The 144,179-nt window shown below is 43.2% G+C and overlaps 3 protein-coding genes, 1 non-coding gene and 2 pseudogenes across 6 annotated transcripts; all 6 read right to left on the reverse strand.

Moving 5' to 3' along the window:
* Window positions 1-17,889: 17,889 nt before the first annotated feature.
* Window positions 17,890-17,992, reverse strand: LOC141420099 (U6 spliceosomal RNA). Its single transcript, XR_012444793.1, has one exon. It is a non-coding gene; the product is annotated as a U6 spliceosomal RNA (small nuclear RNA).
* Window positions 17,993-20,563: 2,571 nt separating this feature from the next.
* Window positions 20,564-47,517, reverse strand: Dgat2l6 (diacylglycerol O-acyltransferase 2 like 6). 2 transcript variants are annotated; one of them, XM_074062697.1, is made up of 7 exons: window positions 46,968-47,517; window positions 26,821-26,931; window positions 26,404-26,474; window positions 25,865-26,069; window positions 24,010-24,184; window positions 21,714-21,925; window positions 20,564-21,320 (listed from the first exon to the last, which is right to left on the reverse strand). In XM_074062697.1, the coding sequence occupies exons 1-7, from the start codon at window positions 46,972-46,974 to the stop codon at window positions 21,166-21,168; spliced, it is 936 nt and encodes a 311-aa protein (XP_073918798.1). In that variant the 5' UTR covers window positions 46,975-47,517; the 3' UTR covers window positions 20,564-21,165. The 2 variants fall into 2 exon arrangements, with proteins under 2 accessions (XP_073918798.1, XP_073918797.1); XM_074062696.1 differs by lacking the exon at window positions 46,968-47,517 and adding an exon at window positions 39,475-39,669.
* Window positions 47,518-51,106: 3,589 nt separating this feature from the next.
* Window positions 51,107-73,809, reverse strand: Igbp1 (immunoglobulin binding protein 1). 2 transcript variants are annotated; one of them, XM_074064290.1, is made up of 7 exons: window positions 73,664-73,809; window positions 73,065-73,477; window positions 72,415-72,708; window positions 64,245-64,440; window positions 61,967-62,046; window positions 61,186-61,298; window positions 51,107-51,587 (listed from the first exon to the last, which is right to left on the reverse strand). In XM_074064290.1, the coding sequence occupies exons 2-7, from the start codon at window positions 73,253-73,255 to the stop codon at window positions 51,442-51,444; spliced, it is 1,020 nt and encodes a 339-aa protein (XP_073920391.1). In that variant the 5' UTR covers window positions 73,256-73,477; window positions 73,664-73,809; the 3' UTR covers window positions 51,107-51,441. The 2 variants fall into 2 exon arrangements, with proteins under 2 accessions (XP_073920391.1, XP_073920390.1); XM_074064289.1 differs by having other exon boundaries at window positions 51,107-51,590; window positions 73,664-73,808.
* LOC141419794 (peptidyl-prolyl cis-trans isomerase NIMA-interacting 4 pseudogene) lies at window positions 51,597-57,678 on the reverse strand (annotated as a pseudogene).
* Window positions 73,810-119,159: 45,350 nt separating the features above from the next.
* Window positions 119,160-121,286, reverse strand: Otud6a (OTU deubiquitinase 6A). Its single transcript, XM_074062918.1, has one exon. The coding sequence runs from the start codon at window positions 121,156-121,158 to the stop codon at window positions 120,289-120,291; it is 870 nt and encodes a 289-aa protein (XP_073919019.1). The 5' UTR covers window positions 121,159-121,286; the 3' UTR covers window positions 119,160-120,288.
* A 4,660-nt stretch (window positions 121,287-125,946) lies between these two features.
* LOC141419467 (heterogeneous nuclear ribonucleoprotein H3-like) lies at window positions 125,947-138,184 on the reverse strand (annotated as a pseudogene).
* Window positions 138,185-144,179: the final 5,995 nt, after the last annotated feature.

Below are 144,179 nucleotides of genomic sequence, written 5' to 3' on the forward strand. Positions count from 1 at the left end.
GTGGGTGGTAAGGAAGGGGTTGGGGGCAGGGGGAAGAAATGAACCAAGCCTTGTATGCACATATGAATAAAGAAAAAAAGTCTCTCTCTCTCCCTCTCTCTCTTTCTCTTTCTCTAAAATAGAACTCAGAGACAAAAATCAGTCAAAACAAATATATGACTTAATGAATGATTACCAAACACCTTGTAACCACCACTAGGTGAAGAAGCAGAACTTTTCTACCCATTTCAGAATCCTCTCCACATGCCCTGTTCCAATCACACCCCTTTTCCTCCTCAAAGTAACCATTATCCTAACATTTAGAGTTACTGTTTTTTGCTTTTCTGTGGTTTTCTTACTCAAATGGACTTCCCTAATGAGTATAATTTAGTCTTGCCCATTTGGAAAGTCATTATGTTCTTTAAGTTTTCTCTATTTTAAAAACTTTTTATTTTGGAATGATATTAGACTTATGAAGGAGTTACAAAGATAGTTCACTATACCTTTCTCCCACCTTCTCCTTTATGTTAGCTTCTTATGTCACCATGGTATATTCATTACAAGTAAGAAACCAATATTGGTGCATTTCTGTTGATTGAACTCCATGGTTTGTTTGAATTACACCACTCTTTCCACTCATGTCCCTTTTCTGTTCCAGGATCCCACTGGGATTCCACATTGCATCTAATCATCTCGTCTCCTTAGTCTCCTCCAATCTGTGACACTTGCGCCTTCCTTGTCTTTCTCGACCTTGGCACTTTTAAAGAATTTAAGTCTGTTTTAATACACAACTCTTTCCTTTCCTTAAGATTTAGCTGTTGAAGAACCCATGGCATTTTACCTGAAGAATTTTCCAAAGTTGGAATTATGCTTATTGCACACACATGGTGCACTTCAGCACGTTCTTCTGTATTTCCTGTACATTGGCAACTGAATTCAAAGGCTGAAAAGGATTCAGATTTGAGCCTTTGGCAAGATATTAATTTGTTTTTAATGTAGAACAATCCCCCTTTCCTTTCCTCCTCTTTCTACTATGCCCTTGATTTATTGAGGAGTTTTTCCTGGCAGTAAGCTGGTCTTCCAGGCCTCAGCACCAGCTTCCATGAGCAGAGATGGGGTGTGTAGCTTGGATCTTGGGTATGTCCCCCATACCTGCCAAAGTGAGAGGGTGGGCAAAGCCCTCTATTCATCTCTGTGACTCTCCTCTCTTACCTCATTAGAACTTCATGCCCATTACAGCAGATTGGGCTGATTTGTTTTTTTGTCTTTTCCTACCTGAAGATTGTATGCATCTAAAAGAATAGGGACTGCATCTTAGTTTTCAATGTAACTGTTCTTAATGCTTGGAAAGTTCCAGACTTTTGGTGTTGAGTGAACAATCATTGGGTTTGAGGTATTAGGTTTGAGGTCTGTGCTCAGATGGTTTCTTACTTGTAATGAAATTACTAGAATCCTATGGAGGAGTGTGGCCTGGGGACTTTATCAGGGCACAAGAAACTGTATAGTAACAGAGGACAAAGGGTACATTATAAAAGGGAGAAGAAAGAAAAGGGAAAGGAAAGCAGGTGCTGACCTTTGAGGCAACTTGGCAAAAAAGAAAGTTCTATAAACTTTGCCTCCCCTACCCCAGGGTGACCTCCTACTACAGGTCTTCCTGCTGATCAGAAACCAGCCTGGCCCTGGAGCAAATGTTAGTTAGCATTCAGGATTGCAGCATCGATGCCCTGTTGATGTGTGGACATCCCTGTGGTTGAGGGTGGGGCCTCATCCCTGGCATTACAGGGGAGATTAGCACTCTGTTTTTGCAGAACAGATTATCCTAGGCCTACATTAGCTCCTTCTCCACACGCTCTCATCCTTGTAAATTGTCTTCCACAGGAAGCCAGCCTCTTGGGTTAAATTTTAATAATGTGAATTTTGTTTTCCCCTCTATTTCTTCCTGCCCCCTGAAAAAAGGAGGTAAATTGTGAGAAGACATATGGTACAAAAAGTTGTTCTGTACATATTATATTTCTGCTTAGCACCAAATCCCAAATCTTTGCTTTAGTATTTTTTGTGTCTAAAATGCCAAGTGATAACAGTTGGGTTTTTAATCTCAATTGAGAAGTATATGACAAATTAAAGCCGTTATGTGTATGCATCATGATGGCATTTGCATACATTTGAAAAACACACATGTGCAAGCAGATTATGTATTTATTCTAGACAATGCTTAAACTAGGTAGGGCTTTCCAGAGCCCTTGTAATAATTAAGTTACTCCCCTGGGAATAATGGCTTGTTGCCTTTTTTAAAATGGAAGTTGATGTCTTGTTTTTCCTAATTATGAAAATAATCCATGCAAATCACACAATTTTCAGAGTACTCATGAAAGTATAAAGGGAGGAAAATCACTCATGATCTCATCACACACAAATCATTAACTGTTAACTGTTAGCATCCTGGTCTCCACATTCCTTTACTTTTTTTCTATTCAATACAGGCATAGATAAGGAGTCACTGTAAAGAGTTTGGACCCTTGAGTCCAACATATATAGGTCTGTATCTCAGTTGTCTCACTTAAGTGAGACACTTTCATTTGTCTCAGTTTCCTCCTCTGTAAAAAAGATTGGATACCCACCCACATCATAGGATTGTCCTTTATATAAAATGATTCTTGTATATCCCTTGGCTCAGTGCCTTCCTCATGTAATCTGCTCATACAAAAACTTCAATAAATGTCAGTTTTTATATGTACTTAATACTAAGATGGGATCATGTTCTATATCCCATTTTGAGGACTGATTTTTTACCATACAGTATAGCGTGGACATTTTTTCATGTCGATTTTCTTCTACAGTGTTGTACCTAGCATTTCATTGTATGGATATGCTACAATTCATTTAACCAATCTCCTGTAATGGAGGAAGCACTAATTTTATGACAAGTACCTTCCAAATTCTGGCATCTTCCAAATTCCTAGGTCTTTCAATGGTAGGTGAAAAGGTCACTAATAAGTAAAACTCGTAGGGCTGGTGGAGTGGCTCAAGTGGTAATGCACCTGCCAGCAAGCGTGAAGCCCTGAGTTCAAACCCCCACAAAAAAGAAAAAAGAAAACCTCCTTTATCTACAGCCCTTTTTCAGCAGTACCACTCAGTGTCCTCTCCCCCAGCAATTTTTAGGAGCTAGTGGTATAGAAAGTGAGATATATTCTCAAGCCTCCAAGAACCTGGGTAGATCCAGGGACCAAGAAGCTGGGTCGGCAGAATCAGCCTCTCCCTCCAAGGAAATGACTGGGTCTCAGGAGCGGTCTTGACCCTCTTCTTCACACAGCTGGGAATGCAGGTTTTGTGACACCCTTACCAATCCCACTAGACCCAGCAATGCTGCTAGTTAGATTCACCCCAGCTTTAACTGGGGGAATATTCAAATGCAAGCCAAGTCCACTGGGGGAGGTGAAGCCTGGGAAAATGAAACTTGGAAGCCATGGATCGCTGAGGTCTGTGCTCTATCAGCATATCACTTTCTATGCTTTCATATTCTTTTCTTTTTCTTTTGAGAAAAAAGAAAGTGAATTTTAGGCTCACCTGAACTAATGGTGGGAGTGTTTTGCAATTTCTGAGGCCAGAATATATGGGGCATCCAGGGACATTTTTGATATGTGGGCGCACCTGGTCGCCCTGAATTGTATAAAGGAAATTAAGTAATAGCTAAAAGAGATGAGGAAACCTGAGGATGTGGAGACCTGGCTGTTAGTAAGTACATTGATCTTTCCTTTGTTTTGTTTTTTTAATTAATGTAACTTCACCTAATTATATTAATAATAATCTTTGATGATACATTCTCATCATTGTTTTATGAATGTCTATCATCTATTTATCAATATGCCTCTATTGATGTATATTTTTCTGGTAGGAACTTCTCTTTCTTTTTTGGGAGATACTGAGGTTTGAACTCAAGACTCGGGACTTGGTAGGCAGGTGGTCTACCGCTTGACCCATGCCTCTAGCCCAGGAGTTTCTCTCTTGAGCACTGCACATGAAAAGTACCATCTTGCCCCTGAATCACAGCTCAGCAGCTCATCGTTGGGCATTGGTCTCCACTTCCTCCTCTGAGGGCTAAAGTTACAGCTTTTGAAACAGAGTTCTCTGCCTTATCTTCAGTGCCCAGCCTCCAGGTATCCATCAGAGGAGCATCAAACTCTCAAGTGCGTTCTGTCACAATAGGACGTGGGCAGCAAGTAGCTAAAGTAGGTCACAGAGAGGGACACACAGGTGTCAACATTCTCCTAGGCCAATGCCTATTCATATGAGATCTCAATATCAAGTAACAAGTTGAAGTTCTAAGATCTGGAAGATCAGCAAGATGGGGAGGTCAAGGCAAGAATAATCACAAAGTCAATGGAAACCACCCAGGTCTAGTACTAGGTCAAAGGTTACTGGAACTCAGAGGAACCAGACCTTGATCTCTCTGGCCGTATGATTAAAATAATCAGATAGGGATCTAGTTGTTTACCCACTTGCTTTAGCATGCTGGGCCAGCCTGCTGTGTAGTGTCACTGGCCAACCTCAACTTCTCCCCCATGTTACCCTGCCCACCTCCTTGCACTTTTTTATATGCAAAACAATTGATGAACCCACGTTGTACGGCATGTGCAGAAATAGCCAGGCTGGGGGTGGCAGGGATTGAGAATTGTTCATTGCAGTGTGATCACTGTGGGAGTGAAAAGCATAGTTTGCAAAGAAAGGAGCTGTCATGTCACAGAATGGGGTTAGACAAACCCTAGCTGCGAAGCTGCTTTGATTTCCTCAGGATGATTTCACTGTGAAGGACTAGTTGCTGATCGGTCTGAAGAGGAAATTCATTGGCTGCGAGCTCTCTGGGGCCCATCTGTCCTCAAGGGACTCCTTGGGGGAGTTGCCTGTGCCCTCTGGGTAACAGCTGTTCATCTCTTATTACATCCTTGACACAGTAGTTCACCCTGCTGACCCCTTGATGTTTCTGGAAAACCATAGTTTCCTACCCTTTTTACTTTTGGTGTCAAAGAGATGCCAAGTCATAAAGAATCATCCAAATTTTTATCTAATCTTGTGGGAGAAGCTCACTGATGTGGCTTGACTTTTCCAAAGCACCATCTTAATCTTGTAAGATACAGTATACACTGCAGCTGCCAGGGATGGGTGAAGAAGGCTGCCCATCACTGCAGCATAGTGGGGAGTGACATTAGCTTTTATTTTCCTTGACTTGTTCTAAAAACTAAGCTTTGTGTATGGATCATTCAACTTATGGGAATGAGAGAAATATCTGTCACGCTCCAACACCATGACCCGTTTACATGGAGGAGGAAGGGAAATCCAGGAGGAGTTTTCAAGACCTACAAGCTGAGCTGGAGGTTGCAAATTCAAACCTCTCCAGGGACCCGAAATGAGAGACCCAGACAGATAGGTGTAATAGGGAGTGTTGTGAGGTGTGGTGGCCAAAAGATAGATAGCACGCTTCTTCTAAAGGCCTTTCAGGACTGGTGGAATGGCTCCAGTGGTAGAGCGCCTGTCTAGCAAACATGAAGCCGTGAGAGAGAGAGACAGAGGAAAGAGAGATAGCACTTGAGAAGCTGAGAGAGAGAGAGAGAGAGAGAGAGAGAGAGAAAGAGAGAGAGAGGAAGGAGTCCTCTTCAAGGGCACACTCACAATGACCTAACCTCTACTGTGCTCCATTTCCTAAAGTTTCCGTCACTGCTCAACAATGTCAATAGTGCCCAGCTAAGGGAAATTCTCAGTCCAAACTATAGCACGCGGGGCCATCTGTAGACACATACACACACACACATGCATGCACACACACATATATGCATATGTGCACACACACATTGCAGGGTTAGTGGAGTGGCTCAAGTGCTAGAGCGCATGCCTAGCAAGTGTGAGGCCCCGAATTCAAATCCCAGTACCACAAAAACAAAAAAGAAAAAGAAAACACACACATTGATGTATGTGAAGTCTGTTGACAGTGCCTGGCACATTGTAGGTACTCAATAATATTTGTTGAATGAGTTCTTTTGTCCTAGTTTGTAGATTATCTTCACTTTCTTTAGAGATTTCAAGTGCTTAGTTTTAATGTGGTTGAATTTATCAATCCTTTCCTTTGAAGTTAGCACTTTTTCTGTGTTGTTTAATAAATCCTTCCCCTTTTGGAGGTTATGAAGATATTTTTCTGTATTTTCTTTCAAATGTTGAAAAGTTTTTTTAAAAAAAAACTATTCATAACTTCAGGGAAAAAGAAAGAGCTAAAACAAAACAAACAAACAAAAAAACCCAGCAGGTTTAGCTTCGTACAGAAAATGTAAGTCTCCACAAAAGTTGACCCAAGTACTTCTCAGCCTGCAAATGGGGCAGAGCTAAGCATTCAGGCTCCTCTGGAAGCTCCTCCCCCTGGTTTTAGACTCAGGGCCAAGTTTCCAGTAGCCCTCACCTCCCCACTACAAGCTGCCTTACATCTTCTCTAGCTAAGACCCCTTGAAGAAAAATAGTAGTAGAAAGATTTAATTGAAAGCTATTTTTTATCCCTTTCATCTATTCAACAAATAATTATTGTGTGCTGACTGTGTTTCATGGTACACTAAGTGCTGTGTTTACAGTAGTGGCATAGACAAAAAAGAAAGAAAAGAAAAACCTCTGTCTTTAGGATGTTTATGTCCTAGGGAGGGCAGACAGTAACAAATAAATGTATAATATAAAGTAATGCCAAGTGGTGTTACATTTGTGACATAATACCAGTCAGAAGAGGACAGATAATGGGTGGAAATTTTAGACAGGTTGTTCAGGGAAGACATCTAGAGGAATGGTCACAGCAGACAGAGATAACAGCAGGTGCAAAGGTCCTAAGGCAAGAGCATGCATAACTTATTTAAGGAGCAGCAAGTGAACCAGTGTTTATAAAAAAATTTTTATTTTATTCATATGTGCATACAATGTTGGGTCATTTCTCCACCTTTCCCCCACCCCCTCCCTTACCCTCCCTGCCCCCTCCTTCTCTCCCCCTATCCCCTCGATACCCGGCAGAAACTATTTTGCCCTTATCTCTAATTTTGTTGAAGAGAGTATAAGCAATAATAGGAAGGAACAAGGGTTTTTGCTGGTTGAGATAAGGATAGCTATACAGGGAGTGGACTCGCATTGATTTCCTGTGCATGTGTGTTACCTTCTAGGTTAATTCTTCTTGAACTAACCTTTTCTCTAGTTCCTGGTCCCCTTCTCCTATTGGCCTCAGTTGCTTTAAAGTATCTGCTTTAGTTTCTCTGCGTTGAGGGCAACAAATGCTATCTAGTTTTTTGGGTGTTTTACCTATCCTCACCCCTCCCTTGTGTGCTCTCGCTTTATCATGTGATCAAAGTCCAATCCCCTTGTTGTGTTTGCCCTTGATCTAATGTCCGCATATGAGGGAGAACATACGATTTTTGGTTTTTTGAGCCAGGCTAACCTCACTCAGAATGATGTTCTCCAATTCCATCCATTTACCAGCGAATGATAACATTTCGCTCTTCTTCATGGCTGCATAAAATTCCATTGTGTATAAATACCACATTTTCTTAATCTATTCGTCAGTGGTGGGGCATCTTGGCTGTTTCCATAACTTGGCTATTGTGAATAGTGCCGCAATAAACATGGGTGTGCAGGTGCCTCTGGAGTAACCTGTGTCACAGTCTTTTGGGTGTATCCCCAAGAGTGGTATTGCTGGATCATATGGTAGATCAATGTTTAGCTTTTTAAGTAGCCTCCAAATTTTTTTCCAGAGTAGTTGTACTAGTTTACATTCCCACCAACAGTGTAAGAGGGTTCCTTTTTCCCCGCATCCTCGCCAACACCTGTTGTTGGTGGTGTTGCTGATGATGGCTATTCTAACAGGGGTGAGGTGGACTCTTAGCGTGGTTTTAATTTGCATTTCCTTTATTGCTAGAGATGGTGAGCATTTTTTCATGTGTTTTTTGGCCATTTGAATTTCTTCTTTTGAGAAAGTTTTGTTTAGTTCACTTGCCCATTTCTTTATTGGTTCATTAATTTTGGGAGAATTTAGTTTTTTGAGTTCTCTATATATTCTGGTTATCAGTCCTTTGTCTGATGTGTAGCTGGCAAATATTTTCTCCCACTCTGAGGGTGTTCTCTTCAGTTTAGAGACCATTTCTTTTGATGAACAGAAGCTTTTTAGTTTTATGAAGTCCCACTTATCTATGCTATATCTTAGTTGCTGTGCTGCTGGGTGAACCAGTGTTGTTGAAGTGTAGTGAGCAAGAAGTAAAGGAAAAAGTTGGAAGTGGAGTCAAAGAAATGGTGTTGGGTTAGCTATGGCAAGTCTTTGAGGAAATAAGTTCTCGGGGGTCATTATGATTGTCTTTTGGGCAGAAGCAAGGACTAGGAATGAGTTTCTATTTTGCTCTCCCAATTTCTGGTTTCTTCTCCCTTCACTGACGGATGTTTTGATAAATCCTTTCAGACTAGTCATTTTCAGGGACTATTTATGAGATAAAGACCACTTTTACAGCCTCTGAAACCTTACCTGCATTGTTCCCTCTGCTTGGAATTCTTACTCACCTGTCTTTGCCCATGTTCATATAACAAACTCAGTCAAGGCAAGAAGCCAGTTGTTTAGACTCCCAGTTGGAATGATGACAGCACGTTCAAATTAGAATGATTGGTGCATGTGACAGACATCCAAAATAAAAACGTCTATTGGTATCTGTACTATGGTGGCAGCTTTGCTCAGGGACCTAGGCCCTTGTGTCCCTCTGGTGTTGCCCCCACTCGCACCATCTAAGCTGGTTGTCACAGTGTCTCCCTAGACCATTGCAGTAGCCTCTTAAGGGCCTCCCTGCTTTGGTACTTGCCCTTTTAAATTCCACTTTCTACAGGTAGCTAGAGGACAGCATTTAAACGCTAAGCCAACTTTCACCATCCCCCTGCTCAGAAACCTTCCAGGGATGAGGAAAAGCTGTAGACTGTGACATGGACAGATTTCCAGTACATATTTAAGTGACAAAAGCAAGCTGCAGAATAGCATATACAAAAAGACTGCCTCTTGTGCTAGAACGGGGAATATGAATATATACATGCATGCACAGATATGTGTGCATGCATATATAGATAGGAATTTGTACATATACACAACAGAAATTTGTATATATTCAAATTCCTGTATATATATATATATATATATGTACACACACATATTCTTCCAATTGCAAAAAGCCATCTAGATGGAAAAGCTATAATAACAAAGGGTTATGTGTGGAGAGAGGAGAGGAACAGTTAGAACGGATGTAGTTGGAAATGAGAGTTAGCTGAATGTACTGGATTTAGCCAGCTAATAAATGCAGAGAGAACTGGAACAACATGATCGTATAATCTCCGATGAAACAGCAGTGTCAGGCAATGGTCATCAGAGACTGCTAAAACCATGAGGCGAAAGGTTGAGCTGGAATGTCACAATAAAAAGATCAGACTCGTCACCTGCCCTTCTGATGAAAATCTTAGCATGGCTAAAAGTGGGCCATCTTGATGTGCAGTGCCTACCTACGATGTCCTCTTGCCTCCAGAATTGAACCTGAATCTAAAGAAGCCTCAGGCTGGCTTCCAGTTTACAGGAGAGGAGGGATGATGGGCCAAGTTAAAAGACATCATAAGGAGGCAAACAGACAAATCTGGAATATGGGACTTTTTGTAGTTTCTTTATATTAAAAAAATGAGAAGAGGCAAAGGACTACTCTACATTAAAATAATATAAGGAGCATCATAAACAAACGGAAAAACGTTTTGAAGATGATAAGGGCAATTTGACTATGGATTGAATATTAGATTATACCAAGAAATTACCATTAATTTTGTTAGGTGTGAGAACAACTTTATTTTTATGTAAGAAAATGGGCATTACAGGACTGGAGGTGTGGCTCAAGTGGTAAAGTGTCTGCTTTGCAAGCCCAAAGCCCTGAGTTCAATACCCAGTCCCACCAAAAACCAAAACAAAAGAAAATGGGCATTACAAATTATTGACCATAATTTTAGATGTGATATACGTAAGGGTGAAATTTGTTTTTAAAATACTTTGGCAGAAGGAAAAGAAAACTTGGAATAGATGAAGCAAGTTGTAATATCTTGATAATTGCTGAATTCAGGTGCCAAGTTTATGGAGATTCATACTATTCTCTCGACTTTGGTATATGTTTAAATTTTCCATAATAAAAACTTTGAACTCTCCAACAATTCCTCCTCTCACTTAGAAAAACTATCCGAAGTCTTGCTCTGGTTCTATGAGCTCCCATTGGTCTTAGTCCATGTCTTTCTCTGTTACCTTCTGTTCCATCTGGTCCCTCTCCTTGGCCTGTTCTTCTGAGGTCAGCATGAGTGGCTGCCTCACCCTGTTTAGCACATTTCCAGAGGAGCCTTCCTCACTCTTCAACTGAAATTGGATTCCCCCCACCTTCCCATCCCTTTCTTCCTGGTAGTCATTATTACCTGATGGCATGGCTTGCCTGCCACATAGGAGGGGCTCCCTTAATCATGTTAGAAGAAGGAAAGGGTGGTGCAGAGATGGCTTGGATGCATGCAGTGGCGTGTCAGGACAACATATCTGCTGAGCTGCCGCTCCTCTAGGAACTCCGTGTGCTGCCCTGACCTGTGCATGTCATATGGTATGAGAGATCTCGGGGATAAAGATGAGGCATCCCGCAGACTCTGCTTGTCTTCAGGGAGGGTTTGTTTGCACAGATGCTTTAGTGCTGTGCCTGGCTTATGGCCAGGCAGTTGGAGTCCTCCTCTAGCCATCAGCGTGACTGCTGTGTTTCTGACTCACCCATACCCTGACCCAGGCCAGCCCTAAGTTCTGTTTTCTCACAGTTACTAAGGAAAACATAGGAAAACTGGTTGGCAAGAAAGAAAAAAATAACTGCACCAGGTCTTGGGAGCCAGAGTTTAGGCCTTAAAAATAAATGCCACAATGTACTCCCAACACAACAATAAAAAAATTTTAAAAAAGTTAGAGCTCTTCTTCAGACATATGCCAGAAAAAGTGGATCCCCTTGGGCCTGGGATCTCAGGGGCAGCAGTGAGTCTGATGGTCCTCAGTCCAGGAACCTTCCCCATCCACTTGCCCTCCCTCCAGGCCCTGTCCACTCTCCTGGTACGTATCCTTGATACGTTCTTGTTACTGCAGCACAGGACAGAAGTGAGCTTGGGCCTATGGAACTTGAGGGAGGCTTGCTGAGGGAGGCCTGGACTGACACTTCAATTCTTTTCAGCTCCACAAATTCTATGGGACCTTGACCCTTGGTTTTGCCACACATTTGAATAATATTGTTGTGTCATTGAGTTGGGGTCCTGCTTTGGCCTAGAAAGCATCTGGGTCAAGGAAAAACCTTTGTAGACCTTGAGGATGGCCCCTCCATCTTCTCCTGAGGGACGATATCATGAAGAAGTTGCAAACAGAGGAACACTAAGTCCTAAGCCTGTTTTCAGAGGTTCTCTGTATTCTCTTCTATTTTATGACTTGAAGATTTAAATGAAACTGTTTAATCTAACTAAAATATATTTAGGCATGCAATATGAAATGACACGATATCTCATTTCCCAAAATAATAACTTTCCCCCTGTAGCACCACTTACTGAAGAGTCTACCCCTTCCTTATGTGTGAGGCTTCTTTCACCCGTGTTCAGTATCCATGTGCTTAGAGGTATGCATGTACGTATCATACACACACATCTGTTTGTGGACTCTCTATTCCCATCCATTAAACTATGTGTCTATTTTGCATCAGCACTAGCCACTATCCTATTTTAGTGTTTGTCAGCATCTAGCTGGGCTAACTCCTTCTCATTGTGCCTAGCGACTTTTTTTTTTTGTGGGACTGAGGTTTGAACTCAGGGCTTTGTGCTTGCAAAGCAGGCACTCTACTGCTTGAGCCACACCTCCAGTCCATTTTACTCTGGTTGTTTTCAAGACAGGGTCTCACGAATTATTTGCCTAGGCTGTTTTCCAGTTGGGATCCTCCCGAACTCAGCCTCCCAAGTAGCTAGGATTACAGGCATAAGCCACCAGCACCTGGCTGTCTAGTCATTTTTGACTGTTCACTCTTTCAGATGAATTTTAGAATAAATTTCTCAAGTTCCAAGAAAAATCCTACTAGGATTTTAAGTACGTAAAACATTTCATTTAATTTGGAAATAGTATCTTAACAACATGAAATCTCCTCATTTAGGAACCTGGTATATCTTTCTATTTCTTCACAGAATTCTGTATATGTCTCAGTAAGTTTTTGTAGATCTTTTTCCCTTTATGGTTTCTAATTGGTTGCTATTAGTATACAGGAAAAATAGATTATTGAATCTGTTATCTTGCATTAGGTACTTGAATGAGCTCTCTTATCAATCCTAACAATCTCTCAGTTTATTCGCTTGAGTTTCTAAAGTAAACAACCATATTGTTTGCAAGTACCTTGTAGTCTATTGGTTCCTGGATGAAATTCAGGTATTAAGCTGTCCTAAGGTAAACTCAGATCTTATTGGTGTGATATAAGAATGCATTGCAATGTGTTCTGAAAACTCATCTCACACTGTGGAAATAAATAAAAAGAAAATCCAAATATATCCTTTCTTAAAAACTTATCACTGAGACATGAGGATCACGAGTTCAAAGCAAGAGATGAGTTATATTATGTGTAAATTATACCTCAACTTTAAAAAATACCAGTTGTTGAAAGTTGGAATGAGGATATTAAATATAACAGAAAATATTTCTGCTAAATATTGCTTTAGTAAACGCAGGCATCCTTTATTGCCCTCAGGACCTTCCAAGTACATTTTTTGGCTAATGAAACCCTCTGAACACTGTTTGAAAGAGGGAGGAAGTGTGGGGGGAACTTGTTCAAGGTATACTGAATGCATGCATTGAATTATCAGAGTGAAATTCCCTTGTATTATTAATGTACTTTTTTCAGAAGCAAAAACGGCAAGTGAAAACTTGTCATTGTAAAAGTCATTAAATGTCAGAGTAATAAGCTATCTATCTGAGAATCATACAATTGTAACTGAATCAACAAATCAAAAATAACCACAACACAGACCTGCAGAAAAGGCTGATGAAGCAATGGAGCCCCAAATGATAATGGTTATTATCATGCATATCAGACAGAACATATGAACACATACCGATGACAATAATCTGTGCTGTGAACCAACGATGCAAAGTGTGTTTAGGAGTCTGTCCACACGTGAGTTTTTTCCAAGCAACTTCTCTGAAACCATATTATGAGGTGCATTTTTCTTTCAGAGGAACTGTGCTATCTTCTAGAAAGTATGGGTTCCCATACCAATGTTTTTATATAAAGAAAACAGTCTTTGTAGTTTTAAAAACAACTGAGAAATAAAATTGTTTCACCTCCAAAAATATAACCATGGCAAAAAACTTATGTGGAATTATGTGTAAAGTGGTATGTGTAGAAGGAAAATGAAAATCTAGAAACCCACATGCTGGGAGCTCTCTATTAGAACCAAGAAGACTTGGGGCTTTGGATATAGCTCAGAGGCAAAGTACAAGGCCCTGGGTTCAATCCCCAGCTCCAAAGAACAGCAGCAGCAACAAGAAACAAAGTAGGCTCAAATAAAAAATATTTATGTATATTGTTTTGATTTTCTAAATGTTTCATTGGGTGTTCATTTGTATTTATTAGTACTGTGAATTTGTTACAGTCCTATTTCATTGATACTTCACTGATTTCACCTAACTTTGCCAGGAACTACAACAATCTGTGCTAGGACTGCAGGTACACATCCCCACCCCTCTACCCCCAACACTCCCTACCCCCACCCCCTGCGATGTTGCAGCAACCACCTTGTTTCTTGTAGCTGTCACACCAGATGTACACTTTCTTCAGGATGGAATGTCTTCCTTTGATGTCTATTTGATGTGTTCTTAAGAAACACAATTTTTTTGTGGTACTGGGCTTTGAACTCAGGGCCCCATGCTTGCTAGGCAGATGCCCTCCCACTTGAAACCCTCCACCAGCCCTGTTTTGTGTTAGGTATTTTTGAATCTTGAAAACACCCATGAACTATTTGCTCAGACTGGCTTCAAACCACCATCCTCCTGATCTCTGTCTCCTCAGTAGCTAGGATTAAGGCAAGAGCCACTGTCACCTGGCTCAAGAAAGACAATTTTTTTTTGGCCAAAATTATTGCTTGGCTCATTATCCGTCAATGGAGTGAAGTTAAAATACTGTTTATCTTTCTTTGTTGTTTTTTGAGATAAGGTCTCGCAGGTACTCACTATGTACTCTCCCTTGGATCTGTTAGTTTGTATAATAGGGTTTTGTGGAATAGGGGGAGTTGTAGATTTTATGCTTATTTATTTATTTATTTATTGCAGTACTGGGGCTTGAACTCAGGGCCTACACCTTGAGTCACTCCATAAGCCCTTTTGTGTGAAGGGTTTTTTTTTTTTTTTTCAAGATAGGGTCTCACGAACTATTTGCCTGGGCTAGCTTTGAACCTCGATCCTCCTGATCTTTGCCTCCCGAGTAGCTAGGATTACAGGCGTGAGCCACTGGCCATCAGCTTGAGATGGGTTTTTTCCGAGATAGGGTCTCTTGAGCTATTTGCCTGGGGTTGGCTTTGAACTGCGATCCTCCTGATCCCTGCCTCCTGAGTAGCTAGGATTACAGGCATGAGCCACTGGCGCCCAGTGAATTTCATTCTTATTTCAATACAGATCATTGAACTTTCAGATGCAAGCAGTTACATTGTGGATTATTCTGGAACCAGATTACCAAGACTAGTACTAATGAAACACATAAGAAAATGCAATTATATTCATGAAATGTACCTGGACTGACTCTCTAGACTCACTTCTCCTGAGGTTGCACCTGCTCAGTAATGTGGTATCCTGTGGCTTTCCAAGTGCTGGAATTACAGGCATGAACCATCATACCTGGCTCCCGTATTTCAATTTTAAGTCATAGCTCTTGTTGATTGTTTTATTTTATTTATTTATTTTTTTTTCTTTATTCATTTATTCATATGTGCATACATTGTCTGGGTCATTTCTCCCCCTTGCTTCCAGGCAGAACCTGTTCTGCCCTTTTTCTCCAATTTTGCTGAAGAGAAGACATAAGTAATAATAAGAATGGGATAACATTTTTGCTAGTTGAGATAAGGAATTGTTGATTGTTTTTACTGATTTGACATTTCTCATATATTGGGGCAAATGGAAGGATGTTTAGTCTTGAAGAAAACTGATCAAAATAAGTGAAGAGTATTGCTGAGGTAATCAGATCTCATTATTTCCCCATTTAAACTTTTCAGTGGTTTGCCACCTAACTCAGCATAGTGTTCAAAGTACTTGCCCAGAGCTACAAAACCTTATGTAAGGACGACGTCTGCTTACCCCTCCTACACCATTCATACTGGCCTTCCCCTAGCTCACTCAGACTTCAGCAACATCAAGTTGTGTCAGTGTAAACATGAGTTTGAGGGCTACTGTGAGGATTTGATTTGAGATAAAAAGGCCTCACTGGGCTGGAGGTGTGGCTTACACAGTACAGTACCTGCTCAGCCAGCCTAAAGCCCTAGAGTTCAAACCCCAATACCACCAAAAAAAAGTCCTCACCTCTAAACAGAATTCTCTTGCTATGTTTATTCCTTTCATTTCTGTTTCACTTGCTTTGGCCTGGAATTTGAAAATACCAGTTTTGATATTATGGAAGTATCTTCTACTTCTAGGTTTTAAAAAGAGTTTAATCAGGAATGAACATTTGATTGTATTTTATGATTATTTTAGCACTGATTAAAATGATTGCACAGCTTTTCTTTGTTGATCCACTGTTGTATCATGTGAATATGCCTCACACCTTATACAAAACTTAACTTAAAATAGACCAGGGGATTAAATACAGAATGTGAAACTAGAAAAATTTTTAGAAAACAAACCATAGAAGCCAGGCATGGTCGGATATACCTGTAATCTCAGCATTTGAGAGGCTGAGGCAGGAGGATTGCAAGTTTGAGAACAGCCTGGCCTCTAGGTCCTGTCTCAAAAACAAAACAAAACATAAGACAAAATTTTGGAGGCCTAGGGTTTGGCTAAGAGTTTGTAGACATGACGCCAAAAGCAAGATCCATATAGTAGGCTGAAATATGACTGTCCAAAGATGGTCATGCCTTAATCCCCAGAACATATCAATTAGTACCTTCCCTAAAGGGACCTTGCAAACGTGATTAAGTTAAGGATCTTGATGACCTTGGATCCTCAGGATCATCTTGGCTCACCTGTGTGGGCCCCATGTCATCAAAAGTTTATGTAAGAGGGAGGCAGGAAGCTGAGACTGAGAAAAGACATGATGACAGAAGCAGAGGTGGAGAAAGGCCTTTGCTGAAAGAAGGCCATCAGCCAAGATATGTGATCAGCCACCAGAAACGGGAAAAGACAAGGGGATGGACTCTCCAGGGCCAATACCATGATTGTGTCCCACTGAGACCCCTTTACCAGCCTCTAAGCTCCTGAACTAATAAATGAGTTGTTTGAAATCATTGATTGTGGTAATTTGTTACAGCTTCAAAAGTAAAATCATACAATTCATAAAAGAAAATTTTGTAACTGGGCATCATCAAAACTAAGAATTATTTTTCTTTACAAAAGGTCCTATTGTAAAGAATAAGGAAGCCACAGACAAAGAGAAAAGATCGGCTAACCATGTGCCTATCAAAGGACTAATATTTAGAACATATAAAGAACTCATAAAACTCAACAGTAAAAACATCCATTTAGAAAATGGGTAAAAGACATGAAGATACGACACTGAAGAGGATGTACAGAAGACACAGCAGCATGGAAAAGAGTTCAACATTGCTAGCAATTAGGAGGTGCAGGTTAAAACTACATTGAAGTATCTCTTCACTTGTATCAGAAAGGCTAAAAGAGTGGGGTGCTATGGCTCACGCCTGTAATCCTAGTTGCTTGGGAGGCTGAGATCAGGAGGCCACGCTGAGCAAACAGTTCTCGGGATTCCCAAAATAGCCAGCGCAAAATGGACTGGAGCTGTGACTCAAGAGGTAGAGCACCTGCTTTGCAAGTGTGAAGCCATGAGTTCGAATTCTAGTCCCCCCCACACAAAAAAAGGTCAAAGAAAACACAATGAGAAATAAAAATTTTAAAAAAGGAAAATGACAATATCAAACATCTAAGACACAGAAACTAAATCACACATTGCTGATGGGAATGTCAAGCCAGTTACACTTAACTCAAAAATTTTTAGATGTTTTAGCAGCTTTATTTTTTTCACTTTTCTGGGATAAATGCCTGGGAGTGCAATTGCTGAGCTACGTGGTAATTGCAAGTTTTAGGGTTTTTTTTTTTTTTTTGAAGGGAGGGCGGTTGGTGGCACTGGGGTTTGAACTCAGGGTCTCACATTTGCTAGGCAGGCACTCTACCACTTGAGCCACTCCACAGCCTGCAAGTGGAGGCTTTTTTTTTTTAAAGGGCAAACTATTTTCCAGAGTGACTTTACATTCCCATCAGCAATGTGTCACCACTGTGGGAAGCTGGATAAAGGGTTCAAGAGACATTACTTTTGCAATTTCCTGTGAGACCACATATTGCTTCAATATAAAAAGCATTTAAAATTTCTAGTGTGCTTTTTTTCCCACATTTTATTTTTTAATTTAATTTTTAATTATCATATTGTACTGGAGGTACATTGTGACATTTACAAATGTGCTTACAATATATCTTAGTTAAATTCACCCACTCCGTCATTCTCCTAGTATGATTTTTTTTAACTTTAATATAGCTTTATGCTTTTCTCCTTTAAGGCTAATTTTCCTTAAGTGTCACTTTTTCAATAACATAGATTCACATACCACAAAACTCACCATTTTGCTGGTGGCCAAGGCAACAGGATCATAAGCTTTTTCTTTTAAATGGAACGTTTTCATGTCATCCTTGTGCGTGGGCCATCCTTATCTCTGAATGGTTCCAATTTTAGTACATTTACTGCCAAAGCAAGCAGAGGGTCACAAGTTTGAAGCCAGCCTAGGCTACACAGTGAGACCTGTCTCAAAAAACAAAACCAACCCCTCCCCACCAGAAAAAAGCCTCCCAAAACAAAACAAAACAAATCATGGAGAAAAACATGGTCTGCTGACAGGCTTTAGAAAAATCACTCCTTTTAAACTGTGTAACTCGGAGTGTTTAGCATATTCATAAGGTAGTGCAGCCATCGCTATCTGATTCCAGAACATTTTCCTTACCCTAAAAAAAGCAACCCCACATGCATTGCTGTCATCCCTCTCCCTCTTCTTCTCCTCCTCTTTATTTGCCTGTTTTGGACATCACAAAGAAAACAGAATCATACGATATGCAGCCTTTGTGCATGGTTTCTTTTACTATTGTTGTCAAGGTTGAATAATATTCTTGCACAGCAATACTATTAAAATACTACAGCGATATCCATGCATACCATGTATTGTTTATCCATTTGTCACTTGGCGGCTCTTTGGGTTGTTTCCACTTTTTTGCTGCTAGGAATAATTCTCCTATGGTAATCTGTATGCAAGGTTTTTTTTTTTGTGGTGCTGGGGAATCAAAGCCAGGGCCCTGTGCGTGCTAGGCAAACACTCTACCACTGAGCTACACCCTCAGCCATGTACAAGTTTTCCTACGACTATATGCTTTGAATTATTTGGATATACAGCTACAAATAGAATTGTTGGGCCATATGGTCACTTTATGCTTAATTTTTTTTGTGTGTACTAAGTTTTGAACTCAGGTCCTCATGTTAGGCAGGTGCTCTACCACTCGAGTCACTCTACCAGCCCTTTTGTGTGTGTGAAGTGTTTTGTCGAGATAGCATCTCCTGAACTATTTGCCAGGGCTGGCTTTGAACTGCAATCCTCCTGATCTCTGCCTCCTGAGTAGCTAGGATTACAGGTGCATAGCTTATGCTTAGCTTTTGGAGGAAATGTCAAACTGCTTTCTAAAGTGGCTGCACTATATCACACTCCATTAAGCCATGGCTGAGGGCTCCAGTTTCTCTGCATCTTAACCAGTACTTGATACTCTGTCTCTTTTATTATGACCATCCTAGTAGGTGTGAAATGGTATCATGGTGGTTTTTATTTGTATTTTCCAATGATCAATGGCTTTTTTTTTTTTTAGTACTTTTTCATTTGTATATCTTCTTTGGAGAAATATCCATTCAAATCTTTGCACAATTTTAGACAGGGTTTCCCTATGGAGCTCAGACTGTCCTTCAATTTGCCATCCTCAGGTCTCAGCCTCCCAAGTCCTGGTATTACAGATGTATACCACAACTCTCAGCTCTTTGCCCGTTTTTTTTCCTTCTTTTTAATTTTTATTTATTTTCATTGTTTGCCTGCTTTTAAAAAATTGTTTATCTTTTGATTGTTGCATTGTAAGAGTTGTTTATATATTCTGACTACTAGACTCTTTTCAGACACATGATTTGCAAATATTATCTCCCATTCAACGGATTACATTTTCACTTTCCTAATGGTGTCTTGTGAAGCTCAAAAGTCTTTAAGTCTGATTTATTCATTTTTCTTTTGTTGCTGTGCTTTTGCTGACAAATAAAAGAAACTACTGCCTAACCTAAGATCATGAAGTTTTATACTTATGTTTTCTTTCAAGAAAAATAGTTTTATCTTTCACTTTAGGTACTTGATCCATTTTGAGTTCACCTTTATAGTTAGTCAGGGGTAGTGGTCCAACCTCATTTTTTGCCATGTGGATATCCAGTTATCCTGGTATCATTTGCTGAAAAGATTATTTTTCCCCCATTAGATTGTCTTAACACCCTTGGTTTGTTTCTATACTCTTTTTTGAGGTGGTGTTACTGGGATTTGAACTCAGGGCCTTGGGCTTACTACGCAGGTGCTCTACTACTTGGGCCATGCCCCAGCACCTGTTCCTATGTTCTTTTTTTCCATTCTATTGGCATGCATTTTTAAATGAATTATTTTCCTGAGGCCTGACCTGGGACCACTCTGAGTAGAATCCATGCCATTTTTCCCACCCTTATGAACTAGTTTTGGTGGAAGGTCATGGAACCTCACTTAAGAAAATGGAGCTGCTCTCTAGAAAATGAGGACAGGACACATAGCAATGCATTACAGAGAACTTTAGTTTGGAATTAGGAAGACCTGGGGTCTATGTGCAGTTGTATGGCTTTGGGTGCTACTTAGCCTATCAGAACCTCAGCTGTTGGGAAATGAGGATGATGGTGTTAGCATTAAGAGACAAAGGTTGTGAGTGTGATGGTGTGGTCCCTAGGACACAGTAGGTGTTTGACATTGAGCTAACTTATAGCTGGTGCATGATCTTGTGGCTAACCTCCCTTCTGGCCCCAAATGGTTATGTGGGTACCTGTCCTAGTTCCCATGTTTCCGCTCCTGTTTCCTACACTGTGCAGCAGCTATGGTTCCATTCCCCCACCTTTTCTACTGGGACAATCTGAAGGATGTGTGAAGGAAAGTAAAATACTGCTCACACACTAGATTTCTAGTCAGAAAGGAAACTCTTAGGTCTGAGGGATGCCCAAGAGTGAGCCCTAGAGTAATTAGGAAGTAGTCATACACAGTGTTATATATCTCGATCTTTATTTTTATGCAAGAGACAGTGTAACTGCATTACCAATCTAAAACTCTGTCATAATTGAGAGACTCCTGTCTGCTTGGATTATGAAGCCACAGTTACTGTCCAGTTTACATTGAGGCAGTCCTCAAATTACAAGGTAAGGGCCTAGGAGGAAACAAAGCCACCCTATTCTAAACAAAGCTTTGAAGTCTAAATCTAAATAGTACAGGTGTCACTAAGGTTTGGGAGGCAGGGGCGCAGTGATTGTTGTCTTTTTATTACTTCAACTAGACAGTTGGCTGAGGCGACTCACAAGACAAATAAATTGGGGTGTTGTCCTACAATAACCAGAGGTGATAGAGTCACCTCTTCTGCCAGCCACGTTCCCTGCCTCTCCTGTGCCCCTAAACCTGCTTGGAAGAGGATACAGTCACTAGAACCTTGATTCATTAATCACTTTCTGGCTTGGCTGACATACCATCACGTCTTTGAGACCCACCCGTCACCCCAAACTTTTCCTTCCCGGTGACTCCACTTGCATCCCTCATGGATTTGGGGTTTAGTAATAGGGAATCTGGCTCCTGTTATACGATCGTCAGCTCCTGGGTCTCAGGAAGGCCGTATTCAACCTTGTGCTGGTCAAACAGCTTGCGCAGGGCGCTGATGTAGAGAGCATGGTACTTGTCCACAGTCTCCTTGTCGGGGTTCTTAATCCTGGGAATTGGTAGGGGTTCCCCAACTAGGAAGAAGAAAAGACAAGCCTCAAAGTTCCCACCCCAACTCACACTACTCACCCTTACTGGGGGTAATAGACGGACAGGATCTGGGCCCTGCCCCTTCCTTCATTCTTCCTGCTCCATCTCCATCCTGACCCTCATTGTCTGGCCGCCTTAGCTCACCCATGCTCCAGAAAAGGAGATCAATGTGTGAATAATGATGCTCCTGTCACTGCTGTTGAACTCTGTCCCACCCATGAATGGCCACAACTGTTATCTGTTCATTGTTCTCAACCCCACTTACTGGAATTCCCTTAGCGCATCCTAGCTGTGATCCAGGTCTGCAGGGGACCTGATAGATGACTTGGGGCAGGGAATCAAGAACTCAGACAGTCTAGAGAAAGTCAAAAGCTCACCAACAGTGGTGATGGGCTGATTGAAAGGCAGGAAGCCCCAGGATCCGCGAGTGAATCCCCGGCCGTGGAAGGTACAGAGGTTTAGTCTCAGGACTGTTTTGCCTATTTTCTGGCAGGTTCTTTGAATAAACCTTAGCCATGTGCCTTCAGGGAAGGTCTCCTGATTGTAAACCTCATTCTCACCAAAGGAATAGGAGGGGACAAGGTATGCCCTGCAAAGAGAGGGGCAGCAGTTGAGCTCTCCGAGGATGCAAAACATCTCCAAGTCACACTTCCCCTGGCAAAACTCTCTCAGGTGGGAAATTCCCCTAACCTCCCCCATTGAACAGTTCAAGACCCCAAGCACCCAGCCATCTCCAGCCTCACTTCCCTTTTCTGCCTGGCCTCACCCTCCAAACTGAGCTCTCAGAGGAGCTGCTGCACCTTGTCCTGCAATGGGAAGAAGCTACAGTCAGAAAAATCTACCTACCTCCATTGCGTCCAGCATCCAGAGCAATCGTCTTTCCAAGACATGCACGTGGACATGTCACTGCACTAAAACTCTCCCAGAGCTCCTCACTGTGCACCTCGCTGCTTTGTGCTCTGGCACTCCCTACCTGGCCAGCTTCCCCTCTCCCTGTTCCTTTCTCGCAACTGGCTTAGCTCTACTAAGTGTGCCAAGTCCTTTCTCATCAATGTGTCTGCAATTCTGCTCCCTCTGTGGAAGTGTCTTCCCTCTGTCTTCATGTGGCAAATTCCATTTTGCCTTTCAGTACTCAGTTCTGATTTTGTCCCCAATTCTACTGTGGTTTAGATGCCCCTCAGCTAGTGCTGCCCCCTCTCCTGCCCTCACACTCCCCCAGCCCTGTGTTACAGCCATCTCCTTACCTGCTGACTCCCCCAGGAGACAGGAGATCAAGGTGAGAACTGTGTCAAAGTCATCCTTGAATCCCTAGGGCTTGGTGTGCTGCCAGATAGATGTGTCATAGGCCCTCATGGAATGCCTGAGTTCTTTCTCCCTTTTTGTCTGACTGGCACCTCACACTTCAGGTGTCATTCACCTATGAAACTTCTACTCTGGGTGTTCCCATCAGGTGCTCCCATCTCAATTAGGATACATCTCCCTTGTCACACTTCATTAATTCCACAGTGTCTATGGAGTTCATTCTATGTGCCCACGCTGTTTTAGGCCTAGGGAACATCAGTGATAACAATGATTTTGAAAAAATCTCTGTCTTCATGGAGCTCATTTTTTTTTTGGTGGGAAGGAGACAGACAATAAGTAATAAAATAGCAGATAAAGAAATGAATAAAATAGATGATACTAAGAAGATAATTAGCTCAGTGGGCAAATAATTGCACCTACTGAGAAGAGATGTTTGAGCAAAGACTTGAAGGAGGTAAAGGGAAGAGCCAAGGAGTTACTTGGAGGAATAGCGTTCCAGGCAGAGGGGACCCTAAGACACGAACATGTGACCTGTTTGGGGAACCGCAAGAACCAGTGTAATTGTGATGGGTGAACAAGGGGGACAGTGGTAAGCGGTAAGGTCAGACAAGTGGTTGGAGACCAGGCTATTCAGGGTCTTTCAGGGTCTTGTTAGGATGCCAGCTTTTGCTCCAAGTGACATGGAGCCATTGGAGTGTTCTGAGTAGCAACATGATCTGACTCACAGGATTATTCTGGCTGCAATTGGGAATAGGCTCTGGGAGGTGAGGGAGGCGGCAGGGACAGAAGCTGGGAGAGCAGGTCAAAGCATTGTAATCCCCGGGGAAAGAGGACGGTGCTATAAAGCAGGGGATGGTAGTTGGTAAGAAGTTGGGTGCTGCATATATTTTATAATGATTTGTGTGTGGTTCTGTCTTCCACATTGGACTGCAAGTCCCAATGCCTAGTACTAAGCATGACATACAGTAGGTGTCAGACAACTGCTAAGAGAATGTGTTCTATTTTTCCAACCAGGTTGTATGCCCCTCAGGGGGGCAGGTGTCACCCACTATCTTTGCAATCCTCACAGCATCCAGTCAGTGTGTTCCTTGCCCTTGGGAGGTTCTCAGGGCCTCCCAGTGAATGGCTGGATACAGAGCAAAGCCCCAGTCCCTGGACTCTCAGCCTCCCTGACTAATGTGCCTTCTTTTACTCTTTTTTTTTTACCAAATGCAAGTAAGAAAAATGCCCATTCCCAAGGCTCAGTGTGAAGGGTACAAGAATGAACAGAGGGCCCCTCTAGCAGGCTTCCCAAGGAGGGTGCCATTCTGCAGAGGGTAACAGAGGGCGGAAGGCACCTTGACAAAGGAACCCCAGAACCTAAGGACTCACCCTGTGTTCAGTGCTACCTTCACAAAACCTTTACGATTTTTGAGGACGAGGGTAGTGGCTCCCGGGTGGCACAAGAGGGCTTCGGCAGCTCCACCCACCACAATGACCACAGCGTTGCCTGTGCCTCTCTGGGTCAGCAGATAGTTCAAGGCAAACTCACTCACTGGACACACACCTGTAAAACCAGAGTCAAGTGGTAGAATGAACTTGGTGTCTGAGGAGGGGGAGGAGCTCTTCCTATTGGAGACAGTTCCCACATCCTTCTGTCTTTGGCCTCCAGATCCAGGGTTAGCCCTAGCCTGAAAGGGGTCTGGGGTCAGTTGCATGCTTTGGGGATCTGTGCTGCTACAGCAAGGGCTATATAGATTTCCTCTGCCTTCTTCCATTCATAGCCTCCCACCTACAGATCCACACTCTTTAAGCCTACCCTTTCCCTCTCTGCCCAATGAGCTAAAGCCCACTTCCTTTTTGTTGGGGCTAACAGTACAGTGACCCTCCAGGGTTCTCTCCTCTAGAGGTGATCAGGACTAGCTACCTCTCTAAGAGAACCTGCCAAAGGAGAGCCATTGGCTAGGGTTTTTGGAGAGGAGGTGGACCTGGGATCTTACCCAAGCCAGATTGGTGGATGGTGCCCTTTTGTTCAACAATAACCATAGTCTTTCATTACTTCTGCATCTTACTTTTTCCTTTTGATGGTACTAGAGTTTGAACTCAGGGCCTTATGCTTGCTAGGCAGGCACTCTACTACTTGAGCCACACCTCTAGCCCCTGAATCCTATGCCCTTTACTCACCTTCTATTTTCTACTGGGATGGCAGAAATTGTCCCCAAGATCCAGTCATTGAGAAAGACCCCTACTCCAGGGCCATGCCAACTCAGGGGGAAGCAGAAGCAGCTCCTGGGATTCTAGTGGATTTACCTGGCTCCTCTGGATAAATGCATCTTACCTTTTAATGTTTCAATTCGGTTGTTTTCTGGTGTCCAGAAAGATGAATATTCACCCAGAGAGAAGGCCATTTGTCATAGAGCCCTGGCTTGAAGCCTGGCATGGGAGATGTTGTTCTGGATTCTGATGGATGCCTATCCTTTATCCTTTAGCATCTTATACAAGGATGAAGGTATTCCCAGGAGACCAAGACTATATTACTAGCTGGTATGAGAGACTTTAAAATGTCTTTAAGATACCCAGGGATGAGAGCTGCTGTATAAATGACCATCCAAAAGAAGCCAACTGCCATCCCAGAAAAGAGTCTGGCACACCATGCCTGCTTTCCCCTGCGTTTGTGTTTAGTAGTTGGCTTTCACCCTCTGCTTTTCCATTTTGGCTTTGATCCTGAACTCAGTCTTTTGATTCACCTATGAAAGGAATCCTGGTGACTCAGGCATATCTGTAACTTTTCCCTGTTGCCCAACCAAACTCCTCTTCCCAGATCATGGACAGAATCCATGCTTGGCCACATACATACTCCTGATGCTGGGCTTGTGTGCTTGTGCTCTGGACTTTTTTTTTTCTTTTTTTGTCTGTACTGGGGTTTGAACTCAGGGCCTTGCACTTGCTAGGCAGGTGCTCTATTACTTGAACCACACTTACAGCCCTCTGGACTCATTTATTTTTACACACACACACACACACACACACACACACGCACACACACACACATGCACACTGGGTGGACTGAGGTTTGAACTCAAGGCCTTGCACTTGCAAAGCAAGCACTTTACTGTTTGGGCCACACCTTCAGTCCTGGACTCATTTTTTAATGTTTCAATTTAGTCTTCTTCTAATAAGGAGTGACTGTCAGAGCTTATCTGGGTCGGAGCCCTGATTACAGAATGGAATGTTTTATTATACTCACCCACTGACATCACATATTCTCGCACCACGGGGATCCAGAAGACTCCTTCCAAGGTTGCTAAGAAGGGAGTGATGGATGGGAAGAGCTGGGCAAAGCCAGTGGCCTCAGTGGCAAAGTTGATGTAGGCACCATTAGAGAGAATGCCATGGGGGTGGTTGATAATGAGGTAGTTGCGTTCGGGAGAAAGGTCATGGGTCTTCACCAGCTGTCAGAGGAAGACTAAGTCAGAGCATTGGCTAGGCAGAAGGAAAAGAGGATGTGTAGACATAGACCCCAGAAGGTAGCCCCCAAATCCTTGACTATTGGATGCTATCATTGTCATAGGATTACCAGGTGTCATGACACCCCTTGACCTGGTAGTGCCATTGTGGGAAAGGTACTATATATCTGCCTCCCCACGTGCTTATCCATCTTAGGTTTCTGCATTATATCTCTGGGCCTTGACCTTCACAGATGGCCAAAGTAGGAACTCAGTAGTGTGAGAGAGTTGGGCAGCAAGGACCAAGGGAAAGGTTGGCACCCAGAGGAAAAGTAGTCACCTTTATTGGGAAGTAGTTTCGAAAATACTTCCAGAGGGTCCAGTTTCGTACCCAAGCTGAACGCCTACCACCTATGGGTAGAGAAGGGAAGGGAAGAGGAAAGCTGCTTGTGGTCCTCAGGCCACAGGAGCAGCTTCTTTCTCACACCTCAGAGCTGTAAGTACTGTCCTTGAATCCAACCTCCATGACACAGGAAGCCCTTGTTCCTCTGTAGAACCAGAAAGGCCATAGAGAAACATCCCAAGGCTGAGGGCACCTCAGAGACAACCCCTTCATTCTTCCTGGGAAGCCTGGCAGACACCTTTGCCCCCCCCCCGACACCTTCTCTTTGCTTCTCCCCCATCTTTATCTACCTCCTTCTCCCTGTGGCTCTATCCTCGTCACAGAAAGACCACCATTGTGCCCTCCATCTCTTACCTTGATTGTGGGTGTCCCAATCATAGATGAGCCAGGCTAAGGTGAGCACCGCCAGGGACCAGAACTTAGTGAACACCAGTAAGTATGGTAGGACGAGAATGGGAATTCCTCCTGAGGAGACACAACGGGCTCATGCCTTCCTTCAGTTGTGCACAATCTCATAACTGTAATTCCTCCTCTGCTGCTACACTGAAGGAGCAGGGCAAGGCTGGTGCAGGGCCTTTCTCTCCTTCTCCCCTGCACCAAGGCTTTGCCTAGCTCGTCTATGCTCCAAGAACCCCTCTGAGACCTTGGATCTGGTTCCCCTAGTGGCTGAAATCTCAACTGAGGAAATAGCTGAAGCTTGAAGGTGTCAGAGCAGGCCCTCAGCTAGGGTCAAAGGGCAGCACTACTTGACAAGAGAAAGAACAGCAAGCTGGACTGGTGGCTGCTATTCCCCATTCCGGGACCTCAGGAAACTCTTTCTACAAGCTCAGCCCTCCTTTGTTGAACTGTGAAGTCTACCCATTCTGGGACAGGTGGCTTCCCTGCAGTGTACAGGCTGTTTGATGCTGAAAAGAAAACACAGATTAGAAGCTGCTTTACCGGGTTCCATTTTGTCCCCTTCAAAATGTTGCAAAAGTTCAGAAGGGGAAACGTGTATCTCTGTTAGCAAAGGGACACAGTAGGCTGTGAAATGCAAAGGCTACACATCTTACAGCAGTGGGAATTACATTTTTATTTATATTCATTTATTTTTGCCATGCTGGGAATCAAACCCAGGACCTTGGGCATGCTGGACAAGTAACCTACCACTAAGCTATTTCCTTAGTCCTGAATTCCATTTTTAAATCTGCATCCATGAGAAAGAAGGGCTAAATACACACCTCATGAATAAAAAAAAGACCTAAGTCAAAGAATGGCTTCTTTGACCAGGTGCCACATCATGGTGGATGAAAGTTTCAGAGAAGGGGAAGAAACTTAAGAGTTCTCTACTAACAGGTTTATCTCTTGCATCCGGGATATAGATGTAAATAGCAGGAAAAAGACCGAAGGAGCATTGCTTTCAACAGTCATGACAGGGAGTGGAAGAAACCTTAGTGAAGTTTCCCTTCCGGAACTGGCTGTGAAGGCTGTTGAATGCATGCTAATTCGACAGTAAGCAGCAGTGGGAAAAATTTTATGGGAAGCCTGCTTACTACCTGTGACCTTCCTAAAAGGGTGAATTTGTCAGTTAAATTTCAGAAGAAAACTCAGATAAAATTAAATGAGAATCATTAGCAATTAAAGGTAGTCATTTCTTTTATTTTTCTTTTATATTAGTGTATATTAATTGTACAAAGGAGTCTCATTGTAATATTTCCATATGTGCATATAACGAACTTTGATCAAATCCCCCTTTATTACTCTTTCTTATCCCCCCTCAAATATATAATTTCTTTCATATCTTGCTTCAAGTAAATTTCATTGGAATCAGTGTTTACAACAGTGCCCAGCACACAGGAGATGTTCAGTAAATATCTAGACCCACTGAAAAATAAATGTTTTCTCTTTTCAATAGTAGTGAAACAGGAGACTAGTGCTTAGCCAGCATGTAGAATGTTAATTAAATGTGGTGTTATTTTAAAAGTGTAGATGGATTAATTTTTTGTCTTTCATTTTATCTTCATTTATCCACCAGGCCAAAGGACATCCAGTAGCCCTTTCCTGGATAAACGCCATCCCTCTAGTGGAAGTGATTGGAATTGCAGGAGACTTTAAGTGTCTTTGGAGGGCAAGCCTTCAAGATCTAGCCTGTTTGAATGTCACTGGTGTAATGCACAGTGACAAAAGTGAGATTTAAAGAGAAAGAAGAGGCCTGGAGGTGTGGCTCAAGTGGTAGAGTGCAAAGTTCTAAATTCAAACCCCAGCCCCACCAAAGATAGAAGAAACAGAAGAAAAGTTAAAGATCATGGGACGAGGAGCTCCATGACATAAAGCAAGGGTATCGGAGGAAGGAATGGTGGAGCAAAATAATCAGTTGTGTTTATGGATGTGTGATGCTCCTAGATATTATGACCTTGAAACTGAGAGATGGCTCCAACACCAAGGGAGGCAACTAGGAGGGGATTATCAAGAAGGAAGGTCATGTGCATAGACTCTTGATTTCATTTGAACTGAGGATGGCCAAGCCATTTCAATAGATGTGCATTGGCATCTCATTACCGTCCTAATTTTCATTTCCCTGATAGCTAATGATGCCCAACAGCTTTTCGTGTGCGTCTCTGCCTTCTGTGTATCCTCTTTAATGAGGTGTCTGCTCACATCTTTTGTCTACGTTTCAGCTGGATTGTTTTCTTGACTCTGGAGTTCTTTGTACATTTGGATGCAAGTCCTTTGTATGATATGTGATTTGCAAATATTTTCTCCCAGTTTGTGTCTATCTTTTCTTTCTCTTAACAGGATCTTTCTTAATGCAAAAGTCATTAATTCTGGTGAACAATATATTGATTTTTTTTTCCTTTCACAGATTGTACTTTGGATGTCAAATCTTACTCTGCCTAATATCAGGTCATTAAGGTTTTCTCCTATAAGTTTTACAGTTTTCTGTTTGACATTTAGATCTATGACCCATTTCAAGTTAAGCTTTTCCCAAGACTTATGGAGATATAACTGACAAATAAAAATTATATATATTCAAGGTGTATATGATGACTTGATACATGTATATATTGTGTAATGATGACACAATCAAATTAATCAACACATCACTACCATAAATAGTTACCCTTTGACGGGGGGGCAAGTGAGGACACTTAAAATCTATTCTCTAGCTGGGCGCCAGTGGCTCACGCCTATAATCCTAGCTACTCAGGAGGCAGAGATTAGGAGGATCCTGGTTCGAAGCCAGACCCGAGCAAATAGTTCCCAAGACCCTATCTCAAAAAACCTATCACAAGAAAAAGGCTGGTGGAGTGGCTTGAGGTGTAGACCTTGAGTTCAAACCCCAGCACTGCAAAAAAACAAAAAACAAAAAAAACCTACTCTCTTTGGAAATTTCTTATAACCGAAACTTTGAACCTTTTGACAAACATCTCCACATTTTCTCTCTGCCCCAGCTCCTAGAAATCACCATTCTACTCTGCTTCAATTTTCTTTCTCTCTCTCTTTTTTTTTCAGTACTGGGGTTTGAATTCAGGGTTTTGAGCTTGCTAGGCAAGTGCTCTACCATTTGAATCATGCCTCCAGCTCTCAACTTCCTTTTAAGAGACAGGGTCTTTCTGTGTTGCCCAGGCTGGCCTGGAATGCCTGGGCTCAAGTGATCCTCATACCTCAGCCCCCCGATTAGATGAGACTACAGGCATGCATCACTATACCCTGCTAAGTTGACTGTTGTAGGTTCTACATGTGAGATAATACAGTATTTGTCTTTCTGTGTCTGATTTAGTATAATGCCCTCCACATTCCTCCATGTTGTTTTAAATGGCAAGATTTCCTACTTGCTATGGCTGAATAATATTCCTCTCTGTGTATGTGCACGTATGCGTGTATCATATTTTCTTTATCTATTCATCTGTCAGTGGACACTCAGGTGCAGATGCCTCTTTAAGATACTGATTTCATTACCTTTGGACACTGCATTATGACTGTACCATTTTACATTCCCATCAACAGGGTGTAAGGGTTCCTGTTTCTCCACATTCTAACCAATGCTTGGTAGCTCTTGTTTTTTTTGACAATAGCCATTCTAATAAGTATGAGATGATAGCTCACTGTGGTTTTGATTTACATTTCCCTGATAGCCAGTAATATTTTACATCTTTTCATATACTGTTGGCTATTTGTATGTCTTCTTTGGAAAAATGTCTATTCAAATCCTTTGCCCATTTGCGACAATAGTGGGGTCTTTTCTGTTGAGTTGTGTGGGTTCCATATAGATTTTGGAGATTAACCCCTTAGTAGATTTATGGTTTGCAGGTATTTTCTCCTATTCTGTAAGTTGCCTTATCATTTTGTTGAGTATTTCCTTTGCTGTGCAGAAGCTTTTTAATTGGATGTACTCTCACTTATTTATTCTTGTTTTGGTTGCCTGAGCTTTTGTCATAGCTGAAAAAAAATCACTGCCAAGGTCAATGTCAAGGGGATTTCCTCCTGTTTTCTTCTAGGAGTTTCATGGTTTCAGGTCTTATATTTTAACTCTCAAATTCACTTTGCATAAAATTTTGTGCATGGTATAAGCTAAGGATCCAATTTTATTATTTTGTATGTATATGTGCAATTCAACATCATGATTGAATGTTGAAGTTTTTCCAATGATTTTTCCACATTAATTGATGTGATGATGTGCTTTTCTCTCTTAGGTGGTTACTATCAGACTTTATGTTGATTCTCAAATACACTTCAGCTGGGCACTGGTGGCTCACACCTGTAATTTTAGCTACTTGGAAAGCTGAAATCCAGAGGACCGCAGTTCAAAGGAGTCCCAGGCAAATAGTTCACGAGACCCAAAATAACCAGAGAAAAGCAGACAGCAGGTGTGGTTGAAGTAGTAGAGTACCTGCAAAGCGGGCACAAAGCTCTGAGTTCAAACCCCAGTCCCATCAAAAAAAAAAAAAAAAAAGAAAAAGAAAATACTTACACTTGGATTCCTACATAAAGCCCCATTGATTGGGGTGCTTTGCTTCCTCTAATATATCACTGCATTCTATTAATATTTCATTGAGGATTTTACATTTATGTCCATGCGGGTATTGATCTATAGCGTTCTCTCTCTGTGTGTAGTGTTCTCTCTCTCAGGAAATATTTTCTGGACAAGGCATAGAACTGATGATATTTCCTCTTTAAAATGTTGTGTAGAATTTGCTGTTGAAACTGCCTGGACCCAGAGATCTCTTTTTTGGGATGTTTCTAACCTTCTAAAATTTAAGTTAAATTAATAGTTAGACAAGGACCTTAATATCAGACCTGAAACTCTGAAGTTAGTACAGGAAGGAGCAGGAAACACTTTGGAACTAATAGGTATAGGCAAGGACTTCCTCAATAGAACTCCAGCAGCTCAGCAACTAAGAGAAAGGATGGACAAATAGGACTTCATAAAACTAAAAAGCTTCTGCACAACAAAAGAAATGGTCTCTAAACTGAGGAGACCACCCACAGAGTGGGAGAAAATATTCGCCAGCTACACATCAGACAAAGGACTGATAATCAGACTATACAGGGAACTTAAGAAACTAAACTCTTCTAAAATCAATGAACCAATTAAGAAATGGGCAGCTAAACTAAATAGAACTTTTTCAAAAGTTCAAATGGCCAAAAAACACATGAAAAAATGCTCACCATCTCTAGCCATAAAGGAAATGCAAATCAAAACCACACTAAGGTTCCACCTCACCCCTGTTAGAATAGCCATCATCAGAAACACCACCAACAACAGGTGTTGGCGAGGATGTGGGGAATAAGGAACCCTCATACACTGCTGGTGGGAATGCAAGCTAGTGCAACCACTCTGGAAATTAATTTGGAGGCTTCTTAAAAATCTAAACATAGACCTGCCATATGATCCAGCAATCCCACTCCTGGGGGTATACCCAAAGGAATGCAATACAGGTTACTCCAGAGGCACCTGCACAGCAGTGCTATTCACAATAGCCAAGTTATGGAAACAACCAAGATGCCCCACTACTAATAAATGGATCAAGAAAATGTGGTATTTATACACAATGGAATTTTACTCAGCCATGAAGAAGAATGAAATCATTTGCAAGTAAATGGATGGAACTGGAGAACATCATTCTGAGCGAGGTTAGCCAGGCTCAGAAGACCAAAAATCGTATGTTCTCCCTCATATGTGGTCTTTAGATCTAGGGCAAATGCAGCAATGTTGTTGGACTTGGGTCACATGATAAGGGGAGAGCACATGGGAGGTATGAGGATAGGTAGTAAACCCAAAACATGAAAGCGTTTGATGTCTCCACTCCAGAGGAACTAATACAGAAACCTTAAAGTGACAGAGGTCAACATGAGAAGAGGATCAGGAGCCAATGTAAAGATCAGTTAGAGATGAACCAACTTGGGTTGTAACACATTTGTACATGAAAGCAATGCGAGTCAACTCCCTGTATAGCTATTCTTAACTCAACTAGCTTTGTCTTCCTTATTATGCTTATGTCTTCTCTTCAACAAAATTAGAGATGAGGGCAGAACAGGTTCTGCCTGGAAGCGAGGGAGGAAGGGGGGAAAGGGTGCAGGAGGGGGGAAGGGGGGAGAAATGACCCAAACAATGTACGCACATGTGAATAAATGAATAATAAAAAATAAAGAAAGAAAAATAAAATAGTTAGAGACTATTTATTGCATCTTGGGTGAATTTTGGTTGTTTGTGGTTTTTGAAGAGGTCTCCAAATGTAATTGTTAATTTGTCTGTTTTACTTTTCAGCTCTATCAGTCTTTGCTTCATATATTGTGAAGTTCTATTGTATGATGTGTACAAATTTAGAAGAGATGTGACTTCTTGGTGAATTGACCCTGTTGTGTCCCTCTTTGTCACTGGACTTGACTTTCAGAAAACATTTAATTTAAACCAGTACAGCTTCAAACTGCTAACTACTACTTTAAGTTAACTATGTACTAACAGAAGGCAGGGGTATGCTCAGCAGTAGAGCACTTGCCTAGTGTGCACGACGCTCTGGGTTCCATTCCAGCGCCACAGGGAAAAAAAAGATGGTACCACTGGTAGTCTAAGGGGGTCCTTCCTTCAAATCATGTTTTTCCTTTCACTTTCTCACTTACCCCACATGGTAATGCCAGTGTTTGTTGTATACTCATCATGTGAAACTGTTTCACCTGGCAGATTTTATTTGATCATCAAAAAGATCCTATGAGAACAGTAGTCATTCTTGTTTTATGGATGAGGACCCAAGGTTCTAAGAGGTTAAATAGTCCCAAGGCTGCTGACTGATGGGTCACTGGATGGAGAATTAAGGGTTACTCCAGAAACTGTGTCTCCTCTCACTGAGCCTGAATTATTGCTTTCCTATGGTCAGTTACTGATTCCTATCAGCCCTGCCTTCTACGTAGCTTTAAAATGATCCCACTCCCCCTCCTCCATGCTACCACTGGCCCAAGCTATCATTGTATCTCCCCCAGGTGAGCACCAGTGTCTTCTAAAACAGCTCCCTGCTTCCACTTGGGCCATGGTATAGCCAGTGCAATAATGTACGTCTGTCTTTGTCACTCTATAGCATAGAACCAGGAACATGGCTGGTGTGACAAGAGGCATGTTTATGGCTTTGTGATTACTTACTGGATCTCACGAATCTATAAATATAGGAACTTATGAGAAGAAATGGTAATTTAATAATTCAGTAACTAACATGGCTCCTTATGTTTATTCATATGATCAAATCCAGTCTTCTTTTTTATAGGCCAAAATGATTACATTTGAAGTCTGTGTTAATGAATGATATCATTTCCTTCTTTTTTCATGTATCCCTATTTATTTCTGTGGCCAGATTTTACATATGCTTGCAAAATTAGCTATGCTTTCTGAAATTTTCCATGATGAAACAAGTCCAGTCTCTTAACTTAATTTAGAAGGCCCTTTATGTTGGATGTGCTGATACACGGCCTATAATCCCAGCACTGGGAAGGCTGAGGCAGGAGGTTCACAAGTTCTAGGCCATCCTGGGCTTCATAGTGAGACCCTGTCTCAAAAAATGAACAAACGAACGACCACAAAGACCTTTTCTGACCAAGTCCCTGGCTACCAGCTTCTCTGCTTGCCAGGTTCAAGGCTTCCATGCATGCAGTCCTCTTCACCTGGCAGACTCTTGCCTCAGCTCTTTGCCTGGCTAGTTCCTATTCGTCTTTCAGGCCTTAGGATAAATGTTGTAGGTTTGATATTTTGAGGTCATCTTTGACTTCTCTCCTTTTCCAAAAAAATCTCATTTATCCCGCCTCTGTCCTCATTGCTACCTCTGTGCTCCAGACCCCATCTCCTCTCATCTCAGCTGTAGCCTTCGATTTGCCTTTTAGCTGCTCTTCCCCTTCAGTCATTTTTATGCTACAGCCAGACATTTTGAAAAGCGCAAGCACATATGGTGGTTTGCCTTCTCTGAAACCCTCAGTACTTTCCCACTGCTGACAGAATGCATTAGTCAGGCATTCGAGGCTCTCTCTGAACTAGGTCCAAACATCTTCCTGACCTCACATCTCAGTACCAGTACTCATGCCCTTACGCTGTTACCCAGTGGTTCTCAAAATGGGTCTCTGTCCGTACCACTTGAAGGACACTAGACCATCTGAGGTGGCATGCGGATGGAACGCTATTTTAACATAAGTGAATAAAAATAAATTCATGGTAGTGTGATAAAGATTTATGCTTAAATCCATTAATCATCACCAATTCAGAAATTATTCATTTGAAGAAAAACTCTATGTTAAGTAATAATAGCATAGGCAGTACACACAGCTGCAGAATGTAGAAGGCAGGATAAAAACGGCTGAAGTATGGGAACCAGGGCCCATCCACCTTAGTCTACTTCCCATTTTCTCAACTTACCGTGTAATTTCATATCAATATGCCTTTGAGTCGTGCAGTTCTCTCAATTTTGTTTACCCTCTCCTCAACCTTCTGCCTATCAAAATTCCCCCAGCCTTCAAGGCTTAGCTCAAATAACACTTCCTTGATGGTATCTTTGCTAATCTTCTGGGCAGAATTAAGGGTTTCCTCCTCTGCACACTTGCAACACAATACTTGTCCTTCTATTTGTCCCCGTTTGATTTTGCTGGCTTGAGTATTAGTACCTCATATGTATGACCCTCTCCCTGTTAGACATTAAACTTCTTCAAAACAGCCATTAGCATAGGGTCAAGCTCAAGGGGATGGCTCATGATAATTAGTTGCTACACTGAACAGGACAAGGAGAAGTTGGATTTCAAAATTCTCAAGTGGCAGGTGAAAGTTAACAGGAAGAGAACTCACCAATCTCCTTCTTCCAAACAAGGCAAGGGTGTTTGCTCAGGTGGGGCTATAGTAACCACTTGTTTTCATTATAAGCTGAAAACATTTCATTCTCATGAAACATTCTATTTCAGGGCAATGACCTAAATCTGAGGGTTGGCAAGGCCTGCCAAGTCTAGTCAGAAATGAAGAATATGGTTGATTTGTCAAGGAGGAATTTCTGTGGCTTAATGGTTATTTATTGGAACTAAATTAATGATAAATGTAAGGACTCGTAGGAGTCGAAGTTAATTTACTAATTCAACAAACATTGCCTGAGCCTACCTCACAGGAAATTTCTGTGCTGAAAAGTGTTGGGGACCAGAAGGAGGAGGAAGATGAAGAGAGTAAATATGGAACTGATAAAAATAAGGCAGGTGTGGTCCTTGATATTGTGTACAATGAAGCAGCACTGTTTAGCCCTATTAAGGCTTATTTAATTCTCTCAAATTCAAGAGATAATTCGATAATTTAATTAACCTCACTTTACAGATAAAAAAACTGAGGCTCAGAGGGGTCATGTATCTTTAAGCTTTGGAAAAAAGGCAGTAGCATTTCTTGAGTCTCTACTATGTGTCAAGAGTTATTTTAAGCACTTTCGTGAATGAACTCATTAATACACGAGGAGCACAAAGGCTCTGCCTTCCAGAAGACCTAGGCTTTGTGTAGAAGGTAATATTTAACTCTGTATTCCAGAAGGGTAGGATTTTGATGAATGAATTGGTGGAAGAAAGGCCTTTCATGCAGAAGGAAGAGCTCGACCAAAGTTCTGAAGATGGTGGAGTCCAAGGCTTTTGAATGACACCATAACCTGCAAAGTGCAGGTGGCCTGAGGAAGTCATAGAATAAAAGATAGAACTGGGCAGGAAGCTGGGGAGATTGGCCCTGATGCTAAAGTAGTGAGAAATAAGTAGAAGATACTGAGCAGAGGAGTGGTGTGATCTTCCATGTATTTCAGGAAGATGATTTGGGACACGAGGACAAATAGTAGGCCCCTGGGAAGATGGGCAAAGAGGTTCAGTGATTGAGATGAGAGGCAATGGGAATCTGAACAGGCTGCTATTTCTCAAACCAATTGGAAAGATGCCATGGAGGTCAAATTTTCAGTCCAACGCAGTTGATTGGATGTATGGATGATGGAGAGGTACTAGTGAAGGATGTCTTGACAGAGCCTGGGGGAACGCTAGGAATGCATCAAAATCTTAAATTTTTTTGGTGGTATTGGGAATTGAACTTAGGGCCTTGTGCTTTACTCTACCACCCTTTATATTTTCATGTAGTCTGGCATTTTTGCCCAGGGCCAGCCTCAGACTATGGTCCTCCTGTGTAGCTAGGATGACAGGCACGCACCACCACACCTAGCTTATTAATTGAGATGGGATCTCACTAACTTTTTGCCTAGGCTGGGCTTTAACTGCAATCCTCCATATCTCTGATAATCACTTGGGAGGCAGGTAATTTCCAACAACCAGGATTCCTGCAATTCCTAGAATAATCACTAAAAGAACAGGAACAGATGATGACCCTGGAGCTGGCAGTGGCAACGGCTGTGTAACGTTGTGAATGGACTTAGTGCCACTGAGCTTAGACTTAAAATGATTAAAATGATCAATTTGACGCTCTGTATATTTTATCACAATAAAACACTTTTTACCATTCACTTTTATCAGTGTGTGTTATCACCGGTGACACAACGGTGCTGTCATGTGTCCCTAACATTCCCACATCATTCCTCCGGTTCTTCCAAGGCTACTAGAAGTTGGCAAGATTTTGGGGGAGGGGGTATTACTAGGAGGTACTCCTCACCTTCCTGGCCCCTTACATAGCTGGTTGCCTGACACACCCTCTACCCTATCCCTGCCCAGAGACAGTGTCCTTTGAGAGGGGGAGAAAACTTGAGAGCTCTTTTCTGGGAGAAAAATAAGGCCATTTTAAATGAAGAAAGCTACTAAGAGGAGCCATGATAATCTGAGCATTTGTATTCAAGGCATTCTCTCTCTCTTTCTCTCTGTGTCTCTCTCCTGGGATTTGAACCCAGGGCCTCGCATGCTAGGCAAGAACTCTACCACTGAGCTACACCACCCAGCCCACATTTCTTCCTCTTTTGATCTTTTTTCCCTGCTCTCTCTGTCCCTTTTTGCCCTGTCTTTCTGGGATCCAGACTTGGCATTCCTGTGCCCTGACTTTTCTAGCCAATGGCTAGAACTTATCAAAGGGGTCTTTTTGAGGAAGTTAAGATAAAATGCAAAGGAAAGCAAGCCAACAAAAGAAAAACCCTATGAGAGATTAGAAACAAGCCCCTCACCCACCAATCACCTTGTTTTATTGACCCAGCTGAAGTTAAGCCATTGGAATGAAGTCAGCATGATTTGATTTTCATTAGGCTTAGGAAGGCTACATCTCCTGGGGGCCACGGACCCACTCCAGCAGCCTGGTGAAGACTAAGGACCCTTTCTCTGTATAATATTTTTATCTTTTCAATCTTCAATAATGTTTATTCCTTAAACACAACAAGATATTTCCCATCTAACATTCTTTTCATATTTCTTCCTCTGCCTAGAGTGCTTTTCCTTTTTTTTATTTAACATTTTATTAGTATATGATAGTTATACAGGGGATTTCATTGTGACATTTCCATATAGACATCTATTGTACCCTGGTTTGGTTCATCCCCTCTATTTGAATAATATTTTAAAATGTACAAATAAAATACACAAACATACAAAGGAAGCCTGTTATATTAAAATGCACTTATCAAAATATTACCCCAAATGTGATATAGTAACATGTGTTTCTTCATGTCTGCATTAAGTAACCGGATTTAACAGCAGTTACAATAGCTACGGGAATTTTGAAGTAGTCCTGGGCATAAATGAGATTTCGAGGTGCCTGTAACAACTGGAATAGGAAATGCTGATCCCTGCGATGTCAGCTGCTGACAAAGCCCAGCTGCTGCTAATGGATCTGGGGTTTATTGCCCACATTCATCATTGAGGCTGCACTTCAACTGGAGGTGAGTGAAAGTAAAACTATTTCTTTCCATCCAAATTCAAAGGCTCCAAGTTAACCCCAAATTCTTAGTCCACAGCTGCTCAGTTAAGAAGCTCTACACTAAGGGGACATCTGGCCTCCCAAGGATTGGAGCCAGCTATCGCCTACATGTCGCACCCTTCAGAAGGATATTCTTTCTCCTCATGTAATTTCCAAGCTCGCCCTTATAACTGAGTGCCCGAGAAGCCCTGAACTCTGGCTCGGAATAGCATGGTGCTGTCTGCCCAGTTGCCCGACACTCATGACTGCTGTGTTCCAAGTCCACTGAACGACAACTAACCTTTTCACAACATTCCGTCTAATGAGTCACTCAGGGAGCCCTCGGATTTTCCAGAATTCTCTCCCCATAATCTTATGCTAGAAAATCACCTTATACCAACCTAGTAACACCAACTCTGTAAGCCCTGCCCCCAAATATGACTCTCTTCAGCTACTTTAGAGGGACAGCTCCTGAGAAGGTTGTGAAAAATCTTTAAACCAGAAGTCAGCCTTACTCCTGGCCTTCGTGCCCCCAGCCCAGCCCTTCCCATGGAGGGGTACAGGGGACTAACTGGATAATGACATCGGGGCCTGCCTCACATGGGGTTGTGTGGCACTTGCTTGATCCATTCCCATGTGCTCTTTAGCCCTGGGGGTTTACTCACCTAAAAGTATGTAAACTGGAATCCACTGCAACACAGAGAGGGTTTGGAGGCCCTCCTGAAGATCTAGGCGGGAGAAGACCATGCTCACGGGGCTGCTCTGCTATGGCAAGAAGCCCAACGAGGAGCTCTAAGCCGCTTAAGCTGAGTTGATGACAGGTGCCTTACTCTAATCTCTGACTGCCTGGCTGTTTAATGCTGAGGTTTTTGTCAGGCTTGACCAAACCTTTCCCCCAGTTGTCCTACTCCCTGCTCCGCCCCACCTTCCTACACACATCAGACTATGTCATCTCCCCAGTTTATCCTTTCTCTGCGTGTACCCAATTGCAACAAGGCAGCCATGGTCTTGGGGGGGGGTGCTCCAGCTGGTAGAGTAGTGTGGGAGAAGAGTTTAGGCCCAACTAGGACCTTTGCTTCAGAAAAGGAACCTGGTGACCACACTTGTTTTGACCCAGTGGCTACTCTGGCTCCTCCTGCTTTCTGCTGAGAGCCACCAAGCTCACAAGGAGGCTGGTTCAGCATGAATATTAGACTTCTCAGATCCCTCTTTGTGCCTTTGTCCCCAGGGGCTGTGTATCAGCTCCCAGACACTGATGGCAGGGTAGGAGAAATGCTGTACAGAGTAGACCTGGCTCCCAGCACAGGCCTCACTATGCAACTTTTGTGACAATTCCCTTGGGAAATTGCTCTAGCTCTCTGATGCTCTGTCTGAGCATTTGTTGTTGAAAGACAGTGTTGTGAATAGGATCATGGGATTTAGAGCCAGACAAATGGGGTTCAAATCTCAGCTTTGTCACTTACAAGTTGTTGAACATCTATGCCTCAGTTTCCCCATCTGTAAAATGGGAATGATGAGAATGTGTACCTCACAGGGTTGTGTTGAGGATTAAATGAGTGAATGAATGTAGTGTTTAGCACAGGGAGGGCTATACACAGTAGGCCCTATGTGTTTCCTGTTATTCATTTTGTTCAATTCGTGGGCATTGAACAGCTACTGTACTTCAAATGAAGAGGCTTACTTCTGCACACTAGCTTTTGCAAATTAATGACTGTGTCCAGGCCTCAGATATCTGGGTTTATTTTTTCTGTCACTACCTATTGAGTGACTACTGCTTGCCAGGCACTGTTGTTATGTGCCAAGGATTCAATGGGGGAAGAAGACAGATCTGATTCCTGCCTTCAATAAGCGTTAAGTCTAGTGAAGGAGACAAATATTAAAAAAGCATATCACAGGAATGTCTATATACTTAAATTTGGAAAAGGCCAATATTCCCAGTATAAGGCCTTAAATACAGAAGGTGCTCAAAAAAAAAAAAAAAAAAAAAGATCTACTAAATGTTACTAAAACGTTGCTGGGAAAATCAAGCACAAAAGTGGTATCGAGTGTTCCTCAAGTGTAAGAGACGAGTGGGGCCTACACTTGCACTTTCTAGGGAAATAAGCAGCTCTGTCTTGTCCCTGCCCATAGCTGTTCGGCCTCCCAGAGTCCATGGACTCCTGTGATTCTTCAGAGCTGAGTTGAGAGGAACTTTGTGGTATGTTAGGGTGTGCTTTCTTCCCCCACATACCTAGAGGGTCACAAGCCCTTTCTTTCTCCTCGTTCTTATCTGCTCCCTGCCCCTGTGGGGGCACCAGGACTAGCTGGGATTCTTCTCAGGGCTGTTGGCCACTTAGGGCGAGCGGCAATTGGGGGGGTGTTGTATTGGAACACGTCTGCTCAAAATGTGCAGAGGAGGTGGGAGAGAGGTAAGCCAGGAAGCCCTGGATCTTTGAAGGAAAGCAGATGTGGTGGGGCCTGGAGTGCCCATAACAGACAGGACCCACAATGTCAAGAGCTTGGAGGCCCCTACGGGTCAGATCTCTGCTCCCATCTACTTTCAGATGAGTACATGGAAGACATCTAGAAAGGGCTCGAGATCACATGTGGAGCCAGAGGCAGGGCAGGGCCAGATCATTTCCCATCTCTGTCTCGCTAACATCTGGCTCAGGGCCTGGATCATAGAAGGCTTTACTGAAGTAAATGCTGGTGACACCAATGAGGGAGGCCAGGGCTCTTTGTGTCCCAAGCAAGATGGGTGGCAGGCCTTGGCAAAGACCCTGATTGACCACCTTTCCTTCCTAAAATGTGCTGGTCGAGCTGAAGGGCTCTTGAGATAAATGGCCAAGTGGAATATAAACACCTGGGAACATGGGAAGAACAGGAAGAAGAGAAGTAGGTCAACAGAGTAACACTGAACGTCTAGCACTCGTGACTTTCTAATTGCAATTCAACCAAACAACCAACAAGAGCTTGGCTGTCTCAAAGTAAGCGTGAGTGAAGGCGGTTGGCCAAGAAGCACAAAAGGCCTGCTAGTTTCATTTGCAAATGTTTCAGGTAACATGATTTCCACCCTCAAGAAACGGTGTGTGGAGTAAGTGGAAAACCAGACGCCTGCTGTGGGGCACAGAGAAGAGTGAAGCCTTGGCAGCCAGGGACAGTCAGGGGAGCTCTGCACAAGATGGGGCACTCCAGGGAGGAGCCAAGGACGAGGCAGAAAGGGCAATCCAAGAAAGAGAGCGATGAGGTCATCAAAGCAAAAGGAATGGGGAGCTGAGATACGCTTGACCATTATGAAGTTCAAAGAAGCAACAGAAAAACAAGGAAAGGAGGAAGTGGAAGGAAAAGGGCACTGGGGAGTTAAGAAAGGGTGGGAAAGCGAGGGGCAGCACTGAGAAAGAAGCAGCCCCAGGGTTCTTTCTCCTGGATTCCAAGATTCTCCCCCAGCTTGCACAATGACTAATTTCCAGAAAGCTTGGAATAGCAGAAGTTTTGCCATAATTTGTTTTCTTCCAATCTGCTCCCTCAGTCACACCCTTATTTGGTTAGATATGGCACTTTGCACTCAGTTAAGAACATTAATTGAGACCTATTTAATGCCAGGCCCCAGGCTAGGTACCACTGAAGGTATGTGAGGAATCCCTTCATTCAGCACATTTTTATTAGCATATATTAATTGCAGAAAGGGGATTCATTGTGGTATTTCCATATAGGCACTTTGATCAAATTCACTTCCTCTATTACTCATCCTCCATCTAAAATGATTTTAGTGGGTTTCAATATGCTATTTTCATACATAGACATAATGTGCTTTATTTATCCCCCATCATCCTCTCCTTTCCCACCCCCCTACTGTTGGTTCCCCCCAATCACATATTTACATTCACGTGATATATATTCTAAATTCTGCGAATGAGAGAAAAAATGTGATAGCTGTCTTTTTGAACCTAGCTTATTTTGCTTAACGTGATGATCTCCAGTTCCAGCCATTTTTCCTGCATGTGACACAATAATTTCATTCTTCTTTATGGCTGAGTAATATCCCATTGCATATATATGTGTGTGTGTGTGTATACATTCAACCCATTTTTACTGAGGCCTGACATAGAGCAAGTCTGGTATTATACTAGGTATACAATTGCATGTGTGTTGGGCCAGGGGTAGGTAGAGAATGAAGGCAGTGCACACATCAGCACAAGGATGGGGACCACCAGAGAGTTGCAAAGGAAAAGGAGGGAAGGCTAGTAGTTGCGTGGCCGTGGATGGAACACTTTCCTCTTCTGATCTCAGTTTTCTCATCTGGTAAAAGAGACTAATCACATTTATTTGCCGTGAGAATTACCAGTGATGCTTGATCTCCTCAGACAGCCTCCAACTGGGAGCTGGTGGATGGAACTGAGGGCACCAGGGCACCTGCAGTAGTGCATACTGTGGGCTTCTTACAGACTGAGAAGTGGGGAACACGACTTTTCTATGGGGACCCTGCATACACTGAAGCCCGGGGGAGTTGCTGTGGCATGGGGAATAGTTCACTTTGAGGGGAGCTTCAGGGCTGTGCAGGGAAGTGGAAGGGGCAGCTGGACAGTGCTTTTGCTCACAACTCTGTGTCTGGAGGCCAATGGAGCCAGAATATAGTGAAAATAGGCCCCGGAATGGTGGGCCTCAGAGAAGGGGCCTGTGAGGGGGAAGGGCAGATGGGACTTTCAGGATCTTCTAGAAGCACGGACATTGGCTCACGTCTCAGAGCGGGCAACACAGTGGCATTCAGTGCTTTGGTTTGGGCGACAGTGACCAACCATCCCCATTTGCTTGGGACTGATGAGTTGCCCGGGACAAGGAACTCTCAGGGCTAAAACAAAGATCGTGTTGGGCAAAGTGGGACAGTGCTGGTTCATGCTCTTGTCATTGTCTCCTGGTCTGCAGCAGGTGTCACTCCACTGGTCTCCCTTCCTTTGGTCTCCATACTGTTGTTGGAGGGGTCGCTGTCAAAAACCACTTTTACCATCTCACTGGCCTGTTTCAAGCCTCCAAAGCTCCTGTTGTCATGGGGATCGACTTTGAACCCCAGAGCCTGGATCCTGAGCCCTTTCTACACTAGTTTCTGCCCTCTTTAAAAGTCTCACCTCCAGAGCCAGACATGGTGGGCCATGCCTGTAATTTCAGCACCCGGGAGGCTGAGGCAGGAGGATCATGAGCTTGAGGCCAGCCTAAGCTACATAGTTCCAGGCTATTCTGGGCTATGTAACAAGACCCTTTCTGGTAAGAAAATTCTCATTTCCCCTCAATTTCACCCACGTCCCATATAGCCTGTTACCCAATCAGGCCTGATTTGGGCCTTTGCTCAAAACAGTCTCTCTTATCGGTCTGTCACCCATTTTTCAAGGCTCAGTGAAAATGTCATTCCTTGAGACTCTGCTCTCTCTTCTGTGTCCCCAAGGTCCATTGTACATACTTTTGGGACAGCACATACCAAAGAAGTTGCAAGTGTAGACCCCATCTCGACAACCACTAATGTACTATGTTGTGGGCAGGAAAGCTTTCAGCATGACTCAGGATTCAAACAAGAAAGCCTGGGCCAAAGGCCTGTCTCCAGGGGTTCATGTCAGGCCTGGCCACTGGTCTCAATATGCCAAGTAAAGAGATGGGTAGTGGTGAAGGGCAGGAGCACGTTGTGTGAAGGGCAATGTAAGGACTTCAGCCCATCTTTGGGATACTGACATGGGCTTTAGGTTTAAATAGAGAAAGAACTGGGGGCAGGGAAAACACCTGTAATCCTAGCTACTTGGGAGGCTGAACTCAGGAGGATTTCAGTTTGAGGCCAGCCAGGGCAAATAGTTCACAAGACCCCATCTCTAAAATAACCAGAGCAAAATGGAGTAGAGGTGTGGCTCAAGCAAGAGCACCTGCTTTGCAAGCGTAAAACCCTTCAGTCTCACCAAAACAAAACAAAAACAAAACAAAACAAAACAAACAAAAATACCAGTTCCTGTCACAGGTGGTTCAGTTGCTTAGGATTGGTCAAGCAGGACCTGTTACAATAAGAAAGTCATTGTAGCCTGACAGGGGTAGCTTCCTCTTCTGTCACAGGACGCTTATCCATCAGTCCTGTCCTTCAGGATTCCTGCAAGGTGACTGCGTGAGAGAATGGCTCAGAGTAAAGGACACAGATACAAAATGGAGCCAGAGATGTCAAGCTTTTATTCTGCTGTCCCTTTGGACATTTGTAGGCCCAAGAGAGGAGTCAGTAGTTCTCAGCAAAAGCAGCGTCTAAGTGCCTGTTACAAAACATCCCAACATCCATCCCCTCTGGTGATATTCTATCTGTGCAAAAGCAAAAAAGTTTATTTACTTCATTCAACAAAGGAAGAAGCAGTAAAAATCTGGAAGCAAATAAAATGCTCAAAATTTGTGGCTGGTTAAGCAAGCTATTTTATAGCAACATTACAGATTAATCCACAGCATTAAAAGTCGCTAAAATTACTACAAGGCAGTCTGTAATACTATCCACTAAGCTATAAAAGCAGACGACAAAGCAGAGTTGCACTCCGAATGTGCTTGGTGAAAAAGTGCTCTCTTCAGTGAGAGGCTGATCCATTAGCCTGAGTGCGGGGGGAGGAAAGGGGGTAACAACTGCTGCTTTAAGAGGAAGGGATTCTGGGTGTTCTTTTATGTGAAGTTGTTTGAATATGAAAAGAGGCTGGGTTATTGTGAATCTGCCTGATGAAGAAGCATGATTCATGATAGGACTCATTCAGTCAGTAATTCATTCAGCAAACGTTTGAATGCTTGCTTTGTTGGGAGAAAGAAGCCAGATACAAAGCTGAGCTTCTCAGGATGAGCGCTAAGTAGGTGATGGAAACAACAGAAGTCCTGATGGAGTGGGCTGGGGAATGGCATGAATTCGTTTTCAAATGTATGAATTCAAGTTCTGCATTGTTCTCAGAAGAAGTAGTGTAGCACAGGGTAGGATATGGGCTGGGACCCAGGGGAAAAGTCAGGGCTGGTGGTAGCCAGCAAGGCTGGAGGTCAGTCTACAGAGCAGGAAGGAAAGAGAGATTAGGTAAACTAGGCACAGTCAATGCGGCATCTCAGCTGGGGCCTGGGGTAGCAGGGTGGTTCAGCTGTGAGTGTTGCTGAGCGTTGAAAAGCTTCAGAGTCCTGGCAGAACCCCTTCCTCCCAGCCCCTGGCCCCAAGCCCCATGCAGTGGCTGGTTGTCCTCGGAGGCCTGGAAGCTGACGGGGCTTTGATTGGCTTAGGAAGTGTGCAGGAGCCCAGCGAGAGGCTGGGGGGACTTACAGGGTTTCCCTGAGCAGGCAGGCTTGCCGGGGGCGGGCAGGATGCTCCCCTGTAGGTTGAGGGGTGGGGGGGTCCTAGGAAGGGTGGGCTTTTGAAGAACGGTTTCCCCTAGTGAGCAAGTTCCAGACTTGTCTCTGAAGGGCCCACAGACAAAGCTGATGGAATTGTTGCTCAAAACATGGACAGAGAAAGGGGACAGGTTACTTGGAGAGCAGTGTGCCAGCAGAGCGTAGGTTCCCCACCTCCTTACTTCCTGTGTGCTTGTTGCCTCCTGGTGCCACCAACTGAAGGGGCTTTTGGAGTTAGGCTGACCTGGAATCAAGGCCCACTTAGAGCTGACTCACTTCCTTCAGTCTCAGTTTCCTCATGTCTAAATTCAGGCTATGCTGATATCCACCTGAGGCACTTGTGTTCTGAGTGTATATAAGGCTCCTGTTATACAGTAGGTATTCAATGCACAGTAGCTAGTAGTGTCATTGCTGTTACCACACTGGATGAAGCTGGCCTAAGGCAAGGCTCAGTTCTACTCACTTCAAGGGATTTGTTAGAATCTGAAATCTAACACATTTTTTTTTTTCATTTTGGTGGTACTGGGGTTTGAACTCAGGGCCTCATGCTTGCTAGGTAGGCACTCTACCACTTGGGCCACTCTGCCAGCCCTGAAATCTAAGACTTTGTTCAATCTCTTTTCACATACATTTGTCAAAGTTGGCCTGGAATACAGATATGTAAAACCCAGTCCTCAGATTCTTCTGGGCATAATTCTGTCCTTCACTGGTTGTTTTGGCACACAGAGAAAATCATGTTACAAACCTTTTGGCTGCTAGTGGTGAAGGAAGGCAGCTCTAAAATATTGACACTCCCCTTTAAAAATATAACCACCAGTCATCCCAGCACCAGTACTCTGAAGACTGGGACAGAAGCACCACTTGAGCCCAGGGGTTCCAGACCAGCCTGGGCAAGATGAGACCTCGCCTTAAAAAAAAAAAAAACACAATGTCATCATGTGCAAAAAATTAACAATCCCTACTATCATATCAAGGCTGTGCTCAATTTTCCCTCTGTCTCTTAATCTATGGGTCAGGGAGGAAGGAGGTGTGGAGGAAGATTTTATTATATCCTCTCATATATTATTTTGTATATATTTGAGCTTCTAATAGAAAGATAAAAAAAATAAAGCTGTCAAACTCTGAATTGAAAACAAAGGCTCCCTTCTTCTGTTCTCCTAGCCTATCCAGAGTCAACTGCTCTCACTCCCCGCCCTCCCATGGTGCTCTAGAACTGTCCCAAGAGCATTCACCTCTCATTTTCCTGCTCCTCATCTGGCCTGTGAGGTATGTAGGTAGGCAGGTACTGGCTGGGTCGCAGAGGGGCTAAGATGGTGACAAGCTGGGAATAGAGCCCGCATCTCCTTGTTGTGGAGTGTGAATGAGCTGCGCTGGTTAGGATGCACCTTGGCTCAGTGGGCTGAAAGGAATGTGTGGGGAGATGACATGCAGGTGCTGGAGAGCCCTGTTTTGCAAGGAGACCATGCTAACAATCCAGCATTGCCCTAGGGTGTCTGACAGGGACAGGTAGCAATGTGCCTGTTGTGCTGGTAAGGTGACCTGAGGCCCAAAGGAGCACAGAAATACTTTCTGGAGTTCAAATGACACAGACAGCTGGCTTTAGTTTCAAAAGTTTCCCCCTTTTCAGGTTGTTTTAAATGATAGAAGTGAATACTTAGCCAGGCGCTGGTGGCTCACGCCTGTAATCCTAGCTACTCAGGAGGCAGAGATCAGGAGGAAGGATGGTGATTCAAAGCCAGTCTGGGCAAATAGTTTGAGACCCTATCTCAAAAAAATCCATCACACACAAAAAGGCCTCGGAAACTCTGCTTTATTAACCAATTTGGGTTCTGATACATATATACATGGAAACGTCACAAGGAAACTCACTGCGTAGCTATCTCGAACAAACAAAACCACCTTTTTTTAAAAATGGAGAACAAGAAGGTAAAACGGTCCTGTCTGGGGGGTTGGTACCAGTTGGCGGGGGGGGGGGAAATATAAGGAAAGGGTGCAGGAGGGTGAAAGTGGTGGAAATGCTAATGTACTCATGTATGAAAATGGAAAAGTGAGCCCTGCTGGAACTATTCCAGGAATGAGGGGATAGGGGAGAAAGGAGAATGAGGGAGGGGTGAATTCAACTATGATAGTTTGTAATGCACTTTTGTAAATGTCACAATGTACCCCCAGTTCAACAATAATATGATAATAAAAACTTTAAAAAGAGAGGACTCATAGACAGGACTTAGACCCAGGTGAGCTCAACTCCCAGCCCAGCTCCTCCGCTTCCTGGTCATGTGATCTTAGATCATTTCTATTACAGGAACTCTAGCTTCCTCATCTGTACAGTGGACAGTGTTAGCCACATCTGCTGCTTAGCACAGTGCCTGGTATAAAAAGGGGCAATAAAGGTTACTCGAGTGCTAGCTATCACATGAATTGTCATGCACAGTAATAGTAATCACTCCTACCTCATAAGATTGTCATAGGCTAAAAATGAAATAAACATGTGAAAACACCTGCTGAAAGTCAGTACCTAGCACACACGAGTTCCCTTCTCTTGCCTCTTCCAGCTCTGACCACCATGATTCCTAGATTAAAAACACTGTTCTAGTCGGGCGCTGGTGGCTCACGCCTGCAATCCTAGCTACTCAGGAGGCAGAGACCAGGAGGATGGCGGATCAAAACCAGCCTGGGCAAATAGTTCCGTGAGACCCTACCTCGAAAATACCCATCACACACCGAAAAAAGAGCTGGTGGGTGTAGGCCCTGAGTTCAAATCCCAGTACCACAAAAAAAAAGCGAATACTTGGGGGGTCACCCAGAGTGGGCATGACAGATCACTGAGAACTGACATTTTGACTCAGAACCCTAAGCTTTGGGGTTTGAATTCGCTCATTCAGCCCCCTGCCCTGTCTTACTCAAAAGGGTATTGAGAGGAACAACAGGGGAAAGAACAAATCACTGTGTAATAACATTAAAAAAAATACTGTCTCATGCTGGGCATGGTGGTGCATGCTGTAATCCCAGTACTCCAGAGGTTGAGGCAGGAGGACTGTGAATTCGAGGCCAGCCTGGGTTACATAGCGAGACTCTGGGATTGCGGGTGTGCACACCACACCGAGGCACAGAGCGCAAAAGTTTTGACTAAAATGGTACATGCCCTACTTCTTAGCTGTGTGGTTACAGCAAGTCACTGGCTTCACCTCTGAGCCAGTTCCCTCCTCGGGAAAATGAGGAGTTATCTTGCCTGCCAGGTTGTGAGAACGACATAATCAGCATATGGCTAAGTACAGACATGCATGCATACATGTACACATGCATAATGAGCAGCACCAGAAGCATTTTGCAAACTAGGAGGCAGTCGGGTTAACTGTTGAAAGCTCATCATGGCTTCTGAGCTCCTCCCCATTCATCTGGCTCTAGGACCCTGGAAGGCCTGGCTGTGGTGGGAGGAGAGATGGTGGTGCTTTTTTTTGTGTGTTGGCAGTGGGGAGCCAGCACTCCTAGCTGGGAAGAATGGAGGAAGTGGGCTTCTCATCACCTCCCTCTGGCTTCAGCTTTATACCAGCTGAGGGGGCAGGGGTGGGGGAGCTGGCACATCTTCAGTCATCACCAGCTAAGAAGTCATCTTTCGAGTTCCAATGGAGCATAAATGGTGGTTTTAGTGTGGATCTTTTTTGTTTTTTGGCTGTACTAGGGTTTGAACTCTGGATCTCATGCTTGCTAGGCAGGTGCTCTACCACTTGAGCCACTCCTCCAGCCCCTTAGTGTGGAATTTTCAAGGTGCCCCCACTCAGAAGCAGCTTTAAGACACTTAAGTCAAGCAGCAGTACTGGGAAGTTCTCAGAGTGACCAAATCATAGCATAGCATAGTGCTGGGATTACATTTGTGTACCACCACACCGGGTTATGGAAGCTCAATCTTTAAATGGAGCTGGTCGGTTTTAGACATGAACTGAGGATGGGTTTCTAGAGGCAGCCTGGCAACAACTGGAGAGCTGAAAACAGTTTGCTTGCAACTCTGTAGGGAGTTTAATCTGCTCTACCATTTTCAGAAGTTTGTGAGTGAGGGTGAGATGAGCCCCTTATTAAGCAGTATACGAATGTATTATTGGCAATCTTCTTGCTGTCACCACCCACGAAACCACCTCCTCCTCATCACCTGACAACCCTCTACTTCCCACCCTGTAAACAAGTGGCAATGGGAATGGAGTCTCTGCACAGCCCTCTCCTCAGCTAGCCCACAGGAGCTGGAATTAGGAGGGTTGAGTCATCGTCCTCTTAAAAGGAAACCCAAGTGTACCAAAGTCACAGAACAAAAGGATGTTTTCTATTCGGATCATTTGTTTCAACACATGGCTGCCTTTATAGGATTTCAACCCGAGAGCTGAGGACAGGCTTCCCTACTCCAGAATGGCGATACTCTGTGTTGTCAGTGCTGCCCCGCTCCTCCACACCCAGCTACCAGCAGGATTGTGGGCACCTCACTAAGTAGCCAAACAAGCATGGCACATTCCCTGGGCAACCAATTCCCACTGTGTCACATACGGCACAGCGTAGGCAAGGTGGTCCATTGGAGAGCTGAGTAAAAGGGGGAACTCTCAGAGCATCTTTTCCAGAGCAGAGTGCTCATTTCTCCTGGCCAAGGCAAGGAGGATAAGGCAGGTAGGATTGGGGAACAGACTCCAACCCTTTAGGTTCCCTTCAGCTGCAGCTCTAAGTCCTGGAACCAGTGATGTGTGTGACAGGGAGGCCTGGCTTTTGGATCGCCTCCCCACCCCCCACCGTAGTGTTAGGTCATTCTGCCATGCCCAGGAGGAAGGAGAAAGTCTGGGCAGCTCGGATGCTGGGTAATTCCCTGTCCAGAACCAAGACACGATGACTGGGATCTTTCCATAAGCTCGGAGACCCACAGCTAAAACCCCTTGGCTCCTCACAAAAGCAGCAGCTGACACTCATGTATGCACAGGCTCACATAATAGAAGGTACTTTATTATTGTTTAAAGAGAATTCATACAGCCACTGATTATAAAGAGCCATTTCTACTGAGAAATGTCCACTTAAGAAATCAGAATACACCATGATGAGAATAATGCCAAAACAAGATCACTAGTTGTGATCTAGGGTACAAATACATATTAATTGTTTGACATGTTACTGAACGCAAAGCAACATTCAGCATCTTTGCCTTCATTGCACACTGCTGAAGCAGGAGCTAGGGAGGGAAGACCGCCGGTTGGTTCATCTCTCCTTGGCAGGGAAGCTGAGCACGTGTTATCCTGTTGTTCTGTGGTGTGAAGGGAAGATTAACCCATGTTCTGTCGGTTGCCATAGCCCCTAGGATGGGTGTCCTTCCAGTCATCCCACTCCCGCATTCTGTGGAGTGTTTTCTCGTTGTCCTCTTCCTCCTTTTCTTCTTGATCTTCCTGTTGCTGAGCTGCGCTTCTGAGCTCTACTAAAGTGGGAAAATGAGGGGGGCGGTGAGAAGATGAGGGGATGTTGCTTATTAGCAATGCCACAGACTTCAGCTCTGCTCTGAACACAACCACAGGTGCTGTCTGCTCTGGGCACCCAGACATGGGGTGAGTATGTCTATAACTTAATGTATTATGTGCTAAATAAGAATAGCATGAAAGGATGCTCTGAGTGCTTTCCAGAGAAGCCAAAAGCAAAAAAGGTGCCCCCCACCACAATGCGTTCTACTTTGGAAAAGAATTCCTGCAAAAATGGCCAACAACTCCTGCACCCAAAACAAAATTACCACTCCCAATAACAATAAATACTCCAGCAATCCAAAACTACCAAAGTAAAAGATATTTATGATCTGTGAATTGTCAGGGAGGTGACTTTTCTTCCTCCATTCATTTCCTTTATTATACCTATGCTATTTTTGTTGCGTGTTTTAAAAAATAAAAATCATAGGGCCCTTGGACCCACCAAAAAGAATGCTCATTTTTTGGGTGTTTTTTGGCAGTACTGGGGTTTGAACTCAGAGCCTCATGTTTGTGAGGCAGGCACTTTACCACTTGAGCTACTCACCCAGCCCTTGTGTTGGGTAATTTTTTTTTTTTTAACTTTTCATGACTTTATTCATCAGTTTGGACCACCTGAGGTCATGTGGCTCCAGTCTTCTCATTGTGGAGAGTTGAATCTCTAACTTCTTGGATTATTGCAATAAGGAGGAAACACCACATAAGGCAATGCCAAAAAGCCTAAATCATTATGTTTTCTTTTTTCTTTTGTTAAAACAGCTTTTTTTTTAAATTCATATGTGCATACAAGGCTTGGTTCATTTCTGCCCCCTGCCCCCACCCCGTGTTGGGTAATTTTGAGATAGGGTCTCTTGAACTATTTGCTTCGAACTGCGATCCCCCTGACCTCTGCCTCCTGAGTAACTAGGATTACAGGTGCGAGCCACGGGCACCTGGCCTATGTGTTGTCTTGTATGTGTTTGGAACAGGTTCTGAGGTCCAAATGGCACTTACTATGCAGTGTATACACAAAAGCAATTAATCACTGCTCAATCTCTCTGCATTAATGTTTTCTTATGGGGTAACGCAGAGCTTTCCCAGCTACCCTGAGTTTGCTCTGAAGAATGTTCACATTACTCTGATGAAAATGAAATTTGTGGGAATCTTATCTCTTTTAACAGCTAAGGAGTCTCAGGTTCTTTTCTTCTTTTAAAATAAAAGACACTACAAGTCACACAAATTTATAATATATACATATAAAAAACAAGTTTTGTGTGAGGTCTTACAGCCTCCACTTAGATCAAGAAATAGATCTTCTGTAGCCTTCCCAAAAGTTTCTCCATGCGCATCATACAAGCCCTCCCCCAGCAATGCAGTGTCACTGCACATTTTTCACCATAGTACCTTCTTAGTTTCTTTATGACAGCTTTATTATCTAAGTGTGCACCCCTAGATACCATAGTTCCATAGTTGTCCATTTGTACTACATTCACTTTTTTACTTGACAATTTGTACTACAGGGTTGTGCAACCATCACCACATCCAATTAAAAAATTCTATCTCCAAGCGTCAGTGGCTCACAGCTGTAATTCTAGATACTCAGGAGGCAGAGGTCAGGAGGATCAGGGTTCGAGGCCAGCCTGGGAAAATCATTTGAGAGACTCTATCTTGAAAGAAACATCACAAGAAAGGGCTGGCGGAGTGACTCAAGTGGTAGACTGCCTGCCTAGCAAGCATAATACCCTGAGTTCAAACTCCAGTACTGCCCCCCCCCAGAAAAAATTCTATCATCCTCAAAAGTTGCCTGGTACCCATTCACAGTTAATTCTCATTCTTTCCCTTCCCCCAAGCCTGGAACCACTAAGGGACTTTCTGGCACTATAGATTTGCCTATTCTGGACATTTCATATAAACAGACTGTGGTTATTTGTATCTGAAGTCTTTCATTTAGCACAGTGTTTTTGATATTAGTAGTGCCTCCTTCAAATATTTTGATGTCTTTTTTAATTTTCAGGTTCCCCTTCTATCTTCTCTTTCCTTTCACATTACCTGTTAAAGAAGCTGGGCCACTTGACCTGCTGCATTTTCCAAGGCCTAGATTTGACACCCTGATGATTGTACCCTCATGATGCAGACTAGCATGCTCTACATTTCCTAAAGATTGGCACTGGATGCAGAGGCTTGATTTGACCCAGTTTTGTTTTGTTTTTCTGTACTGAGGGGTTTGAACTTAGGGCCTTGTGCTTGCTAGGCAGGTGTACCGCCACTTAAGCCATGCTCCCAGTCCTTTGTTTTTTATTTTTCAAAGAGGGTCTTGCATTTTTGCCCAGGCCAGGCTGGACTATGATCCTCCTATTCACACCTCCCATATGGCTGGGATGACAGGTGCACACCATGGCTATCTTACTGGCTGAGATGAGGGTCCTACTAACTTTTTGCCCAGGCTAGCCTCAAACCTCAATCTTTCAGATCTCTATCTACTGAGTAGCTGGTATTATAGGCGTGACCCATTGCACCTGACTTGACTCAGGCTTTTTGTCTGTCTTTATTTTTGCTTTGGAGACAGGGTCTCACTATGTAGTCCAGGCTGTCCTTGAACTTGTGATCCTCCTGAATCAGTCTTCTAAGTTTTTTAATCATAAAATTTAACTCATATTAACCATAACAATTAATGGGTTACATCCACCCTCTAGACTACCCTTTCTTGACCGCCCCCCCTCCTCCCTTCCCAGGTCCCATACTGACTCAGTCTGATGCCTTTGAGATAATTACAGTTGGTGCTGTGTTCCTTATCAGGGGGCACATAATACCTGTATCTCATATCTTGTAACTGCTATGGTTTGGATCTTATCTGTCCCCCAAGGGCTCAGGTGCTGAAGGCTTGGTGGCCAGCCTGTGGTGCTACTGGGAGGTGGTGGAACCTTTAGGATATAGAACCTAGTGAGAGCTTCAGGTCATTGGGGGCAGGCCCTTGAGAGGGCAGTGGAACACTGGCCCCTTTCCCTCTGCTTCCTGGTTGCCATGAGGTGAGCGGCTTTGCTCCATCATACCCTCTCCACCATGATGCTCCCTGACAGGCCCAAGGCAATGGGGCAAAGTGACCATGAACTGAAACCTATGAAACCATGAACCAAAGCAAATCTTCCTTTTAAGCTCATTATCTCAGGTAAATTTTGTCCCAGTGACAGAAAGCTAACACAGTGGTCTTGGCAGCTGTTGATGCTCAATGCCCAGACCCTTCATTTATTGGTGGGTTCAAAAAGGCGATACTCCCAATTTTAACATTTTGTTTTTACTAATCATAGTATCTGTAGAAAGTGAGGCTTCCCCTCATCTATTATTATTTAGTTACCCAACAGGAAAGATAAGGACTTGATCCTTTCATTTGTCACTTCCTGAGGAAGTAAATGGGTTCTCTACCATCCTCTGAAGTTGAACAATTTCAGGATCTTCATCACCTGAGTGTTTCCTGTGCAATTTTTGTAGGAGACATTTGTCTCTTCTCCCTCACTTACTTATTTTTGCAATCACTTGTTTCTATCAGTATGGACTCATGTGTATTTATTTTATTACTTGTATTATAATCCAATATGGTTATTTTCCTGCTCAAATTCTTGCAGATTTGGCCAATGAGATGCTTTCAGCTGGCTTTGTGTTCCTTTAACCCTAATTATTATATATACATAGTGTGTTATGCTTGCTAGTCAGGTGCTCTACCACTTAAGCCACTCCTCCAGCCCTTTCTTCGTGTTTTGGGTATTTTCAAGATAGGGTCCCCATGAACTATTTGTCCCCTTTAAATAATTTTGTGTGGAATGTGACCTTGATAATTTTTTTACAACTTTGAGATATACTTTACATATTATAAAACTCATCCACTTAAAGTGTATAGTTTAGGTTTTTTTTAGTATTTTCAGAGATGTGCAACCATTACCACAATCTGTTGTTTGTATTTATGTGAAATAAGCTTCCAGAACTTTTAGAAAACGTGTCGTCCAGGGTGGCTTTTCTAACTTCCCTGAGGCTCCATTTCTGTTTTTACACAGGTGAAAGAAAACAGGGCGATTTGCTTTTGCTCAAGTTCCTGGTTCTGGCTTTCCCCCCTACTCTTACCTACCCTGCTCTTTCTTCCTTCTCCCTTGTTCCTGCCCTGCTTAATTTCCATTCTACTCTCAGCACTTCTCTGCAGTGTGGGACCTTGTTCCAGGACACCTGATAGATTAATTTCAAGAGTTCACTGAGGACAAGAGTGCTCTGTTCTCTTCAGACCTAACCACGGGTCTCTGATACTTACTCCCTTGACTTTTATTAAAGGACAAAACCCCTTCCAGTTTCAAGCACTGTTCTGAAATTGGACTTGCCAGCTTTTAGTGGATACACTATTTTAGAATTCTCCTGTTGTCAGATCTTTCAGCCAGTCAAGTCCTGCTTTCTCCTACCTATGTGCCAATACCCTGTTGATACCACGGCTATGGGTGATTTGCCCTCAGATGTTTTTATTTTATGGTTTGTGGGGATAAACTTACATATTTTCAATGTAAATATTATTCATGTCTTTGTGTTTTTTATTGAAGCATAAATACATGCAGAAAAGTACAGAAATGTAAGTGGAGCTCAATGAATCCTCGCATACTGAGCACATCCATGTAATCAGTATCCACATTAAGATACAAAATACTATGAACTCCTCAGAAGCTGCCAAGTCCAATTCTATCCACAACTCCCCAGTAAGGGCAAATACCACACTGGCTTTTAATGGGCAAGTACAAGTTTCACCTGTGTTTTGAACTTTACAGGAATGGAATCATACAGTACATATGAAATCTGGCTTTTTCATTCATGATTAGGTTTGTAAGATTCAGCTAGATTTGTTATTTATAGCTAAAGTTAGTTTAAGCCTGTTGCTACATAGTAAGTAGCCCATTATGTGAATAAACCAAAATTTATTTATCCGTTCTTGTATTTATCAGCTTTTAGGAATTCTTTGCATATTGTGGATAATAGTCTCTTGTTAGATGTCTTTAACAAATATTTTTTCTCAGTCTATTGCTTGTCTTATTCTTCTGATGCAGTTTTTTGTTTTTTGGCAGTACTGATGTTTGAACTCAGGGCCTCGCGCTTGCTAGGCAGGAGCTCTACCACTTGAGTCACTCTGTCAACCCTTTTTGTGTAGGTTATTTTTCAAGATAGGGTCTCATGAACTATTTGCCAGGGCTGGCTTTGAACCATGATCTTCCTGACCTCTGCCTCCTGAGTAGCTAGGATTACAGGCATCAGCCACTGGTGCCTGGCCTGATGCATTATTATTTTTTAAGTGGTTGCTCTAAGAAATACAAAATTCATCTCCAGCTTCCTACTCTACCTGTAGTTAATATTACATCACATGGTAGGCAGCCTCAAAGATGGTGCTCAATAACCCTAGCCTTCTAGTATTCATACTTTTATGCAGTCCACTCCCACACCATGTTAGGGTTGGTCTACGTGACCAATAGAATATGGCAGAAGTCATAGAATGTCACTTCTAACATTAAGTTATAAAAGATACTGAGACTTTTGATATTGGTTCATACTCTCAGACCATTCATTCTGAGGAAAGGAAGCTATTCCGTTATGGGCAATTATAAAAAAAAAAAACTTGATTTTATTTTCTCCCTTCGACCATAATAATATGATACCCAAACTTGGTTTTAACTGGCAGGTCTGTAAACACAGGCTTATCCATGCTGCTTACAGGCGAGGCAAACGCTGCTTCTTGAAATGGTCCCACCATGGACCCTCTGGTCATCCAACCCAAGTTACATCCTTGCCTGGTTTTATCTTCACTATATTGTATGGTTACTTCATTGAGTCTTATTCCAGACTTTAACTTTACTGCATTGCCACCACCTCTGGGACCCTGAGCCTTCTTGTCAGCACTGTCACTCCAGAGGCTACACCTCCTTCCTCCCCCTCAATCTTTTTCCAGAACCACTTTTTCTTTTGGGCAGCTTCTTCTAAACTTGCTATTAAACTCTCAACTCTGTGGGCAACTTTTGAGAAACCCACATGGAGAGGCCTCATGCCATCAGCCATATCAATGAGCTTAGCAGCAGATCCTCCAGCCCCAGTCAAGCTTCCAGAAGACTGCAGTTCCAGCTGAGAACAACCTTATGAGAGACCCTTAGCCAGAACCACCCAGTTGTTACTGGAATCTTCACCCTTAGGAACTATGTGGGTGCTGGGTGTGGTGGTACATGCCTGTAATCCCAGCACTCAGGAGGTGGAAGCAGGAGGATCAAGAGTTCAAGGTCAGCCTGGGCTACATAGTGAGACTCTGTCTCAAAAACCCAAAGGGTGGGGATGTACCTCAGTGGTAGACTACTTATCTAGCATACATCAATCCCCAGAACTTAAAAAAACAACTATGTGACACAATAAATGCATATTAATATTTTACTTTTGTAGTATTGGGGTTTGAAGTCAGGGTTTTCCACTTGCTAGGCAGGCACTCTACCACAAGCCATGCCCCTGGCCCAAATGCTTATTACTTTAAACTGCTAAGTCTTAGAGTAATTTGTTATACAGCAATAGTTAGCATGTACTACTTCATATAAAACCAAAGAATCTCACAAATAGTTCTATTTCCTTTTTGTTATAGCGGCCATATGTAATGTATCTATTACATTAGAAACCCCACTGTAAAAAACTCATAGTTTTTAAAAATCAGGTGTGTGTAGGGAGAGATAGTGCTGTATAATTCCCATTTCTACTGTTTTTCACTTCTGCTTGAATATCCAAGTTTCTATCTGGTATTAGTCCCATTAGCCTAAACAACTTCCTTTGGCATTTTTCTAATGTCAGTTTTCTGGTGAAGAATTATTTCAGTTTTAGTGTCCTAATTTCACCTTCATTTTTATGGATATTTTCACTGGATATAAAATCATGGGTTGACAGTTTCCCACGCCTCAGCACATTAAAGGTGCCCCACTATTTCTGATTCCCACTGTTTCTAAGTCAACAGTTCATATCACTGTTCTCTTACAGAGAATGTATAGTTTATCTCTGTCTGCCTGCAAAATTTTCTCTTTCTTCAGTTTTCAGCAGTTTGACCACAATGTGCCTATGTGTAGTTTTCTTTGCATTTAACCTGCCTGGGGCTCACTAAGATTTCTTTCTTTCTTTTTTTTGCAGTGTTGAGGATGGAATGCAGGGCCTTATGCATGCCAGGCAAGCCCAATACCACCGAGCTATGTCCCCAGTGCCGAGATTTCAGAATCTGTAAATGTGTTTCATAGATATGGGGTAATTTTCAGCCACTATTTATTTCCTCAAATATTTTTTTCTGCCCTCTTTTCCCTCTTTCTCCTCTCCTGGGATTCTAATTATATGTAGAGTAGATCTTTTTATATTGTTCCACAAGTCACCGAGGTGCTATTTAATTTTTTCTAATCTTTCCTGAGGAGCTAATTTTTATTGATCTTCAAGTTAACTGACACTTTCTCTGTCATTGCCAAGCTGCTATTAAGTTCAATCAATAATTTTTAAATTTAAGATATTGTATTTTGTATATAGTTTCTATTTCTCTCTGGAGATTTCTTATCTTTTATTATAAGCATATTCTCTTCTTGGTTCTTGAGCATAGAAACAATAGTTATTTTATAGTCCTTGTCTGCTAATTCCAGCATCTGAGTTACTTTGAGTGATTACTTATCCTCTGGAATATGAGTCACATTTTCCTGGATTTTCTTCCATGTGTACTAGCTTAGGACTGAATTCTAGACATTAAGAATAGTATATAGGTGGTCCCTGACTTATGATAGTTTGACTTACGACTTTTTGAAAAAAAAAAAAGTGAAAAGTGATACATACACATTTAGTAAAAATTGTATTTTGAATTTTAAATTTCAATCTTCATCCAGGCTAGCAATATATAGTATGATTCTCTTAATGGTGTCTAATGACAGCCACACAATCATGAGGGTAAACAACCCATCCTCTACAGTGTGCTGTGTTGCTAAGCTGTGATGCTTGGCAGGTTAGTTGTATTAAGTGAACTTTTGACTTAGGATGTTTTAAATTTATGATGGTTTACTGGGATGTAACCCTGTCCTTAGTCGAGGAGCATTTGTATTGTGGAGATTTGTGAATTGTTTCTTTCCTCTAAAGAGTACTGATTTCTCATTTTAAAAAGTGATTAAATTGTCTAGAGGCAAAAAGCCAAATGCTATCTCCTTTGTATTGAGACACAGTTGGATTCTCCATTCAGTAATTTTAGCCTTACTTAGGGTACCTGGACTCCATTTGGTACACAAAGAGCTTAGGAGTCAGCCAGATTTTAGCAAGGTTTATATATAGAAATAGGGCTCCTCCCGGGTAGTTCCTACTTTCTGGGATATTCTCCTTCACTTTTCAGTTGCTATGGTCACCCTGAAGTCAGTTCTCTCATCCCTCAACCAGTAAGATTGTCAGTTTCTATCCAAGTTTTAGCTATTCCGAATCACAGAAACTACAGCCAGCCCTCATGTAAAAAGCTATTAAACAAACAAAAAAAGGACACCTTTCCAAATATCCTCTCTTCTCTTTTCTGTGCAATTGAAAACAGCACTGGAACTGGGAATCTGAAGGGCTTGAATTTAAATCCCAGCCAGGCTACCGACTAACTATAGTATGGTAAGTCCATTTTCAGAGACTACATCCTCACCTTAAAAGGAGAATAAGAATGTCACCTTCATGGGGTTATTAAGAGAGTCAAATGAGATAAGAAAACTGAGGCTCAGAGAGGCTGGGGCTAGATGATGTTCCATCTGTTAAGTGGCAGGAGGTAGACTGATCACCCCAGCCTATTCATGCTTTTTCTGTTATACCATATTTCTTTCCTCTTTCTGATGTCCACCCTCTCCATCTTTCCCTTCCAATGACACATCTGAGTATCTACTATCATCCAATTAACCGAGTCAGGCACCAAGAATACAGTAAGTCAAAGTACCTGATCTTAAGAATTCCAATACAAATCTATCCTAAATGCCTGCTTTTGGTCGCTCTCTAGTGCTTTTGGGTAGGTAGATATATATTGTTCACTTTGTAATTGTTATCTGTATGAAGACTTGACCTGTTACAATCTCTACAATTACGAGAAGTGGAACTGCTGTCCGTGGATTTTTGGTTTTGTTACCTGGCTGCTGTTTTTATGTCATATTCGGATTCAAAAACTATGTTGCTACTATCCCCTTTCTCCCAATATCATCTGCTATTTATTTTAATGATAAAAAATAATGTTGCCTAGAAATTTTTTTGGCCTAGAATCTTTCTTCTTTTTCTGTTTTTATTTTGTGGAACTGGGGTTTGAACTTAGGGCCTCATGCTTGCTAGGCAGGCACTCTACCACTTGAGCCACACTCCCAGTCATGCCTAGAATCTGTTACTTAGAATCTTTGCCCAGACTACTTCTGTTCCTAAAGGGCAATAATATTTGGTCAGAATTTAATTGTGTAGCAAGCGCAAAGCCAAGTTTAAACCCTAGTACTGCCCCCGCCCCCCAAAAGGAAGAATTTTATCACAAAAGAGTAAGAAACAATTAGTACAACTATTTTCCTCTCATACCTGACAATGGCTTGGCAATTCCCTGATCAGGTAATGCTCCGTATTTCCGATGCTGCTCATACCAGTCACTCACTGTCATAGTTGCCAGACTTGGATAACCAGCTCCAAATACTCTGGAAAAATCACATTGCATTTAGAAAACGAAACAAAAAATAGTCACAGACTTCTTCACTTTTATGCTGAGGCCTGTATGTTTCAGCTCATTCCCTACCCACTTCTGCAGAGTTGTGCAAATTCTGTGAAGATGAATAAAAGCAGACATCTAGGAAGGAGCATAAAGTCAAGACTTTCATGAGAAGATAAATAGCCCAGGATCATGTTTAAACGCAATACCAAAGCCAGTGCCCCCCAAAGCAGTGGTGACAATGTTGTGTGGGCATTCATAGTTGGTGGCTCTGAAAGGTACAGAGCAGACTCTCTGGACACCCTATGTACTCAAAATTAAATCATAAATAAGTACGTCATTTTGAGAACTGAAGCTGGAGAAAGAAGAGTGACCATCAGGGAGAAAAGTTTTAAAGTATTCAATTCTTCATTAGATTCTTTCTTTCTCTTCCTATTTTATTTGTTTCTTTGTTTTTAAGCTTAATGTGAAGGAAATGTCTGAGAAGGAGAGACATCGATAAAGCATCAGGAGAACTAAACCCCTTTGATGGAAGGACAGCCTTCATAAGTGAAGTCATGTCTTTGTAAAAATGCCCATTCTGTGCTACCTATGCAATGCCATGGAACCATAAAAACAGGGGCTGCAAAGGCAAACCACTTTTCTAGTAATACTTACTTGGCTTGGGCCTTGTTCCGAGTGAGTATGAAGGGTTTCATTGGTGGCTTCTCATGAAGAGATGGGTGAGAAGTTGATGCCTTAAAAAAAAAAGAATGTAATTTCAGAGGTTCATTTGCCATTTTACCCACCCTGCCACACAGGCTCTCGAGTCTTCTGGTGCTAGAAAATCTCTGGATTAAAAATTCATTCTCTTTCTATTTATCAGTCTTTAAGACATAGTTTTCTTGAGGAGTCTAGTGATACCTTGCTAAAAAGAGAGAAAGAAAGTGCTTCAGGAATCTTTTTACCACAGGAAAAAATTACTTGGCTTTAAAGTAGCCCCTTCAAAAAATGAGATTCTACTCCCCACTTCCATGATCCATGGATTTCTTCAGCTGAATTTGAAGCCCTTTTCTTCAGCCTGGCCTTTGGATGAAAAGTGGAATTATTAAGACCCTTATTCTAAAATCCTTTCCAATGTAATTATGCTATTGTCAAGAACCCAGAGAGTGTTTTAGCAATGGATAGTCCTAGATACCAGGAGAAGGGCATGCTAGTGGTTTTCATATAAAGGCATACAGAAATGTTAAGGAACCATGACTTTCTAGGGGCATGCTGAAACAAAGTATGGCTGAAGTGGACTGGAGGTGTGGCTCAAGTGCTGTTTTGCAAGCACAAAGCCCTGAATTCAAATCCATTCCTAGCAAATAACAAACAAACAAAAGTATGGTTAAAGAAAAGGTACTCACTTGGTTCTAGCTCCAATACTTCTACAGCCCAGCTCAATACCATGTTAGAGATCATTTTTAAAAACCACCAAAGAGCCAGGTGCTGGTGGCTCACACCTGTAATCATAGTGGCAAAGATCAGGAGGATCTTGGTTCGAAGCCAGCCTGGGCAAATAGTTTGTGAGACCCTATCTTGAAAATACCTATCACAAAAAAAGGGCTAGTGGAGTGGCTCAAGGTGTAGGCCCTGAGTTTAAGCCCCAGTACCACACATACACACACACCCTAAAGAAGGGATAGGTAAAATAAATTAAACTTGGCTGGGGATGTGGCTCAAGTAGTAAAGCGCCCGCCTAGCAAGCACAAGGCCTTACCTCAAATCCCAGTACCAGGAGGGTGGGGGTAGGGGTGGGAGTGGGGGTGAGGTGGATAGGGCAGGACCCAGAAGGGCCTAGCCTCAAAATGCTGGAAAACCACTCATCTAGATATGTTCAAGGAGCCTTATAGCCTTAGAATCTAACCTTTCATTCTTTGATCCTTTTAACATGAAGAACTATGTTGATGTTATCCTTAGGTAAGAGCTTCTGGGCTAATTAGTACAAATCGAATTAAAAGACGGTTTCTCTGAGGACTTAAATAAATGCCTGTGACCAGCTGATATATTCAACTTGATTCATGTCATAGCCTGTATCAAACAGCAAGTGGCAGCAAAGCTTATTCTTTTGAAAAAGCTCTAAAACAGGGTTATGATCTTCAAAGACAGCCAAAGCTGTGTTCTATCAGGCTTTCTTTTCCAGTATTCGAGGCATTCTGTGCATGGAGATGACCCTGCTGTGGGGCCTCCCACACAGGTGATCGAAAGGTATGAGAGTGTACTGCTGTGTAAAGTTAAATTCTAATTCCTCCCCCAACCTAAACACATTCCCTGGTCTTTTGTTTCCTTGGCCTTGTTTTACTGTTTTCTCTCTCCCCTCTCCAGTTCCATTTTTCTCATCCATTCTCATCCCACTCCTTTCCCTTTATTGTAATCAAGCCAATTTTAAAGGCCTCCCTCCTTCCCTAAGCCTAGCACCCGCAACTTCCCATAGCCAAAACCAATTTTAACTTCAGAGAAGTCTCTGTCTTCCAGGATATATCACAAAATCACAACCAGAAGTGTGTTACAGATTAGAAAGCATGGGGGAAATGCTGCAATAAGCTAAAGAGAAAGCCACCCTAGTGAACTTTCTCCACTCATCCTAATGAGAACAATGACTTTATGGAGACTTACAAGGATTTTAATTTGATCACTCTCCTGCAGAATATTTGAATTTTTTTTTTTTGTGGTACTGGAGTTTGAACTCAGGGCTTACACCTTGAGCCACTCCATCAGCCCTTTTTTGCGATGGGTTTTTTTTTTTTTTTGAGAGTCTCCTGAACTATTTGCCTAGGCTGGCTTTAAACCGTGATCCTCCTGATCTCTGCCTCCTGAGTAGCTAGGATTACACGTGTGAGCCACTGGCACCGGCTTGAATATTCAAATCTCCGATGGCAGCTTTTGGAGCCATATGGACAATGGCCAGGCTTACCTCTCTTGAAGAGTCTTTTTCTCTCAGGATCTTTATTTCCTGGTCAATGCTCTCAATCTCTTCTAAGCTGATTCCGATCCACCTCCGAAGGTGAAGGAGGTAATATTCACGAACACGCTCATCATCTGCTTGACCACTTTCCACAGCAGATTTCAGTGCAGACAACCTATGCTCCACCTCCTTCTTCTGCTTGTATCTGTTCCACAGAAAAGTAGTACCCATGAACTTTAAAGAGCAAAAAAAGGCCACAGTAAGATTTTACCTTTGCAAATGTTCAGGTGGTGAGTATGGGGATTTCCACCTTGGCAAGTGCACATAGTCTAATCCAGAGCTTGCCATCAGGCAGTTCCCTCAGACTACAATGCCCAACAGGAGCTGAGATATAACATTCGAAGCTAGAAAAATATAGATGTAACCCGGTATTGACAAGTCCTGTCAATTTTTGGGGGATGAGAGTACCCTGTAGTTATTTGATCATATCAACTCTTACTGGGTTGGGTGCTCAGTATCACACAGCGCTACCCACAAAGCTTCCATCTGAGAGGTACACCTTCAAAGAATCATACAATTTTGGGGTCATTTACCTGTCATTAATGCAGGAATTCCTAAAAAAAAATGGTTATCTCTTTTCCTCTGAGCAAAACATTCCCAGCTCGTTTAACTTAACCTTATCTGATTTTAAGACTCTTAACCACCTTGGCTGCCTTTTTCAGGATGTATTCTAGTATGTCATCTATCATTTATCTGACAAATATATCTGAAGTATCTATTGTGTGACAGGCTCTTTTAGTGCTGCAGATTGCAGTTTACAAAAGAAAGTCTTTGCTTTCATTCTAGTGGGAGAAGATAGACAAAAAGAAATAGATGATGAATCAGGTGGTGGTAAGTGCTCTGAAGCAGTAAAAAGCAAGGTCAAGTGGATAGTGATGGTGCGTGAAGTAGGAGTGCTATTATTTAACAGGTGGTCATGACAGACCTCTCAGAAGAGGTGACATCTGACCAAAGGCCTCAAGAAAATAAGGAAACAAGCCATATTGATATTGACGCAAGAGTGTTTGGAGAAAGCAAATACAAAGGCTCTGAGAAAAGAGAGTTTCTGGCCTGACATGTTGGTGAAATAACAAGGCCAGTGTGGCTGGAATGAGGACAAATGAGAGGAAATCAGGTCAGAGAGATAGCCAGGGCCCCAATGTATAGAATCTTGCAGGTTCTATACGTTGGTATTTTGAGTGAGATGGAAAGCCACTGAAGGCTTTTGAATACATGACATGAACAGAACAGAGTGACTTAAATATAGGCCACTCTGGCTGTTGTGGGGAGTAGGGGATGTGAGAGAAGGGTAGAAACAGGGAAAGCAAGAGGACGCTGCCACAATCCAGGTGAGAGACAGTAACTTGAGATATGGAGGTAACACTGGAGGTGGTGAAATGTAGCACATCTGTTTAAAATACAAAACAGACTAGATTTGCTGACCTACTGGATGTGAGGCTAGCGGCAAAGAAAGGAGTCAAGGAAATAGTGCTAAGATTTCTAAGGGAAGTATCGTTAAATATCTGTTTGGAACCCCATTCCAGACCTCCTGGCTCAGAAACTCCTCTGCAGGTGTTCACCTAAATCCAAGGGTCTTAGTCCACAGAATGAGATCAAGCAAGGGGGCTGGTCCTTGAACTCCTTGAAATCTTATATAGAACTGTATATGTAACCATTTTCCTTTTTCTTCCCCCTCCCCCGGACCCCCGCAATTATCAGAGAGGTCCATGACCCATGACAAGTCAAGAACCACTATTCTGGAGACGTATTTTATTATAAAAAAAAAAAGTCAGCTCCTAGTTCATGAATGCCCCTAGGGATATTACTTGAGAATGCTTAACTAGTCCCACTGCTACCTCAATCCTCTTTCCTCAAGGCCTTGGAATGTATACCATCAAGGGTAAAGTCTGGGTTAGTTTAGTGGCCCTCTGAATAAGATAATTTTGCTCCTTTTTCCATTCTCTTTGTTCCATTTTTTTTTTCTAACTCCTTGCTTTTATGACCTGGCTCTTTTTCACCTTTCACACTTCTAGCTCCTTAATACCTGTTCTTTTATGCCAGTGTATTTTAATAAACCTCTTGCCTTGGCAAAAGAACCCTGTCTTCAAACCAGAGTTTATGAGGGACCATAATAAGTAATAAACAGATAAAATGTGCCTTGGTAAAACCAGATGAGGGCTCTCACCATTACTCAGACACTGGTAAAATCTTAGGGCTCCAAGGAACAGACTGAAAACCACTGTCCCAGACTTCATCACTGTTCTAAATTCCTCCATGGTGTACCACTACATGGAAACACTTCTTTATCAACCTAGAATCGCACACCTCTGACCATTATAAGAAGGGCATTCCCTTGTTCTGTTTCCAAGCAGCTGAAGAGAGCTAGGGAATTACAAATTTGTGTCAAATGGGTCAACTAAAAATGCCTATTATCAAACTTGGCTATCTTTTGGGCATCTTTTGTGGAGACTCCATGCCAGCATCATTCTTGCCAGATGGCCAGCCAATGTGGCATTTAATTTCCCTCTCTACCTTTAAATCTCTGCAGCTTCTCCCTTCCTCCTTCACTCATCTTTAAGGAGCTGTCATTTGTTATTAGCAGCTATAAATTTTCACTCTACTGCTGCCTTTCCCCTATCTTAGAAGTGTCTTCCCTCACCTCATTTTCTAAAGACCACATTTTTCTATGTTATAGAGGGAACAGCACTAGAACTGGGAAACTGAGAACCTGCGTTTAAATCCTAGCCTGATCATCTACTAGCTATGTAATTTTGGGGAAATCAACTCTCAGAGCCCATTTCCATATCTTTATAATGGGGGCTGTTAGAGGATCAAATAGAAAAAGATCCGTGAAAAATGCTTTATAAGCAGCAATATGAATTCTGGTATCTGATGAGAAAACCATGGGGCTAGGAGGGGCTAAATGATGTGATGCTCCACGTGTTAAGTGGTAGAAACTTGTCACCCAGGTCTGATTCCAAAGAAATTTTCTCTACTACACTATACTGCTTCCATCTTTCTGATTACTGCCCTGTCTCCCAAAGATACTGCCAAGTTCTTACTATGATCCAATTACTAGGTTGGGTGCCAAGAGATATGACAGATGACACCATTAGAATATTAAGTACCATTGGTCAAGGTCTCTGACCTGAAGAATTTCAAATCTAGAGACTAGCAGGTTGTGCTAAGTAATAGGAACTAAGTGCTACAGTATCAGGGGCATAGGCAGAGAAAGGCTTCAGAGTACAGAACATGCTCTTTCTTCCCCAGGCTTATGCAAATCCTTCTCTTTCCTCTGACTGTTCTTTCCTTCCTCTTCTTTCTCCCTTGATTTGCCCTAAGGTTTAACCCATAGTTTTCCTTTCTCCATGTTTTTTTTCCTGGGCAAACTCATCCATATTCACCAAGGCAGAAGGCTACTAAATTTTTGCACCAGCTATGAAATGCTAGTTTAAGTTTTAGTTGCACAGTTCCAATTTTTTGTGGAAATGGCTATCCAGCTGTCACTTTAGGGCTGAAATGCAGTAAATCCCAAGCTAGACTCATTCCTTACTCAGCTTCCACTTCTTCATTTCTGTCAAAAGAATGGAGGTGCTGTTAATCAATCAAACCCATACTCACTCCTCAAAGATGGGAATCAGAGAACATACAGGAAGAAACAGGTTTTAGAGAGAAAAGACATATCTCTTAGGTATTTTATTTAGGGTGGTTTCAGTATCTAAAGCCACAGCGGAAAGGACTTACAGAAAGTAAATAAGGACATGAATAATTTTTTTTTTGGTGGTACTGGGGTTTGAACTCAGGGCCTCACGCTTGCTAAGCAGGTGCTCTATCACTTGAGCCATCCCACCAGCAAAATTTTGGTTTCTTGTTTGTTTATAGTGCTAGGGATTAAACCCAGGACCTCATGCCAAGTGCTCTATCACTGAATTACATCATCCAGACCTAAATAATTTGTTTTCTAATCATATAAATGCTTCTTGCAAAAGTAGTTATCTGATACTCTAGCTTCATTTTTAACATTTCATCCTTGTTGGATACTGTTAACCTGTCTTTCTGCTTGTCTCTCTTCCCTTTCAATTTCTATACACAACACTTTCTTATATAGACCTCCACCCATACTACTCCTAGCTTCTGCCAAACCAGACTGTTATCTAATCCCTGTACATACCTCAACCTACCTGTCTTTGGGCTTTTGCTCATGTTGTCTCACCCATTTGTTAACTATAAATGTTGCTTGAGTACCTTCTACATGCCAGGTCCTGTGCTAAGAACACCATGGTGAACGAAAGAGAAATGGCTTCTGCCCTCATGGCACATACATTTTAGTGGGGTGGGGGGAGAGAGAACCCACAAAGACAGACACATGAAGTAACTGCACGTGAGATACATGCCATGAAGGAAACAAAAGGGGCAAAGAGAGAGAATAACAGATGGTAACTTCTTAGACTGGTCTGGAAAAGAGTGACATTTAAACTGTGACCTAAAAGATAAAGAATTAGCCATATGAAGCACATTCCATGCAAAGGAAACAGGACATACAAAGATTCTACAGAAAGAAGGAGCTGAGTGGGTTCAAGGAACTAAAAGATGGCCACTATGGCTGGAGTCTAATGAACAAGGGGAGAATGACATGAAATTGAAGAGACAGGCACCAGATCATGCAGATAACCTTTCCTTATAGTCAGTAGTTTGGTGATCTCAGGTGAGAGGTACTGGTGGCCTTGACTGAGGTATGCTAGTGGAGACAGAAAGCAATAGGATAGAAGATATCTTTACAACTATATTGACAGCCTTCCTGATGGACTAGATGGGGAAATTCAGGAAAAGAGGAGTTAAAGCTGACTCCTAGGATTCTTGCTTACATATCCCAGTGAATGGCAGTGTACTTACTGAGCTGGTGAAGACTTGGGCACGGGGATAACATATGGGGGTTAATAGCCAAGGGTTTGGGCTGGGGGGTGTAGCTCAGTGGTAGAGCACTTGCCTAGGTCTGTGCAGAGTCTGGGTTCAATCCCTAGCACTGCGCCAAAAAATAAAAGCCAAGGATTCAATGTTAAGGCACACCAAGTTTGAAATGTCTGTGAAACACCCACAAAAGATGCTGGACATATAGATCTGAAGGTCGGGGGGACTGGGCTAGTGATATGAATGTGCAAGCCACTGGCATAAACATAGTGTTGATATTGCATCTGTCAAACACTTAAAAATGTTCAAAGATCAAGCTTGCAAGCCAAAGAAATGCAAACCAAAACAATGAGATACCTATTTCTGTTTTTTTTTTTTTCAGTTGAATCTTCTACGTGTTACTATGCAGGACTAATGCAATGGGATATACTCTGAGACTTTGTTAATGTGGAATGCTACATTATTACCAGGCATCAAGAGCCTTAAAATAGTCAAACACTTTGACCCAGTCACTGGTCCTTCTAGAAATCTATCCCAAGGAAACAGTGACAAAAGCAGTTAAAGATGTTTGTTCATAGCATTACTGAGAATCACAAAAAAAGTCTAAATACTTGAGAATAACAGATTAGTTTAAATGATTATGGTACAACTATAGGATGGAATATTACAAACCATTAAATATGGTTTCAAAAGACACGAGGAAATGCTTACAATATTAAGTTAGAAAAAAAACAGAATAAGAAGCTATATTTACAGAATTATTCCAAATTTATTAGCTAAAATAACTATGTATCTGAAAGAAAATATATTAGAAAGTTAACAATGACATCTATGAGTACTACAATTAAAGCTTATTTTTGATTTTTAAATTATTCTTGTTTTGCAAACTTTCTACAATGAGAATTATTACTTTTACATTCAGGAAAATCTGTAATTTCACTGTTACCATTCTTTAAGATTTATCTTACATGCCATTACAGTCTGAAACATTTTTGTCATTCCTCCAACCAGATGTAGCACTCCCTCATCTTTCTCCACAACACTGTATTGCTATGGATTTACAGTCTTTTCTTATTATAATTATTTGTATATAAGATTCTCTATTTAAATTGCCTGTTTTTATGGCAAAAGACTGGCTCCAATCTCTTAGAAAAGATAGGATACTGAATTCTGCTCTGTACTAGTCTATACCATATCCTCAAAACTCACTCACTGTCACTCACTATTCCCAACCATACTTTAGTGTTCTTAAAGCCCTTATCACCTGAACTTACATCATTATTTACTAGTTTGTCTGTCTTCACCAGAATAAAAGTTTCAAGATGGCATTAACTATGGTTAGTTTTCTAACATCTAGAACAGTTTCTGGCACAAGTAGGGCTCAATGTATATTTATTGAATAAATCAACCAATTTTCAGGTCTGTAGGCCAATCCTCGCCTCTGAGCTTCATGCTACCAGACACTGTATGTCTTTTAGGTACCCTACACTCAACGTGTCTCAATACTAAATTTGCACTCCCCCCTATTTACTGATCTGCTTTTCTTCCTCCATTCCCCATTTCAATGAATTCTACAACCATACACCTGAATCAGAAACACAGAAATATTTGCTGCTTCTTCTATCCCACCAATTGGTCACCAGATTTTCCATGGATTCAACTCTCATAAACATATATTACCCCCTCTATCCCTCTGCTATTGCCCTAATGTGACCACTTCTGTGACCCAAGTGGGTCTACTGCATTAGTTAAAATGCAAATATGGCCATGCTACTCTTCGAAGAGAAATAAAATTCTCTAGTAGATCCCAGTGATCATCAACCAAATTATGCTCTTTGGCACAGCCTACCTAAAATGTTTATAAAATACTATGAGTCAGATAGTATGCTAGGTACCACTTAATTTCACATAGGAGGAAACCTGAGGCTCAGACAGGTTAAATAACTTATCAAAAGTTCAGGGGCTTATGAATAAAGCTGGGACCCAAACTCAGGTCTATGACTTTGCAATCCATACTCTTAGCCACAAATATGTAACTACAGCTGACTCTTAGTGCTTACTGTCAGACACTGTGCTAAGTACTTTATATGTATTTCTCTTTTAATCCTCATAAACTACTCCATGAGGAAGGACCTACTATTATCTCAATTTTACAGCTGGGGAAGTTAAGTAACTTGCCCTAAATCACAGAGTAAGGAAATGACAGATCTGGGATTCAAACACGTTCCCAACTTCTCAGCGACCTTTCTCGTATCCCAAGCTTGCCTTGATCTGGACCCTACAACATTCTTCAGCATCATTCCTTCCCCCTCTTCACCACCCCCATTGTGTTCTAGTATCACTTAATGGCTTATGGATGCTGTTCCCCTCCCAAACATCCCCACAGCAGCAATGTTTTTTTAAAAAAAAACAAAACAAAAAACCCTGGGTTTTATTAATGCTATTACCTCTGTTGGCTAATGCCCAACTCTCTTGTTCCTCTGGGTAACAGTCCTACTCATCCTTCAACAACTCAGTACAGGACTTCCAGGGAGCCTTCTTCTCTCTCTTGCTCCCTCTGGTTTGCTCTCATGGGACCTTGTACATCTCTCTATGCTATGGCTTTATATTGATATTCAGCTACTATGCTCATTTTCCTCACCAAGGCATATGTTCCTCCAAAGCTAGATCCATTTATACTTACATAAGCACCCATATAGTTTGTATTCCCAGGGTCTAGCCTAGCATAGTTCCTAGACACCCATTGAGTGCTTTTTTAAAACTAAGAGTAAGCAACTTTTTCAAGGTTACATACATGGTGAAGTAGTGCCACAACTGTCACCCATTTAGGATGTTAAACATCGGATCCACTGCTCTGTTAGAAGAGAACTGCTCAATAAACAGAACATAAATGTACCACAGTGCTGAGATTTTCTGCCCTTTAAAGATATTTACCCAATATGAATACCATTAAGTTGTGAGATGGAAAAGGCTGAGAGACAAGACACTTTGTTAAACTACATTGCTGCTGGTGGCAACCCTAAGGTAGTAGTGCATCTGAAGGTTAGTTAGGTATGATCTCAACAAAGGCAGAGGCTTCTTCAAAAGCTCAGCAAAGTTTGCTCTAAACAGGGCCTATGCTCCATAAGAACCAAGAGAGTGACATACACCATTCTGTCCTATACACACACACAAAACACATGCACCCCCCTCCAACAGCACTGCAGCCTTCAAATCACAGCTATTGACCCACCTCTCTATTTTAGCCTGTCTTTGAGATGCCATAGCAACGAGGTTAGGATAGGCCATCGAGGAATTGGCAATGTGATTTTCTGCTGAGTTGTTCTTGGTTTTGGGCAGCTGAAACTCTGCCACATGATAGCAATGGCACTGAGTTAAGTAGTTTATAAAGTGTTCTCGAGCCAGCAACAAATGATCTAGCCGCTTGCTGGGGTTGACTTGTTTCATGGTGAGGACTCCTTGAAACGCGGACACCATCAGATACTTCAGGTCGGTGGAAGCAATCTCTTCCAAATCTTCGTTTCGGCTGGAAAGAGCAAAGAGGAGGCTGTGAAGCCTGGCTGAGCACTCCAACTATGGCCTTTGCTTCCTGGGGAAGAGAGGGCTGCCAGGGAGGGAGTTGTGCAAAAGCTAGCAGCTAGTTTCAATGACAGTGGCTAGGCGCTCACACCCAATGCCTATGCACCCAACCAACACTAGGGAGCAGTGTTGGGATAGGAACCATGTCGGGAGGAGGACTACGAAAACAATGTATACACGATCGCAGTGAGAAGTAGGAACCAAAGGGTCTTAGTCCTAAAGTTCCTTTCCACCCATGCGCAACGGCCCCACCACTAACCATTATCACATTGGTTCACCGCCGTCATTAACCTCTCCCCATACCTGAATAAATCAAGTTGCGATAACATTTCAGCAGCCTTCTCAAGGAGGTCCAGTCCTTTGAGCACCTTATCCTGAATTATCCGAGAACCGGAGGGCTCAGTCGCTCCTTCCACTTCGTCCAGAAGTCGCTTGCTGCTTTCGAACAGCTCCGGGAGCCGCGGCAACAGTAACTCGTCCTCAGATGCTGCCATCTTGGGAGGGAGGAACCCGGAAGACCTCACTTCCGGGGTCAAAGGCAAACATGGTAAAAGAAGAATCCCGCGATTGCAAACGACACCGGAAGCGGTACCACATTGGCTGGCTGCCTGTTACCAAGGCGTTAAAAAGGACTTCGGGAAACAGCAATTTGCCGGCCCTGGCAACCGTTTCCATGGACTCATTTTACCAGGCAGCCCATGATAAGTCGAAGGCACCTGTTAAAAGCACACACACACACACACAAGCAAAACCCTAGGTGCTGTTTACGATCCCCCACCCCCACGGCGGACCCTGGGAAGTTCCGATGGCTTTGAGACCCAGGGGAGGCGCGGCTGATCAGTGAGCTAGCGCGTGCGACGGGGAACGCGAACGCGCTTCAGGAACCGGGACGCGCGCCTTACCTCGACGGACGTTCCCTGAGTAGAGTCAGGGTCGCCAGGAGCTCCAGGTGCCACGTAGCTCTCCAGGTTCGCAGGTCTGGCTGCTCGCAGGTGAAGTGGCAGTGGCGCCCCCCTCCGGCTTCCGTCACCTACCAGATGGAGCTCCGTTTCCTCCCAACCAATCCTCGCCTGCACTGTTCCCCTTCACGTCACCATGTCCTCCCCCACACACCCCTGCGCCCTTTGGGCCGGCACCCTGTAGGGTCTCTCTTCTCTGATCCAGATGATTTGGTAACTTGCAACTCTGATCTCCCCACAGCCGGCTTCCTTTCGTGCCACCTAGTTCCCAGGTGAAATGTTACATCCTCTGCAACCTTCCTTGACACTTCCCCCTCCCTGACCCTTGCGCCCCACCGCTGGCCAAGTCGGGGGTTCTTCTGTGCATTACTGTCATGGCACCCACCGCACTGTATAATAGTGATTCACAAATCTATCTACCTACCACAGTGAATCTGATTCCTCTTTGCATCCCTCTGGCCTAGCCTGAGTACTTTGAAGCTACATCACATGAATAGAAAAAAAAGTGATCCGTTTGGAAAGCATCCCAATCCTGCAGAACTGCGCTGTTTAATAGGTGGCCACCAAGCACTTGAATGTGGCTATTTTAAATTCAGATGTGCTGCAATTGTAAACTACACATCAGATGTTGAAGACATTACAAAAATGTAAAATATCTCAATACTTTATTTGAGTACATATTGGAATGAGAGTATTTTTGATATATTGGGCTAAATGTATTCTGTTTTTGGCAGTTTGAAGTTAGGGCTTCATGCTTGCTAGGCAAGGACTCTACCACTTGAGCCATTCCACCAGCCTTTTTTTGTGATTGTTTTCTTTTTTCGAGATAGGGTCTTGGGAACTATCCCCCTACCCTCCCCCCCCACCTTCCGCTGGTTAAATATATTCTTAATTTCACTTGTTTCTACATTTTTGAAAATATGTGTCCACTGGAAAATTTAAAGTTACATTTGTGGCTCACATATTACTACTGGACAACACTGATGGAGAATACAATTCCAGGACTTTGAAAGAAAGGACGTCATTGCTTTAAGCAAATGTAAATACATACCGATTATTTCTGACACTCCCTGAGTTGTGCTCAGAGATTTAAGTTAAGTAGAAGGCTACACTGACAGCCCCTTGAAAAAAACTTTTCAATTAAATATGGTTGAGAAGAGAAAAAATTCATACAAAAGCAACTAGAGGGCAATATAGGACAGTGTTGTATTGTACCAGCTGTTAGAAAACCCAAGAAATGACAAGTCATTACATGCTTGGAGTAGTTCAGAAGGCTTCTTAGACATGACATGCAGTCACAGAATTTCAAAGCTGGAAGGGAGCCTCAAAATATCGGGAAAAAATTGAGACCAAAAATAAGTGACTTGCCCAACCACTTTGTGACAAAGCTAGTATCTTCTGAGTTCAGTTGCTTTTACTCAGTCTACCAACCTTCATTTGGGTAGAATTTAGCAAAGGAGAGAAAGCCTTTCATGTGGGACAGAGTGAAGTCCGAGCTGGAATAGTGCTTTGCAAGAGGAGAGGAGAGGGGGCCTAAGTGGAGGCAGAAAAGGCTGCTTAGGTGATACTAATACCCATTACCCCCCTCTCCCTACTCCCACCCCGAAAACCCCTGCTTTACAACTTGAGGCACAAGTGAGCCTCAGGTGAATTACTTGTTTGGTCACTCTAGTAAACTGAACTTTCAAGGTAAGCCTTGGTCAGGAACACAAAGGACAAAGAGTATTTCCAAGGAGATTAAAAGATAATTTGTTCCTTTGCATTTGCTTAGATCAAGACATATCTTTACTGTTGTAAAAAAAATATGCAGAACTTGAATTTGGTCCTGACTTTGTAAGCCATTTTCTATGGCTTTCAAAATGACAGTCTTTGTAGGAGTTGCTAATTACTTTCAGAATGTCTATTATATATTAGAGCTGTCATTTTAAGCATTGCATTTCATCTTATTTTGAATTGATGCTAAGATTAAAAAGTTAGACAAAGGAATAATGAAAATGAGTTAGTTGTGTTTCTGTGCAGAGAACACCTAATCACATTAAATTCCTGTTGTATATGAGAGATTGTTTCTAAAATCCTAGTTTAGGGAAAGTAGAAAGCCCTTAGAGATCATAAAAGTTAATGGCACTTAAACTCTTTGTAGCGGCATAACTCTTCCCGAAGCAAGTTTTATAATTTCCAAAAGGACTGATGTGTTTGAAGAGCGTATACAGGCCTGCCAACTCAGCCTCTGTCCCATCTTTCCCCAACCTGTATAGTGGCACCCCAGGCACCTTCAGGAACCTGAGGCATCACTTTGCATATGATGAAACAGAAGCCCTGAGAAGTTAGGTGACCTGCTTGAGGTCACACAGCTAAGAGTAACTGGGCAACAGTACACAGACTGCATTGGAATGGAGAGAAACGACAGTCTGGGAGAATAGTGTTTTAAGTAATTTATGGATTACTATAGAAATGAGATGACCTTTCAAGTATTTTCCAATGTGACTCCTTTGTAGGAATGATGGATATCCATTTGTCATGTTGGATCTTAGCACAGATTTGCTATCTTGGCTAACAAATTGTGTGATTCATGAGAGAAATGTTAGAAAGTAGACCTTTCCTGCCTGTCTGAATTGATGTGTTTGGCAGTTTAGGCCTCCTTTGGCCTGCTTCAGAGGGTCCGCTGGTGTTTGGTCTTAAGTGGATAGTCTGCTATTTGTGCCAGTAAAGCCAGCAATGGTGCTAGATGAAATCACATGCAGTGTAATGCCAAGAACAGGCCGTAACTTACCAGAAAGTACTTATTACTGCCTGATGTTCAAAGTCTCTTTGCAAAGTATGTTTGAGATTTGAACTTCCCTAACTAGCAGCAAGAGGTTCATGAAAAGAAGACTCCAATACAGTGAAGATCGCATTCAATGAAATATTTCAATTCCTACTTCCATATCCAACTCAGGAATGTGATCTGACACTCAAAAATACCACCCACCCCCAAGACCTGGATTTGGGTCCTACCTCTGCTACTGAGTAGCTGTACTACCTTGGAGAAGTTCCTTCCTTCTCTCTCTCTACATTTGTTGTGTGCCACCTGAACACAACAGAGCACAGAAAATTCGAAGAAACAACACAGAGCCTCTGAGCCATTAAGGGATTTAGAGTTCAGTGGAAGAGACAAGTAAACAAATAACCAAATAGTAATTTGATAAATGCTGTAACGAAAATGTGTTCAAAGTGTAGAAGAATGGTGGGAATAAACTTGACCCTAAGGGGCATTTTGTAAAGGTCAAACCCCCTCACGTGACTTACAAGATCCTTTCTGCTCTGCCTGTTGTCAACCTTTTTCATTTTGTCCCTTCATGTCTCTTAAGCTACACCTCTAGGGAACTCTCCTAGTTCTCCAAGGGCCGTCAAGCATTTACAAGAGTTGTGCCTTCTATCCAGAATGTCCTTCTCTCTGTTCTCTGCCTAGCAAAGTTCTTAGAGTAGCTCAAAGATTACTTTCTCTGGAAGCATTTCTTGATCTTTCCTCTGCAGGTGAGATTCCCTCCTCTTAGCAATGCTACTGCACTATGGTTATCTTATCGACACCTGTCTCTCACTAGACCTGGAGCTCCTTGAGGCCAGCAAGTGTCATCTTCATCTTTGTTTACCCCAGCTCAGCACCTGGCACCTGTTATGTAGGGACTCAACGTCCAGTGAAAGATTTTGCATAGTAATAATAATAATAAGGCCACTTCATCTTCTGTGATCGCTCACTTCCTGTCAGGTGATTTTGCTTAAGTACTTCACGTGCATTTTTTCAGTTAGTCCTCACAAGTGCCATAAGAAATAGGTGCTGTTATATTCCTGTTCTATGGGTGAGGAAATGGTAGTTTAGAAATGTTAAAGTAACTGGCCCAACAGTGTTCCTTCAGCTGGAATTGAAGTCAATCCTGATCTGATTCCAGAGCCCATTCTCTTAACCACTCCACTCCAATACAGAAGTGGGGAATTGCAGACCTAGTGAAGGTCAAAGGAGGAAACGAACACATACCAGGTTATGTAGAAAGCAAAAGGAAGTAAGGTTGCATTGGCAGGCTGCCCCTTATTAGGAAGGCTGTGTGGTCAGCCTGGGAGCACAGGCTTGATGTACTTGCTGTCAGCAATAGGGAGGCACTTAGTTCAATTACATGTTTATTTGAGGACCTTTTAAGTGCCAAGTACTGTGACAGCTGCTGGGATAGAAATGTGTGTGGTCTCCTGAGGCTGTAACAGTGAGGTGAGGGACAGAGAGAAACAAGCAATCTGGATGTTAAGTGGTAAATGCTGTTAGCCATAATTTAGAATGGAAAACCCCCAGAAACCCTGAGCCAGGGGGTCATGAGAAGCCTCTCACAGACAATGCCCAGACTGTCGGGTGAACGATGATAGCATATGCAGGACACTTGGAGCGTTTCAATATTATTGGAACTTAACAGTGGGAAGCAGCAAGAAGTAGGTGATTAATTAATTTGCCATACATGTATTGACTGCCTGCTTGGTTCAAAACACTGTTTTAGGCCTGAGGTGAAGAGGACAGACGAAATCTCTGCTCTCAAGGACCACAAAGGCAAGCAGGGGCGACTGAACACCTGTTTGTACAGCAATTTATAAAGGGTTTAAAAAAAAACATCCCAAGCGCTCCCACACCAGTTCTAAGAGTCTACAGATTGTATGCTGGTTTTTCCTCAAGCGTGGGGCCGCACTGGGGAATTTATGTGGTCCAAGAGAACTCCAAGCAGCTCTCTAGCATCGGAGATAGAAAGCTTTATCGCTGTTGCTCCCTGGGTGACTCCACCCCTTCCCATCTGTTGCCATGGTGATAAGTGGCTTCACTTTTCCAATTACCCTACCCCCACCTTTAAGTGAGCCTCAGAGACCCTCCCCATCTCCATGGAAATAACTTCATGTTCCCCAACCTTCCTTCCAAGTCAAATTCCTGCTCCTCAGACTGTCACCATAGAAACTGGGTGCCCCTGTCCCCCACCATCTCCATGGTGACCCTCTCAGCCCTACCCCCAGGATATCTCCAGTTCAGTCTCTACTGGAGGTCTAGACCTCAGGGAGGGTGGAAGGTGAGGGTGGTTCCCTGAAGTGGCTGCAGTCTTCTCTGGCCCTCCCAGCTGTGAAGGCACAGCAGTACCTCTTCTCAACAAACAGGGTAAGGGAACTGTGCTTACAGAGTATTGATTGTGTACACACTGGAACGCATAACTGGCCATTTTGCAGGTTAAGGAGGAGAGGTCCATGGTGGTGAGGACACTTGGCCACCCTCACAGAAATTGGAAACTAAGTGCATTTGATTTCCTCCATTCTTCTTTGCTATGTGATCTTGGACAAGCAGTTTCTTATCTTGGAGCCCCATTCTCCCCATTTGTAAAGCGAGAGTGTTGGAACAAATGTTCACCTTGAATATCTCCTCGTTAAAGTCAAATCATAGGTAGCACTGATTGAGGAGCTCATTTTTCAGGTATGAATGCTGGTAAAATCAATTAAGGTTTATTGTTGTTTGGTTTTGTAAAACTGAGATAGTAAAAGTCTCTAAACTTTTTTGATCTAACACCGTTAAGTTTATTGTTTAGAAGAGATCTTGGTTTTGTTTTAAATTTCTATTTTGAAATAGTTCACAGGAAACTGCAGAGACTGTGTACCCCTCACCTCTTGCCAAAGCTGGCATTTTGTGTAACTATAGTACCATATCAAACCAGTCAATTACCACTGATACAATCCCCAGAGTTTATGGGTATGTGTGTGTGTGAGAGAGAGATTCTATGTAATTTATCACGTGAAGATTTATGTACCTATAATCCCAGCAAAAATACAGAATTGTTCAATCATCACAAACATTCCACACTTATCAAACTTCTTTACCCCATCCCTAATCCCTGGCAACCAATTCTCCATTGCTATAGATTTGTTACTTCAAAAATGTTTTATAAATGGGATCATACAGTATATAATCTTTGGGAAGTGGTTTTTCACTCAGGATGATTCCCTGGAGATTCATGTAAGTTGTTGAATGTATCAATAGTTTTTCCTTTTTACTGCTGTGTACTATTCCATGGTATGGGTGTACCATAGTTTATTTACCCAGTAGCCGGATGAAAAACATCTGGTTGTTTCCAGATTGGAGTTATTACAAATAAAGCTGCTATGAACATTCATGGTTTTGTGAGAATAAAACATGTCTTTCATAGAACAAGACTAATTTTAATGAATTCCAATTTATCAATTTTTCCCTTTATGGATCGTGCTTTTGGTGTCAAACCTGAAAATATTTTGCCTAGCCCAGGCTCTCAAAGATTTTCTCCTATTTTTTTCTGAAACTTTTATATTTTACTTTGGTGGTACGAGGGCTAGAACTCAGAACTTTGTGCTTGGTAGGTAGGCACTGTACCACTTGAGCCACCGCTCTACCCCTATATTTTACTTTAAATCCATGATCCATGCTGCATTCATTTTATACAAATTATGAGGTTTTAGTCAAGGTTTATTATTATTTTTTGCCTACAGTTATGCAATAGCTCTAGCACCATTTGTTGGAAAGACTGTCTTTCCTCCTTTGAATTGCTTTGTAAAAGACAAAGACCAATTGGGCGGATGTTAGGTCTGTTTCTGGGTTCCCTTTTCTCTTCTATGGGTCTATGTGACTGTTTCTATCAGTAGGACAAACCACAGCCTTTTGAGACAGAATGACTAGTGCCACTTGCTAGATTGGGTGACCCTGAACAAATTACCCTCCATAGCTTCCCATCTCACTCGCTCAGTATAAAAAATGGGCCTCCAGAGTCACACACAAGCTAACCCCTCCTGACCTCTCTGTTGCTCCTTTCCCATTTCTTTCATCCACTCTGCTCCAGCCACCTGGCCTCCTGACCGACCCGTTGCTCCTCAGTCTCATTACACATGCTCCTACCTTGAGGTTTTTCCTGGGCTGTTTTCTTTTCCCAGAACCTGCTTTCTTCAGAAATCTTCAGTATTTTCAAATTCCTCATTCCATTTAAGATGGAAAAGTCGGGTTGGAGACATGGCTCAAGTGGTAGAATACTTGCCTAGCTAATGTGAGTTCCTGAGTTCAAACTTCATTGCTGCCATAAAACGGAAAAGCCTCTGCCCCCTTTGCCTTTTCTCCATAGCACTCATTACCATCCAACACACAATGTCATCTACGCATTTATTTTTATGTATCATTTTCATGCCGGGAGTTGAACCTGGGGCTTTGCACATGCTAAGTGCATGCTTTACACTGAGCCACATGCCAGTTCTCTACTTACGGTGTTTGGTTTGGCTCTCCCTACTAGCACAATGTGAGCTTGATGAGAACAGGAATTTTTGTTTTTATATTCACTGCTGTATTCCCAGTACCCAGACTGCGTCTGTTACAATGCATCTTTGTTGAATAAATAAAGCAATGGATTGGCAGATGGGCAGATAGATGAGTGAAAGAATAAATGCTAGGAGCCAGGGCCCAGTTCACCTGGCCTGTGCCCTAAGCTTGTGACCCTGAACCCACCCACTTGCCTCTCTAAGGCTGTGGGTGTGACTATCAGGTGGCAGTTGCAGTCTGAACTTTGGCCTCATTTGCTTCCCCTTGCCTTCTTCCAGCCGCCTGTCAGTTTCAGTCTTGCCAGGACTTATTTGACCTCCTTTCCTTAAAGCATCACCGGGGATTTTGGTATGAGCTCTTAAAGTAGGCAGTGTCAGTACATGAAGCTTTGCATCTTTTTCTCCTTAGAAAGGCTCTGACTTCTTTCCTGCTCTCAGATGGAAGAAGCCACAGGTATTGGCCACTGGCAGTCCCTAGGCCATCAGGACATATGGCCCTGAAGAGATTTCACCTTCACTTCTGCCCAGCTTCGGCAAGCCTCTCCTAGAGTTACTCTGACCCAACTGGGTAGAGACTTAAGTCTTTAAAAGTACTTAAGCACTATGGCTAAGCCTTTTGAGTCAGCCTGGGCTTGGTGCTCTACTATGTCACTTACTAACCTGGCATACTGGGTGACATTGGGCAACTGACCCAGATCTTCAAGCCTTGGTTTTCTCAGCTTCAAAATGGGGATAATGGTGGTACCATACTCACAGGGTGCGAAGATTCGGTGGGATGACATCTACTTTAGCAGAATGCCTGGTGCAGAATAAGGCTCAATTAAAGAAAAATCATGGAACAGGGTGGGGCTAAAGAAGACCAGAAATGGCAGGAACTGGCCAGGGAGTATAAGGGTGGTGCCAACTAGATGACTAGAAGGCTGAAGCCAAGAAAAGAGGGGAGATCAGGGAAGCCTCCACTAAAGATATCCACAGGTCAAATTATGCTAGACAGTCAAGATGGAAAAAACAATCCAGGAAGAAAGAATAGTATATACAAATAAAGAGGGGTGTAAAACAATAACTTCTTTCAGCCATTCCAGTAACTGTAAGTAGTTAAGCAAGACCAAAATGCAAGTTTCTTGTGTGAAGTGGTAGAGGAGGTAGTGACAAAAAATGAAGACAGACAGTCATGCAGGGGGCAGACCATGAAAGGCCTTGTGTGCCAGGTGGAGGAGGGATTTGACCTGGTGGCAGTGGGAAGCCATCAAAGAGCTTGGAGCAGGAAAGTGGATGGTTACAATCAATGGTTTGGCGGTCCGGCTGCTTTGGAGGAAGGCCTAGGCTTGGAGGCAGGAGAAGGATTAGCTGGGCTTAGATTAGGGAAAGTGTAGTAGAGATGGAGATGAAGAGATACAGTGCATGGGCATTTTTCATAGGAGGAAATCAACAACCAAGCTTTTCCGAGAGCTTGCATGAAAAAGGAAGAGCCACAGTCAGAGAAAGAAATAGGTACAGTTTGGGGGTTTTTAATATTGGTGAGACTAGAGGCTCTCCTATTGCCCAGAGGACCTGGCACTAATTAATTGAATGACTAGACAGAGGCTTGCCTAGTATAACACTTGCCAAGGCCTGCTCAGTTTCATCCTGGCTCCTCACCCTCTGACTTCCCTGTCATCTCTCAGCCAGAGCTCCGTGCAGGGCTTGCATTTCCCTTCCAATAGAGAGGTTTCCCGTTAACAGCTTCTAAGGACAGAGGAGAAGTTCTAGGTTAGTCAAGGAAGGCATCCCAGTCCGTTCACTTCCTGATACCTCAAGATGTGGCTCTTGTTAGAAAAGTCCAGTGACATTCCTCTGCTTATTTCCTTTTTACTCTCAAAGGCGTTTACTTCCTCCCGACTTCTCTTATTTTTCTCCCAGGGAGAATGTTGGGCCTTGCTTTTTTCATCCTATAAGGATACTTTCTGCCCTAACATGGGCCTATTCACAAGTACTCGAGGTGTAGTACCCTTCTTTCATGGTGGGGGCAGGGGAAGTGAAGGAGCTCACTGAATGGCTTTACCAGACCTCAGTCTGCTACTGGCCTTGCTGTCTCTGCAGCTCACGGGCAGCAGTTGAAATTTTGCCTCTCTGTCCTAAAGCTGCTGCTGTCCCCAAAGTCCTCTGTAGGGGGCTTTTGCCTTCCTGGACTGGTGTGGGGTGAAAATCTGATGTGTAAAAATAAGTGATGGATAAGAAAGGGACAAATGGTTATAGATGCATAGTTTTGTGTTAAGTGCCTTACATATGTCATTGTACCAAATCGCCACAACACCCCTGTGAGGGAGGTATTAGCAGCAATAATTTACAGATGAGGAAACTGAGGTTCAGGAAAATTCCAGAATTCACCTAAGTTTATTAAGCTAGTTAGCGGTGAACTCAGGAGTTGAATCCATGGGTCTTTACCTCAAATCCATTTTTACCCAGTATATCCTATTCCCTAGTTGACCCTTTCTTTCCAAAAGGGAAAGGGAAAGAAGTAGTTTCTTCCTTGACTGGTGGGTGCTCAATTTCCAAGGTAAGGAGCAGTGACTATGGGTAGGCAGCTTCCACCCTAAGGAATCTAGAAATGGACTCATTGTGGCCTTGGCCTCCTTTCTTCCCCTTACCTGGTAAGGTCCTGGTGCATGTGAGCAGGCCTGAAGGTCTCTTCGGCTCTAACATTCAAGGATTGTATTAATTGTACTGTATCCTAGAATCACCTGAGTCATTCATGGATAGAAACAAATTTGCCGTTGCCATAGGGAACAAGGGCTTTTTGACTAGAAAAGGATAACTCAAGGAGGCAAGATAAATAGTAGAAAGGGCATGGGCTTTGAGTCAACCGGACTTGGGTTAAAATCCTTTGCAGTGGGCAGGTCACTTTGCTTCTCTGAGCATCTTTCATTATTCAAAAGGCAGGAAAAGTCACTCTCACTTCATGGAGTGAGGGAATATATTTGACAGTGCCATGGGAGGTATTCAAGGCTTTTCTTTTTAGGGAATGGGATCTGGCTCTTTCTCCTCAACTCCACCCCACTCTTTTTCTAGGTAAAGGACTTTTCTGTCCCCCTGATCCTAACAGTCTTGCTGGACCCTCGGCTTCCAAACTTTTCTGGCAGGGCTCCCATGAAGTGTGTGACAACTTGACATCTCTCACAGCCTTCTAAAAGTCCTAGGGGGCTGGTGCAACTAAGGTCAGACTGAGGCTTCAACACTTGCAGCTTTAGGATAACCAGCTGGAGGCCTCCAAGGTCCTTCACCAGCTTCGATGGCTCTGCTGTCTCATCCTGACATCCAACCTCCTAGACCATAGTTTGGCTAACCATGGTTCACTCCACTTCTTGTGTCACCTTCAGGTTCTGGACCTCTCAACTAACTGCCTTGACAGTGACAAAGACTACTTTACTAGGTGGCCAAAGCTAGCTCCTTGGATAGACTAACTCTTTCAATCACATGACTTTGTCTGGCCTGGGGCACCTTTTTGGTCTCCCCTTTGCTGCTGGACATCAACCTGAACAAAAACTACACTGTGGATATTGAGGCAGGGTCCTTTTCTGGTTTGGCCCTGTTGTGGGAGCCCATCTTGTTCAGGAATTCTCTTCACTGCGAAGTTCGAGGTGTGAGGCCTGAGTCCTAAGAAGCTTCTGAGCACTTTCCCACTGCTCCTCACTCAGTCCACTCCAGCTTAACCTCCCGCACAACTACCCACCTCTCTAAATCCAAATCCCCGTCTCCACAGTGTGGTTACCAGTTGGCACCCAGACGTCACTAGGTGAAATTGGAATAGGTGTGGCCATGAAACAACATCCAACCCGAATGGCATTATCTTGGCATATCCTACTTGAGCTAAGGAGGAATCAACTGGCAGCATTCCCAAGAGACTTCTTTAGTAAGCCTCTTGCCCTTCACCCCTTCAGAATGTCCTGGAACTGCCTCCAAATGTGACAGCTCACTGCCCTATGGCATCACCATTTCAAGGCCAGTCCCAACTCCTCTACTGCCCCTGACATAGCTAGATCTCCAGGAGAATCTTATTTAGTCTTTGCCTGTCTGGTTCTTTGAGATTATACCCAGGCTGGAAGCCATGAACTCAGGGTGGGGGGAACAGGTTGCACCTGTGTTAGGGACCTGAAGCATGGAGAAGAGCCCTTCAGAAGTACCCCTGCCTCTCTCCAGGCCTTTTGGGCAGCCTTTCTAGTGAGGCATCTGAGCCTTCCAAAGAACAAACCCCGGATCTTACATTCAGAGTCTTCCCCTAACACCTTCCACTCCCTGGATCTCTCTGGCAACATGGGGCTGAGTTTAACCTCAGGGACCTGTTGAGGCCTACAGTTCTCCTTGCGAAGCTCTCTGTAGGGCAGTGGGATACAGAGCTCCCAGGCACAGCCCTCCATGCCTATAGAAACTCAATGTTTTGGACCATTCTGACAAGCTGAGACATCTTCTTACGGGCCTTGGCTGCTTCCCCCAGCATAGCTGGGCTTTTGCTACAATAACCTGCAGGTCCTGAGGGCCAGGCCTGGCCACCTGACAAGCTCGGTTATTTCCAGCAATCTTGCCCGCTGATGGATGCTCTGCTAAAGGTCAATGTGATTGTGCCAGAGTTGGAGGAAGTACACAGTATGTACCTTGGCAGTTGGGAGTGCTCCTGGGCCTGACTAATGGGTGATCACAGTCTTCCCTGTATGCAGCCTTTGGCTCCTCTGCTGTAGTCTGGCGCCCTATTGAGAAACAGCCGCCACTGTATAGGCCTTGGCTTATAGCTCTACAGCAATAAGATCAGTCCTAAGCCTGAGCAGGAAATTGAGGGGAACACTATGGGTGGGATTCTTGCAAGGTATGGCCCAAAACTCCTCGGGAAGGCAACAAGAGAAGAGAATAAGGAAATACACATGAGAAGATGAATAGGAGCAGACAATGGGGGCTTCCTGTGTACAGAGGTGGACACGCTTATCTCTGGCAGCTAAAGTATAGACAATATCTGGAGGATATTAAAGGGACCATGAATACAGGTTTTCAAGCCAATGTGTAGCTAGAGAATGGAAATGTACCATCTTTCAGAACTAGTAAGACCTTAAGTAAAATCTTCCTCTCCTCCCTGAGTGGTCATCCAGCCTCTGCTTAAACCTTCTCCTTCCTCTCCAGGCAGCTTGTTCTAGTCACAGACAACACTGACTCCTAATACAGACTTTTTCTTTGTCCAGACATGCTTCCAATCTTACGTTCCAGCTCTGTCCTCCAGGAGTCTGACTGGGAGTTGATTCTACATTCTACATACAAATAATCTATTCTCTTGGACTCTGACAAAAATCAGAGGACAAGAAAGCCATGTTCCTCTGAATCTTCTCTTCACATTTGATAGCCCTATCTTTCAATCAACCCTCGTGGTGCTAAGCTGTCATCAAATGTAATCTTTCTGTGTTTCAGTTTCCTCATCTGTGAAATGGAGGTTAAACCAGACCGTGCATGCCAAACCTTTAGAACAGTAAGCACTTAATGAATATTCTTGTTAAACTTGTATTTCTAGATTTGATCACTCTACTGAGCTCTCTGAAGACAAAAGGCTGTGTTTTATTAATCTGCAGTACTTAGCTCAGCATCTGGCATACAGTAGGTACTTCATTCATGTTAGCTTTGAGACAGTGACAGTATCTTCAGTCCCTGCTCCCTCCTATTCACTCTGCCCTGGATATGTTATAGTTTGTTCCTCTTAATGTATGGCACATAGAAGTGAATACTGTCTGGTCTGTTCTGGGTTAACAATGTCACGAGGGTAAAATCTCAGAATCCTGCATCAGGGATAGACCTTAAAAGTCACTTGTGTACTCCACTTAATCTGCCGTCAATCCCCCACTCCTCCACCTGATGCTAGAAGCCCCTGCAAGTTATCATCCAGCTCATGGCTATCGCAGCAAGTCAAGCTATGGGAGGGAGCAGTTCCTATGGGGGCTGGAACTCTGAGAGGGTGACATACACTGGGAGAAGAGTTAAGGAGGCTTGGGATGGCATCCTGATGAGGCTGACATCTATGCTCTGTGATACTTTCTCATACTTTGTAAGTGAAGCTACAAAGATATGTGGGTTTGTCAAAGGGAAAAAATGGGTGTCTCTATATCTAAGCAATGTGAAAGTGAAAGGAGAATGAAGCCACACAACCATAGAGAGGAGAAAGACAGATGAGAGAGTGAGAGGGGAGACATAGATGGAGTCAGAGCGAGGTGTGAGGATGGAAGAGGGAAGAGAGACATACAGATTGACAAAGAAGAGAGAGAGAGAGAGAGAGAGAGAGAGAGAGAGAGAGAGAGAGAGAGAGAGAGAGAGAGAGATGGAAAGGGGAGAAAGAGACTGTAGTCAGAGATGCCAATAGAGATGAGGGGTGGGAAGAGGGAGAGAGGGGCAGAGAGATAGACATAGACAGAACTGAGTCAACCAGAGAAAGTGAGCAGGACATTCAGGCCATCTGTGGAGCCCGGAGGGCTCTCCTGCCTGAATTATGGTCCTGAAGACTTTTGGGGGCAAACTAGAGACCACCAATGTGGATCTCCCAAAGGGAAGAGCTCCAGAGGCCAGTTAGTCACAAACCTTATAATTAATTAGCCGGCTTCTGTTCTCCCACCTATCAGCTGTCCCATGAACATGACTCCCTCAGGTCTTGGTCTGTGGGCCAGGCATTCAGGGAGTACCCAAGCAGTCCTTTCTCTATGTACCCGTGGCAGGAATATCTATGCAGGTATCTCCAGTGACACTGACTTGTGAAGGGTATACCAGCCAGTCTTCCAGACCACAGTGACACTAAGGCACTGAGACCCACCACTCACATGACTTGGTGCCTAAATTCTGAGGGAGCTTGGATTCACTGACTTCTCACCGTCCAGCAGCCATCTGGTTTGGCCCATAGCTACCTGAGTTTTCATTCTCAAAGAATCCTTACCAAGGCCCTTGGCAGGGGTAGGGCCAGCTCACAGAGGTACCAGGCTGCTCAGGCATAAAGGGTGTGTGATTAACCAAGAAAACAGGTTACCTGGGCAGAAATGTGTAATCAACAGACACATCTCTACAACGTACAAAAATAAGGATAAGTGCATACCCGACAGCAGGAGGCCAGACAGGGCAGAGCCAGTGAACTGGCCACTCTTCTAACTAATCAGAAAGGGCTCTCTAGATAAGGCGGAATTTCAAATTGCTGAGCATGTCTACCCTCTCTGTAATGTGATTAAAATTGGTTTAGGAATTTGTACTCTATTTCAAGTGAGTGCTGTGCTTAAAATGTAATTGCATTTGGCCGCATATTTGACATTCTTGAAATTAGAGCAGCTTGCATGCAATAAGGAAATTTGTCCAGAATGGAATTTGATTTTTTTTAAGCCAACGCATAGAAGAGCAGTTGCAATCTGAGTCTCTGAGGGATGATGCCTTTGGGGCTGCCTTTCGGCTGGCTCTCCCTTTGCACTTTCTGTTCATTCTGGATCTTTTCTCTGGCACTCAGCAGGATGGAAGCTTCCTGACTCCCCAACATCAGAAACCACATTTCTCATGGCAGTCAAAGCTTCAGTCAGCTTGGCTCCCAATCTAACCCAATCTAATGTCTCGGGTTCTTTGTCGGAACCCAAAAGAGCTGGCTAATTCTTCCTCTTCACTATTGTGGAGGCTAAATAGCTGCTCAGGATTCTGTCACTGCCTCAGTAGGGATGGTACCAAGAAAGAAGAGGAGAAAGAAGAGGGAAGAAGGGAGATGTCACATGTTACAGCATCCCAAAGCCTTCCCAGACTGGACTCTGGATGGCTAGCCATGGCTTTTCCGTCAGACATTATAGAGGTACAGTCTGCCTGTGCAAACCTAGAAACCTAGGGCTTACAGGTCATCTAGTCAGTCAACAAATACTTTGAACATGTACCATGTGCCAGATACTATGCTAGCACTTGGGGTGATAGATAAGAAAATAGGGACTATGCCTCTGTCAGGAGCATCCATTCTGGTGGGGAAAAAGTCTTTATACAGAAATGTGCCAACGTTTCATTACTTGTAGGTGTACAAGGTATTGAGGCAAAGCATAAGTATCCAGCCTGGTGTAGTAGTCTAGAGGGCTTCCATGCAGAAATAATATTTAAGGTGGAGGACTGTAGGAGGAGAAGTTAGCCAGGTGAAAGATAGGGGATAGGGAAGGACCAAAGAACAAAATTTGTGAAGGCTCTAGGCAGGAGGGCACGAAGTTCAACCTACTTCCTGGACTGATTAGTGGCACATAGACACTCAGGCCAGCTGTCTTGCAAATAGCCTCTTTTGGTCACAAGAACGCCAGACTGTGGAGATCCTGGCACAGATATAAGAACCTACCCCAAACCTGCCCTTGAACCAAAGGGACTAGCTATTTGATGGCACACTGTCACACTGGCAGGCAGGCAAAGAGAAGTTTCTTCTCATCTTACATCGTTTCATGGGCGTATTATCTAGAGGCCACCAATTTGGCATTTGACCAAAGAATGGGCTAACCTTTCTATCTCCCAACCTTCCTTGGCGAACACATTCTGCCGAGTCAGGAGAAGGAATGCTCACAGAGCACAGACTCTTTGACAGAGCTTTCACAAATCCTACATCGAATCCCTACCGGGGCAGGAACCTCTTGCTTTTTGCAGATGGGGAAACTGAAGCCCAGAGCAGTGAAGTAAGTTGTTCAAGGCCTCAGCCCTAGAAGGTGGGGGGAGCTGGAATTCCAACCCAATGATACTGATTCCCAAAGCAAGCTTTTCCCATAGTTCAACACAGCCTCCCTGTGACAGCTGTGATGTTCCTACCAAGCAGCATTCTGTCTGGGAGCAGACACATGGAGTTCTGTCATTTCCTCATGTCCAGCTGGGGCTGCCAATGCCATCCTCATCACACTTATGATGGGCTAGCTGCCAGGAGGCCTTGGCTTCTTTAAATACTAATTGGCCAACGGTTTGACCTGACATACAGGTGCAGGGTGACAGGAAGGCTGAGAGATAGGTGTGCCACTTCCAGCAGAACGTGCCTCTGGGCTGTGAGGCCCACCACTCTTCCATGTGTCCACAGCATAGTGGATACAGCCTTGGAGTTTTGGATGCAGGATGAGCGGCAACTATTTCTCAGAACCTTCCCTCCTTGCGATCCTTGTTTCCCATGCTTTGTTCATTTGGCTCTGTGCCCAGGCTGTGTGCAATGACAGGATATGCGCTCCTGGAAGTTAGCACAATTCTTTCTGGGGAGGTATTTATGCGTCCATTATGAAAGAAGGCTAGAGAGTGTGAGAAAATGAAGCCCTATGGTCTGTCTTTCACTATCCTGTTTCTTCTGTGGAACAAGCTAGATGTTCCTCTCCAAAGCCACTTCCCAAGGACGCCAGGGAAGCTAAGCAGGTTCCCTCATCAATGATTACCTGCCTGGGCATAAGCCTTTTTCCCTACCACCACTTTCCTTACTGGATGGGCCTCTTGTGGAAGGTGCCTCCAGCCTGGGGTCTGTGCTGTATGTAGTCCACCAGCCCCAAACAACTGCAGCGAAGCTTCTGTTTAGTGTGTGTGAGAGCAGGAGGATTTGAGAGACAGATGCCCATTGCTAACTGTGTTGAATGAAAAAAAAATGAGCCCTTTGTTTTGAAAGGAGAAATCTGAAAGTGCCAAGGAGGCCTTCACCTGGGCAAAGGGGGTGGAGAGGGTGGGCAATGAGATCCAGGGCCCAAGGAGTGCAGAGGCACCTGAGGGAGAACTGGTGTATCCTTTGATTCCTGTCCCTGAACCCCTGGGCTTCCCTAAGCTACTTATGCCAATTCTGATGAGCATTTTGCAGCTCTGCCATGGCACCCTAAATAATCACGATGATGGCTATGACTGCAATACCAACACTGCTGTTTACACAACTTCAATCCCTGGCCTGAAGCATCCCCCACACTCGTGAGAAGTGCAGCATTTCAGGGGCCTGGATCAGAGTCTGATTCAGAGCAAGATCCCTGGGCGATTGTGCACACGAACACTTAAGAAGCAGTTGTTTAGGGCACGGACAATAGCTCTGGGACCTTGCTCAGAGTTCTGGCACTTTTGGATCACCTGCCGATGCTGGCTGTGTTGTCATCTCCCATTGGTGATGCTGTATCCTAAATCCTAAAGGGCCTATGAGTTTGTTTTAGGGACAAGAAAGCAGGGAACTAGAGAAACGTGTCCTACTTTGTAGGCAGTCTGGAAGGGGAGAGGTGACAGCAGCCAGAAAGGAGAGAGATGCATGGACTTAATAGGGAAAATCAGAGCGCTCCCCAACATTCACCCCAGTTCCCCTATGTATTTATTTATATATTTATGGTGGGTCTAGGGTTTTGAACTCAGGGCTTTGCACTTACAAAGCAGGCACTCTACCACTCGAGCCACAACTCCAGTCTGTTTTGTTCTGCTTATTTTGGAGATGGGGGTCTTGAAGAACTATTTGTCTGGGTTGATCTTGAACTGCAATCCTCCTGATTTCAGCCTCCCAGGTGAGATCATACATAAACTTATTTAATTCTCCCAACAATCTTATGAAGTGGGTTTTATCTATTATTGGTTCCATTTTCAGATGAGGAAATTGAGGCACAGAGAGGTTAACTTACTTGCTAAAGGTTGCACAGGTAATAAATAGTATTTAGAATCTGACTCTAAAGCCCACATGCTTAACTACTGTCAACTCTATAGGCAAAATTTCCTCAGTGTTGTGCGTGGTCCTGTGCCAGCATCAGAATAATTTTGGAGGGCTTATTTAAATGTCCCAGGTCCCTGGGGAAAACTGTCTCTCCATGATCTGTCCTACAGGGTGGACTCATTTCCTTATCCTCTGAGATCTGTGGAGCTCGGGTACTAGTCTATTTCTCACAGTTAGGGGTCACCAGAACAACTTTAGAGTTTGTTAAAATGCAGGTGCTGGGGCTGCACCTCAGAGTCTGGCTCAGCAGGCCTGGAATGGGACCAGAAATGAGCAATTGCCATCATTCTCACTGTGATAAACACTGAACAGCCTCTCTCGTTTTCCCTACCTATGCTTGGCCTCCTCGCTGCTCAGCAAGGCCTCAACTACTTTCCTGACCTGATGCGGGCTGTCTGCTTTCTGTGGCACAGACCTCTCCTCTCTGCCTTTCTCTTGGGCAAAGTTGAACACTTATGGGTTCTTGATCCATCCCTTTCTGGCCTCCTCAGTGAGGATCAAACACTGTCGCTCTCCTCCCCTTCTCTCTCTGGCTTCTTTCCTCAAACCATAAATGCACTCAACCCTGCCTGCCACAGAACAAAGAACAAACCTTCCTGTTTCCTGTATGACTCATGGGTCTCTCTGTGCATCCACTATAAACTTCTCTAACTTTTTTTTTTTTTGGTGGCACTGGGGTTGAGCTCAGGACCTCACACTTGCAAGATAGGCCCTTTACTACTTGAGCCACTCTACCAGCCCCACTATAAACTTCTTGAAAGAGTAGTTGATAACCTCCTTGGGCAAGTTACTTAACCACAATGTACAACAGTTCCTTACCTGTGAAGTGGGAATGACACTAGCACATACCTCATTGAATTAAGGACGACACAATTTATTAATATATGCAAAGAGGTTAAAGCAATGTTTGGCACATGGTAGGAGTTCACTATAATAATGATTAGACATATATGGTGGCCATTACTGTTATTATTACTGTTATTCACAATATCCAACAACCTAGTCTCAGTCTCCATCCTGAAATTCTGGGACTTTTTTTTTTTTTTTTGCAGTACCGGGATTTGAACTCTGGGCCCCATGCTTGCTATGCAGGCACTCTACCGCTTAAGCTACTCCACCAGCCCTCATTTTTGTTTTTAATATTATTTATATTTATTGAATCATAACACACATACAGAAAGTGCCCAGTTCCTAACAGTCCAACTCTAAGTTTTCCCAAATTCATATTACTGGTGCTGAGATCAAGAAATAGAACATTTATGATTATTCCAGAAACCTCTTCCTACCCCCAACCCCACCCCTGTGGCTTCCTTAGTTAAGTCCCCTTTTGTAAAAATCTATTTTTAGCATTTATGGTTTTTATATTATACCTAAAAATTTAGGCGGATGATAATTAACTACTTGCTTGGATAGCCTTATTTTACAAGTAACTTTGCAGTTTCATTTTCTAGTAAATCCTTAAAATATGAAGCTATTTTTAGGACAACATTGAAATTTATAATTTTTGAGTTACTAGCTTTATTAGTTTTCAGTGTTTTAAGGAAGATTGCGTGTGTGTGTGTTCCTGGGGGTGGAACCCCGTGCACACGAGGCCAGTTCTCTTCTGCCGGACTACACCCCCAGCCCTAAAGGAAGATTTTAGCTTTACATCAGGTTTAGCTATCATGTAAAGAGTTAGCATACTATATTCCTGAAATGTTTAAAATTTTAATATATAAAGCAAGAACTATTTGGGGAAATCTTTATTCATTAAAAAATAAAAGATGATTGCTTTTCTATTAAAAAGGGGAACCATTTGCTATTTAAAATGATTTTTTCTTAAAGAAAGGTATTGCAGAAAAATATTGCGATATCATTTAATGAGTCTCTTACAGTATCTATGAATTTTTATACTGATTTGTCTTTATTTAAAAAATGGCATAAAAGAAAATGTAATATATGATCACTACTGATACCTGTCAAAATTAAATTCACCTATGATTCCACTAGAGGAAACCCTAATATTGGCATCTGTTCTTACAGAGTTTTTCTATGCTCCCTGCCTTGGCCTCTGGGGACTTTCTATCAGGGAGGGGAATACAGTAGTGTCCTTTTATCCACAGTTTCAGTTCCTATGGTTTCAGTCAACCAAGGTGTGAGAATACTACATGGAAAATTCCAGAAACAATTCACACGTTTTAAATAATTTTTGTTAGAATGTATTATTATAACTGCTTTTAGTTTATTATTAGTTATTGTTGTTAATCTCTCACTGTGCCTAATTTATCCATTAAACTTTATCATAGGTATGCATGCATAGAAAAAAACCATAACATTGGGAGTCTTGGAACATATATTCCCTGTGGATTGGGGGGACCACTGTACACCAAAGCTAAAAATTTGACCCAGTCCAAAGTAAAAAACAAAAACAAAGCCAGGCACCAGTGGCTCATGCCTATAATCCTAACTACTCAGGAGGCAGAGATCAGGAGGATCACAGTTTGAGGCCAGCCCGGAAAAATAGTTCAGGAAAATCTCTCTCAAAAAAAAAAGCCATCACAAAAAAAGGCTGGTGGAGTGACTCAAAGTGTAAGCCCTAGTTCAAACGCTAGCACCACAAAAAAATAAATAAATAAATAAATAAATAAATAAATAAATAAATAAAAACCAAGCCAACAAAAAGGCAAACCCAAAAGTTATTGAATTCTAAAGCTTCTGCCACAGTTTATTTGTCTCTCTAGGGTTGAACAGATCTGTTTTTAGCCAAGGTATTGTATTGGGCCTCAGGCCTCTGCACCAGTAGAAACAGAAGAAAGGAACAGAAGCTGCTTTACAAAATGATGTCAACCTCAAAATCTGTTGTGGGTCTGAATTCAGGGGAAATGATACCACTTTAAAAATGTGGATTGGATCACCCTATACCAATATTAACTCAAAATGGATCAAGGATCTTAATATCAGACCACAAACTCTAAAGTTGATACAGGAAAGAGTAGGAAATACTCTGGAGTTAGTAGGTATAGGTAAGAACTTTCTCAATGGAACCCCAGCAGCACAGCAACTAAGAGATAGCATAGATAAATGGACCTCATAAAACTAAAAAGCTTCTGTTCATCAAAAGAAATGGTCTCTAAACTGAAGAGAACACCCACAGAGTGGGAGAAAATATTTGCCAACTATACATCAGACAGAGGACTGATAACCAGAATATATAGGGAACTTAAAAAACTAAATTCTCCCAAAACTAATGAACCAATAAAGAAATGGGCAAGTGAACTAAACAGAACTTTCTCAAAAGAAGAAATTCAAATGGCCAAAAAACACATGAAAAAATGCTCACCATCTCTAGCCATAAAGGAAATGCAAATCAAAACCACACTAAGATTCCACCTCATCTCTGTTAGAATAGCCATCATTAGCAACACCACCAACAACAGGTGTTGGCGAGGATGCGGGGAAAAAGGAACCCTCTTACACTGTTGGTGGGAATGTAAACCAGTATAACCACTCTGGAAAAAAATTTGGAGGCTACTTAAAAAGCTAGACATTGATCTACCATTTGATCCAGCAATACCACTCTTGGGGATATACCCAAAAGACTGTGACACAGGTTACTCCAGAGGCACCTGCACACCCATGTTTATTGCGGCACTATTCACAATAGCCAAGTTATGGAAACAGCCAAGATGCCCCACCACTGACGAATGGATTAAGAAAATGTGGTATCTATACACAATGGAATTTTATGCAGCCATGAAGAGGAACGAAATGTTATCATTCGCTGGTAAATGGATGGAATTGGAGAACATCATTCTGAGTGAGGTCAGCCTGGCCCAAAAGACCAAAAATCGTATGTTCTCCCTCATATGCAGACATTAGATCAAGGGCAAACACAACAAGGGGATTGGACTTTGAGCACATGACAAAAGCGAGAGCACACAAGGGAGGGGTGCCACCACTGGGGGAACCCATTGAGCTTGACAGCAGTGGGTGTCATGGGAATGATCAGATGAGGGCTGGTCCATTGAAGTCCCAATGGATAGGGTAGAAGATCCTTTAGGAGAAAAAGATCCCCTGGTTTAATAGTAATTGTTATAGGATGGGGTGGCATCTGGTCTGCATGCTTTCTAAGAAGTTCCCTGAGAAGATTAAGGAAGCCAGAGGAGCAGAGTCTGTTGACTCTGTTGAAGGCAAGTTTTCTAAGAGAAATGGGTGGCCATACATTATTTAAGACCCAAATAGGAATATTAGGGAAGAGCATAAAAAGGTGTCTGCTCAGGGACTGCATACCTAGGGATCTAAATTCTGCAAAATCCTATGACTCCCAGGAAAGCTCTAAGCTGCCTTATGGTATGGGGAGGAGGGAACGGAAGATTGGGTAAATGCACTCATGACTCAAGGAGTGAGTCTGTCCCTTTAAGGCCACACCTAAGTAGGTGACCTGTGGGAGGCAGGGGCTGTCAGAATTTAAATGTAACACTCTTGGATAAAAGAGAGCTCTAGCTTTGTAACATTTATAAATGTTTGTACCATATTTAGATAGACACAACACTGTTACAAGGTGGTCATTTAAGACACATAAGCAAATATGTAAATGAACTCTGATTTAGTAGTACTTAAAGCTTGACAAGATCAGCAGAAAACACAATAATTTTTTTGATAAAATCTTTCTCTGTAACGTTTTTTTGTAGATGTTACTCAGAGCAGAACAATATTAAGATAACATTGTTATTTTATAGACATAGAGGATTTGATTTTAGTTTGACATGACCCTAAAAATCTTTTAGGCAACTCTTAGATTATACTCAACTTTAACTTTATTACACATTGAAGCTTTTTATTATACACTTTTTAAACTTACTCAGACCTTTATATAACATACAAAACCCTTCAATGGCTTGTCTTTATCCCTCCTATTTGAAACAATCTTTAAGACAAACTCTTTTTTATAAAATCCTTTTTTATCTAAAAAATAGTCCTTTTTTATTTAACTTTTTAAAAAATACATTCACTTCCTATCTATATCCTTTCCAGTTGTTTACTTTGTAACTTGTATTTTAAAATTAACTTTTATAAGAATTTTAAATTTATTGTAGGGGCTGGAGTAACTAATTAGTAGTCCTTGGTGTTCTAAGGAATTTATGATGGGCATAAGGCCTCATCGTCCCTCAGGCTTGAGGGGATATTGTTTTAGGTGTGGAAACTGTGAGGGATTTTTGAGTTTTATTTGAATAGGGAGGGCCATCCAGGCTTGCCCTACACTCATCTCATCAGTCCACACTGTGGAATCTATTTGTTCCTGAACGAAGGGGCAGCAGAAATAGTTGCCTGGGGGGAGGAGAACTTGAGCTTTTAATTGAGATAGTAAATCCCATCCCAGCAGAGTCACTGGAGTTTTAGGAACTATGAGGAAAGAGTGACAGAAGAGGAGGTCTCCCCAAGAGCAGGCCAGAGGCCAGGTAAACTAGCGCTCTAGGGGCTGGCCAGATTTGCCCTGAATGATAACTTTTGTCATTGGACCGGGGACCGAGAGAAAAAGGTAAAACAGAGAAACAGGCTCCACTGTCTAGGAGGAAAATGATCTTTTGTTTTTCTGCCATAATGGCTACCATGAAGCTCCTAAACATCAATGCCAAGAAGTGGAGCATGAACAGGAGGCCGGGACCCATCAATCCATAGGAGGTGGCACCTTGTCTTCCATCTGGAGACGGGGGCACTTAGACCTCCGGTGGTTACCCTTGCACAGAGGGCAGGGTCCAGGTTGGGGGCAGGGCTGTCTCCCAGGCTGTCCCCCTTAAGCATTCTCTGCAGAAGTGCCCCTCCTGTCCACCATGGTAGCAGGTTCAGGATGCAGGCCCCAGTCAGGTGGGGCCCTCTCTGAGAGCAGCAATGAGGCCATGGTGTCTCTTATCTTTTTCTGTCCTGTTAGTAAGGTCCCAGACATACAGACATAGCCGTAAATACAGACGTGGCTGCTGTATTACTTGGTTCAATGACTTTTCCCTTCAGCCACAGTCTGAGTTTTTTACGAATATCTGGGGCTGACTGTTAGAAGTTTATCTTTGAGGAGAACCTGTCTCACCTGTGACTCTGGGTCCACTGTGGTATGCTTTCTGAGGTCTCTGAACTGTTCTGGGCCTCAGTTTCCTCACTTGAAGAATGAGGGATCTGGTCTAGGTTAAACTACTTTCTTTCACTATGAGATGACTGAAGTGACATTAATGCCACTTATCTTCCTTACCATTTTTTTTTTAATTTAGCAATGCTGGGGAATTGAACCCAGGGCTTTGCACATGCTGGGCAGACATTTTTTCATTGAGCTACTTTCTCAGCCCTAAATATCTTTTTTTTAGGCTGTACTGGATTTGAACTCAGGGCTTTATGCCTGAAAAGTGGCACTCTACTGCTTGAGCCATATCATCAGCCCCTTTTAGTGTGGATCTGTCAAGGGGACTGCCTGTGGCCCTGTAGGTAAGCACATTTATTCCCTCATTTCCAGATGCCATGGGTATTGGGGCTCATTGTAAATGGTAATCATTTCCAACCTGAGCAGCCTGGGCCAGAACCCATTGCTTTTCTAATGAGAAAAGAATCTGGTCTAGTAGAAATATAATATCCTTTCATGTCAATTGAAAGGCTTGGATCACAGAGATAAAGGCTTGGATGTATTTGTCTGGGCATTAGTATAGTTGTTTAGATGTTTTTTAATTTCCCTTAGATCTGATAACTGGAAGGGGATATGAGATTGGCCCTCTTCTTACCACTGCCTGTTGATGGGGGAAGCACTCATTAAGAGGTTCTGAGTATTGGGGTGGCTTAGAAGGTAGAAATTTGTATAGGGGACCTCAGTTCACTTTTTTCCCTTTTATAGGAAAGTTCTAATTGGAGTATGGTATTGTAATTTAAGGAACCCTGTGAAGGCCACTTCTCTTGGTCACCTAAGGCATACTGAGGCCAGGCCTCAGTACAAAGGTTCCAACATCTACAAGCCAGAAGACTTGAAGGTGCAGGTCCCATCTAGAAAGAGCAAAATGCTAGGATCCTATCTTTTAGCTAACAGCAGGCAGCCTCTTTAATAAAGGCCACTTTTTAAACAAAGGAATAAATCCTCTATAAAGTTAGAGAAGGGCATTCAGAAGGCAGCCCAGGCCAATAACAGTACCATACGGGACAACTAGTGTTAATATTTGAGAGCTTGTTTGGAGGTTCTAGCAGGGGAGCGCAGCTACTCGTATACCCTTGACCGAAGAACGGTCCTCCTCTATCGGGGATGGTCGTCCTCTTCAACTGAGCGCGCAGCTTCGGGAGGGACGCACATAGAGCGGTGAGGGAGGAAGGGGACACCCGCCTAGCCAGCCAGATCAGCCGAATCAACCCTGACGATCAATGGGGTGACAGATGTCGCAGCCAGATCGCCCTCACATCCTAGTGTTAATATTTGGAGGGAAAAATTTATGCTGAGGCCAAAAGTATAGAAAATTTTAAATGAGAAGTTTAGAGACCACAGTAATGTCTATTTTGTTATTTCTGGAACTATAACCTTGAGCTAACAATTGGTTTACAAGGGCTGGGTCCAGTGCCCCGAGGTGTGAGATGGGGCTAGGGGCAGGGCTTGTGTAAGGCGCCATTCCCTCCACACACACCTGGGACAAGCGAGCCTGTCTGCTTAGGCCTGATCCTGTGGCCTGTCGCCCCTCCCCCTTCCTGTGTACTCTGTGCTCGTTTATTCTAGGGGAAGTGGCGGCAGGCCACAGCCATCACCATGTGTGGCTGGCAGCTCAGGATGTGCTGGGTCCTCTCTATGGATTTTCTTAGCTATGGCAGGCATTTTTGCTGTATTCAGGAGCCCGCATCCCTGTGCATGAGCGTGCCTGTTTGCTTTCCCTCCTCCCCTTGTGGGGGTGGAGTTAGGGCGTGAATGTGACAGCCGCAGTTTTTTGTAAGCGCGTTTGTAAAGCAGCTGATTTAAAGTTACTTTAGACTGACAGGCCTGGCAAACTAGTTGGAATAACTTAAGTCATAAGGTACCATGCTACAAGTTTTTCATGGGAGGCAGGGTCCCAGTAAGCCCAGGGAGGGGAAGGCAGACAGAGACAAAGGACATGCGGTGAGACCATGGAGGTGGCAGAAAAAATGTCCTGACATCTTAGGTAAGGGAGGGGAAGGCAGAGCCTGTAGGCGTGACACCTGCCTGAGGGATTAGCTATCACCTGTGCCTCTAGGTTGCTCCCATCGTCTGGTACTGGAACACTTTCAGCAAAATGAAACCTCCACTCTCCGGTCACTGTCTCAGGTAAAAGGGACATTAGACAGGGGGGAAAAGAGAAGCAGTTGTCAGATAATCAAACAGGACTCCCACAACATAGCATGAGGCGTATCTGAACAAACCCTGAGCTTGGTCTCAGCCCACCGGGAGGGAGCATGAACTCCCCCAGAGCTGGAATCGCCATGAGGCCAGAGTTGGCAAGGAGTGGCTGATTTAACACCATGATGGGAAAGTCCCTCAGGAAGATAGGAAGAGACAGGCATGGTAAGCAGCACGAGAAGTCTGCTTACATGGGGAAGGAGGAGGTTTGGGAGAGGAATTGGTTGATTTAGAAACTGGTTTAGAGACTAACAGAATCTGCACAGGGGAACAGAAAGTACAGAGGGAGGGTTTGGTGCAGAGATAGGGAAAGGATTGGACATAAGAAAGTTCCTTCCATTTACCAGCACGCTCACAGAGATTGTATAAATCCCTTAAAATATTGGGATTTAAAGTGCCATTAAGTGGCCATTTGGAGGCATTGTCTAATGGGTACTGGGGCCAGGCCTGATTACAGAGAAAAATGAGATTTCATGGCTTAAGATCAGGTGTTAGGTGTTGGGGCCCAAGGTTGGCCAGGAAACATCCCAATGGGGAGTCTGAAGGAATTTGTGATGGTCCAACTCCCATGGTGAGGCCTGACCTGAGGAGAGATATGGCATATGTCCCTGAGATAGCAGGTCCTCAGGGGAGAGAGAGATGTGGAGCACCTAGAGGAAACATCTTTACAATGGGGGGCCCACAGTCCCTAGTGGGGAACCGAGTTCCCAGGGACAAGAGCAAGCTGCGACCTAGAGCTAGGTTTTTGAGGAAATGAGAGAAAGAGATCACAGCTCTGCATGTGAGAAGGACTCATCAAGAGAGGGAACCTTGAGGGAAGATTGGCCGGTGGTGGATGGGGGTTGGAGGCATGCTGGGACGGAGGAACTTCCCTGTGAGCTAGTGAGAGAGTGGCATTTTCTAGGATCAGGGGTTCTGGCAAAGCAGCTCAGATCCTGGAGGAAGGGAATGGGAGTTGAGAGAGAGAGAGAGAGAGCAGGATGGGGTGGGGGAGGCCGGGAGAGCAAGGTCAGTGCCAGGAGTGCACCCTGATCCAAGTCACGGCACCAAATGTTAGGAAAAACGCCACTCACAAAGAAAGCTCACGAGAAAAGTTTCACATCCATAGAGCAAAGTTTAATGGCAGGCCCAAACTGCCAGGCTGGCCGGGGAAAGATGGTGCAGCAGTGAACCTGGGCCAGGCGGGGCTTTTATAGAAGGGGGAGGGTAAGGAAGTTAGCACATGCACGGTAGTCTCTGGTAGGGGTGGGGCTGTCTTAGAGCATGGGAATTTGTCCTTGGGAGTTTCTCAAGGTCTGAGGGTAAAATGGCTGCTGATTTATAAATGGTGACATTATTGTTCTATCAATGAAAGCCACTATTAAGGGTGGGAGAGGGAGAGGATTAAGAAAGTAATATAGACGAGGCAAATTTGAGGAAAGTACATTATATGTATATAAGTAAATATCACAATGAAATTCCTTTGTACAATTAATTTAAGCTATAAGATAAAAGATTTGTTTTAAAAAAACAAGCACATAAAAAAGTTACAACATAAATGCACACGTGCACACACACACACACACACACACAAAAAGCAAAAATGTCTAGGTTTTAATCTCAATTCATCATACCAAGAACCAAGAAGATGTAAAGCTGAATAGAAGGATAGTAATCAGTCTGGTTGCCCTGGCTCTGTCCCTGTCCTTGTCCCCCCCAAGCCAAGCCAATAGCTCCACTGTGCAGCTTTCTTAGTGTCGCCACCACTACAGACTTGGCAAACCTTTGTGACAAGCGCTACATGAGGTGGATGACATATCCCCATCCCCTACCAGACCCAAGAGACCAGCATCGGGGTTACGATCCCCCAACAGGGAATCCAAGTAAAAGTAACATTTAAATCAAGCTCTATTGAGATGGGGAAGGTTGGCCCAAATGGTGCTAGTAAAGGGATGGTACAACTTCCTGGACTGCTATTTGGTTGCAGCAAAGAGGAAACAGTTCCATTCTTTCACAGGTTAGAAATAGTGCCAAATGGGGTACAAGTGACAAGAGACTGCCAGGGGAGAAGCAGAAAACGCTGTGGCAAAACACAAGGGAGAATAGGGTGGTGCAGGAATCCTGAGACCTTCAGAAATAGCAGGAGGGAGACCACAGGCTTTTGTGATTCAGCAAGAAGATTGCTGGAATGGCACCAGGGACCCTGTGGTAGAACAAAGGGAGGAAGAGAGGGTGATTATGGCTGGTGTGGAAGCTAGGTTTTTTTTGTTTTGGTGGGACTGGGGTTTGAACTCAGGGCTTAGCACTTGCAGAGCAGATGCTCTACCACTTGAGCCACACCGTCAGTCCTTTTTGCTCTGGTTACTTTGGAGATATGGTTCTGCAAATTATTTGCTCTGGCTGGCTTTGAACCAGGATCCTCCTGATCTCTGCCTTCCAAGGAGCTAGAATTACAAGCATGAGCCATTGGTGCCCAGCACTATGGAGATTTAGATGGCTATGGTAGCCATAATTATGGCTATGGAAATGATGGCTTTGATGGCAGAATGAGAGAAGGAAGAGGTGTGGGAGGTCAGGGCTAAGGTGTAGCTGGAGATCCAAATTCAGGTTTTCATAATGATCATTTGGCATATATGAGAGGGCTCCCTTTTCTTGCAACTGCAAATGACATTGCTAATGTCTTTTCACCACTAAATCCACAAGTTCATATTCATGTTAGAGCTGATGGCACAGCACCAGGAGAAGCAGTTCACCTGTGACACAAAGATGCAGTAGATGCCATGTCTAGAGATAAAAATAACAAGCTGGGTGCTGGTGACTCATGCCTGTAATCTTAGCTACTCAAGAGGCAGAGATCAGGAGGATCTCAGTTCGAAGCCAACCTGGGCAAATTGTTCCTGAGACCATATCTTGAAAATACCCAACACAAAAAGGGCTGGTGGAGTGGCTCAAGTGGTAGAGCAACTGCCTAGCAAGCATGAGGCCCTGAGTTCAAATCCCAATGCTGCAAAAAAGAAAAGATAAAAATAATGGGTGACATGGATGCATTGAACACTTCTTGACTCCTGTCCCTGGAGGCGGCTCAGGAACAGGAGGCTATCGCAGAGATGGAGTGGATAGTCAGGGAGGTTATGAGTGTGTTGGAAGAACGGGAATGGGGAATAATTCTAATTGAGAATATGGTACTCCTGATGGCTTAGGTGGTTATGGCTATGGTGTTGGAGGTAATGGAGGTCACTACAGGCAAGGTGACACGAATGGAGGTGGATGGCACAGATGTACTGAAAGCAAAACCACTAACATTCATGTTCTAACAACAGCTTCTGCTCAGATTTTATTTCTTCTGTATTTTAAGAACTTTATAATAAGTGAAGGAATATGTTTTCAAAATATTATTTGGTAAAGCTACAGATTGTGATGGGCATTATTTATTGAATATTTTGACTTAAAAGTAAATTTTTATATTAAAAAAAATAAGTGTCAAAATGGAGGTGAGAGGGACATTAGAATTATCTGACATAAATTTTTAAAAGAACCATCACTAAAAAATTCCTCAACAAGCAACAAACGTGTTTGAAGCAAATAAAAAATAGTTAAAGCAAAGATATGAATAGAAAAGGGAACTTAGAAAGAGAAAAAGAAATTGAAAATGCCACCAAAGAAATAAAAGATATAAAGAACCAATGGAGAGGGGGGATTTCCAAGATGGCGGCTAGAGGGAGGAAGCAGAAAGCCTGCCTCCTAAAGTGAAATCTTGGAGAGACGCTGGAGACACACCTTGCAGGCAAGGCCACCGAGAAGAGGCAAAACTTTGACCCCTCCACACCTCCAGCCAGCGCAGAGCATCTCCACTTCATGTTTTTTTTTTAATTTTATTATTCATATGTGCATACAAGGCTTGGTTCATTTCTCCCCCCTGCCCCACCCCCTCCCTTACCACCACCACTTCATGTTGAATGGAGAAACCAGGAGGTCTCCCGGACCGCCTCCAGTCACCCGTGCCCAGGCGGCTTGGGAAGATGCGGACCACAAGGTGAGCTTAGTGGTACACCGTACTTCCACAGACAACCCTGGGCCAGGTCAGCATAGCCCCCTGGACAGACCGACCCCCACCTGGGGAAGAAGGAGAAACTGACTAAGAAGCAATAAGAACAATAAAGACACGTGGGAAAGAGGGTGGGGCGCACTGAGCGCCGAAGGGGGGGAAGGGGATCCTTCCCGGAACTGTAAATAAACAAGCCGGGCCTGGCCGGAGAGAAGAGGGCAGGAGCGGGCCACGTGCCCATCAATGAGGAGCGGGAAAGCTTGTGAGAGTGGCGGAGGGAGGAAAACTCCACAGGAGGCGGGGGGAAGACCCACCTCCCACGTGATCTGTAAACAAAACGCCAGCTGGCAGGAGCAGCAGCACATGCCCAGCAATCAGGAGCTGGAAAGCTTGTAAATGCAGTGGTGGGAGGAAAACTCCACAGGAGAGGGGGAAGACCCACTTCCCACGTGAACTGTAAATAAACATGCAGGCCTGAGAAAGCAGGTGCAGTGTCACCTCCCCCAGTGTGCTTGGAAAGGGAAAAGCTTGTAGTAGTGGCATTGAAGAAGGAGAAGAGGTGCAAGCAAAGGGAATCCGTAACATATTCAACAAAATAATAACAGAAAATTTCCCAAATCTAGAGAAAGATAGTCCCATACAGATGCAAGAGGCCTCCAGAACACCAAACAGACCAGATCAAACTAGAACTACCCTATGACATATCATCATTAAAACAACAAGTTCAGAAACTAAGGAAAGAATATTGAAGGCTGTAATAGAGAAAAAACAAATAACATGATCCTATACCTTAAAGACCCAAAAAACTCAACTCAGAAGCTTCTAGACATCATCAATAGCTACAGCAAGGTAGCAGGATATAAAATCAACATAGAAAAATCACTAGCATTTCTATACACTAACAATGAGCAAACTGAAAAAGAATATATGAAAACAGTTCCATTTACAATAGCCAAAAAAAATCAAATACCTAGGTGTAAACCTAACAAAAGATGTGAACAACCTCTACAAGGAAAACTATAAACTTCTGAAGAAAGAGATTGAGGAAGACTATAGAAAGTGGAGAGATCTCCCATGCTCATGGATTGGTAGAATCAACATAGTAAAAATGTCTATACTCCCAAAAGTAATCTACATGTTTACTGCAATTCCCATCAAAATTCCAATGACATTCATTGAAGAGATTGAAAAATCTACCATTAAATTTATATGGAAACACAAGAGGCCACGAATAGCCAAGGCAATACTCAGTCAAAAGAACAATGCTGGAGGTATCACGATACCTGACTTCAAACTATATTACAAAGCAATAACAATAAAAACAGCATGGTACTGGCACAAAACAGACATGAAGACCAGTGGAACAGAATAGAGGACCCAGATATGAAACCACACAACTATAACCAACTTGTTTTTGACAAAGGCGCTAAAAATATACAATGGAGAAAAAGCAGCCTCTTCAACAAAAACTGCTGGGAAAACTGGTTAGCAGTCTGCAAAAAACTGAAACTAGATCCATGTATATCACCCTATTCCAATACTAACTCAAAATAGATCAAGGATATTAATATCAGACCCCAAACTCTAAAGTTGATACAGGAAAGAGTAGGAAATACTCTGGAGTTAGTAGGTATAGGTAAGAACTTTCTCAATGGAACCCCAGCAGCACAGCAACTAAGAGATAGCATAGATAAATGGGACTTCCTAAAACTAAAAAGCTTCTGCTCAACAAAAGAAATGGTCTCTAAACTGAAGAGAACACTCACAGAGTGGGAGAAAATATTTGCCAACTACACATCAGACAAAGGACTGATAACCAGAATATATAGGGAACTCAAAAAACTAAATTCTCCCAAAACTAATGAACCAATAAAGAAATGGGCAAGTGAACTAAACAGAACTTTCTCAAAAGAAGAAATTCAAATGGCCAAAAAACATATGAAAAAATGCTCACCATCTCTAGCAATAAAGGAAATGTAAATTAAAACCACACTAAGATTCCACCTCACCCCCGTTAGAATAGCCATCATCAGCAACACCACCAACAACAGGTGTTGGTGAGGATGCGGGGAAAAAGGAACCCTCTTACACTGTTGGTGGGAATGTAAACTAGTACAACCATTCTGGAAAAAAATTTGGAGGCTACTTAAAAAGCTAAACATTGATCTACCATATGATCCAGCAATACCACTCTTGGGGATATACCCAAAAGACTGTGACACAGGTTACTCCAGAGGCACCTGCACACCCATTTTTATTGCGGCACTATTCACAATAGCCAAGTTATGGAAACTGCCAAGATGCCCCACTACTGATGAATGGATCAAGAAAATGTGGTATCTATACACAATGGGATTTTATGCAGCCATGAAGAAGAACGAAATGTTATCATTTGCTGGTAAATGGATGGAATTGGAGAACATCATTCTGAGTGAGGTCAGCCTGGCCCAAAAGACCAAAAATCCTATGTTCTCCCTCATATGCGGACATTAGATCAAGGGCAAACACAACAAGGGGATTGGACTTTGAGCACATGATAAAAGCGAGAGCACACAAGGGAGGGGTGAGGATAGGTAAGACACCTAAAAAACTAGCTAGCATTTGTTGCCCTTAACGCAGAGAAACTAAAGCAGATACCTTAAAAGCAACTGAGGCCAATAGGAAAAGGGGACCAGGAACTAGAGAAAATGTGAGATCAAAAAGAATTAACCTAGAAGGTAACACCCACGCACAGGAAATCAATGTGAGTCAATGCCCTGTATAGCTATCGTTATCTCAACCAGCAAAAACACTTGTTCCTTCCTATTATTGCTTATGTTCTCTCCTCAACAAAATTAGAGATAAGGGCAAAATAGTTTCTGCTGGGTATTGAGGGGGTGGGGGGGAGAGGGAGGGGGCGGAGTGGGTGGTAAGGGAGGGGGTGGGGGCAGGGGGGAGAAATGACCCAAGCCTTGTATGCACATATGAATAATAAAATAAAAAATAAATAAATAAAAAAAAATGTGGATCTGGACTTTATTATCTCTGAAAATTGTTGCTTTCCTTGAGAGGGGTGGAACGTGTGTGTGTGTGTGACAAAGAGAGAGGCTATGAACTCCAGTCAAATGGCTCTCAGCTGGAGAATTGCAGGAAGAAGGATGCAGGTCATGTCACACCCACCAAGAGTGCCTGAGCCCTCCCTGAATTGTCCTACCGAAGCTCCTGTTTTATAATTATCAAGTGAATATTTCCCAGTTTGGTGACAGTACTGTCAAGGGTCACTGCTAGATGACTGCCGGCATACACTTGGTTTGTTACTGGCTTTATTAATTTTAATTATATATTTACATTTATAACTACATTGATATTTTCAATAAGCAGAACATTCTCACATCCTGTCCCTTAGCCACTGAGATCCTGTGTGTTTTTTCTAGGATAGTCTGTTCTCTCTCTCTCTCTCTCTCTCACTCACACACACACATACATTTTCAAAGTTTAGCTCAGAGGTATCAAAAAATCTTTAGTATACAAAGATTGCATGTCCTACTTATGGACAACCTGAGGACTTTGCAGGGGAGGGGGGAGGTTGGCAGGTTTTTGGGTGCGGTGCTGGGAATCAAACCCCTGGCCTTGTGCTTGCTAGGCAAGTGCTCTACCACTGAGCTAAAGACATTTTTTTTTTTTTGCAATACTGGGGTTTGAACTCAGGGCCTCATGCTTGCTAGGCAAGAGCTCTACCTCTTGAGCTACACCCCAGCCCTCCAACTCAACGTTTTAAGGGCCTATTCCAGTGAACGAGTTCCTGTGAGTCCAGCCAGAAACCAGGGTCCTCTGACCTGCCTCACCCTTGCTCTCCACATGAACACTAACTCTCCTCCCAGGGTCTGTCACCTGCTTCTCTCCCTATTGCCACCGCCCAGTCCAGGGCAGTGTTTTCCATCATGGATTAAAAGAGAACTTTTTCTCCATATACCATGAGATTAGCCATCCCTAAAGTAAAGCACCGCTTTCATATCTCATTCTTCTGACAAACAACCTTAATGGCTTTTATTGTTCACAGAGTAACCGTCTAGCTCCTCATTACAGAGATTTTTTTTCCTCCAGTTGCAAACATGTTGTCTTTTAACTGTGGCTTGGAACGATGGCACAGTCAGGCTCTACAGGAAAGGCAGCTCACAGTTTCTGCACAGGCTGGGTACTCCTTATACTTGCAGTGGTGTTTGCATCCTTGGGAGTGGACAATGCTAACTCAGCTCACCTGAGACTAACACAGCCCCCCACCCCACGTCCCATCTACTGCTCCTCAGGAGGCACTCCGGGGGGCGCGTATTAGAACGTCCCAAGTATACCTTCTTGGTGTCAAGGTAGCTGAAAAACTTAGGTAAAGTTGCTTCATGGGCACAGAATCAGAGCGCGGGAAAAGGCTGTTGTTGCTATCCATGTCCTTCCTCCCTTCTTTCAAATAAAACCCTGATTGAGATTTTTCAAGAACTCTGAATGCACCTCCAATTCCAGGAAGGCCTTAACAGCCCATTCCTAGGCACTGATGCAATTTGGTGACTTCCCACATTGGCTTCCCGAGTGGCCTTCAGTAACTGCAGCCCAGCCCCCAGAAGGGACCACAAGATGGCCCCAGATTAATAAGGTCAATGAAGTCCACACACAACAAATCTGGGTTCTACTCTGAGAGGATGGGCCCCAGGCCACCGTGCTTTCATTGGCAGGCCTGAGGGAGAGGGCCTTGGTGGCGATCTCCTTTCACCCAAAGGGCAGGGATGCCCCCCCAAAAGAGAAGTGAGTGCTCTTGTGAGGGTGAAGGGAAATGTTGTCACTTCTGTGTGTCCACCAGATGGGATTTCCTCTGCCTGGCATGCCCTTCCTTTCAGTGCTACCTGGCACAATCTGACCTGACATTTCAGGGCCCCATCCCTCTTGTGCCAGGTTCCCTCCAACCCCAAGCTCGCCCAGGGCATCCCCACCATGGCAGTTACTGTGGATCTGTGTCGCTCTCACCTCTGAGGATGGGCCTCTGGAGAGTACCCACACAGCCGCAACTTTTTGGGTGCTCTCTGTTGGACTTTCCTGGCCTCTGCTTAGCAAGCAGGGCCTGTTCTTGGAGATATGTGGCATGTTCTGTTGAAGTGAATAGGATACTTAAGAGAACAAGCTATTTTCAAGTCCCCTCAAATATTCCAGGAGTGCTATTTACACACTTAAGAGTATGTTCTCGTCATTCTAGGCTATTCATTAAAATAGGTCCCTTGAGTGACTCTCCAAGCAGCGCTGAAGTAGCACTTTCGCACTTAGGAACAAGGGCTGGAATCAGCATAGTACTTGTGGTGTCTACAACTGCCACCTCAGCTCCACAAAGCTAGTGTGTCTTAGACTCAAGTCTGGCCAGGGTCAAAGGAGCCTAGAAAACCTCTTAGTGCTCCCCCTAGCTCCAGCCCAGCCTTCTCCACGCCCCAGGGCTGTGTGGCTGCCCTTCCCGCTCACTTTCTACCAACAAGCAGAAAAAACTCTTCTGTTTTCTAATTCTTCAGGGATGGTGGGAAGGTCTATGTCCCCATCGCTCAGGTGTTCCAATGGCCTGGAGACATCTTTGTGAGGTGGTGTTATCCAACCTGCCTGTGTGTCCCTCCAGCAACACAGAACTCATCTCTTTTGTGAGGTGTACAGCTTTGAAACACAATCACTCCCTATTGCTTCTACCTTGTGGTGTTGTGGGGTCGTAGGCAACATTTAGAGACAGGTTTAAGGAGTGTGTGTGTATGTGTGTGTGTGTGTGTGTGTGTGTGTGAGAGAGAGAGAGAGAGAGAGAGAGAGAGAGAGAGAACACACTCTGGAAGGACCCACAGAGAACAGTCTAGGTTAGTTGCTAAGAACTTTTCTTTTTTCCCCCCAAGATTAGTTAGAAGCAATAAACCTATCTTTGGGATACATTTTTCCCCTTGACAGTCAAGATGAGACGTGATGGTAAATGTATGTTTGCATAATTCCCACTGAAATGAAAAAGAAACAAAAAGAGAAAAGAAGTTAACTTCTATCTGAAATTAGGTACAGGCCACAACAACATATCACCACCTTGTTTTCTCTCTCCATATGCAAACTAATTTAAACTGAAAACACCAGGAGAAAATGCACAGCCTCAGTCCCTCTTCCCCACAGAAGGCCACTAGACCATTTTCTGTCACCTTAGTTTTCTATGTGTTGCTCCAAGGGCTGGGTTTTCTTTTCTTTTAAAACAAATCTCCTAAATGGGGACTAGGCAATATGTTTTTCATTCTACTGGTGGTTATTCTTACAATGATAAGCACCATTCTCAATATTTCAGCTTCAAGAGGGAAATTGTTACCTCTGATTTACCCCGAGATGAGAAAATTGTCACTTTTACTCTTTCCTTCCTGATTTTTTCTTTTCCAATTTTTTGCCCCTATCTATTTTAGATGGCTTATGATTGCTTTTACATTGCATAGCATTTTTTTAAGCATTATACCTGTCAGGTAGGCGCCAGTGGCTCCCACCTGTAATCCTAGCTACTCACGAGGCAGAGATCAGGAAGATCATGGTTCGAAGCCAACCCAGGGAAATAGTTTGTGAGACCCTATCTCGAAAAAACCCATCAAGAAAAAAAGGGGTAAGAGTACCTGCCTAGTAAGTATGAGGCCCTGAGTTCAAACCCCAGTGCCCCCCCAAATTATACCTGTCATAAAAGTCCTACTTCAAAAAAAGGCCCAGTCCCTTTTTTGCAAGTGAATGTATTATTTTAAACTTCCAAGGAGCAGATAATTCCTATGGTATTTAAATACTTCAGAACAAAAAAGAGAAAAGAAACATCCTAGTTTCTTAAAAATTATTTTTCTACTTTTCAGATAATACATAGAGAAAAATGTTCTACTTAAAAATACCAACAACATGAAGGGGAGAGGGAGGGGCCGGGGGCAGGTGGGAGAGGTGGCTCAAACAATGTGTACACCTATGAATAAATGAACAATTAAAAATAAAAAATAAAAATCCAACAATATAATGAATAAGCAAAAAAATGTGCCATAAACACATGAGATATTATTCAGTCTTTTAAAAAGAGGAAAATTTGACACCCGCTGCTGAAGGGATTGAAAGGTGTGCCATCTCAAAATATGCTGGATTGGAACTTTTTTTTTTTTTTCCATGTCAGCATCTCCCAAGGAACTGGAACTACAGAAAGGACCATTAAGCCTGTCTTTTCCTTCAGGCTGCAAGCTAGAAAGATGCTTTTAGGGTGTGTGTGGAAGTGTTGTTCCCTAAAGGCTGCAGAACGACGTTACTCCCCAGAGCCTACTGACCAGGGCTGTAATGAACCTGAATTAACTCACTCATTAGAGTAACTCATCTTCCAGTGGCTTTTAACACCTCTCCCACCAATCTCCTAGTGACATCTCTAGAATTTACCCTACTCCAGAGATTCATTTGTTCTTTGTCTAAAAAGCATAAAAGTATATTGCTTTGGACATTTCTTCTAATTTCGCTCTCTTGTGAAGATCTCCATGTTCCTGGAAACCGAGTAGAACGTGTGTGCTTCTCTCTTACTAATCAGCTTTGTATTAATTTGGTTCCTAAATACAGCCAGAGTCCATGTAAGGACTTAAGGAGGTTGAAGGAGATGTTTCTCTTCTCTACACTACAACACAGATAAGCCTCGAGAACACTGGGCTAACAGAGTTCGGTATGATTATACCTACCTGAGGTTCCCAGAACAGCCAAACTCACAGTCAGGAAGTGGAATACTCACTGCCAGGGTTGGGGAAGGGACAATGGGAGTTAAGAGCTTAATGGGTATGGAACCCTGGCACGGTGGTGTGTGCCTGCAGTCCCAGCTAGTTAGGAGACTGAGGCCTAAAGATCACTTGAGCCCAGTTAAGGGCCAGCCTGAGCGACAAAGTGAGACCCTACTTTGAGAAAGTTCTGAATGGATGGATGGTGGTGATTGTTGCAAAACAATGTAGTTCAGGGGTAGAGTGACTGCCTAGCATGTGCAAGGCCCTGGGTTCAATCCCCAGCATCATAAAAATGAAAACAGTTAAAAAGCAGAGAGAATAGCCATATATCCTAGAACTTCCAGGCTGCAAGGGCAGAAAGGGAAGCCTGGCAGCTTGTCCATTTGTACCATCTTAGGAGCCTTGGAAACTTCTCTTACAAGAATACTTGCTTACGCCTGTAATCCTAGCTATTTATGAGGCAGAGATCAGGAAGATCACACTTTGCAGGCCAGCCTAGGCAAAAAGTTTGTGAGACTCCATCTCAATAATAAAAGCTGGGCATGGTGGTGTATGCCTGTCATCCCAGCCATGTGGAAGACATAAATAGGTGGACCGCAGTCCAGGCCAGATCTGGCATAATTGTGGGGCCATATCTCAAAAATAACCAAATTGAAAAGGACTGGGGGCATGGCTTAATTGATAGCACATCTGCCTAGCAAACACAAGGTCCTGAGTTCAAACCCCAGAACCACCAAAAAGAAAAAGGAAAGAGAGAAAAAAAGAGAAAGGTGACTTTCCGACACTGATTTGACAAAGGAATTATCATGTGGGATTTCTCCAATAGACGCTCAGTGCAGGGCCCCAGTGAAAACGGAGGTTTTCTTCAAGAGACTGCTTGCCATGTAAAGGAAAAAGCAACACATGAAAGTCCACTAAGATGGTAAATTTTACATCTATCTCACCACAATACAAAAATTCAACTATATAGTACAAAACTATAGTGCTTAAAAGAGAAAGCTGGGGCTGGGGTGTGGCTCAGTGGTACAGTGCTTGCCTAACATGTGCAAGGCCCTGGGTTCATCCCCAACACTGAAAAAAAAAAAGAAAGAAAGAAGAAAAAAAAGCACACTGTTTTCCTCCTTTCTCCCACCCAATTCTATCCCACTCCCTAGAGGTAATAATTCATGGATGTATCAAACTTTATTTAATTATTCTTTTTTGTGGGACCTGCATTTGAACTCAGGGCTTCGTGCTTTCAAAGCAGGTGCTCTAACTTTTAAGCAACACCTCCAGTCTGTTTTGCTCTGCTTATTTTGGAGTTGGGGGTTTCACAAACTATTTGCCCGAGCTGGCCTTGAACCATGATCCTCCTGATCTCAGCCTCTTAAGTAGCTAAGATTACAGGTGCGAGTCATGGATGCCTGGCTTACTTATTTATTCTTTACTGGGAGTATTTAGGTTGTATCACCTAGATTTTTGCTTTGACAAATAATGCTGTGAGGAATATCCTTAAAATATAATGCTCTGTAATATATATTACATCTAGTATTCTGCTTTGTCAAAAGCTATATTTATTTTATTTTGTGAGTTAGATTTAAATTTATTTTTTTAGCTGGTGCTGGTGGTTCATGTCTGTAATCTAGGCACTTGGGAGGCTGAGATTAGGAGGATCATGGTTTGAGGCCAGACCAGGCAAATAGTTTGTGAAATCCCATCTCCAAAACAGGCAAAGCAAAATGGACTAGAGATGTGGCTCAAGTGGTAAAGTGCCTGCTTTGCAAGCATGAAGCCCTGAGTTCAAACCTCAGTCCCACCAGAAAAAAATTTGTTTATTTATTAATTGATGTGGTTCAAAATAACAGAAATTCAAGACATTACACAGAGAAAAGCTCCCTCTCATCTCCCCCTGCCCTGCAATCTGTTTCCCTTCCTCAAAAGTAATCAGTTATATTCTAGTCAGGCACAGAAGAAACTGCTTATTTATTTTATATTACATTATTTATATCTGTCAAAAACAAATGGTATAGGTTTATGCATTTTAAATTTGATGGTTATTGCCAAATTGTCCTCCAAAGAGACTGTACCTATTTATATGCAATCAGCAATGTTTGACATTGCCTGCTCTGCATTACCATCAACACACCACATTACCACACTCTACTTCTTCACCAACTGGACTACTAAAAAGTGACATCTCACTTAATTTGTATTTATTTAATCTGTACCATTATGAGTAAGATGAGGTTTCCTTCAGCTGGGAGACCTGGCCTGCCTCCCTCCCCAGTTCTTTCACGCAGCTGTCTCACCTCTCCACTCTGGCTGGACTGAACAGGAAGATGCCCTGCTCTTTCACTGCTGCCTAACTGCTGTGTCCCCTGCCAGCTTCTCTTAAGTCTCCTGGCACAAGTTGGAGGCAGCTTTCCTTTCATCCTGAATCTGTCATATGGCTTTCTATCAGTTTCTGTCTGCCACTTCTACTCCATGGTGAGCCCTGAGACCAGATCTTTCCTCTTTCTGAGCTAATGTTTATCACTGTTCTTTGCAGTAAATCCTGGACTAATGGATGGGTGGGAAGCCAGAAGTTTCTGACTGAGGTCACCGGCATGCAGCCATTCTGTGCGAATGACTGAGACAGACTCACTTCTTAGACAGCAAGAATGCAATACTGTGTGGAAGGGAGCATTTCAAATCAGTGCTGAAAGATTCTGGAATTTTGGAATATTCAATAAATAGTATTGGGCTAATTAGTTAAATATAAAATTTGAGGAAAATCAAATGTCTTTAACTTAAACCCCAATAATTTCCAGGTGAGGATATGTTAAATATACTTAAATACAATGAGAAAGCATGAAAAACCCTGAAATAAAGTATACATGAATACTGATCTAATTTTCAGGTGGGAAAGCCCTTTCTAAGCTTGATGTCTAAACAGAAACCACGGGCTGGGGTGTGGCACCTGCCAAGCAAGCACAAGGCCCTGAGTTCGAACTCCAGTCCTATCAAAAAAAAAAAAAAGAAAAGAGATAGAAACTATAAAGAAAAAGTTAATTTTAAACTTCAGCACATGCAAAAAGACAGAAGCAAAACTGAAAGGCTAATTATGGACAGGAAAAACAAATTTTTTAAATATTCAAGTTTGGCAACTGGCCAGATTCATTAATACAGAAGGATCTATTAAAAATCTCCAAAAAAGAAACAATTATCCCTAGAAAATTAAGTGAAATTCAGAAACAGGCAATAAATTAAGAAGTATTTGTTTCTGCATGAGTCAACCTGGTATGTCAATAAACAGAAGACTATCCCATCTCACCAGTAGTAAGTGAAGGCTCAATTCAAACAACATTTTCACCTAAAAATTAGCAAAGGTGATACTTTTCAATGTCAGCAACTTCATGAGAAAGCAACACTCTCAGAACTTGGAGAGCAATTTCCTGGTATTATTAAAAGCCTCTCCTTTTGACTTAGACCGCTCCGAGAAAACTTATCAAAAGGAAATCTTGAAAAAATATAGACAAAGATTCATTACAAGGATATTACAGTGGCATGTTTATAGTAGTGAGAAATTCAAAGCAATCTAAATGTCTAACAATGGAACGGGATACATAAATTATGGCCCATTCATAGGCTAGAAGGCAGGCGCTAAAATCATATTGAAAACTGTTTAAGGACATAGGGAAATGCTTGTAATGTATTGTGACAGTTTTTTGAAACTTAATTTTAATAGAATAGCCTCAGTCTTCTTTTAAAAAAAAACATGTGAGTCTGTTGTGCGTTTGAGTAGAAAAGCCTGGAAGGAAGACACTCAGGCTACACTGTCCCCAGGAGGTTACTTGGAGTGAGCCCCGGTAGAAGCTCTAGTGGCCACAGTGGGGAGGCGGGGAGGACAGCCCTAGGAGAGGTTCTGCTTGCACCACAGGACCTGTGGGAAGAGGCCAAGTGGCCCCAACAGTCACCACAGGCAAAAGCCAAGGAGTGGCTGCTCCCAGAGCTGATACTGTCATTTCTCGGGCTCCTCTGTAGAAATTAATATTCCTAACATTTATTGGGCAGTTTATATGTATTTTCATTTACTGCTCCTAACATCCTCAAGAGATCTAAGACATCCATTAAATGTCCCATGTTCTCAGTGAGGAGACTGAGGCCAAGAAAGATTAAGTGATTTATCCAAGGTCCCAAGGCTAGCACTGGGTAGATGAACTGGGCTTCAAACCCACATAGATGTCTGACTCCAGAGTCCAAATTTGCATGCAACGGGAGCCTTATTTTCAGTTGCTATGGCAAGAAGGGAGAGGGTATGATAATGAGTGAAAGAAAAGCAGTAAGTAAATTAAAATTACTTCCGGAATTGGATTCTTTTGAGAATAGCATTCCCACCTTTCCTACACAAAATCACCCACAACGATGTCTTCAGTGGCTCTGAGTAATCGCTGGTACAGAATGGGATGGACTGCAAAGCCCTCATGTCCCTCCCGGCCCTACAGCGAAGGTCCCTGCCCCCAGCCCCCGTTTGGGCTGCAGTTATAGTTAGGATCTGGCCTGAGTTAATTCTTCCTTCTCTCTCCTGCCGAGTGGTGACTGAGGCAGGCCCAGTAAAATCTTCAGGGTTCCAAAGACAGGAACAGATATTTCTCTTGTATTCAGGGACAAAGCTGTGAAATGAGAATCTACTGTCTTTGGTGACATCTGTCATAGAATTCTTTGGGCAGAGGTCGGGTGTGATGGTGCACACTTGTATTCCAGCCTACAGGAGGCTGAGGCGGGAGGAGTTCAAGGCCAGCCTGGGGTACATAATGAGTTCCAGGCCAGTCTGGACTACGTAGCAAGACCTTGTTTCTGAAAAAAACCCCAAAAATCCTTGGTAGACCTGCACCAACCCCTTAGTAAGGCCCACACTCTCCAGGCAGTGCCCTCTTCACCTCCCAGTCAGGGCCCCTGCCAGGTCCACATCTTTTCCCACCGTGACATTGTTCTGCTACAACAGTTGCTCATCCCCAGCCACCTCCACAGCTTAGTGTTGATACCACCAGAGGCCCTAACCCAGCAAATGTCCCATCCCTCAGCCAGGTGCCACTCCCTACCCCTTCCCCTTTCAAAAACTAGGAATTACCCCCCCCCATTATTTTGATGGGACTGGGGTTTGAACTCAGAGCTTTGCACTTCCAAAGCAGGCACTCTACTGCTTGAGCTACATCTCCAGTCCATTTTGCACTGTTTATTTTGGAGATGGGGTCTCGAGGAACTGTTTCCCCGGGCCGGCCTTGAACTGTGATTCTCTCAATCTCAGCCTCCCAAGTGGCTCGGATTATAGGTGTGAACCACTGGTGCCCAGCTTGGGAATCCTTTTCATCCTAGACCAACTTATATCCCATGCTAATTAAGCCTCCTTCGGCCTGCCTCCCTCCCTACCTCCCTGTCAGGAGCCTTTAAGCACCTGTGCCAGCTCTCTCAGCCAAGTGTCACCTAGCAGGCTCTCTTCATCCATTTATGCCTTCCTTTCACACAAGGCCACATCCCCAGCCAGGTCCCCTTCCCCTGCTAGACAGGCTTTGCCTATACTGACCTATATCCTCCACCCTTGCCAGGCCCCACTGCCCAGCCAGAACCCCCTTCTGCAGGCCCAGGCCCCCTACCTAAGTTTTTTACCCCTTCCTGGCCTGTGCCCCCTGAACAGGTAGGCCCTCTTTGGTGACCAGAACTTCTGTCTCTAGCCTGCACCACCTCAACCATGTGGGAACTCTAACCCAGCTAGGGCCCCTTCTGCCTCCAGGCACCCTTTACCACAGATCCGTCTCCAGGCAGGTTTCTGACCCCACTTTAGTTCCCTTTACTAGCCTGTGTCCCCTTGCCCAGCCAGGCCCAATTTCTCAGCAAGGACCTCCTCTGCTGCCTATGCCCTCTTCCTGGTCCGGCTTCCTTTTCCCAGCCAGCCCCCCTTCCCAAATGATGTCCTTATCCCATCATGCCCAGCTTTCCAAGCTTGCTGGCCCCTATAACAGCCAGGATCCATGCTCTATCCTCCTCCAGGCAGACCCTGCCCCACAGACAATGCCTTTCCCCAGGAAGGCCCCTTCTTTTAGATCCCCTTCTTCAGCAAGTGCTTTCTATTCAACAGCCACCAACCTACCTGTTGCCCCAATGAGTTGTCCCTTCACTAGCTGGTGTCCCTATCCCCAGTCTGGACTCCTTCCCTTGCCAGGTATCCTTCTTCAGCCTGGCCTTCTTTCCCAGTATGTGACTCCTACCCAGCTGGACTGCCTAGCCCATCAGAATTGCCACCTCAGCCAGGCTGACCCTCCCATTTCAGGAGACCTTCATTGGTCCTGGTCCACATGCCCAGTCAGGCACTTTCAATGGCCAAGGCCCCAGATTCCATGCAGGTCTCCTCCTCTAGCCAGGCTGTCTCCACCACTTGTGCTGTTCTCCAGCCAGCATCTCCCAGCCTCACCCACTTTCCCCTGCCATGCCCCATTCATCTGCCTAGGCTGGCCCTGTCTCCAACTTGTACCCTCATCCTCCAGGCCCTGCTTCTGCAGATTGCATCTCCCTTCCTGGCCTGTTCTCCCTTCCACTACCTTTGCTCCCTCCTGCAGTGTCCCCCACTTCCCTAACCCATACTCCCTTCCTGTCAGTGTTCCTATCCCTATAAAAGAGTCTTCTCACCATGTACCCCAGTACCAGGTTTTCTCAGAGAACTTCTGAGCCAGCAGGCTGGCTGAAACTTTTCTGATATGCATATCTACACAGTGAGCTATTTGGCAGGATTTCTATATTCATATTTTGGAAACAACCCCCCCAAAAGAAAAAAAAACAACACAGTGGCACTTTTTTCTCTCCTAGAATACAGCCCTGGCCTGGGAAGGTTTTGGAAGGAGGGGTTCTTTTTCTAACAGGCCAATGAGAACATCCTTAAAGGAAACCATCTCATGTTTTAAAACCACTGAGTGAGATCCCTCAGTGGGAAACACTTTGCTCCAGGTCCCCACCAAGACTGCAGGTGCATTTCTGCTCCCCGAAGCCCAATTTATTCCCCACTATATCTGCTCCCTAGCCTCCAGGAGGTCTTTGCTGGAGTAGATCCTGGGATAGAAACTCTACATGAACCAAGTCAGCTACACAAAAGTAGACAACCTGGTATTTTTAAAAACTGCTTTTATTTTTAAACAAGTTTCATACTTTTTAAATTTTTGAACTTACATATTTTATTTTAGCATTTTTCGAATGTTACAAAGATTTTCAAAGATTAATTTAAGGAACATCACTAAAATGCAGGATCTGAAAATTCAATGCAAAATTACTGCCAATTGTTTCACTTTTCCTATTCTTTTGGCACATTCCAGATAACAAATTGCATACATCAACAAACCTTACATTAGTCACCATTTTTTTAACCTCATGGCAGTATTTGATATAACAAAATGAACAATTACTTTAACATTTCTTAAAACCTTTCAAAATAGTTTTCTCTAACAACTAAGGACTTCAGATCTTTCACCCTCCACGACCAGCTGACATAACAGTGTGTCATCTTGAGCAAGGCCATAGCATTTATCTCCAAGAATAAAGAAAACGTAGCAGATTCAGATTTTCACCCCTTTCAGTAAGTTAAACTATCAGTTTGCCTGTTTAAGCTTCACAACAATTGTACAGATGAAACAGACCGGCACCGTGAATAAAGTCATCTGTGTTTCTATCTTTGATAAACAATACTGAGTTCACATCTTTACGGTAAACCTTCCTTAGCCTATTGGTTCATTTAAATTTGTTTTCTATACTTCACACTCATATTCTAAACTTCAAAAAGCTTTTAGAATTTAGCAAACACCTGAGTAACTAAGATTAATTTGTAGCCACACAAGTGAAAACAAACCAATTGTTCACAACCCAAGCCTTCTTCCGAGTAGCTGAACAGAACCGAAAAGCCACCATCAAACAGCCCGTGACAAGTTTTGTCTTTTCCCAAACACACGACAAAAGGTATTCACAAAGCATTTGGATCACATAAATGCCACCTTTCTCTAAGTAAACTGACAGATTCACGGAAAAAACTGGAGGATGCTGAGTTATGCTACTCATCTTGTTTATCCCAAGAACGCGTTTGAAATTTCCGTTTCATCCCCAAGTTCACTGAAATAAGATCTACTTTGATCTTGGGAGGGAGGCACAGCCTCACAGGGCCTAAAGAGGTCAGATCTCATTTAACCTAGGCCCCTCAGGTGGAAACTCAGACTTTTTGCCTACACGAGCCTCTGGTCCCCACCACGTGCAAGACGCAACCCAGGACCATACAGAGCGCGGAACAGACGGCAAAGCAGAACACCGTGGTGGCAGGTAAACTAAGTAAAACGAAGAAAGACAAAACGGAGGAGAGCTGAGAAGGAAACTGATCCTACTGAGAAAATGCAGCGGCACCTCCACTTCCAACGGCAGCGGCAGGAGGATCAAGAACAATGGCCACCGCAGGGCACGTGGAAAGGCCTAGAAGAGGCGCGGGGCCACCCCGCCGACGGCGCCGGCCTCCAGTGGCTTCACCGAGTTGTAGTGCTCTCCGAAGTTGCAGGCGTACTGCAGGTAGACCAAGGTGAGCGGCTTCTTGTTGTACTCCTCCCCGATCACGATGGTGGGTGACTCGGCCTGGACCACCTCGATGGGGGTCTGGAGGATGTGTGACAGAGCTCTCAGCTCCAGCTGGCCTCCCCACGAACCAAGCACGATGTCGTCGCAGTAGCTCTTGAAGTCGTTGAGGGTGTAGGTGTCACCGGGCTCGGAGTTGCTGAAGAACGGCAGGAAGTCGTCGATGTGCTTCTGCATGTAGTCGGCTGTGCGGCAGCGCAGGCTCTCCACAGTGACTGAGAACACCAGCTGATCTTGGATGGCACGGAACATGCAGTGCCCGTCAGCGGGGATATCCTTCATCTCCAAATTTTTGGCCTCCAGGATGGCGGAGATCTTCTCTTCCTCCTCACGACGGAAGTTAGCCAGATGCTCCACCTCGGCGGTGTCGATTATCTCATGGCGCCGCCGCTTGAGGGCCGCCCTTCTTTCTCGCCTTTTCTGAGCCCTCGAGAGGTGAGGCGGCTGGTTCTCCAGATCCATCTTGGCCAGATCTTCGGTCACAGAATCGAGGTTGGAGAGCTCAGGCAAGCTTTCGAACTTCTCCAACTCCTGCTGGTGCCTCTGCTCCATCTCGGCCTCCAGGCGGGCCACATCGAGGAGTAACTGCTTTCTTTTCTTCTTGTCACTCTTGGGGACCGAATTCTTCAAGCTCTGGATTTGAGCCTGGAGCTCTTTCTTCTCACGCTCGTGGCGACGTAACATGCGTTGATGTTCAAGGCTGGCCACTTCCATAATGTTTAGCGGCAGACAAGAACCCGAGTTTGATGGCAACTCAAGTCTCTCGACTTCCAGTCTCTCGACTAGCCACAGGTCTTCTGCGTGCCTTGGCAGGGGGCGCTCTGTTACGTCAGGTTACGCCTACTATTCACAGCTCTCCCTGCCATTGGCTACTGCCTCCTAGGCCACGCCCCCAGGCCTGCCTGGCATTTTGGCTGGCTTTAGAAAGATACTAAGTATATCCTCCCTAGCAACTACTGCTCCTGGTCTCAACAGAATTCAAATCTTGTCTGGAAGATTCTTCCTTTCCACAATGTGTGCTTGTAATTAGGCTTGAAGAACTTTTCTGTGACTCTTCCCTCATTTCCAAGTTTGGGCACAATGCAGGCACAGGCCATGCTTGATAACCACATGATAAATATTATCAGCTGAATGTGCTCTGACCCTGGACTTGGCATTGCTCCTAGTGTCCAGGAGGCAATGTGGCTGTCTCTAGTTTTTCGGGTCTCTTGACCAGTGAACCCTTAATCTGTGTATCAGAACAAAGACATTTCCTTACATTCCCGGGAACACAGAGTGCTTTCTATTTATGCCTCAGATCCACCCTGCCTTACCTCTGTGTAAGAAGGCAGCATCCACGCTTCTGACAGCCACTCACTACAAAAAAGCAGATCTCTTGACTTGTGACAACAGAACTAGCTTACCTGAAACCCCCTTCTTTCGGCCCCTAGCTCCCAAAATGCCCTCATTAGAAGGCCCACAAAGCACAGCAGCCAGCGTTCATCAAATCACTTCTTTCTGATAATTTTGAATCCAAAAGCTCTGCAAAGAAAAAAAGCCCCAAGTGGTTTCACATATGCTCTCATTCTGCCCCAGGCTGCTCACTTCTATCTTTGGTGTCCAAACAGGACAACCCTGTATCTGGGTTCTTTCCAGGTTTGTGACAACATGAATAAACCTGCTATAAACATCTGTATAGGTTTTTAGTGTTACTGGGCTTTGAACATAGGGCCTCACTGCTCTACCGCCTGAGCTACTCTGCCAGCCCTATATACAGGTTTTTATGTGAATTTAAGTCTTCATTTCTCTGGAGAAAGTGCCCAGGACTGCAATTGCTCAATTGCTGGGTCATATTCTAAGTGAATGTTCTTTTTTTTGGCAGTACTGTGGTTTGAACTCAGGCCCTCAAACACTCTACCACTTGAACCACTCCATCAGCCTCGTGTGTGTGTGTGTGTGTGTGTGTGTGTGAGTGTGTGTGTGAGTGTGTGTGTGTGTTGGGTATTTTTGAGATAGGGTCTCCCTGAACTATTTGCCCCAGCTGGCTTGGATCCTCCTGATCTCTGCCTCCTGAGGTAGCTAGGATTACAGGCGCGAGCCACTAGCGCCCAGCCTGGCAAGTGTTCTTTCAGAAACTATTTCCCAGAGTGGTTGTACCATTGGACATTCCCACTAGGAGTATATCATGCATCCAGCACTTGATATTGTCAATTTTGTTGTTATTTTAGCCACTATGATAAGTGTAAGGTGATAGCTCATTGTGGTTTTAATTTGTATTTCCATAGTGGTTAATGATGTTCATTTTTTTGTGGTGCTGGGGATTGAACCCAGGGCCTTGCACATGCGAGACAAGCACTCTACCACTGAGCCCAGCCCTGATCTTCATCTTTTAGGTGCTCATTTGCCATCTGTAACTTACCATCTTTGGTAAAAACATTTATGTAATTTGCATACTTTTTTGCATTGTTTGCCTTAACATCAATACCTCTACAAGTCCAGTGAGTTCCTTTATACGTGACAAAACACTTCTCACTTTATCCAGCTCTTGGTGTTGCATACTTTGTAATTGGACTGTTTTTACTGTTAGTTTTGAGAGCTCTTTTTATATTCTAAAATACTAGTTCATTGTTGGATATGTGCTTTGCAAATATTTTCTCCCAGTCTGTAGCTTGTCTTTTCATCTTCTTAACAGGGTCTTTCTCAGAGCAGAAGTTTTTTGTTTTTTAATTAATTTTTTTCTTTGGTGGTACCAGAGTTTGAAGGACTTTGTGCTTGCACTCTACTGCTTGAGTCATGTCTCCAGCCTTTTTTGTTTTGTTTTGTTTGTTTGAGACAGTGTCTTCCTATTTGCCTTGTGTTTACGGTCCTCCTCTCTCACTCAGCCCCCCGAGTGCTGGAATTACAGACATGTACCACCACACGCAGCTATACGTTTTTAATTTTAGGACTAGGGCTGGGCTTACTGGTAGACTTGCTCAGAATGTGCGAGGCCCTGTGCTCAATCCCCGGCACCACAAAAAAAAGTTTTTAATTTTGATGAAGTCTAGCTTATCAGTTTTTCCTTATATGAGTCATATTTTAGTAGTAAGTCTGAGATTCTTTGTCTAATCCTAGATTCCAAAGATTTTGCCTTTTTCTAACTGCAGAAAATTTTTATTGTATGTAACCCTGCTTGTCTGTTTTTGCTTTGGTAGCCTGTGTTTTGTGTCATAACAAAGAAATCATCCCAAAGATCAATGTCATGAAGCTTTTTTCTGTTTTCTTCTAGTTTTACAGCTTAAGATCTTCCATTTAAATCTGTAATGTGTTTTGAGTTGATTTTTGTGCTTGCTATAAAATAATGGATATGGTTCTTTGTTTCCATGTGGCTATCCAGTTTTCTCAGCACCCTTTATTTAGAGCGTGTCCTTTCCCTCTCATGCACTTTTGACAGTCTTGTGGAAGTTCAGTTGGCCATACTGAGGTTTATTTCAACCAAATGAAAAGTCAGTTTGCAGAACAGGAAAAATTATTTTCAAACCACATATCTGCTGAAGAATTAATATCCAAAATATACAAAGAAGGGCTGGTGATGTAGCTTAGTGCACTTACTTAGTATGTGCAATGCCCTGGGTTTGATCCTTAGTACTGCAAAAAAAGGGCATATACTTAAACATGAATAAATAAATAAATAAACATCTCACATATATATGCTACTAAGACTCATTAGCAAAAAAACAATGCCTGATTTTCATGGGCAAAGGGACTAAACGGGTATTTTTCTAGAGAAGACATGCAAGCTGGGTGTGGGTGGCTCACGCCTGTAAGCCTAGCTACTCCGGAGGCAGAGGTCAAGAGGATCATGGTTCAAAGCCAGCCGAGGAAAACAGTTTGAGACACCCTATCTCGAAAAACCCTTCACAAAAAAAGGCTGGGGGAATGGCTCAAGTGGTAGTGTCCTTGCCTAGCGAGTGTGAGACCCTGAGTTCAAACCCCAAAGAAGACATGCAAATGACAAGCAGGTATATGAAAAAGTTCTCAACATTACTGGTCATAGGAGAGCAAATCAAAATCTCCAATGCAATATCACCTCACATTTGTTATATGATGGTTATTATGAAAAAGAAAACAAGATAGCAATTGCTGATGAGGATATGGAGAAAGAGGACTCTTGTGTACTGGCGATGGAGATGTAGATTGGTATAGCCACAATATAGAGGTTCTTCAAAAAAATTAAAAGGGCTAGCCTGGTGCCAGTGGCTCCTGCCTGTAATTTTAGCTACTTGGGAGAATGAGAAGAGGCGGATCATGATTTGGGGCCAGCCCAGGACATAGTTCATGAGATCCTCATCTCCAAAATAACCAGAGTAAAATGAACTGGAGGTGTGGCTCAAGTGGTAGAGCATCTGCTTTGCAAGCACAAAGCCCTGAATTCAAACTCCAGTCCCACCCACCCCACCTCCAAAATTAAAAGGGCTGGGTGCAGAGGCTGAAGCCTGTAATCTGAGCTACTTGGGAAGGTATGGTTGTGATTGGGGGGATCGCAGATGTATGTGTTTGTGGGGGGGTGTTCTGGAGACTCCATCTCAACCAATCCCTGATGCAGCAGCGTGCACTTGTTGTCCCAGTGAATCCCAAAAAAGCATAAATAGGAGGATCATGACCCAGGCTGGCCCAGGCGTAAAGGGAGGCCCTATCTAAAAAATAACCAGTGCAAAAAGGGCTTGTCTATCTAACAAGTGTGAGGTCCTGAGATCAAACCCCAATACTGAAAAATAAATTTCAGAATAGGATGGAGCTCTGTGATAGTATTTGCCAGCATGTGCAAAGCCCTCGATTTGAACACCAGCTCTGCAAGACACTCCAGGATTAGTAAAAGTGTCCTTTTTTAAAACTAAAAGATTTATAGTTCTAGTTTTTAGTTAAATCTGTCATTTATTTTGACTTTATTTTTATTTAAGGTTTGAGACTTAGGTCAAGGTTCCCCCTCCCCAGGAATGTCCAATTGTTCCCACACCATTTAAAAAATTTATTCATTATTTATTTATTTATTATTATCATATTGTGGGTTATTTTTTGGTGGCACTAGGGTTTGAACTCAGAACCTCACACTTGCTAGGCAGGTGATCTTACCACTTGAGCCACTCCACCAACCCTTATAATATTGTTATCATATTCACAATGGGTGTACATTGTGACATTTACAAAAATTCTTACCCACACTATTTCTTGAAAACGGTATGCTTCCTCCATTGAATTGGTTTTGCACTTCTGTCAAAAATCGGTTAGGTATATTTTGTGGGTCTATATCTGGGCTCTCTGTCCTGCTCAGTTCACCTGTGTGCCTGCCCTTCCACCAACACCATTGCAGTCTTGATTAACTATGTAATAAGTTTTGAAATCAGAAAAACCATTTCTTCCCAATTTATTTTTCTCTTTCAAAATTGTTTCAGTGGTCTAGTTCCTTTGTCTTTCTGTACAAATTTCAGAATACTCTTGTCTGTAGCTACAGAAAGTCTTGCTGGGGTTTTCAAAAGAGTTGCATTAAAGCTGAATGTCAACTTGAGGAACAGCGACATCTTTACTATGCTGAGTCTTCCAGTCTGCGAACACCTGCACATCTTCATTTATACAGATGGAAATCTTCACTGATTTTTACCATTAACACTTTATCACTTTCACCATATAAATCCAGCATGCATTTTCTTAAATTCACACTTAACAAATTTCTTTTCCTTTTGAGTGATTATGAATGGCATTATGTTTTTAATTTCAGTGTCATGGTCATTGCTAGTATATGGAATTATAATGAACTTTTGTATGTTTACCTTGTGTTCTTTGATCTTGCTTAACTTACTTTTTTGTTTGGTGGTATTGGAGTTTGAACTCAGGGCTTCACACTTGCTAGGTAGGTGTTTTAGCACTTGAGCCAGTCTCTAGCTCCTTTTGCTCTGGTTGTTTTTGAAATAAAGTCTTGCTTTTTACTCAGGCCCACCTGGACCGAAATCCTCATTTTGGGTTTTCGGCTGTAGCTGGGATGACAGGCATGCACCACTGCTCCCAGGTATTGGTTGAGATGGAATCCCATGAACCATTTGCCTGGGTCTCTGGCACCCAGCTTTTTGTACGTCCTTGATTTTAGGGAGAATGGTTTCATCTTTCACCTTTCAGTAGGTGGGGTTTTGTTTTGTTTTGTTTTGTTTTTTGCTACTGGGGTTTGAATTCAGGGCCTCATGCCTGCTAGGTAGGCACCTTACCACTTGAGCCACTCCGCCAGCTCATAGGGATATCAACAAGTTGAGGATATTCTCCCCCATTATTTTTTTTCTTAGAGTTTTTGGCATGAATGGTATTGAATTCTGTCAAATATTTTTTCTGTATTCATTGATTTGTTCACATGATTGTTTTAGCCTACTAATATAGTAGATTAATTATTGATTGATTGTCAAGTATTGAACCAGTTTTAAATTCCTGGGATAAACCCCATTCGGTCATAGTTTATCATTCATTTTGTGTGTTGCTGAATTAGAATTCAACTAGTATTTTGTTAAGGAATTATTTTGGTGGTTCTGGGGTTTGAACTCAGGGCCTTGCACCTGCTAGGAAGGTACTCTACCACTTGAACCACACCTCCAGCCCTTTTTAAATTTTTGCTTTACTTATTTTTCAAATAGGGTCTTGCATTTATGCCCCAGTGGCCTGGACCGTGATCCTCCTATTTATGCCTCCCCTGTAGCTGGGATGACAGGTGTGGGCAACCACACCCAGTTTTTATTGGTTGAGATGGGTTCTCGCTAATTTTTTTCTCCAAGCTGACCTTGAACCGCTATCTTCCCAATCTCTGCCTGCTGAGTAGCTAGGATTACAGGTGTGAGCTACCACACCTGGCTTTGTTAAAGAGTTTTAAATCTATATTCATGAGGGCTATTGGTTTTTGGTTTTCTTTCTCTTTTTTTCAATACTGGAGTTTGAACTCAAAGCCTCACACTTACTAGGCAGGTTCTCTATCACCTGAGTCACTCCACCAACCCTATAGTTTTCTTTTTTGGTAGTGTTTTGTTAGTTCTAGTATCAGGATAATATACTAACTTCCTAAAATGAGTGTGGAAGTGTTTCCTCTTCTATGTTTTGGGAAGTATTGATTCTTTAAACATTTGGTAGGATTCTCTAGTGAAACCATTTGGGCCAAGAGCTTGCCATTTTGGGAGTTGTCTGGGAGTGAATTGGAAGTTTCTGTTTTTCAAGGAATTGGTCCATTTGTTGTATTAGTAAAATTTATGTGTCTAGAGTTGTTTGTACAATTCCAGTATTATTGTTGATTTTGGAACATCTGTAGTGCTATTTCCTGCTTTATTCCTGATACTGGAACTCTTTCATCTTTTCTTTAATTCTTTGTTCTCTGTCAACCTTGCCAGAAATTTTGTCAATTTTATCGATCTTTTCCAAGTTACTTGTTTGGTTGATTTTCCCTATTGATTTTCTGCTTTCAATTCCGTTCCTTTGTTATTTCCTTCTTTGTACTTGCTTTGGCTTTACTTTACTCTTCTCTTTTTAGGTTCAGACTTTACCTCTTTTTCTAACACATGCATTTAATACTATAAATTTCCTTCTCAGTACTACTTTAAGTATCTCACAAGTTCTGATATTTTGTATTTTCATTCTTATTCCATTCAACATATCTTTTGGTTTTCTTTGAAACCCTTTGGCCTATGGATTATTTCAAAGTGATTTATTAACTTCAAAGACTTGAAGGTTTTCCAGTTATCCTTCTGTTGATTTCAACTATGATTTCTTTGGGGCTAGTGCACATACTTCTGAATGATGTCATTTCATTTAAATTTGTTGAATTTTGTTCATGCTCCAGAATATGGTCTATGTGGATAAATAGTTCATGAGTGCTTGAAAAGAGTGTGCATTCTTCTATTGCTGGGTTGTGTTCAATAAGTGTTGTTTAGATGTCATTGGTTGATGATATTCTTAACTCCTTTATCTTTCTGATTTTCTAATTCTTATACTTTTGTCTGAGATAGGAGTGTTGAAGAGTTTTTTCTCTTTCTCCTTTCAGTTTTATCAGGTTTTGCTTCACATATGTTTCACTTCTGTTGAAAATCCTACACATTTTAGGACTCCTATGTGTTTTAGGTGTATCCACTCTTTGATCATTATGGATGGCTCCTCTTTGACTCCAATAATTTTCTTTGCTTTAATATCTACTTAACTGATATTAATATAACTATTACTTTCCCTTTATTAATGTTTGCATGTTATGTATTTTCCCATCTTTTACTTTTAACTTCCAAATATGATTATATAAAGTGAGTTTCTTGTTGAGAACATACAGTTGGGTCATTATTTTATTCTGCTCTGCCAATCTCTATCTTAACCAGTGTATGTAGATCATTTACATTTAAGATAATTATTGATATGTTACAACTTAAGTTTGCTGTTCAATTTTTTGTTTTCTGTTTGTTCTCTCTGCTCTCTTTTTCCTGCCTTCCTGTAGGTTACCTGGATTTTTTTTGAGTTTAATTTTGATTTATCTATAGCATTTTGGAGTGTATCTCTTTGTATAGCTTTTTTTCAGGTTTTGCTCTAAAGTATTATATATTTGTGTTTGAGAGAGTGTATGCTTATTATCAAAATGCATCAATGTCTTTTTACCAGTTTAAGGATAGAAACCTTGTATTCTTTTATATACCTTTGTCCTCAGCCATTTAAAATACAGTTTTCTTAAATATCTTTTACATTCATTCAAAAACACATTAGCTTCCTAATTTTTGTTTCAAACTGAGACAAAGTGACCCAGCTCAACTTAAGGGCATTTGGCTAAGTGTTAAGCACTGTTAAATACTGTTAAGAATGCTAGGTCAGAGTGGTGGCTTACAACTGCAATTCCAGCTACTCAGGAGGCAGAGACTGGGAGGATCCTGGTTTGAAGCCAGCGGGGCAAAAAGTTAGAGAGACCCCAACCAATCAATAAGCTTGGCATGGTGTTACACATTATGATCCCAGCTATGTGAAAGTTGTAGGTAGGAAGGTCCTGGTCTGAAGCTCAGTCTAGGAAAAAACATGGGACTCTACCTGAAAAATAGCTAAAGCAAAAAAGGGCTGGGAGTATGGCTCAAGTGGTAGAATGCCTGCCTGCCAAGTGTGAGACTCTGAGTTCAAACCCCAGTACTATACACACACACACACACACACACACACACACACACAAAATGTTAATGATAGGACTTTGTTGTAAGCACCCTTTAATAAATGCTTTTCCTTTAAATAAACCAACTTGTTGGGGACCTGGCTGGTTTCACTCCTTAATTGACAGTTGTCAAACCTTTCCCTTGTGCCCAGCTGTGTTGGACAGAGAGCTGTCAACTAAGCACCCACTCATTTGGTGACCAGCCAGTGTCATTACAGCAGCTCAACTGCTCTGATCACTCCATGAACACCTTGAGTAAACTACAATTCAACTGAAGCCAGGAGGCCTTGTTCCAGTCACAACTGCTCCAGATAACCTGCGCTGGCCTTGGAAGGCAGTACTTCAGGCAAGACAATCCTCAGTGAACTTTAGATGACCCTGTAGCATTCTCACTTAAGATGGGAGGGGGACCACCCATCTGAGTTACCACCACCTCAGTAACTCAACAAGAAGTCAGTGATTGGTGCAATGTGGGACTTGTGATTGGTCATTATGCAAAGACTGAAAGTACTGGACATTGTGCTATAATTGGTGTAAGAGAAATCCCTCATTTGCTTGCCACATCCATGTCACATACACCCTCTGGCTATATAACCAAAATGTGAGGCTCAATAAAAGGCTCCTTTCCAATGGTCTTTTCTTGCCTAATTGTAATCTTTATCAAGTGTAGAGTGGGTTGAGCTGGTAAAGTGAAAAGGAGATGGTGGCAAAAAATGACAGCAGTGATAGCAGCAGTGAGAGGGTGGCTAAAGAGCTCTAGAGAGTTACTGGGGACAGACATGGTGGGGAGCAGAGGTGACAGAGATAACAAAGGATGGTGGACGTATAGAGAAGGCTGTGCAAAGCTGAAGATGAGAGCCTGCAGGCTCTGGTCACGTGAAGAGTTCCAGGAAGCTGTCAAGCCCCAAGGGCTGAGGATCCTGATACCCAAGGCCTGAAAGCTCTAACACTAGCTTCTGTTAGGAGCCAAGGGTCCCAACACTCAGGACTTGAGAGCCATAACACTGGCCTACTGAAGCCAATACTAGTCACTGAACACAAAGTCACTGACAGTCAAGGCTCAGAGCAGTAAGTCTGACTCAAGTACCTAGAGTTATAAGTCTCCGAACTCTAGATCTTAGAGCTATAACATAAGCCTCTAGTTCTCAGCACCCAGACCCGTAAGCCTTTTGGGCTGTTAGTACAACCCATGGACCTTTGGCACTCATGGGCCTGGACCTACCAACACTGAGGAAGCTGTTCTTTGCTTAATTGCAGTTTCCAACTGGAAGAGCAAAAGAACCCAGCCAGCTGATTGGTAACAGAACTTCAAACATAATTTAGGCAATTTAAGATGAGAAGGAAAGTATATTTACCAGTCAGTTTCACTTACCATATTCTTCTTTCCTGATTTTCCAAGATTTCTTCTTTTCTCTTTTTCTGCTCAGACAACTTCATTTAACCATTCTTTCAGGTCTTCTTGTGCCAAATTTCTTATTTTCTTTCATCTGAGAATGTCTTGATTTCCCCTTGATTCCCAAGGGAAGTTTTTGCTGGCTGTAGCACTCTGGAATCATGATTCTTTTCTTTCAGCACTGAAAAATGTTGTGCTTGGGCTGGGGGTGTAGCTCAGTAGTACAGCACTTGCCTAAAAGGCATGAGGCCCTGAGTTTGATCTCCAGCACCAGCCTCTTTTTGTTGGAATAAATTATTTCTGATGAAAAACCTGCTGTGTTTTGAGTTGTTTTACCTTTATGGTAAGGTATCATTTTTGTCTCTGTGCTTTAAAAATCTTTTCTTTGTCTTTAATTTTCAGATATTTGACTATGGTGTTTCCTGGTGTGGATTTCTCTGGGCTTATTACATTAGGCTTATGTCTCTTGGCAAATTTAAGAAGCTTTTAGTCATAATTTCTTTGAATATACTTTTAAAATCCCCCCCTCTTTCTCTTCTTCTGGGATTCAGAGGAGAGGAACATTAAATCCTTTGCTATTGTCCCACAAGTCACCGAGGCTCTGTTCATCTTTTAAAAAGGGTTTTAATAGAATAGACTTTCTTTTTAGAGCAGTTTTAAGTTCACAGAAAAATGAGTGGAAAACAGAGCATTCCCATATATCCTCTGTCCCCCCACAGGCACAGCCTCTCCCACCAGCAATATCTATACCAGAGTATAGACATTTGGTGCATTTGGTGCAATCAATCTGCACTGGCACCCAAGGTCCATAGTTTCCACTTGGGTTCATTCTTGATGTTGCACATTCTATGGGTTTGGATAAATGTACAATGACATGTATTTGTGGTTACAGTGTCACAGAGTATTTTCGCTGTCCTAAAAATGCTCTGTTCTCTCCCTATTCATCCCTTTTAACCCCTGGCAACCACTCGATGCTTTTACTGTCTCTGTACTTTTGCTTTTCCCAGGAGGTCATCAGGCTGGCTTCATTCACTTCATAATATGCATTCAAGATTCCTCCATGTCTCTTCAGTCCTTGATAGTTCACTTCTTCTTAGTGTTGAACAATATTTCATTGCTTGGATGTTCCACAGTTTATGTATCCATTCACCTGCTGTAAAGGACATCTTGGCAGCTTCCAAGTCTGGGCAGTTATAAATTTAGATATTATGAATACCTGTGTGCAGATTTTTGCATGAAAATAAGTTTTCAACTCATTTGGGCAAATACCAAGGAGCCTGATTGCTGGATTATATGGTGAAAGTATGGTTAGTTTTGTAAGAAACTGCCAAGCTCTATTGGCAATTAACAAGACTTGCTCTTGCAACACAATCTTGTTAACTTTGACACTGTTAGTGTTTTGGATTTTTGCCATTCTAATAGGTGTATAGTGATAACTCGTTGTTTTAAATTGCAAGTCCCTTATTTAGTGTGTTCTGTTGCCATCTGTATATCTTCTTTAGTGAGGCGACTGTTTAGGTCTTTGGCACCTATTTTGATCAGGTTGTTCATTTTCTATTTGTTGAGTTTTAAGATTTCTTTGAATATTTTGGACAACAGTCCTTTATCAGATATGCCTTTTATAAACATATTTTCTCCCAGTCTGTGACTCATCTCCTTCCTTTGGTTTTCTTTTTCTTTCCCCCAATCTACTTCCTCTCTGCTGTTTTTCTGGGATCCTTTTAATTGTTCTGTCTTCAAGTTCACCGATTCTTTCCTCTGTCTGCCTCCTTTCTGCTGTGGAAACTATCCATTGGTTCTTTTTTTTTTACTTTTATTTTTTTATTATTCATATGTGCATACAAGGCTTGGGTCATTTCTCCTCCCTGCCTCCACCGCCTCCCTTACCACCCACCCACCCTTATCTCTAATTTTGTTGAAGAGAGAGTATAAGCAATAATAGGAAGGAAAAAGGGTTTTTGCTAGTTGAGATAAAGATAGCTATACAGGGAGTTGACTCACATTAATTTCTTGTGCGTGTGTGTTACCTTCTAGGTTAATTATTTTTTTTTGTTCTTTATTTTATTTTTTTTTATTATTCATATGTGCATACAAGGCTTGGTTCATTTCTCCCCCCTGCCCCCACCCCCTCCCTTACCACCCACTCCGCCCCCTCCCTCTTCCCCCCACCCCCTCAGTACCCAGCAGAAACTATTTTGCCCTTATTTCTAATTTTGTTGTAGAGAGAGTATAAGCCATAATAGGAAGGAACAGGGTTTTTGCTGGTTGAGATAAGGATAGCTATACAGGGCATTGACTCACATTGATTTCCTGTGCATGTGTGTTACCTTCTAGGTTAATTCTTTTTGATCTATAGGTTAATTATTTTTGATTTAACCTTTTTCTAGTTCCTGGTCCCCTTCTCCTATTGGCCTCAGTTGCTTTAAGGTATCTGCTTTAGTTTCTCTGCGTTGAGGGCAACACATGCTAGCTAGTTTTTTAGGTGTCTTACCTATCCTCATATCTCCCTTGTGTGCACTCGCTTTTATCTTGTGATCAAAGTCCAATCCCCTTGTTGTGTTTGCCCTTGATCTAATGTCCGCATATGAGGGAGAACATAGGATTTTTGGTCTTTTGGGCCAGGCTGACCTCACTCAGAATGATGTTCTCCAATTCCATCCATTTACCAGCAAATGATAACATTTCGTTCTTCTTCATGGCTGCATAAAATCCCATTGTGTATAGATACCACATTTTCTTGATCCATTCATCAGTAGTGGGGCATCTTGGCAGTTTCCATAACTTGGCTATTGTGAATAGTGCCGCAATAAAAATGGGTGTGCAGGTGCCTCTGGAGTAACCTGTGTCACAGTCTTTTGGGTATATCCCCAAGAGTGGTATTGCTGGATCATATGGTAGATCAATGTTTAGCTTTTTAAGTAGCCTCCAAATTTTTTTCCAGAATGGTTGTACTAGTTTACATTCCCACCAACAGTGTAAGAGGGTTCCTTTTTCCCCGCATCCTCACCAACACCTGTTGTTGGTGGTGTTGCTGATGATGGCTATTCTAACGGGGGTGAGGTGGAATCTTAGTGTGGTTTTAATTTACATTTCCTTTATTGCTAGAGATGGTGAGCATTTTTTCATGTGTTTTTTGGCCATTTGAATTTCTTCTTTTGAGAAAGTTCTGTTTAGTTCACTTGCCCATTTCTTTATTGGTTCATTAGTTTTGGGAGAATTTAGTTTTTTGAGTTCCCTATATATTCTGGTTATCAGTCCTTTGTCTGATGTGTAGTTGGCAAATATTTTCTCCCACTCTGTGAGTGTTCTCTTCAGTTTAGAGACCATTTCTTTTGTTGAGCAGAAGCTTTTTAGTTTTAGGAAGTCCCATTTATCTATGCTATCTCTTAGTTGCTGTGCTGCTGGGGTTCCATTGAGAAAGTTCTTACCTATACCTACTAACTCCAGAGTATTTCCTACTCTTTCCTGTATCAACTTTAGAGTTTGGGGTCTGATATTAATATCCTTGATCTATTTTGAGTTAGTATTGGAATAGGGTGATATACATGGATCTAGTTTCAGTTTTTTGCAGACTGCTAACCAGTTTTCCCAGCAGTTTTTGTTGAAGAGGCTGCTTTTTCTCCATTGTATATTTTTAGCGCCTTTGTCAAAAACAAGTTGGTTATAGTTGTGTGGCTTCATATCTGGGTCCTCTATTCTGTTCCACTGGTCTTCATGTCTGTTTTGTGCCAGTACCATGCTGTTTTTATTGTTATTGCTTTGTAATATAGTTTGAAGTCAGGTATCGTGATACCTCCAGCATTGTTCTTTTGACTGAGTATTGCCTTGGCTATTCGTGGCCTCTTGTGTTTCCATATAAATTTAATGGTAGATTTTTCAATCTCTTCAATGAATGTCATTGGAATTTTGATGGGAATTGCAGTAAACATGTAGATTACTTTTGGGAGTATAGACATTTTTACTATGTTGATTCTACCAATCCATGAGCATGGGAGATCTCTCCACTTTCTATAGTCTTCCTCAATCTCTTTCTTCAGAAGTTTATAGTTTTCCTTGTAGAGGTTGTTCACATCTTTTGTTAGGTTTACACCTAGGTATTTGATTTTTTTTGGCTATTGTAAATGGAACTGTTTTCATATATTCTTTTTCAGTTTGCTCATTGTTAGTGTATAGAAATGCTAGTGATTTTTCTATGTTGATTTTATATCCTGCTACCTTGCTGTAGCTATTGATGATGTCTAGAAGCTTCTGAGTTGAGTTTTTTGGGTCTTTAAGGTATAGGATCATGTTATTTGTTTTTTCTCTATTACAGCCTTCAATATTCTTTCCTTAGTTTCTGAACTTGTTGTTTTAATGATGATATGTCATAGGGTAGTTCTAGTTTGATCTGGTCTGTTTGGTGTTCTGGAGGCCTCTTGCATCTGTATGGGACTATCTTTCTCTAGATTTGGGAAATTTTCTGTTATTATTTTGTTGAATATGTTACGGATTCCCTTTGCTTGCACCTCTTCTCCTTCTTCAATGCCACTACTACAAGCTTTTCCCTTTCCAAGCACACTGGGGGAGGTGACACTGCACCTGCTTTCTCAGGCCTGCATGTTTATTTACAGTTCACGTGGGAAGTGGGTCTTCCCCCTCTCCTGTGGAGTTTTCCTCCCACCACTGCATTTACAAGCTTTCCAGCTCCTGATTGCTGGGCATGTGCTGCTGCTCCTGCCAGCTGGCGTTTTGTTTACAGATCACGTGGGAGGTGGGTCTTCCCCCCGCCTCCTGTGGAGTTTTCCTCCCTCCGCCACTCTCACAAGCTTTCCCGCTCCTCATTGATGGGCACGTGGCCCGCTCCTGCCCTCTTCTCTCCGGCCAGGCCCGGCTTGTTTATTTACAGTTCCGGGAAGGATCCCCTTCCCCCCCTTCGGCGCTCAGTGCGCCCCACCCTCTTTCCCACGTGTCTTTATTGTTCTTATTGCTTCTTAGTCAGTTTCTCCTTCTTCCCCAGGTGGGGGTCGGTCTGTCCAGGGGGCTATGCTGACCTGGCCCAGGGTTGTCTGTGGAAGTACGGTGTACCACTAAGCTCACCTTGTGGTCCGCATCTTCCCAAGCCGCCTGGGCACGGGTGACTGGAGGCGGTCCGGGAGACCTCCTGGTTTCTCCATTCAACATGAAGTGGTGGTGGTAAGGGAGGGGGTGGGGCAGGGGGGAGAAATGAACCAAGCCTTGTATGCACATATGAATAATAAAATTAAAAAAAAAACATGAAGTGGAGATGCTCTGCGCTGGCTGGAGGTGTGGAGGGGTCAAAGTTTTGCCTCTTCTCGGTGGCCTTGCCTGCAAGGTGTGTCTCCAGCGTCTCTCCAAGATTTCACTTTAGGAGGCAGACTTTCTGCTTCCTCCCTCTAGCCGCCATCTTGGAAATCCCCCCTCTCCATTGGTTCTTTATATCTTTTATTTCTTTGGTGGCATTTTCAATTTCTTTTTCTCTTTCTAAGTTCCCTTTTCTATTCATATCTTTGCTTTAACTATTTTTTATTTGCTTCAAACACGTTTGTTGCTTGTTGAGGAATTTTTTAGTGATGGTTCTTTTAAAAATTTATGTCAGATAATTCTAATGTCCCTCTCACCTCCATTTTGACACTTATTTTTTTTAATATAAAAATTTACTTTTAAGTCAAAATATTCAATAAATAATGCCCATCACAATCTGTAGCTTTACCAAATAATATTTTGAAAACATATTCCTTCACTCATTATAAAGTTCTTAAAATACAGAAGAAATAAAATCTGAGCAGAAGCTGTTGTTAGAACATGAATGTTAGTGGTTTTGCTTTCAGTACATCTGTGCCATCCACCTCCATTCATGTCACCTTGCCTGTAGTGACCTCCATTACCTCCAACACCATAGCCATAACCACCTAAGCCATCAGGAGTACCATATTCTCAATTAGAATTATTCCCCATTCCCGTTCTTCCAACACACTCATACCCTCCCTGACTATCCACTCCATCTCTGCGATAGCCTCCTGTTCCTGAGCCGCCTCCAGGGACAGGAGTCAAGAAGTGTTCAATGCATCCATGTCACCCATTATTTTTATCTTTTCTTTTTTGCAGCATTGGGATTTGAACTCAGGGCCTCATGCTTGCTAGGCAGTTGCTCTACCACTTGAGCCACTCCACCAGCCCTTTTTGTGTTGGGTATTTTCAAGATATGGTCTCAGGAACAATTTGCCCAGGTTGGCTTCGAACTGAGATCCTCCTGATCTCTGCCTCTTGAGTAGCTAAGATTACAGGCATGAGTCACCAGCACCCAGCTTGTTATTTTTATCTCTAGACATGGCATCTACTGCATCTTTGTGTCACAGGTGAACTGCTTCTCCTGGTGCTGTGCCATCAGCTCTAACATGAATATGAACTTGTGGATTTAGTGGTGAAAAGACATTAGCAATGTCATTTGCAGTTGCAAGAAAAGGGAGCCCTCTCATATATGCCAAATGATCATTATGAAAACCTGAATTTGGATCTCCAGCTACACCTTAGCCCTGACCTCCCACACCTCTTCCTTCTCTCATTCTGCCATCAAAGCCATCATTTCCATAGCCATAATTATGGCTACCATAGCCATCTAAATCTCCATAGTGCTGGGCACCAATGGCTCATGCTTGTAATTCTAGCTCCTTGGAAGGCAGAGATCAGGAGGATCCTGGTTCAAAGCCAGCCAGAGCAAATAATTTGCAGAACCATATCTCCAAAGTAACCAGAGCAAAAAGGACTGACGGTGTGGCTCAAGTGGTAGAGCATCTGCTCTGCAAGTGCTAAGCCCTGAGTTCAAACCCCAGTCCCACCAAAACAAAAAAAACCTAGCTTCCACACCAGCCATAATCACCCTCTCTTCCTCCCTTTGTTCTACCACAGGGTCCCTGGTGCCATTCCAGCAATCTTCTTGCTGAATCACAAAAGCCTGTGGTCTCCCTCCTGCTATTTCTGAAGGTCTCAGGATTCCTGCACCACCCTATTCTCCCTTGTGTTTTGCCACAGCGTTTTCTGCTTCTCCCCTGGCAGTCTCTTGTCACTTGTACCCCATTTGGCACTATTTCTAACCCGTGAAAGAATGGAACTGTTTCCTCTTTGCTGCAACCAAATAGCAGTCCAGGAAGTTGTACCATCCCTTTACTAGCACCATTTGGGCCAACCTTCCCCATCTCAATAGAGCTTGATTTAAATGTTACTTTTACTTGGATTCCCTGTTGGGGGATCGTAACCCCGATGCTGGTCTCTTGGGTCTGGTAGGGGATGGGGATATGTCATCCACCTCATGTAGCGCTTGTCACAAAGGTTTGCCAAGTCTGTAGTGGTGGCGACACTAAGAAAGCTGCACAGTGGAGCTATTGGCTTGGCTTGGGGGGGACAAGGACAGGGACAGAGCCAGGGCAACCAGACTGATTACTATCCTTCTATTCAGCTTTACATCTTCTTGGTTCTTGGTATGATGAATTGAGATTAAAACCTAGACATTTTTGCTTTTTGTGTGTGTGTGTGTGTGTGTGTGCACGTGTGCATTTATGTTGTAACTTTTTTATGTGCTTGTTTTTTTAAAACAAATCTTTTATCTTATAGCTTAAATTAATTGTACAAAGGAATTTCATTGTGATATTTACTTATATACATATAATGTACTTTCCTCAAATTTGCCTCGTCTATATTACTTTCTTAATCCTCTCCCTCTCCCACCCTTAATAGTGGCTTTCATTGATAGAACAATAATGTCACCATTTATAAATCAGCAGCCATTTTACCCTCAGACCTTGAGAAACTCCCAAGGACAAATTCCCATGCTCTAAGACAGCCCCACCCCTACCAGAGACTACCGTGCATGTGCTAACTTCCTTACCCTCCCCCTTCTATAAAAGCCCCGCCTGGCCCAGGTTCACTGCTGCACCATCTTTCCCCGGCCAGCCTGGCAGTTTGGGCCTGCCATTAAACTTTGCTCTGTGGATGTGAAACTTTTCTCCTGAGCTTTCTTTGTGAGTGGCGTTTTTCCTAACATTTGGTGCCGTGACTTGGATCAGGGTGCACTCCTGGCACTGACCTTGCTCTCCCGGCCTCCCCCACCCCATCCTGCTCTCTCTCTCTCTCTCTCTCTCTCAACTCCCATTCCCTTCCTCCAGGATCTGAGCTGCTTTGCCAGAACCCCTGATCCTAGAAAATGCCACTCTCTCACTAGCTCACAGGGATGCCTCCAACCCCCATCCACCACCGTCCCAGCATGCCTCCAACCCCCATCCACCACCGGCCAATCTTCCCTCAAGGTTCCCTCTCTTGATGAGTCCTTCTCACATGCAGAGCTGTGATCTCTTTCTCTCATTTCCTCAAAAACCTAGCTCTAGGTCGCAGCTTGCTCTTGTCCCTGGGAACTCGGTTCCCCACTAGGGACTGTGGGCCCCCCATTGTAAAGATGTTCCCTCTAGGTGCTCCACATCTCTCTCTCCCCTGAGGACCTGCTATCTCAGGGACATATGCCATATCTCTCCTCAGGTCAGGCCTCACCATGGGAGTTGGACCATCACAAATTCCTTCAGACTCCCCATTGGGATGTTTCCTGGCCAACCTTGGGCCCCAACACCTAACACCTGATCTTAAGCCATGAAATCTCATTTTTCTCTGTAATCAGGCCTGGCCCCAGTACCCATTAGACAATGCCTCCAAATGGCCACTTAATGGCACTTTAAATCCCAATATTTTAAGGGATTTATACAATCTCTGTGAGCGTGCTGGTAAATGGAAGGAACTTTCTTATGTCCAATCCTTTCCCTATCTCTGCACCAAACCCTCCCTCTGTACTTTCTGTTCCCCTGTGCAGATTCTGTTAGTCTCTAAACCAGTTTCTAAATCAACCAATTCCTCTCCCAAACCTCCTCCTTCCCCATGTAAGCAGACTTCTCGTGCTGCTTACCATGCCTGTCTCTTCCTATCTTCCTGAGGGACTTTCCCATCATGGTGTTAAATCAGCCACTCCTTGCCAACTCTGGCCTCATGGCGATTCCAGCTCTGGGGGAGTTCGTGCTACCTCCCGGTGGGCTGAGACCAAGCTCAGGGTTTGTTCAGATACGCCTCATGCTATGTTGTGGGAGTCCTGTTTGATTATCTGACAACTGCTTCTCTTTTCCCCCCTGTCTAATGTCCCTTTTACCTGAGACAGTGACCGGAGAGTGGAGGTTTCATTTTGCTGAAAGTGTTCCAGTACCAGACGATGGGAGCAACCTAGAGGCACAGGTGATAGCTAATCCCTCAGGCAGGTGTCACGCCTACAGGCTCTGCCTTCCCCTCCCTTACCTAAGATGTCAGGACATTTTTTCTGCCACCTCCATGGTCTCACCGCATGTCCTTTGTCTCTGTCTGCCTTCCCCTCCCTGGGCTTACTGGGACCCTGCCTCCCATGAAAAACTTGTAGCATGGTACCTTATGACTTAAGTTATTCCAACTAGTTTGCCAGGCCTGTCAGTCTAAAGTAACTTTAAATCAGCTGCTTTACAAAAGCGCTTACAAAAAACTGCGGCTGTCACATTCACGCCCTAACTCCACCCCCACAAGGGGAGGAGGGAAAGCAAACAGGCACGCTCATGCACAGGGATGCGGGCTCCTGAATACAGCAAAAATGCCTGCCATAGCTAAGAAAATCCATAGAGAGGACCCAGCACATCCTGAGCTGCCAGCCACACATGGTGATGGCTGTGGCCTGCCGCCACTTCCCCTAGAATAAACGAGCACAGAGTACACAGGAAGGGGGAGGGGCGACAGGCCACAGGATCAGGCCTAAGCAGACAGGCTCGCTTGTCCCAGGTGTGTGTGGAGGGAATGGCGCCTTACACAAGCCCTGCCCCTAGCCCCATCTCACACCTCGGGGCACTGGACCCAGCCCTTGTAAACCAATTGTTAGCTCAAGGTTATAGTTCCAGAAATAACAAAATAGACATTACTGTGGTCTCTAAACTTCTCATTTAAAATTTTCTATACTTTTGGCCTCAGCATAAATTTTTCCCTCCAAATATTAACACTAGGATGTGAGGGCGATCTGGCTGCGACATCTGTCACCCCATTGATCGTCAGGGTTGATTCGGCTGATCTGGCTGGCTAGGCGGGTGTCCCCTTCCTCCCTCACCGCTCTATGTGCGTCCCTCCCGAAGCTGCGCGCTCAGTTGAAGAGGACGACCATCCCCGATAGAGGAGGACCGTTCTTCGGTCAAGGGTATACGAGTAGCTGCGCTCCCCTGCTAGAACCTCCAAACAAGCTCTCAAATATTAACACTAGTTGTCCCGTATGGTACTGTTATTGGCCTGGGCTGCCTTCTGAATGCCCTTCTCTAACTTTATAGAGGATTTATTCCTTTGTTTAAAAAGTGGCCTTTATTAAAGAGGCTGCCTGCTGTTAGCTAAAAGATAGGATCCTAGCATTTTGCTCTTTCTAGATGGGACCTGCACCTTCAAGTCTTCTGGCTTGTAGATGTTGGAACCTTTGTACTGAGGCCTGGCCTCAGTATGCCTTAGGTGACCAAGAGAAGTGGCCTTCACAGGGTTCCTTAAATTACAATACCATACTCCAATTAGAACTTTCCTATAAAAGGGAAAAAAGTGAACTGAGGTCCCCTATACAAATTTCTACCTTCTAAGCCACCCCAATACTCAGAACCTCTTAATGAGTGCTTCCCCCTTCAACAGGCAGTGGTAAGAAGAGGGCCAATCTCATATCCCCTTCCAGTTATCAGATCTAAGGGAAATTAAAAAACATCTAAACAACTATACTAATGCCCAGACAAATACATCCAAGCCTTTATCTCTGTGATCCAAGCCTTTCAATTGACATGAAAGGATATTATATTTCTACTAGACCAGATTCTTTTCTCATTAGAAAAGCAATGGGTTCTGGCCCAGGCTGCTCAGGTTGGAAATGATTACCATTTACAATGAGCCCCAATACCCATGGCATCTGGAAATGAGGGAATAAATGTGCTTACCTACAGGGGCACAGGCAGTCCCCTTGACAGATCCACACTAAAAGGGGCTGATGATATGGCTCAAGCAGTAGAGTGCCACTTTTCAGGCATAAAGCCCTGAGTTCAAATCCAGTACAGCCAAAAAAAAAAGATATTTAGGGCTGAGAAAGTAGCTCAATGAAAAAATGTCTGCCCAGCATGTGCAAAGCCCTGGGTTCAATTCCCCAGCATTGCTAAATTAAAAAAAAAAATGGTAAGGAAGATAAGTGGCATTAATGTCACTTCAGTCATCTCATAGTGAAAGAAAGTAGTTTAACCTAGACCAGATCCCTCATTCTTCAAGTGAGGAAACTGAGGCCCAGAACAGTTCAGAGACCTCAGAAAGCATACCACAGTGGACCCAGAGTCACAGGTGAGACAGGTTCTCCTCAAAGATAAATTTCTAACAGTCAGCCCCAGACTGTGGCTGAAGGGAAAAGTCATTGAACCAAGTAATACAGCAGCCACGTCTGTATTTACGGCTATGTCTGTATGTCTGGGACCTTACTAACAGGACAGAAAAAGATAAGAGACACCATGGCCTCATTGCTGCTCTCAGAGAGGGCCCCACCTGACTGGGGCCTGCATCCTGAACCTGCTACCGTGGTGGACAGGAGGGGCACTTCTGCAGAGAATGCTTAAGGGGGACAGCCTGGGAGACAGCCCTGCCCCCAACCTGGACCCTGCCCTCTGTGCAAGGGTAACCACCGGAGGTCTAAGTGCCCCCGTCTCCAGATGGAAGACAAGGTGCCACCTCCTATGGATTGATGGGTCCCGGCCTCCTGTTCATGCTCCACTTCTTGGCATTGATGTTTAGGAGCTTCATGGTAGCCATTATGGCAGAAAAACAAAAGATCATTTTCCTCCTAGACAGTGGAGCCTGTTTCTCTGTTTTACCTTTTTCTCTCGGTCCCCGGTCCAATGACAAAAGTTATCATTCAGGGCAAATCTGGCCAGCCCCTAGAGCGCTAGTTTACCTGGCCTCTGGCCTGCTCTTGGGGAGACCTCCTCTTCTGTCACTCTTTCCTCATAGTTCCTAAAACTCCAGTGACTCTGCTGGGATGGGATTTACTATCTCAATTAAAAGCTCAAGTTCTCCTCCCCCCAGGCAACTATTTCTGCTGCCCCTTCGTTCAGGAACAAATAGATTCCACAGTGTGGACTGATGAGATGAGTGTAGGGCGAGCCTGGATGGCCCTCCCTATTCAAATAAAACTCAAAAATCCCTCACAGTTTCCACACCTAAAACAATATCCCCTCAAGCCTGAGGGACGATGAGGCCTTATGCCCATCATAAATTCCTTAGAACACCAAGGACTACTAATTAGTTACTCCAGCCCCTACAATAAATTTAAAATTCTTATAAAAGTTAATTTTAAAATACAAGTTACAAAGTAAACAACTGGAAAGGATATAGATAGGAAGTGAATGTATTTTTTAAAAAGTTAAATAAAAAAGGACTATTTTTTAGATAAAAAAGGATTTTATAAAAAAGAGTTTGTCTTAAAGATTGTTTCAAATAGGAGGGATAAAGACAAGCCATTGAAGGGTTTTGTATGTTATATAAAGGTCTGAGTAAGTTTAAAAAGTGTATAATAAAAAGCTTCAATGTGTAATAAAGTTAAAGTTGAGTATAATCTAAGAGTTGCCTAAAAGATTTTTAGGGTCATGTCAAACTAAAATCAAATCCTCTATGTCTATAAAATAACAATGTTATCTTAATATTGTTCTGCTCTGAGTAACATCTACAAAAAACCGTTACAGAGAAAGATTTTATCAAAAAAATTATTGTGTTTTCTGCTGATCTTGTCAAGCTTTAAGTACTACTAAATCAGAGTTCATTTACATATTTGCTTATGTGTCTTAAATGACCACCTTGCAACAGTGTTGTGTCTATCTAAATATGGTACAAACATTTATAAATGTTACAAAGCTAGAGCTCTCTTTTATCCAAGAGTGTTACATTTAAATTCTGACAGCCCCTGCCTCCCACAGGTCACCTACTTAGGTGTGGCCTTAAAGGGACAGACTCACTCCTTGAGTCATGAGTGCATTTACCCAATCTTCCGTTCCCTCCTCCCCATACCATAAGGCAGCTTAGAGCTTTCCTGGGAGTCATAGGATTTTGCAGAATTTAGATCCCTAGGTATGCAGTCCCTGAGCAGAC

The sequence above is a fragment of the Castor canadensis genome, chromosome X (genome assembly GCF_047511655.1).
Source record: "Castor canadensis chromosome X, mCasCan1.hap1v2, whole genome shotgun sequence".
In the NCBI taxonomy this organism is placed as follows: Eukaryota; Metazoa; Chordata; class Mammalia; order Rodentia; family Castoridae; genus Castor; species Castor canadensis.

Coding starts and splice junctions, on each gene's coding strand:
- Dgat2l6 (XM_074062696.1), bottom strand. CDS start 39,556: ATGGTCTTCTCCCGCCTAGATCTTCAGGAGGGCCTCCAAACCCTCTCT. Junction 26,475..26,820: donor TTGGGACACCCACAATCAAG/GTAAGAGATGGA, acceptor CTCTACCCATAG/GTGGTAGGCGTTCAGCTTGG. Junction 21,321..21,713: donor TCAGCCCATCACCACTGTTG/GTGAGCTTTTGA, acceptor TCTTCTTCCTAG/TTGGGGAACCCCTACCAATT.
- Igbp1 (XM_074064289.1), bottom strand. CDS start 73,255: ATGGCAGCATCTGAGGACGAGTTACTGTTGCCGCGGCTCCCGGAGCTG. Junction 72,709..73,064: donor TCGCAACTTGATTTATTCAG/GTATGGGGAGAG, acceptor TGCTCTTTCCAG/CCGAAACGAAGATTTGGAAG. Junction 62,047..64,244: donor AAAAAGACTCTTCAAGAGAG/GTAAGCCTGGCC, acceptor TTTTTTTTTAAG/GCATCAACTTCTCACCCATC.
- Otud6a (XM_074062918.1), bottom strand. CDS start 121,158: ATGGAAGTGGCCAGCCTTGAACATCAACGCATGTTACGTCGCCACGAG.